The following is a 120315-nucleotide window of genomic DNA, read 5'->3' as shown; positions in this document are numbered from 1 at the left end:
ATGCCTCAGGACTGATGTATAAGCTTTACTCTCCCACATCTTTCAAGCACCCCACACCCTGTACCAGAGGGGTTGGGGCTCTGGAGACATCACAGCTGAGTCAACTGACAAAATTGCTTACAAGTCCTTAAAGATGCTGATTAAGTGCTGGAATACATCTCTTGCCTTTTGGTCTGCGAGGGCTTCCAGAGAAGCATTTTCCTAAGCCAGCAGAGGTGGTGACTCCAAAACAGATGAGCGCATGGTGCTTGCTGAAGGCTTTGGCAAGTATCTGGGTTGAGTTTGCAGGACCTGGCAGCAATGACTCATTGCTGGAGAGAGGCCTGAGAGGCAAGGGCGGGGGGGCAGCTGAATGAAAGGCTGAGTTTTATGGAGCAGTCCTAGCTAAACGCTGGCCTCATCCTCCTCACTTGCAGCATGGTTGGATAAGGAGGAGCAGACCAGGTTTCCCTTCTGGACTACAGTCCAGTCCACTGTTGCAGACCTTTCCAGCTCAAGTGGTACTTTCATATCACTTCTCCTTGGCTCCACCAGGAGCCATAAAGGTAAGCAAAGCCCCCGAAGAACCAGCTTCCCCAGGCAACTGCCTGCCTGAGTGAGCTGCAGGCGTAGATACCCCAGGAGCGGGGCTCTAGCATGGGGCCGGGCAGAGTGGCCTCCAGGGCGCCAGGGTGGCCCAGGTTCTTAATGGGGTGGTTGGAAGCAGGGGCTCATGATAATCGCACCCAATCTATCTGCAGGTACCTCTAGGGACCTCAGGCCAGTTTTGGAGCAAGGATGGAAGTTTCTTACAGTTAACCTTTCTCTGTGTCTTCTTAGGAAGAGCCCATTTTACTGTGTGGAAGGATAGGGCTAAATAAGCCAGGCTTTAGTGACTCCGATCCTCGGACTCGTGCCTTTGTGTGTGCCTTCAAAGCCATCTCCATCCCCATCTTGGGCTCTTTTGTAACTGCTGCCAGTGAGTAGGGACGCTCGTGGGGTGGGACCAGCTGCTGTGCCTCTGAGTGAGATGCTGGCCGAGTTGTTTAAGCTCTGGTTTGCTTATCTCCTGTGCTGTCATGGTGCCCACGTCTGCTAGGCGAGTGCGATTGCCTGGCTACCAGGAGGATGCTGGTATACGCCCTGCGGGCTTCCTCGGCCGCTGAAGTTGTAGGATTTGGGAGATGGTTTGGGAAGGGGTCAGACCTGCCTCTTTCAGCTGCCAGGCCGTTATTTTCTCCATGTGCTGGTTTATACCAGATGATGTGCTGTAGGAAGTGGGCGGCATTGCTCAGACGATGGTGTGACAGCAGACATCCTGGCCACCAGCAACTGGTGGGAACTGGGACAGGCAGATGGGGCTGGCCCCATGCACAGCTTCGTTCCCCCTAGGGCAGGTGAGCCTTGCTCTCTCTGCCGGTTGAGTACAGGGTCTGTGGTTTAGCAGAGCCAAGGTACCGGCCCCGGCCAAGGCTGCTGGGGCTGGGGGCTGCACGCCCTGCACTCCGCGTGCCCTCACTCTGCTCCCCAGCTCCCAGCCACTGCTGCCACAGCCCCTTTGCAGCGCGCGAGGAGCACGAGCAGCACAGCAGCAAGCGAGCGGCACGCGAGCAGCACGCGAGCACACAACTACCACAGCAGCATGTGAGCACCAGGCGAGCAGCACAGCAGGCCGAAGAGGAGGAAGACTCCCAGGCCCAGCCGAACTCCAGCGCTGCCTCTGCCAACCAGGCCAGGGCGCAAAGCTCCCAGACACAGCACACCCATCTGTCGCCCCCCACTGCATCCTGGGGCCAGCGCCTAAAACAGCCCAAAGCCTTGCTACCTCCCTCAGCTTGGCTCTGCTCCAGGCTCCACTTAGCATCAATTATTCAGTGCTGACTCGCTGACGTATTGCGGAGGCAGGCAGCAGGGTTGCTGAGCTCTTAGCGGTCGTAGGTGGTGGGCAGGCAGGATGAGGAGCGCAGCCGTGGCTCGACAGAGAGCTGGCGAGCGACAGGGCGAGACGTGGCTGCCCGCCTGTCCCAGGTCCTGGTGCTGCTGGTTTGGCTGTTCATGAGCCAGGAAGGACGGGAGCCAGGGCACCAGAGCTCAGCGCAGCTGGCGGGTCTGCATTGGAGTGGTTTCTGGGCAGGGACCAGCCCTGGGAGCTGGAGAGCTGGTGTTAAGAGTTGTTGTCTGAACACCATGACGAGAGCAGTGGCTCCGCCAGGGGAAGGGGGGATTTAATGGGAATACTGGCAAATGCCAAGTGTGGAGGGAGAGGCAGCAGGAGGACTGGTCCCTGGCTGACAAGGCCATTAGGATTTAAGCAGCAGCCTTGATGCCATCTACAGTGTTCATTCACCACTGGTCTCGGTGCTGTACAGCAAATGGGTATTGGTAAGCTTGGGCTTGGGACTACACAGCTGTCCTGCTCTTGGTCCCCTGGGAGCACCACCCAGGCTCTGGAGGGCATAGGAGGGGGTAGAGGGTGCTGCTCGACTGGTGCAGGGGCTGTTTGCACTCCCGTCCCCTTGGGGACACCAGCACCTCCCGTGCTGGGACCTTCCCGCAGCAGGAGAGCGTGCTGGTGAGCTGCTGCTCCTGGCACCAGCTGAAGGCCAGGCATTTAGCCTAGGCTGGAGACCAGGCATGGCTTGTGTCCACCCCGAGACCCACCCTGAGGTCTTTCCCTTCTCTGGTAAGGGATGGAGGTCCTAGGCTTACCTGGTGGGCAGGTCCCAGGGGTGGACTTCCCCTGGGGAGGACTCTCTGCAGTGGGTGCTTGGCACATCCTCTGTGAGCCGAGCCCCAAAAACCTAGCTGGGGCCCCGGCTCAGCACCCATTCAAGGCTGGGTACTGTTGTGGCTCCTGCATTAGCCAGAAGGATGCTGTCAGGGGATGCGACCAGGCACATGCATGGGGTGCGGGGACCAAGGATGCCAATAAGCAATGTCTTACTCCATTACTTTCAATGACCAAGTGAACCGAGGCTGTTTCAGAGAGGAACAGGACTCTGCCTGCCGCATCCTGCAAACCTAGCACGACTCACTTTCCCTGGGGGAATCCCTGCCCTTCTGGACACTTCTGCTCCCTCCTCGGCAGCACAGAGCTGAAGCTGTCCCAGCAGTTGGATAAATGCCATATCCTAAACCCTGTGGTGCCTGTCACGTAAGGAACTGTCACAGCCATTCAAACCCGGTCCCAAGTGTCTGCTTCCTCCGTGCCACCTGAAAGCCAACAGGTTCACTGGGGTTGTTGGCTAGGAGGTGACACAAAGCAGCTTGTGCAACTGGGCTGCTTGCAGGCACCTGGAAACATGGGAGGGATGAGGTTTGCTTCATTCCAGCCCATGGATGTCCCACTTGTGCTCGTGGTGGAGCATCCCTGGAGTAGCATCCAGCATGAAATGACACGGGAGACGTGCCGAGAGCTGCATCCTCACTGCACTGCTGCTCCACTGTGGTGCTTACTGGTGCTGGCTTTTTTTTTCTACAGGGATGCCACATTTCCTGCACTGCCCTTCTTAAATCCTCAGGTGGCATTCAGCTAATCCTGGCCCCTCCATTTTGCTGTCAGTCTTTGTGCCCTCCGTGCTGCTCTGGTAGAGACAGACGACCCTGCATTTACTGTAACCATGTTGCTTAAGCACCAAATGGCAGCTTTCTCTTGGGGGAAACCAGAATCCTGCCCAAATTTAACACCCCAAAGCCAATGGTACCATGGTCATCTAAGCACAGGAAGCACGGGCTGCAAAATTTTGGGTGTGCCAGAGGTGCTGCTCACACACATTAAAATCCATTTTTCGGCTGTGAGCGGCACCACCTTACGCTGGTGTAAGCATGACTCAGTCCTGACTCACGCAGCATCACAGTGAGTTGCACCCATCAGCCGTGCAAGGAGCTGTGTCCACCCACTCCCCATCCCGTCCAACCCTCCCAGTGCTGCCCACAGGCAAGGAAAACAAACTCCAAACCCAAAATCTTGGCCAAAAAAGAAAGCTGCAGCGGGGCTGTTGGCCACCAGCCACGTGTTGGAAGGGATGTGCAGGGGCTGGGGGCAGGATGCTATCCTTGGCTCAGTGAGCCGGGAGAGGACGGCAGTGCGTAGAAAGGAGCAGTTTTCTTTCCACTGAGGATCCCTGGATTTAACCATGGTAGAAAAGCAGGGAGAAAGGCAGAGATGGAGAGGAAGGTGCAGCTGAAGCACACTTGGTGAACCAAGCTAAAGGCCAGCAGGAGAAGGCAACCAGTCTTGCTGCAGCATCTGTCACTGTAAGAAACCTTGTGGAGTCTGATTTTATGCTAAACGTCTTTAACCATTATCATTACAACTATGTAAAACACAGCATCAAAAACTCTGGAGTGTCTTTGACTCAGCATAAAAAGGAATGATTGACTTCTCCCCCCCAACCTTCCTTACAAAAAAACCAGAAGAAAAAAAAAGCACAGACATAAAAATGTTTTTATAAAGTAATAATTATAATACATTAGAAAGAGTCACAGGGGAAGCGTTCCACGCTGTAAACAAGAATAGCAATTAAAAAGAAAAGCCAATGGTAGCCGGGCTCTCAAAGTGCATGGCCGAGAGACCCCCAACCTCAACCGCCCTCCCACACTGGAGCTGGTCCCCAGCCCAGTTCCCGTGGCTCCTGCTGCCTGCCAGCACCGCAGCCACTCAAATGCTCAATTGCACCCCCCCCCCCCCCCAAAAAAAAAAAACCCACCCCAAACCTGCAATGTTGGTCTTTAAAACTACATGGAGGGCAGCAAGGCAAGAGTTGTCCCAGGGCTGCGAGGGCAGGGATGGGGTGGCGGAGGGGGCTGCCTTCCTGAGTTCACTTGCGGTAAGAGTGGCTTTTGCTAAGGGGCTGAGGCCATTGTAGGAGGCTGGGGCAGGGGTGCAAGTGGCAGTTATTTGTCCTGCTGAGCTGCCACCCTCGCCCTTCTTCCCTTCCTATCCCCAGCAAAAGAGCTGAGGCTGGGCCATGTCCTGCCCACCCTGGGCTGCCACAGACCACCATGGCTGCACCTTCATCTGCAGCAAGAGGCAGACAAGGCGAGAGCATCAGTCATCTCCTAGTAGATGTGTTGATGTGCTGAAGTGAAAGCATCGCTCCAAGGAAAGCAATGCACATTGCTTGCTCCCAGTCAGCTCAGGCTACTTTGTCCCCAGGCACTTCCCAAACCTGCCAGCTTTCAGGGGCTGCAGGTTGCAAAAGAGCCTCTTAGGTGGCACAGGGAGGAGCTCGGGGACCTTCCCAGTGAGAAGCACACTGGAGGGAATGGGGAGCCTGTGTCTACCTGGTCCAAAGGTCACTGAAACCGCCTGGGGGAAGCCACCAGGCTTGGAGGTGACCAAGGACTTTGCTGCTCAGTCCCGTTAGGGCTTGGAGGGGAGGAACACCCCCAAATTCTTCTTGAACACCATGCACCGGGTACTGTGCATTTGACAGCTCTCCCAAGATTGGAGCAAACCACCTTTTTAAATGTGAATACTGCAGAACATCCCTGACACGCTGGGTGAGGAGCCCGGGCGCACGTGCAACATGATGTGCAGAGGCTGTGTGCCCAAAATGAGGGGAAAAAGGTGTCGGCTCTTGCACCTGTGAGCCAAATGCTCAGACACATTAGCAGGAGTCCTATGTGTGCTTCAAGGAGAGGACAGACCCCCCCAAGCTACAGAAACCAAGCCAAGAGGTGACCACCAGCCCTCAGATGCTTCTTGGTGAGCTCCAGAGGCCAGTGGCCTGCTAGCAAAAGGCAATCGATACCTGTCCTGAAATACTGCCCAGGTATTTTAACACACAAATAAGTTTAATTACTGTATAGTTATTGGAAAATGTACTCTAAATTAAAACCAATTCAAGCGCCGTTGTCCTAGAAAGGACCCATGGCGTCTCAAAACACCAATACTGAACATTCATACAGCAGTTCTCAAAGAGCAACTCTTGACTCCTCACAACACCCCTGGCGAGGTAGCTAATAGGGTTATCCCTGCTTTGCAGAGGGAGAGAGGATGGGCAAGATTGGAGACTTGACAGAAGATGGGGTCTCCGACAGAGGAGGGGTTGCAACAGAAGCTGAGGGTGCTGTGGTCTGGCTGGCTACATCCAAAGAAAGATGGGGTGCTCCCTTCGATGCTCTCCCTGCTGCTAACACAAACCACCACGTGAACAGAAAAAAACAAAAAACCCAAAACCAACAACTGATAAACCCCACAAAGTAATTTAGTGGAAGTTTCTACTGGGCTTCCAGGTAGGCTTCAGATCAGGTTATGTTACTGAAGCAGCCTGTGAGATAAACAGTTTTCAAAGTCTCCTTAGAAGAGCTTTTGCCCAGGGTCTCCATTGAAGGGATGGGAATCCCACCTGCAGTCCCATCTAAAGTGGCATCTGCAGCCACCCCTTCTGGAGAGCAGAGTCTAATACAGCACATCTGGCCTAGGTTAGCTCCTGCTGCATCCATTGATCTTCCTTCCCAATGAAGTCCCTTCACCTATTAGGGGTGAAGTAGATACGGGAAACAGGCGTTTGGACCAGCTCTTTCAGTGGGGTGAGCTGTCCCTGGGTCCCTGCTCACCTCCAGCCAACAGTCTGGATTGTGCAGCAGCAACACCCTGGGATGGGGAGGAGATGGACAGGCCACCAGTACATGAAGGGCATGTGGGCACCCACTGCGTTATCTCTTCAGCAGTGGGCTGTGCTGACAGTGATGCTCTGCAGCATCATCTTCCAAACCTCTGTGCCCAGGTTTCCTTCCTTGGTGGTTGATTTCTGGGTGGGCTAAACCAGAAGGGCTGGGATCAGGTTCTAGGCAATGTGCTCCCCTTCCTCAACTCCTATGCTGGTTCCACCCTGACACATAACTTCCTCAAAGTAAAAGTGGGCTTCAGCTTGGGCACCATGATTAGACACCATCGCACCTCCAGCAGCTTGCTAGCGAAGGCAGGAGGTTTCCCAAGGCAGCAGCCCCTTTTCCTGTTCAATGGAAAGGCAGCAAGCCTGCTCGCCGCCCTGGGCCTGTGAGGGAAAGGCCACTCAGCCCAAGAGACAGGGCTCAACCTTCATCACTGTCCTTATCACCTTGAGCACCTAGGAAAGAACCACCCCACTGGCTGTCCTTCACCAGGGTCACACCAAGGAGAACCCCCCCCACCCCAGCCAGGGACTCACCAGCCGTTAAACCTCCCCCCGGGATGCCATCCACCACCGCGGCAGGAGCCAGGCACCGCGCTGTGGAATTGCATAGAGTAGGCAGGAGGCTGCCTGCGCCCTGCCAGGATGCCATGGCCCTGCCTGAAAATGCTGCTGCCTACAACCATGAGCCTGGGAAAAGAAATAAAGATCTATTGCTACAAAGGCCTTTGAAAGCAATGCTGTTGGCTGCGCTGATCGGGCATTCTAAAGAAAGCATTTCAGACTCCTATGCCTCACGCCCGCTTCCACAGCCAGTACTATGGCAGGCAGGCGCAGAAGAAAACACACAACACATTCACCAGCCCTGCCTCTGCTCCCCACCCCGACACACGACGAGGCTCAGGGAGCTTCGAGGAACAAAAAAGTGAAAGCATTTTCCAATTTGTCCATAGGAAAGATGCAAACCCAATTTGCTGGTGTCTCCTGGCGCCGGCGGCCACTGCTCCATCGCCTCACCATGCACTCGTACCAAAGCACAGCTCCACAGGTGATGGATTCTGTGCTGTCACCCCCACACAGCCCTGCTGAAGGGGGGGGGTGGGGTCCCAAAAACGGGGCAAGGGTGCTGCTCCAGCACCTGCTTCCTCTCCCTCACCTCCCTGTCCCCACTAAAACGTCACCGATTTGGGCAGTTTTGCCAGGGCAGGAGAGCCTGAAAGGAAACTGTTCTCCGAGTGGGATTTGGCAACCTGCGGCAGTAATTTTGGTTTGGGGCTCAGGGGGGGTCGTGGGGCTTTCAGTGTGTTTAATGGTTTCTGGAGGCTTTTTTGGGCATCTACCTCCTCTGGGTCCAGCGCAAGAGGCGGTGGCATGGAGGTGGCAGGCAGGGGTCGTCCAGTCTCCGGGAGAGGCAATGCCACCTGCTTTCTGTTCGAGAAGTCCTGCTCTGTTGCATGGGCCAGGTGGAGGGGAGTGGTGGTTTTGATAACAGTGTAGGGACTGTTCCGCTCCGCCGTGGGGGATGGCACCCGCTGGAAGGGGCAGCCCTTGCCCAGCCCCGCTGCCTCTGACTCGCTGCCGGATAAGATGGGCACGCTGCCACCCGCCAGCCCGTGCGTGGGCAGGATGCCCAAGCCCTCCGGCCAGTGCACGGTGCTGGTGGCGTTCCCTGGGCCGTTCTGCTGCAGGCTGGTGAGCTCCCCTGTGGATGCAGCTTTGGATGCCAAACGCTTCAAGTCTGTTTGGTCTGGCAGCGCTGCTCTGCAGCGCTTCTCGGCCGTCTCCTCCCTGCACTTGCTCTCTGGGGAGCCGTTGTGCTGCGATGTGCCGGAGAGCTGCTGCCAGCCACCCGCCTGAGGATAAGGGGGTGCTTCGAGTGCTTTCTCTTTGCAGAGGCAAGATGCTTGTTCTCCTGCCAGCACAGCAGCAGGATTTGACTGCCATACTGAGTGGTCTGTAGCAGAAAGCTCCATGGTGCTTGAGTCGGGAGGACTCAGCATGTTTTGGAGAGAGGAGTCCAAGGATCCATGGTTGGCCAGGGTGGGGAGGGAGACCGACTCGTGGTCCACCGTGGTACGGCTGGGGGCGAGAAGAGGCTGCTCCGGAGGCAGGGCTGTGGGCAGGAGGTGATGACGGGCCTGGGTCTCGCTTGCCTTCAGAAGAGACGGCGGCTGCCCGTTCCCAGTGGGCTCCACCTGACTCTCCTCTCCCGGTGGCCCCCCGCCAGGAGGATGCAGGTGGACGTCTGTCGCTTCAGCTGCTTCACTGCGCTGGAGGGTGGGAGTCCTCGCCTCTGCCACCATCATTCCTCCTGGCACCCCAGGACCTCTGTGGGGATGGGGCTCCCTATCCGGGGGGTGCTCGCCCACCTGGCCATTCTGGCCATTGGCTGCCACATTGCCCTTCATGGCTACCAGGTTGAGGGAGAGCTCCAGGCCCAGGGGCTTTCGTGGGAATTCCTCAGGCTTTGCTGCATTGGAAGCAGAGAAAACAAAACCCAAAATGTGCATCAGTTCATTTTTGCATCTGGCATGCCCCAACTGCGGGGCAGGCAGATGCTGCAGCCAGTGGGTGCCAGACCTTCTGGGCTGCCGTGGCTCCCACCCATGCCAGAGGGATGCTCTGGTCCCCAGTGCACACAGGTACCACTGGCCGTTCCCACTGGGCCGCCTGCCTTCCCCTTTACCCACCTGGTGGGGGGAGGTCAAATTTCATCTTGCGCAGTTCGGTCATCGACATCTGCAGTTGCTCAATGACGGCATCGTCCTCGTACTGCAGGGAAGCGGCAATTTTCTCCTGCAGAAATTCCCGTAAATCTTCCAGCATCATCTTCAGCAAGCGCTCTGGGGGACGGTAGAAGGGAGTAATGGCAGTGGAACGGCCAAACTGCAGGGTAGCATGAGTGTGGGTTGCATTGCTTTGCTTTTATCTGGGATTCTGCTGCTGTTCCCATGCTGCGGTGGGACAGCCTGAACGTTTTTGCCTCTCTCCCACCTTCCCGCTGTTGCTCAGGGTTGTCGATACATTTACATATCCATGCCACCTCTGGGCAGCAGCTCAGCAATGGCAGGACAATGGTGGGGCTGGGACCTATGCTGACCAGGATGCATGTTTTGGGCCATTTCTGGAAGTTCTCACCAATACCTCTAGGAGGAGAAAAAGCTCCATGAGACTGACCCCAAGCATCAGACTGAACAGCCACTGCCAGCAGCTGCTGCCGCCACCACCAGCCAGGGATGCCAACCTGCACCAGCCAGCAGGCAGGGACGCAGGCAGAGATGCTGACCCACACCGGGGCTGCAGGCAGGAATGGGCTGCAGGCAGGAATGGGATGCAGGCAAGGATGGGAGGTAGGCAGGAACGGGATGAAGGCAGGGCTGCTGATCTGCACCACACATTCCTCAGGGAGGAGAGATGATTTCACAGCTAGGCTGAAACTTGGGCCTGCGGGCCAATTTCCCAGTCTTTGCAAACAAACAGGATACTTGATATATTTGAATAGCCTGTTCTTCATTCAGCTGAAGGAAGAGCAGGGTGGCTGTTTGCAGAAGCCGACACACGCAGTCCCATAAATCCCACTGGCCCAAAGGTTCCCAGCTTGCACTATCAGCATCACTCTTGTCCCACATTAAAGACCTAACAGGGTGACAACACAAGGCTGCTAGCTTATGGGAGTGGAGGGGTTCAAAGTCCCAAAGATCTCAAGGCAGAAACATCACTGCCTTAACGTTATGTAAGAAAACCAGGTTTTGGTCATTTTAGAAGTATATTAATTGATTTATTTCTCCCTCTACAGCCTTTTCAGCTGAACTGCCACATACAGCTTTGCAGACAGATTGGTTGCTGCCTGTATTGCCCCTAAAAGTGTGATGATAAAAGATATTGGGTGCAGCACATGGAAAGAGGCAGCTGGGAGCATTTCGGGTGGGGTTTGTTGTGTGCTGAGCACAGCATTTCAACCCTTGCGGCATCTCATTTCCTCCCTGGAGCATCAGCACGGGACTGTGCCTTTTGGGGCCAGCGCAGGGCACCGAGCAGGCTGGCAGCAGCCAGCAAGGCTTTCCGGGTCAGCAGCACAGGGGCGGCCCAGCATGGTGCCACTTCTGCCATAGGAGACGCGCTTTGCCGGGACCTTACTTTTGTGCAGTTTGAGGATGGTGTAAGCCATGGCCGTCAGCACCCGCTCTCCTTCCAGGATGTAGATATCCCACAGCCGCAAGGTGAGGGTGAAGGGGGTCTGTTTCAAACACACAAACAAAAACCCAGCTCATTAGCACCACACTCATTAGCACTGATTGATGGGATGATGATACAGAGGTTGGTGGCATCACTACATCCCCTCGCACCAAAACACATAACAGGGCAAGGCATTGGATGTCCAGGATTCATCTGTAACACAAAAACCTATTTTATTGTCTATGGTTTTGCCTTAAAGCTAACACCCTTGGGTGGCCAGGAAAGTACTTAAAACCCAGCTGTGAATGCAGAAAAAGGAGAAACTTTCCACACAGGCATGCTAACACATGGATTCCCCCAACCCGGAGGGAGCACCATCATCTTTCAGCCTTGCGGGCACACAAAACCACTCCTGCATCTGTCCAATTTGCCCAGACAGATGAAAGGCTATTTATGGAATAGGTCTGAAGGCCCAATGGTGCTTCACTAAGCATTGGAAAATCACTCCTTTGGTGTCTATAGAAGTGCTCTTCCTTATATACAGGCTTATTTCTGCTTGCTAGAAAAACCTCTACAAGAGGTTTTCATTTGCACCCAGACCCAATCTGACAACTAGAGTGAACTGATATCCAAAATGATGGAGCAGCCCATCATCACAGCGCAGTCTGCAGCGGACACACAGCCCACGGCCAAATAGCCAAAAACTCCCCCACCAGCACACACGGAAGGGAGAGGAGTCAATAACGCAGAAGAATGGAAGCTTGCAACGGTGATGACCTGCAGGAGGAAGAGACTTCCTCCGAAGTCTGAGGTGCCCTTGCAGAACCGCTTCACTGCTCTGCAGACAGGAGAGGAAAGACCCGTCACATCACGAGATGCTGGAGCTGAGTAAGGCAGATGGATCTGCTCCCCATATAACACCCAGCGCAACTATGAAAAAGCAACAATAGTAGTGATAGTAGTAGTAGGCGACTCTTCTGAGAAGTACGGAGGCACCCATCTGCCGACCTGACGCGCTCTCTAGAGGTGTGTTGTGTACCAGGGGCTCGTGTCAGGGATGTCACTGAGAGACTACCAAGCCTTGTACGGTCCACCGACTATTATCCACTGCTGCTGTTCCACATGGGCACCAGTGATGCAGCTGGAAGCGGTCTGAGGAGTATCAAGAAGGATTACAGAGCCCTGGGAGCGGCGGTAAGGGACTCTGGAGCACAGGTAGTTTTTTCATCAATCCTCCCAGTCAAAGGGAAAGGGTTTGAAAGGGCCAGTCAAATCTGGTGAACCAACAAATGGTTACAGGAGTGGTGCCACAGCCAGGGGTTCGGCTACTTAGACCATGGGCCTCACTTTGAGAAACCTGGTCTACTGGGGGCTGATGGGGTCCATCTGTCAGAGAAGGGGAAGAGCATCTTTCTTTGGTCATAGGCTTGCGACGCTGGTGAAGAGGGCTTTAAACTACAGTTGCCAGGGGAGGGGAACCTCAATCCATCCCACTCCCACCAGTTTGATGCCAGTGCCAGCAACAGATGCCCAGAGCCTGGAGGGGGATCACAGGTCAGCAGGAGAGCACCTGAAGAGCAGCACAAAGAAATTCCAGCCAGTAAGTCAGCTTCATCAGGGCCCAACATAACTGCCTCTATGCAAACGCATGTAGCATGGGGAATAAACAAGAGGAATTAGAGACGTGTGCACACCTGCAGGGCTATGATCCTACTGGCATCATGGAGACGTGGTGGGATGGCTCCTATGACTGGAGTGTTGGAATGGGAGGATACAGGCTCGTTAGGAAGGACAGGCAGGGGAGATGAGGAGGGGGTGTCACCCTCTATGTCAGTATGTCCTGCGGAGGGATGAGAAGCCAAACAAGAGCTTATGGGTCATGATTAAAGGGAGGGCAGGGACAGGTGACATTATAGTGGGGGTCTGCTACAGGCCACCCCACAAGGAAGACCGATCAGATGAGGCCCACTATAGACAGGCAGGAGCAGCCTCACGTTCACAAGCCCTTGTCCTCATGGCGGACTTCAACCACCCTGATACCTGTTGGAGGGACAAGACAGCACGGCACAAGCAATCCAGGAGGTTCCCGGAATGCGTTGATGACAACTTCCTTCTCCAAGTAATGGAGGAGCCAACGAGGAGAGGTGCTGTGCTGGACCTTGTTCTCACCAGCAAGGAGGGGCTGGTGGGGAATGTGAAGCTCAAGGGCAGCCTTGGCTGGAGTGACCATGAAATGGTGGAATTCAAGATCCTTAGGGCAGCCAGAAGGGTGCACAGCAAGCTCGCTACCCTGGACTTCAGGAGAGCAGACTTTGGCCTCTTCAGGGATCTGCTTGATAGAATACCATGGGATACAGCCCTGGAGGGAAGAGGGGCCCAAGAAAGCTGGATAACGTTCAAGGATCAGCTCCTCCACGCTCAGGAACAATGCATCCCAACAAAGAGGAAGTCAGGCAAAAACAGCGGGAGGCCTGCATGGATGAACAAGGAGCTCCTGGACAAACTCAAACACAATTAAGGAAGCCTACAGAGGGTGGAAGCAAGGACAGGTAACCTGGGAGGAATACAGAGAAATTGTCCGAGCAGCCAGGGATCAGGTTAAGAAAGCTAAAGCCCTAACAGAATTAAATCTGGCCAGGGATATCAAGGGCAACAAGAAAAGCTTCCATAAGTACATCGGTGATAAAAGGAAAACTAGGGAATATGTGGGCCCTGTCCAGAAGGGAACGTGAGACCTGGTTACCTGGGACATGGAGAAGGCTGAGGTACTCAACAACTTTTTTGCCTCAGTTTTCACTGGCAAGTGCTCCAGCCACACTGCCCAAAGAGGGACTGGGAGAATGAAGAACCACCCACTGTAGGAGAAGATCAGGTTCAAGACCATCTAAGGAGCCTGAAGGTGCACAAGTCCATGGGACCTGATGAGATGCATCCGCAGGTCCTGAGGGAACTGGCAGATGAAGTGACTAAGCCACTATCCATCATATTTGAGAAGTTGTGGCAGTCTGGGGAAATTCCCACTGACTGGAAAAGGGGAAACAACCCCCATTTTTAAAAAGAGAAAAGAGGGAAAAGAAAGAGGGAAAAGAGGAAGACCAGGGGAACTACAGGCCCGTCAGTCTCCCCTCTGTGCCCAACAAGATCATGGAGCAGATCCTCCTGGAAACTATGCTAGGGCACATGGAAAATAAGGAGGCGATTGGTGACAGCCAACATGGCTTTACTAAGGGCAAATCATGCCTGACAAATTTGGTGGCCTTCTACCATAGGGTTAGAGCATTGGTGGATAAGGGAAGAGCAATGGACGTCATCTACCTGGACTTGTGCAAAGCATTTGACACTGTCCTGCATGACATCTTTGTCTCTAAATTGGAGACGTGAATTTGACAGATGGACCGCTCGGTGGATAAGCAATTGGCTGGATGGTCGCACTCCAAGAGTTGCGGTCAAGGGCTTGATGTCCAAGTGGAGAGCAGTGATGAATGGTGTTCCACAGGGGTCGGTATTGGGACCGGCACTAATGTCTTTGTCGGTGACATGGACAGCGGAATTGAGTGCACCCTCAGCAAGTTTGCCGACAACACCGAGCTGTGTGATGTGGTTGACATGCTGGAGGGAAGGGATGCCATCCAGAGGGACCTTGACAGGCTTGAGTGGTGGGCCCATGCAAAACTCATGCAGTTCAACAAGGCCAAGTGCAAGGTCCTGCACATGGGTTGGGGCAATCCCAAACATGGATACAGGCTGGGTGACAAGTAGGTTGAGAGCAGCCCTGTGGAGAAGGACTTGGGGGTGTTGGTTGATGAGAAGCTCAACATGACCCGGCAATGTGCGCTTGCAGCCCAGAAAGCCAGCCGTATCCTGGGCTGCATCAAAAGAAGCGTGGCCAGCAGGTCAAGGGAGGTGATTCTGCCCCTCTACTCCGCTCTGGTGAGGCCCCACCTGCAGAACTGCATCCAGCTCTGGGGTCCTCAGCACAGGAGAGACATGGACCTGCTGCAGCGGGTCCAGAGGAGGGCCACAAAGATGACCAGGGGGCTGGAGCACCTCTCCTGTGAAGACAGGCTGAGAGAGTTGGGGTTGTTTAGCCTGGAGAAGAGAAGGCTCCAGGGAGACCTTACAGCAGCCTTCCAGTACCTAAAGGGGGCCTACAGGAAAGATGGCAAGGGACTCTGTCAGGGAGTGTAGTGATAGGACAAGGGGTAATGGTTTTAAACTGAAAGAGGGTAGATTTAAATTAGATATTAGGAAAAAAATCTTCACTGTGAGGGTGGTGAGGCACTGGAACAGGTTGCCCAGGGAGGGTGTGGATGCCCCATCCCTGGAAGTGTTCAAGGCCAGGCTGGATGGGGCTTTGAGCAACCTGGTCTAGTGGAAGGTGTCCCTGCCCATGGCAGGGGGGTTGGAACTATATGATCTTTAAGGTGCTTTCCAACCCAAACCATTCTATGATTTTATGATCACCCAGCAAAGATTTGAGGCATCTCACCAACACAGAAATTAATACTAGTCCTACAGTGACATTTAACTTCAAATTTAGGATGCTGCGCTTACTCTCACGAGTTTAGCATGACTGGCCATTGCAGCTCTTTTACCATGTTACTGCAGTTAACGGGATTTTGCATTTTATACAGCTTTTAGTGACAGACTGCAAAGCAGTGAGCTCCCTCTCAAGGGGAAGAGGTCATCCACTGTTTTGTAGGAGACGGGGCAGCAGAAAATTGAGACTGGGGACACAGAGGTGTCCTAAACATCAGCAAGTCTGATGTCCCTACGTTGTTTCCAGAGCCAAAGTGAGGTTAATTGCCTTTGCAGCAGTGCCAGTGGGCAAGAGGAAGATCTCTCCTGACTTTGAAGCTTATACTGCTGCTGCCGAGCCATCTCCCAGTGACCGTTTGTGATGAGGCAGTGGGAATTGGCTTGTCATCAGTGACACACAGTTATTTTTAGCTTCTCCCTTATTAATTTTTTTGCCTTATGAGACCGTGCATAATATCCCACCTTATAAAATATTAACACCTTCTTCAAATTATGATACTTTTTTCAAAAAAACAGGTGGATTAACCATGCATGCAAGTGGCAGAGCAGCAAACAGCCTGCAGAACATCCTCACCCGGTCAATGAAGCATTGCAGGAACCACTTGGTCGTGTAAATCCCTGTAGTCATCTGCTCTTTGTCCTAGGAGGAGACAGCAAAGACAGACAGATGTTTCACCAGGATGGCTGCTGGAGGTTCAAGCAACTCGTAGGGCTTTTGGGGAGGGTGGTTGGTTGGTTGGTTTATTAATGCTGGGGTCTGGGTGCAGGATCTGTCTGTGGTTTGCCTCCCAACAAAGCCCCTGCTTTAAATACCAACGTTGAAGCCCTGCTTTGGCCCTTTGCCCAACACATTCATTGAACCTGATCCTTGACGTGGCCAGACTTCAGCCACAACTTTGGAGAGGGATTTCTAGGACAAGCTTTTCTGGTCGGATATCTACTCCAGGGATTTACAAAAACCTTCCAGGAACCCAATCCACGCACTCCTTGCAGACTACCATTTTTGTTTCCATAGCAATTCTCATGCGAGTCTCTCAGAGCACCACAAAAATGATTAACCCCAAGTATCCCCACAGGTAAATCCAGAGCTGCACAGTCAAGCCAGCTTTGCTAGTGCTACCTCACTTGCACGGCATGGCTGCTGCAGAAGCAGAATGGCCTGACAGGCTAAGGAAAACTCTTAAAAACCTCACAAACGTCAGCCCAGTCTATCACTTTTCTATTCCTGTCTGGCACCTGGCGCAACACTCACACACAGCTTTGCTTTTTCTGGCATGGCTGATAGCCTGGCATAGCCGGTACTGGGATGCACAGCGCCTTAAGTCGACATGACCGCTGCTGCAAAGCCACCAAAGCAGCGGAGATGGGAAGAGAAAGAAGCCCGTGGGATTAATGGCAGGCTCCGGTCTTTGCTTTTGGCTGGTGCTGAGCACCTGCAAGCCTGGGGAGCCTTTGGGAGCCAGGAAGCACAATCAGCTTTCAGAGTTATTCCCATCCTTCCCACCCAGGTTTCCCCCCCTCCCCATGGCTATAATTATGTGAAAACCTGTCCTGGCTCTGTTTCACTTTTATGGCCAGGGCTGGCTCATTTGCAGCATGAAGCAAGAGCTGTTGCAGATGATGGCAATATAAGCAGCTTTTCCTGGAGCCAGGCCACTGAGCCCCTTAGGAGCATAAGAAACATTCAGGAGTCTGGCCACTGAATACCAACTGTCTACAACAAATGCAAGGGGGGAAAAGGGGAAAAAAAAAGGAAGCAGGTGTTGCAAAATAGTCGCCTAGACATTAGACTGCAGTTGATGTGTCCTGCAGATGCTCCTCCAGCCACAAAATGTCCTTGTACCAACTGCTACAGAGAAAAACAACTGGATGTGCCCAAGCAACCAAACACACAGCAAATCTTACATGCCTCCTGTCTTTAAACAACAGCAAAGCCGTTAAGTGCAAGCAGTTGGGGCTAATAATTATTGAATTAAGACTCTAGATAGTCCAGCATCACCCTTTGGGCTTTGCAGCTGGTGTAAGAACACAGCCCGGCCTCACTGCTGTATGCAACAGCTCCTTCTGCTGCAGGCTCCCTGAGCCTTCCTGCCTGGCTTTAGATTTTAGCAGTCCCTACACTAATGATGACCAGCAAGCAAATGTTAACCATATGCCTCAGCAAGATTCAGGCACCCCATTTAATAAACGCTTGCCTCTTTGTGGCTGAGGCAGCCCTACATAGTTAGAAATATGTTCAGTTGTGCATCTATTTGGCAGAATATTGCATTAATTGCTTTAGCATTAAAACGTGGTATTAGTATGGAAAGACTGATAGCAAAGAGATACCATGTGCTTCTTCAGTTTGGGAAACAGTTTGCTTAAAATCTGCTCGTGGTGAGCTTGAAATCTCTGCAGCTTCGGGAACCCAGGAATGAAAAAACCTTCATGAGAAAAGATGAGAGAAATACAAAGTAATCAGAAAAGCTCTGGAGCAGTCACGGAGGCAGCCTCATTTTCTAGAAACTCATCCCCTGCATTGCCTGTTGAAGTCGGCTGGACCACAGCACGCCCAGCTACCTCCCTCGGCATCCCTCCCACAGCCCATCCTTCACCCTGTCTGCATGGGCAACAGCACCCTCAGCACCAACCCCAGCTGGTCCTTCTCAGCCCAGCCCCGCAGAGCAGACCCGCTCACCTCCCCACCGCCTGCCCGCCTGAGACTTGGCTTGGCCAAGACCTCTCTGAACACACCTCGGTGCTTACCAAGGTTCAGAGAAAAGCTGAAGATGTTTGAACACCACAACCTTGTGCAGCGCCCCGTAATCTAGCAGGACACGCGTATAAGGCTGTCTGGAGTTATCATGCCATGAGGCTTAGCCCTCTGCTCATAAAATAACCCTCTGTGCATAGATTACTGTTAACCACAAGTAAGATGGAAGGATCTTTAATGTGTTTGAAGTAAAATAATCCAGCACATTTGGTGGAATTACATCTCCACAAAAAACACAAGGGCATGTAGCTTATGGCATGCTAAAAACAGAGCATTACATGATGCTCTTGGATGTACTTCTGTGAGACTGTTTAAAAACTCTTAACCTTGAGTTACTTGATTGCCGAGGGCAAGGCACTCCAGAGAGAAGATAGCACCTCTGTGGAAGTGTTAATTACTGAGCACTAAAGCTCAGTGCCGATAAACCACATTTTTCTCTGATGAGCTTGTCTGCCTCCAAGAGTGAAGTTCAGCTCTGTAGTCAGGTTGCATCAGCACATAATTAAGCCTTACCCGCTTTAAACAAGTACCTGAGGAGAAACGAGGCTCTACCGACCAACCTAAACAGCCTTCCCTCCCATCACAAGAGCCCCCATCCGCATCCCGCCCCAACCTTACCGTGCATGGCGTGCCGCTGGTTGGTCAGCAGCTGTGCCAGTGCCCAAAATGCATCCTCTTCGTTTAAGTACATCAGGAGGATGGCTGCAATCTGGCTCATCCCTTGGCAGTAGCTCACCTCCTGCAAGACCCAAGAAGGGCACATGTGCTGCCATGCCATCAGACACCACCATGATGCTAAAGCTGCAGAAGCAGGTCAGGCTGCCTGTGCCTCCCTTTCCTCTTTCAAGGTTTGCCCCATTTCAAGGTCTTTATCCTTTATGCCCAAATTCACAGCACCCATATGTCTACAGCAGCTACCATGTCACTGACTCACAGAGTGGTCTGGGTTGGAAGGGACCTTTGAAGATCATCTAGTTCCAACCCCCCTGCCATGGGCAGGGACACCTTCCACTAGACCAGGTTGCTCAAAGCCCCATCCAACCTGGCCTTGAACACTGCCAGGGATGGGGCATCCACAACCTCTCTGGGCAACCTGTTCCCATGCATCACCACCCTCATTGTAAAAAATGTCTTCCTCACGTCCAATCTAAACCTACCCTCTTTCAGTTTAAAACTGTTGCCCCTTGTCCTGTCACTACAGGCCCTGGCAAAAAGTCTTTCCATCTTTCTTATAAACCCCCTTTATATATGGAGAGGCCACAATAAGATCTCCCTGGAGCCTTCTCTTCTCCAGGCTGAACCACCCCAACTCTCAGCCTTTCTTCATGGGAGAGGTGTTCCGGCCCTCTGACCGTTTTCATGGCCTCCTCTGGACCCGCTTGAGCAGGTCCTCCAGTGGGAGATGAGGGGCTTGCAGGCAATGCCCACCACGAGCCCTGCTCAAGCCTGGAGGGTGAGGTACAGAAACACCAATATAAGAGGTGCCTGCAGCTACTTCAAGGAACGGGATGACAAACAGTATGTGGCTATGATGCTGTTTTGGATTCCTTCACCCACATGAGCACTGAAGTAATTAAAGAACAAATAAATCTGGTAAAGCATTTATCTGGTATGAGGGAAGACAGGGTCTTTGTTTCCTTGACTCCCCCCCGAGCATCTTCTGTGCCTTCTGGGGTAATTGTCCCCTCCTGGAGATGGAGGCAGTAGGTTCAGCTGCTAATTTAGGCTTACTCTGCCTGTGCCCTTCAGCTAAAAATGACTGGTTCGCTGCAATAAATCAGTGTTTTCAACAAGGATGCCATTCAGTGTATGACAAAGTCAGAAACATGATGGGCCTTCAGCCAGGAGGCTAGTCTTGTTGGAAAGCCAAAGGGCAATCCCTTTTTCTTTGCTGACACTTGCCAAAACTGCATCTGCCAGATGTCATTTACCAGGTGACAAAATGAACAAGGGCATGAAACAACTGTGCAAAGACTTGTGCTGCCTGTGAGTCTTGCAGCTGTCTGTACAAACAAGTATTAGGACTTAAAATTGGAATTACCACTGGCTAAATGTGGGGCTGTGTATACATATACATATACACACACACACAAATCTACATGTATACACATATATAGATACATATAAAGCTTTCTTAAAATCTTTATATATATATATATATTTTTTTATATATATATATATATATATATATGAAGCACAACACTATTCACTTTAACTGGACTAACTTACTACTTACGGTGTTATAAACCGAGTATGCTGATAGGACATGGAAGAGTGCCTGTTGCCTGGGGAGAAAAAAGGATATTAAAACACCTGAGTACGAGGTCTCCAGCTTTGTATGCACACCAACACATATGCACAGAGAGCAAAGGCTCTGAAAACACCCAGCCAACTGGTACTTAAGCCTTTTGCAAGAGCAGGGCTCACAGAACCAGAAAGCACCTTGATGGACATGTGCGATGGGACCTCTTCCTTCAGGGGGGAGTCACCAGTGGCCCCACGGAGCAGGGCTGAACCAGCCTGCTCCTTCAGCATGTCTCCTGGAGAGACACGCACGTACCTACACATGCTCTGTTCAACACACCTGCTCTTCGGGTTTGGAGTGGTGGTGGGTTTTTAATAGACTTGCAACCACCCAGGCATCCAGTGTTATACATCCTGGGGAAAGCACTGCCACCATTTTATGAGTAGGTTCCTTTCTCCCTTCCCTCCTTGCTAAAGGAGTCATCACCATACAGATACGCAGTGCAGGCTTCCTTGCAGACTTTATGTCTGTGTAGGGCAGCCAGGTGTGACTCATCTGAGTGACAAAGCCACTTTGTCAAACCTCTCTGACCCCATCTGCTGTGGAGGCCATGTCCACACCATCCCAGCCAGCTCCCAATGGACCCACCCCATCATCCCACCCATCCCAAACCAAGCCCTCTGCAACTGCAACCCTAGCACTTTGGGGGACAAGGCACCGCAACAGGCTGATGCTTGGCTCAAGAACTGGGGCTGAACGTGGTCCAGCGTGGAACTCTCCGAAGAGAGAATCAGCAGCCCAACATCTGTGGGTTGTACCATGTTGTCCTGGAGTGAGTGAGCGGCTGCGTGGTGTTTAGTTGCTGGCTGGGGTTAAACCACGACACATGTGCTGATGGTTTGTGGAGCAGGCAGAGATGGCTTTGCTCTCCTATGAGCTGCTCTGAGCCAGGGGGGTGGTGGCCAGTCCAAGCCAAGTGGGCTGCTGGCCACCCCATCCAGCTCATCCCACGCACACCCACTGGCACCGATGCCCGTACAGCTGCGCAAAGCCTCCCTTACTCACTTCACTCCGTAGCGATCCCGAAACATGATGTGGTTTCGGAAGGTGCGGTTTACGTCCAAATCTATCTGCTTGATTTCCGATGAAAAGCTCTTTGCTTGTTCTTTCATTTGCTGGAAGGGAGAGGGGCAGAGAAGAGGAAGGAGTCAGACACCATCTCAGCCCACACTTCCCTCCACACAGCGAGATGGCATGCTTCCTACCACAGGAGTGGCAGGTCATGAGCTGCACAGAGCTATCGCAGAATGACTCAGGGACACTGCCGTCTTGCAGCGAGCAACTATCTGCAGCCCGCAGGTGAATCCTGGGCCCCTCGGCTGTGCTGCTGGCCCAGGGAGAAGGGGATGACCCCACGCTCATACACTACGGCAGCAGCAGCTGCCAACCCAGCCTTTGCCCACCTTCCAATGCAGATACCCAGTTTTCAGAATCTAGAACTTTTACAATTAAATTCCACTCTGATTTCTTTGTGGTACCCAGTCTGGCTGTCATACAGCATCGAGACCTCTGTTGGCGCTTAAGGAATGACACACTCCTATAACCAACACACGGATGTACACACCAAGTCCCTGAGTGCTTCAGAGGCTCAGTCATAATCAAGTCCAAACTGTGACAAGATGGACTCTATGAAGTGATCTCCAACTACTACTTCTCCTGCAGAAGAGAATCATCTTAGGTTTAAGCAGTTTCCACTAGAAAAGCAATTCTGGGGTATTCCCTTGGACTGGTGCAAATTTTAAGGAACTGGCAGAGTCCAGAACAGAAGCTAAATTCAAAGCCGAGAATCCCCATGTTCCCCCCATGCTGGCTAATCATTTAAAGCAGCATCGCACAGATAAAGGACTGAGGTCCACTGCAAAAAAAGGAAATTCAAACCAAAGCTAAGCCCACCTCAACCAACTGTGCCCTCAGAGTCCCAAGCTGAAGATGCTCCATGGACGAATCCCACAGCAGTCCCATTCAGAACCCACTACTCAGCCCTGTGCATGCAGACAAGGACCATTATGCTATAGCCAAGCATCTCATCTCACAGCCTTTAGATATCGCCGGTGATCATGCCCTCCTTCTTTAATATCTCCAGGGTTAATTGCATTAATAAAATATATTTTGTGGCTGTCTTCAGGCAGCCTGAGATCCACCAGCAGGTTAGTGGCAGCGGACATGAGCAGCAAGCCCAGCTTGCCTGGAGCCCAGGGTCAGGACCCCTCCTTGCTCACATAAGAGACAGAAAATAGCACATCTGCACAGATACTCAATCATCTGCTCCAGCAGCTGCCTTCCTACGAATGCTTGTCAGCCTGATACAAGGTGCCTCCAGGCTGCTGTTGACCTCTCAAGGTGGCCACATCAGCTCTGGGGAAGACCAAAAGGTCATTAGTAGCATCCAGATGTGTCCAGCACAGCCAGTGCTGAGGGCAGTCACAGCATCTCAGGAATATTAACTCCAACCTTGAAAGCAGCTGTATGGAGGAGCAACAGCGCAGGGGCTATTTTGAATTATTGCCTGCACAAGACTAGGGAGGGTAAAAGTGATGATGGATTGAAGATCTGATGAACAACATCATTTCCCTGCTGTAAATACTGTGCTTTCTGCATCCTACAGCTCCTTGCCCTCTATAAAGCAGACAGACTACCTGAAACAAGATGACTATTCATATGTACCAGGTCACTTCAGTTCAAATTTCCCTGCTAAAGGCCCTCTTGTTTTCCTGGCAACACAGAAATCTCCCCAAAACTGTAAAAACTCCCGCTTTGGGTTTTTTTTAAATCACTGCACCTGAATAGCAGGTAGGTTGCACAGCACTTTGTCACCTCCATGCACACAAGGAGGCTTTATTAATTCTGCAGACAGTAAACAAGAAGCCCAGGATGGGTTGTTCTCCTTGTTTCCCTCGTTTAAGTAACCTGGGGGGGTCCACAGATGCTCTCCTGAGCTCGAGTGCTGTGAGCCCTGCAAGCCAGCAGCAGAGCAGAGGCTGGGAAGCTGGAGGTCCCATCCCAGAGACCTTTTACAAAGCAGCAGGTAAAAGCCAGGATGCCTCTGTTCTGCCCCACGGCCAGCACATTTCTCCTGCCGCCTTCTCAGCTCTCCTCAAGCCCCCTTGGTTGTGGCTATAAAACCTCAGGGAGGCAGAGCATCACAACCACATTGAAACCAAGTGTGGCCTCTGGTCTCCTGCAGCATCAGGGACAACTGAGCTGCCACGGCCTTGAGGAAGACTTGGAGACTTGCACGGAGAGGACTTGGACAACAGTTGGGATAAGATAAAGCACTGTGGAAGCAACTAGACCAGGCTTTTTAATCGCACCACTCCGGAGGTAACACGGACATGGGGAGCGAGGTATCCCATGTGGCTGGAAAAGTAGCTCCTCCGCCAGCCCAAGTGCAGGGGGCAACATCTCTACAGAGGGAGCAGTGGGTATAAAAAAAGATAAAATCACCTGGCATGTGCCAGGTGGCACGCTCAAAACTCAAGGCACATGCAAAAGCCAGGCTTTTGTGCCACAGTTCATGCCCCAAGGAGAAATAGGGTGGCCTTGGGACCAGCCCCTCCAGGACACAGGGCTGGGGCTGAGGCTTAGTCCCTTCTTGAAAGCAAAACCCCTCATCCAGGACCTGCACTGAGCCTCTTCAGGAGGAAATTAGGGGAGAGCTAATTACTGGCAGCAGGTGGCACCAAAAAAGAGGTAGATTAAGATGAGCTTGTAGGGGGGTTGCATCCAGCAAAGCCTATTAGCCCTGAAGCTCCTGTTTATTGCAGACCCCGCTGGAGTATGGATAAACTCCTTGTGACTTTCATTTGTTTGGATTGCTTCCCTGCCTGCGCAACACAGCTTCAAGGGAGGGGGGACGAGAAGAATTTGCGTGCTGGGAGAGCTTTGTTATCTCTGCTTATTGCCGTGAGCCCAGCCCGCCTTCCCCAAGCTCCTGCATGTGACTCCATCCCAGCGGCATCTCGCTATTAACATCTACGCTTTACTAACTATAATGAGCATTAGCATCATTCTGCTTAATAGGCAGGGATTTTTAGAAACGCCTGCTGGAAGCAACACTCGACCTCCTGCCTCCGAACCATAACCGTCTCCACAACGCCCTGATCCTCGCTTGGGTATGTGATGCAAGCTAGATCATAACACAAGTTTGGAAAATAAGTTAATTATCAACCAAGGGCTTCCACACGCTACATATGGAAAGAGGCAGCGTAAAGGAGCCGAGATACCTGAAATAAAAAATAACAAAATACAGCAAGCCCAGTCATTTGGGTTCTTGTGAAACACGAAACAGAAATTGTTTATTTTATAGCAAGGAATCTAAGCCTGCAGCACGCAGTGCTCTCGTAGGAAGCAACGCAAGGCAGACTTTTCTCCTATCTGCAGAGAAGATGAGTGTTTTTAATAGAAAAATGATTTTTATTTGATTTTTAATAGTTATTTTTAATAGAAACTTTCAAGACAGTTATAAAAAGATTGAAGATGGAAGATAAAAGAAGCCACTTTAATCCAAGCTCTTCCAACACTGCCAGTCAACTTCCAGCTGCACATCTAAGTGTAAGCCAGGACCCCGTGCTCAGAAATCCCCCCCAAGCTTGCAAGACCTGCCCTCACCTCACCCTTAATTGGGTTTCTCGACTAATGACCCATTGTCAGCTGGTTTAAGGTTTCTGACCTTGCTGTGCATTTCAAAATGCCCCGAGTGAAATTTTCAAGCACACGGAGAGGTTTGGGGGACTCCCATCCAGCACCTACTCGCTTCAGGGTACTCGTGGCTACTCTGCATCACTCCAGGGAGCTCAGGGAACTGCAAGCAGTACCTTTGCTAAGCTTCCCCCTCCTCTTCCCTGCATCTTTGCCTAAGGATGCAGTAACACTGACAGCACCTTTGCTTGCAGCTTCCAGCAGAATAAATGGAAGCAGCATATTAGGGAAAGCAGCTGGCGAACGTACTAAAAGGCCCCAGCCTAATATACACACATGGATAAAGAGTCTATACCCTTTGCATTTTCAGCCCTCGCTAATTTTAAGCCCTTCCTTCTCAGAGGTCGCAGCAGTTCACAGACGGGATTGGGTCTCACCACCAGTGCATGTTGTAGGGTGCTCAGCACACTGCTACCCTGCGAGGGAGGATGCCAGGGCTGGGTGCCCACCCCCGCCCCTTAAAGCATCCCCGTAGGGACCCCCATTTCCCTCCTGCCCATGTGGGTGGAGATGGAGACACCTGCATCTGCCACGGGTCCGACCAGCTGGTGAAGCCCCACCAAACCAGCCTCCCCATCACCTTGCTCCCATTGTCTTTGCCAGGAAGAGCCTGTACCTCATATTTTCCTTCGTTCTCCTTCTTCATCTTCTCGACATCCAGCAGAAGCGACCAGACCTGGCCTCGCACCTGAAGTGGGATCCCTTTGTACACTCGCCGGCACATCTGTGGGGAGGGAAACACGTGCAAGGTTAGCGGGTCCTGCTGGTGGCAGAACAGATTTGCTCCATGGTTTGCTGCTGCGGACCACCAGCCATCTGAGCGGACACACCAACCGATCACTTCCTCTGCCTGCGCTAGCGCAGTGAGGGCATCTCCAATCTGATGGATGAGCTGAGCACCTGCATCCATCAAAGACACCTACTCAGTCAAAATCAAGCCACATCTCATGCTTTGAACCTTACTGGAAGAGCTGGACAGGGACCTTTATATGTGGAGACATCTCAGGTGCTTCACAGCGGTCCCATTCCATGCACACCAGCCTGCCCATGGACTCCTCTCCAAGGACCAGACACAGCACCCCTGGCTTGGAAGCCTTTGATCTAACCTGGCATGGCTGTTCTCACCTGGGTCCTCAGGGAGTGGGAGAAAAATACATTTCCCCTTGGAGAGGAGAGCCCCTACCATGAGAGCCACAGGCACGTGTCCACGGCAACTCTCACGGCTTGACAAGTAGCAAAGGAGGCTGTGGGCTACACCGAGGGCTCTCCCCTGAACATGCAGGGTACTCCTCAAGCAAAGAGGGGGATTGGGGACAAATGTGCATGTGTCCCTGCCTCCACGTGTTCACTTCATCTCACAGATGCCTCTTCCCTTTTTCTTGACATACAGCCCTCTCTCTCTCTAAAGGGACCATTAAATTTCAATGGAAAACAGAAAAGAGAGCTTTTGTTCCATCCCTGACTTCTCCCATTAAAAGAAAAAGCTTCAGAAAAAAAGAAAAAAGCCTCATTTCTGAATATTTTCCACCCTTTCATTCACCCTACCCATGAAACTCCTTGCAGATGCACTACAAAGCCAACCGTGGCACTCCCCCAGGTTCCTGAGGACCCTGGGGTATGCTGAAGGACCTGCTGCACGTGCCCAAGCTCCAGCCATGGAGGGGATTTACGTTGCGACATGGTGATCCCTTGGGACTGGGCAATTCCTTGGGAGGGGACAGACGTGCTGGATTCCCAGTCATGGGAATGAGCTCAGGGCTGAGCAGGGCAGTGCCCAACCAGGCAATCAACTGGAGCTACTGGCATTGCCTGGTACAAATGCATCCGACCGCCTTCAAAATCTGTCTTCTTTTTCCATAGGGTGTTCTGCTTCCCGCAATTCACAGGGAAGCATCAAGATCCTAGCAGAAGGTTTCCTGGACGTGGTCCTACCAAGTTGCCTTTGCATCTCTTACACCAAACTGAACATCTGCTCCTGTTACCTTTCCTTTCTGACCCACCTCATGTCATCAGCTTTTTCACTTCTAGCTTGACTTTTTAATGCCAGCCTATGCACAAGGTTATAAAGACCATAACCACGGCATTGCACTGTCAATCCACCTGGGCTCGCAGCCTCCGAGAGCACAGACCCATGCTCCTTGTTTCATTACCGTCTGCATGGCAGCAGTGCACCTACCGAGTGCAAAACACAGCCACAACGGCTCTTGTCCCAAAGAGCTAATATGAGACGAGACAGGAGGTGGGGTTCAAGTAGACAGGCTAGGGTACAGCAAAGAAATAACACCACTATCCCAGTCAAAATTAGTGTATAAAATAGCTATGTAATAAATGCCAAGACCACCATGTAGTACTAGGAGAGCTAGACGTGTGTTAGAACACTTTTTCACGCCATTATGGTAAATATTTCAGTATTTCTGCTGACACAGAAAGTGCCAGTGTAATGTATCCCGATCCTGTAAGCAGAATGGACATTCAGCATTTAAAATCCAGTTCTCAGTACTTGCCAAATGCTTGCTCTGCCCCAGGTGTTGCCTAGCACCAGCTTTGAAGGTCCAATGCATACCCAGGACCATACCCTACAGAAATCCTTTGCAAGATCCTGTCCTCCCCTCTGTACGCACCAATTAAGAGCTGCCCCCTATAAAGCATCTCACCACCAAGACGTGACCATGGAAGCCACCATCCTATTCAACACATTCCGCATTTTAAGCTGGACATCACTAATTCACCATCTGCACACCCAGGGGAGCCACTCCGCTCGTCCAAGCTCACATGAGGAGGTGTTTCTGGAGGGCAGCAAACCTTCGTGCCATGCCGGACAGCTTCATGCCCACAGCTGAAAGACCAAGGAGACGAACAAGAGATTCCCATTCCCTAAGAGTCACTAAATCAAGACGAAAGAAGTACAATGCCTCATGAGACACAAAGTGAGGGGGTTAGATGAACCATATCCCCACAGTGGTACTGGTAAGGTGCCCACGAAAGCCTGGCTCCCACAAGCACTCGTGACTTCATGAAGCAAAAGCTGAGATGGGATCAAGAAACTGGAGGATGTACCAATTCAGATAAAATCACCGATTCAGAAAAAATTATTGATTTCCAATGGATTAGGAGAGAACGACTGACAGCTGCCAAGGTAGAAGATGATGCTGAGCTCCGTGGGAAGAAAGTGATTTTGTTTTGAATTCCCAGAGCTGGTATTGTTGTCCTTTAATGAATGCAACCCTCACTGGCATATAGTTAATGTCTCTAATGATTTTCTCTGCATCAGAGTGTGACAGAACAGGGGAGTTACAAAACACGCTGAGATGGAACTGAACTGAAATGCCTCCCTGTTATTTATCCAAGGGCTTTCCTCCTCCCACCACCTCCAGACGTGAAAGTGATAAAACCTCAGAGCTGTGAGTCACACGGAGTTAAAATGAGCAATTTTCCTTCATTGTGAAACTTGAAGGAAAACAGGGAAGTTACCATTAAAAGCAGCATTTATGCTGGGAAGACAGCAGGTGATGGCAACTCCTGCTACGCGTGAGAAGAAAAAAGCAACCCTCAAGGTCACCATCTTCTGTCTCTTATAAACCACTCAGCCCTTACTGATGGGAAGAGAGCACCTAGACCATGGCCCATGCAGACTGACTGACAGACCAATGCAGGGCAGGAAGAATGGACATCATCCCGTTTCACAAATGGAGATGCTGGTGGTTGAAGGAATGGCTCAAGATGCTGTGTAGAAAGGCTGTGTCAGAGCCAAGGACTGAACCCATGGTGTTTAAAAACTTGCTCCGGGTTTTGCTATAGGATCATCTTCCCTCTTGAGACTTTAACATACAAAGCTTGTGGCACAGAGGCCATCGTCACCCCATCCCCATCTCTCCCCTCCCCATGTAGTTTGTTTCCAGTAGGTGGGATGGGGAAGACTATAAAAGTACAGACCTGAGCTCCATCTTCCTGCATCAGAGATCTCCTCTGAAAAGTACCCAACCAAGTGCTCCAGGCCTTTAATTAGAGGGGTGGAGTCACTGCCTTTAAACACGTGACATCTTTTTGCAGTAGTTAAGACACTTAAGTTCAAAAGGGTTTGGGAGGGGTGGGTTGGCTTTTTAAAGCAGAATATACACATTTCAGCTCACTTTCACATTTTGGAGCCTGTCACTGTTAGCTTCTCAGCCATGTGCATGGTCCACCAGGAAGAGACTGTGGAAGTAATGCCCAAGTTTTGGGTACGCATGGCAATTTCAGTGTCAAGCCTCTCCGTATACCCACCATACATCTACAAAACCCTGAAGTGGGGAGCAGCCCCCCTTCCTCAGTTCCTTTAGGCCTCAAAGACTCATCCTTCTGGAGAGGAAGGGCTCCTTCACTTCCTCCACCAGTGATGCACCAGGGGAGCTGAGCTGTGAAAATCTTCACCTGGAGTGGTAGGTGAAGCCTCCACCACCACCATGACCACTTTTTTGCACCATGTAGCCGCCTGATTGATGAGATGGCCATGCAAGACACTTGACAGCCTGGACTTGGTTGCGCATGGTTTTCTTTTTGTATAGATAATGGTTGCTCCCAACTCAGCTGTTGTCCCTGCAGCTGGAGCCTTGGCTATGCCGGATGGGGTGCCAGCAGGTCTGCAGGGGCTTCAGCAGCAAAGCAGGAGCAAATTTAAATCCTAAAGATGATGTGTTGGGGGAGGGGGCGACATTTACATTTATTGCCAGGGCTGCTTTTGGGGGAGAGGAAGATGCTACCTGCCTTTCCAAAATGGCAAAAAACCAGCAGCAGAACTCACCCTGCAGCTCCCAGGCGCAACCCTCTTTCCTTCCTGTGGCATTTGCGGGCAGACCTGACTTCAGCCGACCCTGCCATGACAAACATCTGCTGGCTCTCCCCAGCGTTAGCAGATTATTCGCTCTTGGGGGTCTGTGTCAGTCCATACAGATCCCTGATTCATCCTAAACCGCTTTGCTGGCATGTACTGGATTAAGCGCCCTGCACTCCCGTGACCTTAGCAGAGACAAGGCTACCCCTGTGCACAAAGACAGGCTTTGCCTAAAAACCAGACAACTCTGGTGAAAGACATCCCTCTCTAAAGGTCCCATCCCACATGGCCAGCAGCAAGAAGCAGCTTGCAAATGATGCAGGGGTCATATCCTCTTCCTAAGACTGATACTTCTGGCTGAAATCCACTTATTTCAGGGCTACGATAAATAATCCCACTATTGGAGCACACGCAGCACAGCCTCTTTTTTCTCTGCAAAACTGCGCTGCCTTAACTGTGTAGATTCTTACATGGCACCAACCATTTCCTAACCTTCCCAAGCAGAGGCAGGCTGGGATTTAAACTTGGGTTTAAAACAGCAGTGAAGAGGACACAGACCACCTGAGGCTCCCTGTGCTGAACCCTGAATTACACAGTTTAGCGCTTCTTGGCAGGTTTGTGTACCTGAACTCTGCAAAGCAGTGTGGTCCTTGCATGGACTCCTTTATTTTTGTACCCTTTTGGTTGTAGAAGTACAGCCAGGAAAAGGCACCACTGCATCAGCCTAACCCCATCCATGCGAGGAATTGTGCTGGTGTCACTTTTTGTTGATGTTGCTACTGAAATTAAATCAGATTGCTAAGAAATGCGTCTAGAACAGAGATGGAGACAGATCTGATGCAGTGATGAGCACAAGGAACCCCAGGGCATCACTTTAATTGAGATAATCCTATTTGTTGCTCATCCTGAAACAGGTTATGCCAGGAATGATTTTAGGCATAGCTGGGCCATCCTGAGCTACGGACTGTAAAAAGCCCTCCTCTTTAGGGGTTTTTTCAGCCTTTTTTCCTATAATCTGTGACAGCCACAACAGCCAGACTGCAACCAACAGCACGCAGGGATGCACACTGGCAGCAGGTGGGGGAAAAGAAAGCAAAACCTGCTGCTCTCTGGGGATGGCTCATGGCAGGGGTCTGAAAAAGCTGCTTTCTTGCCCACTGACAGGTGGTTGCTTTGGGGCCAGTGCCCTGGATGGGTACACAACCTCCCTCCTCCTGCTGACGTTTCACAACCCAGAAGCTGGGACAACAACCTACACCCCAATCAGGTATTAAGATGCTGCAAAACACAACAGCCTGCTTGATAAGCCAAGAGTCCCTCTTCAAGCACTTGATATGGTCAGCCGTCTGCCAGCTCCATCACATGAACTGGGACTCGAAAGGTTGGCCCTAAAGTCCAGAAAGTCCCAGCCTGGAAAATAAGATGGGTTTCTACATCACTCCAGCAGCGCCAAAGTCAGGGCAGCTTCCCTGTGAAACTGCCTGGGGTTCCTGCAACAAGATCTTTTTCCCTTTTATGAAGCACAGTCTATCAAAATGAACATCAAAGGGAAGGTTTCTGTCTTTAGCAAGAGGTTTTTTTTCAAGGATTACATCCTAGTCTTTATTAAAATAACACAGAGCTGCTGTCTTGTGACACTCAGGCTTCCATCACATCAGCGAAGTGGCGAAAACAAACCTGAAGGAAATGTGCAGTGCAGATGTGACAGCCCAAGTGCTCAGAGAGGGAACAAAACCAACCCACTCTGCTTTAGAAAGATCAGATCAAGGGCTTGTCACATTTACTTTAGCTAGAAAAAAAACCCATAACCATCTGAACAGCATGACTGTGACCCAGCAAAAGGTCCCTGAAATGCTACATCTGAACTGCACCGACCTGTGGCAGCAGGAATCTCCGAGCAGCTTCCATGCTCCTAACACAAGAGCATGGGGGTGCACATCCAGGTGAAGGATACAACCTAATTTTATTATTTTTTTTAAAGCACTTTTTTTGTGCCTGTCAGGATCTTTGCACTTAACGCTGCATGGCTGCTCTGATGCACAGACCTTCCTGCCTGCACTTGCACTGGTGCAAGGCAGCAGGGTGTTAGGCTGGATGGGACTGATCCTAAAGCTCCTTTCTGCTGCCCGGGGTCACCAGACTCCTCCTTCCCTGCCTGGGGCCAAGCATTGCTTCTCCATTTGCTGGGGGGGGGGGGTGGGGGGTGGCCATTTTCAGTCCCCCAGCACGGGGACAATGCCACGTCTGTGCCCAAGAGTCATCAACCATTTACGGGCTGTTTTAAATAACATCATTTATTCCATTACAAGAGCTCTGTGATTTTCTGACCCAAAGACCCTCAAAACCCACTTGCCAGTCTAGCCCCTCGCCATCCAGCAGCCCTGAGCGACATCAGCTGCAGCGTGCTTAAGACATGCGCTAATTATCGGGGTAAATCCAAAAGACAGATGGGGATCAGTACCACTCCACACACCCCTCACCCCGGATCCTGTCTGTCCCCACCGGCTGGCCCAGGGAAGCCAAGGCATGCTAAAAACACTCATCATTACCCATCCCAAACAGCCCCCAGGACCTTAAGGGATTCCCTGCACTCTGCTGGAATTTGGTGGTTTACCCACGAGGCCACTAACCAATTAGTGCTAACTTCTAATTGGAAAAACCAAAGCCATGGGAGAGCATCCATTTTTGCCCATGGAGCAGCACCGATAAACAAAATAATTAGAACCACCCTGAAGTGAACAGAACAATTATAAAACCCCAAGTCCATCTCCACCCCATCCCTGCTGTAACGAAGATAAGATTTTGTTGGGTTTTTTTAAAAAAGAATGAGACTACAACTAGTCTTTGGCTGGGTGAACCTGACATCACTCTGGATGGCCGGGCGAGGGAGATGCTCTGCTTGATGCCCACCCTGCAGCTATGCTGATATCCTCTGCACAACCTTTCAACTGAGCTCAAGTTTCTCCCAAGGATTCTCAGAAGGAGCTAGAAGCAATACAGCCAAACACCCTGCTCCTCCAGCTGAACAAGGAGGCTGCAGAGGCTGTGGCAATGAGGTGACACTGGGCTTCAGCCCTCTCCTGTGCAGCGTGCTGTAAGCAGAGCAGCTCAGGAGTAATACTCCTCTCCTTACCCAGCAAGGGTCCTGTCATTAGGTTCAAGGGGTTTTTGTTTCAAGAGTTTTGTAATAGGAACATATTACAAATATTATTTATTAAAACCAACTCAATTTTGCAGTGGTGTTTGGTGCAGAGCTTATTTTGAACACCAAAGCCAACACACAAGGTTGGTGTCTCCATCCTTGATTTCCACAGATGGGTGCGCACAATCTAACACCTCGGGGGCTTCTCAGAGGCACAGCTAGGACCAAAACACAAAATCTAGGTGGTGTCCTAGACAAATAGTTCTCCCTCCAGGGAGAATTACGAGGAACATCAGCTGGACCATTATCAGTCACATCTCCCACGCCATTCCCAGGTGGTGGAGACATAGAAGCGACCTGCAGCATGCAATGCCCCCTGCACTCAGGGCAGGGACCCAGCTGGGCACATGAACTGCTCTGCTGTGTTCCTGCTTGCACAGGGAAGCAGAAGTGCAAACACGCCAGCAGCATTTAGGAAACCATTTTTAAAACTATGCTAGTCAGAACAGGATTTTTCCCTCAACTGGTAACCCAGCAACTTCAAGGAAAGTTTTAAAGTATTAAAGACTAATGGGTAGAATTAGGCAGTATTTTCCAGTGATCTCTGGTTTCTCTATCAACTTTTCAAAAGCCTAACACATTAGAAGGATGCACCATTCCCATCCCTCCGGACACGTGCTCTTTCTTTTCCTCCTTACCTTGTCACTGTTTCTGTATTTGCCCCATTTCTTCAGCATCTTTAGCCACTTGTCCACGCGTTCGATTTCCTGCTGTTTTTGCTGGTGCAAGGGGGAAGAAGACAAGACAAATTTAAGAAAAAAGCCCCACAAGATACCTTCTGAAAACACAGAACTTCATTCTCTTTAGGTTTAAACTTCTACGCAAAGACCTTGCATTGCGGGTGGGAATAATCCACAGGTGCTTGCAAGAACTGGTGATTTCAACCCATGATAATTAAAGCAGCATTGGTAAAAACAAAGACACACAGCCTTAACATAGAGAAAGCATTTCCAACATGAGTATTCCTTGACAACAAAAATCTTTGCAGGTTCAGCTAGCCTCAAATCGCATCATCGTATCAGACTGGCAGAAACGAGATGCTATTTAGTCCCAGTTAGCAGGATCCTAACAGAGGACATGCTCCCAGCTCAGGGGAGATGACAGTTACCTGCAACCTCTACCACATTCTGCCACACGAGCAAACCCCTTTTCAAGCCGCAGCTGCTGAACACTGTGCCAAAGCAGAGGGAAAAAGCACAGAATTGCTTTAAAAGGTGCGATTTCAGTGCAGCGTGGAGGATGGGAGATGCCTGACCCAGCAAAATAAAAGCTCCAACAGCTGAGCATTGTGCAGCACTCCCACCTCTGTGTGAACAGCAGTGACCAGTGCACCCTGGCTGCCTACTTCGCTCTCGCTTGCACATTCGTTTCCTCAAAAACCATCCCCTCCCCAGCCAGTGCAATAAGGATCCAATACCCACAATGGCAGAGCTGGCAGCTCTCACCTTCTCCTCCAAGGCGGTGCGGGTCGGCAGCTCCTGCTCACTGGAAAAGCAAGGGGGTCACTGGTTACTCTATGGGCAAGAAAGGGTGTGGAGGAGTGTGGCCCGCTGCAGCTCGGGGACCGCCTCAGGCACCTGAGGAGATATGGCCTGGGGGCTTCGTGACTTTCCTACAGCTGTCCCTGACGAGGAAGAGGCACAAGAAGCACCAGCCAAAACCCCACCACCCTATGGGAGCTGCTGGGGGATAATCAAGCACTGGACATCGCTAGAAATCCTGGGCATAAAGCTCCCCTTCAATAAGTACATGATCAGCAATTAAAAGGGTGGGGGTGGGTGGGGTGGATTTCTGGACAGCCATTGCTTCAACCCCCCCTCCTGCACACAAAAGACCTACTACTATAACTTTTTGTTCAGATTTGGAATAAAAATAGTTCTTTTAAGCATTCTCCCCAGGCACAGGGTGTGCATCTAATTCATCTGCATCTCGTTTAGGATGGGGATTTCCTAAGGGAACAGAGAACTCGGGTATCTTGTCTCATCTCTTCCTACACCTCCCTGAATCATCAGGTGAAACCACAAGAGCTTCTCCCTCTGCGACACACCGCAGGCCTCCACGGAGGCAGAGGAGCACCAGCCTGCACCTTCTGACGCCAAGCTTGTGATGGGAAACCATTTCTGAGCCTTGCCTTGCAGCAGATTCAAAGCATCAGTGTTTGAACACGTGTGGTTGAGGGAGGAGGCACATCTAGTCTTTCCTCCTGCATTTGGGATTGATCAAGCCAAGGCACAGAGCGGCTTATAGGGAAGATGCTGGGTCTGCCACGCTCGGTGCAGATGGATGGTCTGCACAGACGTGCGGGTCAAAGAGGACAGGAGAGGGCAGGAGGACTTACTGCAGGAATCCAAACCGGTCTGTAACCTTATACAGTGTGAAATCGGCATCTTCCCACGGGTCAATCTGAGCTCCTTCCTGCCTGCCCTGAAAGCAGAAAGGACACCCGTGAGCAGGCCCCAGCATCAGGAATGCCCCAGTGCCCGCATCCCTCCCTCCCCACATGCTAGAAGGCCAAAACCTGCTCTAAAGAGACAAATACAATGCAGGCAAGAGAAAAATGCACAAGTTCAGCCTATCCAGCATCCCCGGTGTGCCTCTGCTACAGGCTGGGAAAGGCTGTGCATCAGAGAAACCAGTGCTGTCAGGCATAAGCCACCGTGGTGTTAAGGGGGCACTGAAGCACTAGAAGCCCAGGACTTTTTGGTATCTGTGCTGAGTGTACATGGGATCTGCAAGAAACTCTGGGGACGTGGTGAGAAGGGATGTGCAGGCAGAAGCAGGTAGGGAGAGCTGGCATGAAGCCTGATGGCATGAGGGTTACTGGGGTGATGCCTGCAGGGAGGCAAAAGTCCTTATTTGAAGCATTCCTGATCGATTGAATAGCTTCAGCCCCAGCCAGCATGCCGGGCAAAAACATCAAGGTTGGTACCTTCTCATACTTGGCAACGATCTCTGCTTTTTCCTGGGCTATTAGAGACTCTATATCTTTCTTCATGTCAGAAGCTGTAAAGCAAGAAAAAAAAAAGAAAGGGGGAGGGAAGGGGGGAGGAGATAAGTAAATGTGTACACAGCATGGGAAATACTTTAGGAAAGTGCTAATAGAAAAAACCTTTGCTGACAACTTTAGCTTCCAGCCACGTCCCATAGCTAAAATTAGGCTGAGGTTGAAAAGCCCCTGCACAAAGCGTGCATGGAGCTTGCCTGCACGCAGCAGGACTGCCAGCTCCCCCGTCCCCTGCACAGGGACACAAATGAATTTGAGCAAGGGGGAGTCTCGTCTGCTGGAAGGCAAGATGCCGTGCCTTTGTTCTTAGGCACAGACATGCCTGTATGAAAGACATTGTGCTTTCAAATCGAGACACGCAAACCAGCCACAGAGCTCCTGCATTGCACAGGTCGCATGCCAGCTGGGCGATGCACAGCATAGCATTTGTGTGGATGACAGCAAACCACCACGCTCTTGCCCTCAGCTATGGATGTGAAGCCATGAGATGCTCTCTAGGGGCATCTAAAGGCGGATTTAACATCAAAGGAGAAACTAAAAGAAGTTTTTGTCTGCTGAAGTGTGCAGGCAACAGGTAAATTTGCCTCTAGATGATTACCTTCTATACACAGCCCCAAAAGAAAAACAACACAGCAGCAAGATGACCGCAGAGTCCCCATCTACTCTGAGATGGACCAGTCTTGGTCTAAACAAGACCTGGGCTAGCTCCCTGAGGTCTGTGCCCACTGCTCTGCTTTGTCCTATACACATACGTATGAGCAAGATAACTTCCCACGTCAAACACAACTTGAGTGTTGTCTTGTACCAGCCCAAAGGAGCATCCTCGCTGTCAAGCCATAACTAGTTCCTGGTATCTTCCCCTTGCTCCCCTTCCCCAGTGCTTAGGTGCCTTTTTTTTTTTTTTTTTTAAAGCTTTTAAAAAGTTTTAAGTTTTTCCCACACTTCTACTATGAATTATAAACCCTACTCAGTGCAGACAGGATAAGCACTGGGAAGTCATGCTGTGTTTATCACCTACATGGCTCCATCCTTCAGAGTCCTGCTGACTTGCCACAGGTCCCAGACAGATACTATGCATTTCAAGAACAGCAAGGTAAAATAATTTTAGTCCACAGTTGCAGGTGGCTTAGTGTTTGGAAAAGTTTTTGAACACTTAAGAGTATAAAGCCTCTTAGAATAGCTTGTTATAGGGGCAGACTGCATTTTGCCTACTCTAAGGAGGTTTTGCCTATTTTATCTGCTGTAAAAAGATTCAGCAGGGTTGGGAAAAAACTGCTAAGAGCCACCACAGCCTTAAAATATTTTCGCCACTGTCACATTACGAATGATCCAGTGATTTACCCAGAACATCTGAAAGCTAAACAACTTCAATAATACAGTCCAGAGGTTTCTTGTAGGGCTTGAAAGGAGCTACCTGGAGCATCTGGGATCCCCCTAGCAGAACAGACTTGAAAGCCTCCCACAAGAAATTACAAAATTTTGAAAAGACTTTTGAAAATAAAAAAGAGCAGGTTGACTGCTGCTCAGGATGACATGTTGCATCTAAAGCTGGAAAGCAAATCCTGCGTTGCTGTGCTCTAGTCATTTCCCAAAGTGCTGGTGACCACCTCCTTGCAGAGAAGAGGAGCATTGCTACCCACAGATAAAACACTGCGCAACAGCTGCTCAAGAACAAGTTTACTCCAAGCTGCTGTTGCAGTCTCTAATGGACACCAGAGGCCATCCTGACCTCCCTTCAGGAGGAACCTGAAGGGTTCTTGTTGGACATCCTACCCCAGCTTCTGGCTGAAGCCACACCTCGGCGGCAGTGCTTGGCACTGGACGAGCCTGAGCAGCCAAAGGCGTTGCACTTGGAATGATCTGAAGAACATGATTCTTCCTTGAGGGATAAAAATAAGAGCAATAAAAAAAAACAACTGGGGGAGATACGATGAGCAAAAGCAGCAGTGCTCTCCAAGGCTCAGCTCACTTCTCTGCACCTTCGGACATCCGTAAGTGATTATTTGTGTCATCTTACCAACTCCTTAATGCAACCTGCTCGCTGCCACTGTGTCTTTCAGGTGTGGATGGAGACAGCTGGGAGATCCATCTTTCCCTAACTGTTCATTTTGAAAGCAGCCATCACTCCCAGTTGCCAGCAGTGTGATAGAAATATTAAACCACACACAATAATCAGGGCTACCAGGGCAGCTCTTTCACGAGACGTTATCAGCCAACAGCACGGGCATTTCACTGCTTTACACTCACCTATACAGACACTGGAAAAAAGCAAACTCTTCAAATTCATGGCAGGAACAGGTGTACCTTTCCCTGTTATTGACTCCACAATCAAAACAGAACAAGGATAGAAATATTAAAGTTTATTTTGTTCTCTTATTTTTCCAAGCTGCAGCTCTTACTTCAAATGTTCCCATGAATTTTGCTCAATACATGTTAATCGCAGCTTCGTTTTTCAAAGTAGCAAGGTCTGAGTAACTGTCTTACGGTGTCATCTAATATATCTGCATCTTCTTCTTCTCACATCTTTCTTCTGTGAAGTTTAACTCAGGGAAATTCACTCCCCCACTTCTGACATTGTTTTTTGGTTGTTATGGGGCCAAAGAATTCAAATGAGGTCCTTAATGTGCTGCTAAAAATACAAATATTCTGCAGGCTGGAGGGAAAAAATAAACTTTATGTCAAAATAAATGGGCAATTTTTCAAGACATTTACAAAGTAGAAGTTATTCTGAACGTCTCTGACCACACTCTGTAATAAAATAACCAAAGGAAGAGCGACTCGGTAACATGGGAGGGTTTACACAGCAGAAAACAGCAGCAAGACCACATGTATTTTGGCATCCGCCTCTATAAAAGCCTCTCTGCAGCCAGAAAGGCCAGACTGGGGCAAAGGAGCCAGTTTTGCATCTCATGCCTGGAATGTGCACATTTGTTTTCTCTTTCTACTAGAACAGCGCAAAAGTCCAAATTTAGGAAAAAACTTGAGAGCAGAGAAAATGGTTGATGGCAGTGGGAGGGAGGGAGAAGGCAAGTGGCTGCACCGGCCTCGGCGTCTGACCACAATACTGCAGCTTTTTGGTGTACAAAGGCGATGCTGTGCTTGACTAGGTGATTTTCAAAGTACTCTGGAGAGGGAACAGAATACAGCTTAGCTCTCTAGCAGCCTATGTCAAATATAGATATTGAAGTTGGATATATTTATTATTTAATTCTGTGCGTACTCGGATTCCAGAGTAGTTTGACACCATGAAGTTATAGCATTTGCTTGAGGGAAATGACACCTTGTGTATAAGAAAACTACTGAGACAATTTATTGTCTGCAGAGTTTGAGGAAACACATCATTCTGCCCTGATATAAATAGGCTACCTATAAATAGGCACAGCCTGTACCTGCCATGCTTCTCCATATACCTATATAAGACTGAAAACTTTTTTTTTTTTTTAAATACACCACTCAAATGACTTTCCCAAGCCTGCCACCCAATTTTCTCCTGTGAGTACTCTATTTTCCCAGCAAACAGAGTTTTTTTTCCCCATGAAAAATACACAAGGTGAAGCAGCTATGAACACGAATGGTAAGAAAACGTGAACAATGCGAGAATGGTATTAGATAAATTTACTAGGACATCAGCAACAGAAAGCCCCAAGCCATGCACACTTAAATTCAGCTGGGAAACAAAGTTACCAACTAGTTCCTTTTAAAAAGAATGAGTTGAAAACCCCCACTATCTGTCATCTTACACTAAAACTTGCAGCTTCCAGTTTATAATTTAAGGAAGTAAAAATGAATCCTAGCAACAGTAAGCCTAAAGATGCTTAATGAAAATGCATGTTACTGCCTACCCACTTTGAACACTATCTAGCCATCAGCAAATCTGAAATAAAATATCCAAATTTTGGATGAGAACAACTTTACTGAAATTAATTTGCCAGCTGAGATCTCAAGTATTGGCAATGGAAAGAAGGTGTCTGCATCAAAAATCCAAAGACTCGGTGCGAAAACTGTTATCCATAAATCAGATTTACGGTTGCAACCCTCCCCCCAAGCCCCTGTATTTTTCCAGTAAGATCTGCCGAGCTCCCACTGCCCTGCACGAGGTGGTACCCACCGGGACCAGTCTGGCCGGGAGTGTGGAGAACCTCTGGCCACCGGTCACCCCACCTGCGCGTTGCAACCCTGCTCGCCACCCCAAAGAGGAACCCAGCATCACCCATGGCCCGGGGGCAGGACGCACGCGCATCCTCTGTCACCCCCATCCACAACAATGTCTCCCGCCTATAAACCCATCGGCAATCACCCTGCCTGGTTCGTTCCCCCTGTGCCGGTACCTGCAGAAGACACAGATGCCACCCTCTTTCCACTGAGGTTGTTTGCCAAGGCCACATCTGCAGCCCTCTCCTCACCGCCAGGTCCTTGTCTCCCTTCCCGCTGCTCCATTTATATGAAACAAGGACAAACTTCCATTAAACTCCACCAGGACGCGAGACCTGTACGCAGAATTTAATCCATCAAAAATGCAAATGGGTGTGGTCTAAGGACTGGAGCTGAGACACCGAAGGCTCAGCCGATGGGCCCTGCGGAGGGTTGCCGGTGGTTGCACATCAGCACGCCTTGAGATGCCCTCTTGGAAATTCACTGCAAATGTGATTCCAGATCCAACCTCTCCAGGCCCACCTTGCAAAGCGGTTTTGCTGTCGGGACCTTGGCCAGAAAGCAGTTTCCCAGCCTTTGAATGGAATAGCTGTGGTGATGCTACCAAGCAACCCACCTGAGCCAAAGCTCCTGAATTTTCAGTCTCTTTAAGCCCTTTCTGCCTCCTTACAAGGAAAGTACAGAAGTTTTACATGCTCTTATACTGGTTTTACACAGGTTTTATACTGTCAGGCTGCACTATCACCAGACGGTATTGCTTGACTTCACCATTTTGCTGCAAGGTGAGCTGTAGATCCAGTGTCACCAGGCAGAAGGGCTTTTGAAAATGAAAATATCAGTAAAATCTCCTCTTTTTAGGAGTACAGCATAGCACCATGTTCTCAACCTTGGGCTGGATTTGGGGATATTCTGGCACCCAATTTTTAAATATTTTATACTGTAGAAAAGTACCTACTCAAGCCACTTGAGATGACAGACTACGTTTTGGTTATTTCTCTGTTCCTGCTGCATCCACCAGTTAGAGCACATTAAAGGCAAGCATGATGCAGGCATACAGCCAAATACAGTTGAGTTACAAAATCTTAAGTTACCTACCCCAAGCAGAGTCATCGCAACCACCTGCACCCCTGCTCAGCATGCTCCATCTTCAGGGCAAAACTTCTAAAATTTGCATTTTTGTGTCAGTAACCTTTCACAGCACCATATGTTTCTCCTGTCCAGCTGCACCCCAGCCCACAGAAACATGTATAATTTTTTTTCTGCATGCTATTGCAAGCAGAAGGTCATTGAAAAAGGAGAAATGAGTTTAGGTGAAGATGTGTTGGAGTCCTGAGTGTGCCCAGTTAACGACTAATAGAGACTGCTGTTAGGAGAAGGAAAAAAAAAAAAAGAAAAAAAAAAAGGTTTTGACTGACACACTGTACTTAAACACCACGCTGGCCTGTATCAGACTGAAACTACCGCTGTGGAATAAAGTAAAAAAGGTACACACTTACTACAACCACATCCACCACTGCCGAAACTCAACAAGTCGCCGTTCCTGTTTCACGTTCTATTTTAAAAGCACATTTTAACACAGCATTTTATATCGTTAGCTGTCTATGGCATAAGCCTGCAATTTTTCCTTTGGGGAACAGGCTTAAAGGAAATGCTTATTCATCTATGCAAGTGGAAATGCTTATACAACATGTGCTAAGAGGTGAGACCCTCACACAAGGCACATGTGCAGTCTTCATCACTTCCCAGCAAAGCACTGCTCTCACTTGTAAAGCTGCTAATAGTTGTAACAGCGGCTCACGTGCTTGCACGCCCTGGAATAAACCCGGCCACGCGAAACGGTGCAACAGTCTGCTTGCAATGCGGCTGAAGCAAGCTGCGAAAAGCTGAATAAACCCTATCAGGGTTTTATTAAGTGCATGGAACAGGCACCTCGAGATGCTTCAAACCGTGCAGGCTATTGGCTCACAGCAAACGCCTCGTCCTGGTTGCCTGGTGTAATTCGGGGGGCACAGTCGGCTGCAGCAAGCTGAGGGGAGCTGTCGTCAGAAGCTCTTCTCCCACGCGCTTAAAGCCTTTCGAAAGCAAAGCCGTGGGGTTACACCACTGTACGGTACGTACCTACCAAGCACAGCCAAAAGGAGCACGGCTTTGGGCCTGCTTCGACGGCATCGCCACAGCCCCAGGAAACCTCAAAGCCTCCTAAGGCTTCCGTGAGGAGCTGCGGGCTGCTGCAGGCAGGCCCCGGCGGGCAGGCCGGCAACGAGCCGCAGGAGGAAGGGAAGCGAGGGCCACCCACCGCCAGCCGCGGGCAGAGCTTCTGCTTCAGGAGAGCCGGCTCCCCACGCGCAAGTCGAGCTGCTCCTGAGGTCTCGGTGCAAGGCTGGCCAGCGTCCCCACCTCCGGCATTGCAGCCGCCGCGGTATTTTTTACTAGAACCCCAAATTTCAGTCCCCAAATGGGCAACACGCTCAAGGCGCTTGCATCGAGGACTTCTGCTGATCCCCATCCGCAGCTCTTCCCTCGTTAGCCAACCCAGACTCAAATGCCCTGGCCAGGCACCAGCTTCAAAAAAACACGTCACCGGGCTGCACATCATAGCCCAAATCCGGCACTCGCTTACAACCCTGCTTCCGAAAAGGAAATCAAACTTGCACTCGCAAAGTGAATTATGACTTCAGGAATGAAATTACTATCAAGCAGGATGAACCAAGATACAGGAGATCCTGTTTGCATGTTTATTTCCTTGACTACAACAAAAACTCAAGAGCACACAAGCAAGCTTTTCTTTTTTTTTTTCAGAGCATGAGGACCCATAAGCCAGCTGAATTGCAAGGAGGTTTGCGTTTTAAGTGTCTCAGTGTCTTTGAAAATGACTGCCCATAGATCACTTTATATGAGCCACAGATGCGTTACGAAAATTCAAACGCACTCCTGTCCCACTAAACTTGCGTCGTATCTGAAACTGCGCTGGATAAAAACACGCTCACCTCCCTTAGTAGAGGCACTGGGAACACTCAAGTGAGAACCTCCGCTGCAACTCGCTTTGATGCCACCAGCAACATCCCAACAAGCCAGAGCATCCAGCATCATCACAGGCGAGATCCTGCTGATTTATTAGCACGTATACCCACAGCACATGACAGCTCTTGGGGCGATTCCCACCTGCTCCGGAGCTGGTCTGTGAGGTCGGAGAAGGGAGCGTGGAAATTCAACCTGGCTCCAAGCAACATGTCCTTACCTGAGCCTGGTATCAGGTGCCGAGAGGCATCAGTTCAGCTGGAGTTGTCCTCTCCCCTGCGGGCATCTACCTGGCAGGAGTTGGTTGTCTCCGCCGTGGGGTGGCAAGGACCCCCAGCTGCTGCAGCCCACCAGTCAAATACCCTTTCGCTTCACCCGCGCTGCCCCAGCTCAGTGCGGCAGCTCTCCCCTCCGCTCCTCCAGCACCTGAGAGCTCACTGCGAGGGGCTGGGAGAAAAGGCAAGGCAGGAGGTAATCTCCACACAGGCTCTCTCTTCCCCTGGGCTCACTGCGAAGGAAATAAGAAGTTGGTAAGTTTTGCAGTTCTGGCATGGTGGTGGCACCATCCTTTACCAGCGCAGGGGGTCTTTGCATGCAGAGGCAAGGTAGGTCCCATTGGAGCGGGCAGCAAGCCCTCAGCCTGGTGGGGAAGGAACAGGCTGTAACGGGAGGGCACCCAACAGCAGAAAGTAAACTACGCTTGTCTGCGCTGCAAGAAAACCCTCGGGGTGGGTTGTGCTCCGATTTTGTTGATTCGGTGGGTTTTTCAGTATGAGTTTCCTCCCCACTCAGCTCACAGCACAAGCCCGGCCCAGCACGGGCTTGCGCTAACACAGAGGACTTGTTATAGGGATTTTGTTTGAAGCTGGGCAGGAATTTTACAACTATCCGACCATACATGCCAGCCTGCATGCCTTCAGCTGCAGAACATCATCTTGTCCCAGGGGTTTCTCCAGGGGCACTCAGCTCAGACATAACCCAGCACCTAGTTTGCGGCGGGGGCTGTGTTTTAGCCCATTTTCTGGCCTGACTGAGTGCCAGGGGATAGAGGGGCTTCCCATGTAGATCTGAGAGTCCATCACACCTTTGTACCAGCAGACACACATGCTACTGGCAACTCAGCAGGCAGAACATGCCCCCTGCCCAAGCCAAAGGCACAGTGTGACACCCAACTTCAGCCGATCTAAGAGCATGTTGCCACCAAGAAGGGATGCAATGGGGAATCCAGGCCACTCCTCCAGGAACAAGCTGGGGGGAAAGGGAGATGCAGCATATGGGACTTCGGTCAGGTTAAGACCAGTAGCACACCATCGCCAGCTCGCACAGCCGAAGAGCTGGCACCAGCAGCACCACCTAAGTCACCTCCTGGCACCTGCAGTTCTGACCCGATACATCCAAACAGCTAACGCCGCTCAAAGGACACCAGAGCTCAATATACAGCTATCATTTTTTTAAAACAAGTTTTTCATTCTCACCTTAAGCAACCCAGAGAAGCAACGCACTGGTTTCACAAGTGTGAAATCAAGACATCACCCCAAAGCACGACGCTTCTGTTGGAAACCAGCAAGTGCCGGGAGGCGGAAGTGTGCGCCGATGCCGGGGAGAGGAAGCACAGCTTGCTTTCGTCATGAACAGCCACTTTAATAACACCACCTCTCCTCCGATCCCCCTCACAAGCACCTGTGAATGGACTTTTCCCCACGTTCTTGGGCTGTCCTGTGCCAAATTTCCCTGCTGTAACCCCCCCCCAGCACCCAGACACAATGACTCAGAGACCCCAAAGTGCAGAAGACTTCACACCCTTTCAGAGGTGGCCACCTCTATCATCAAGCAACCTGTAACACAGATTACATTATATATACATTATCACTGAGTAGATTATAATGTGGCTTACACATATTATAATGCAGATTACACACATTTCCCTCTGTTTTCCCAATTTGCCCCAAGCTTTTAAAGTACAATGGCAAGCTGTGGTCACAACGATGATAATACTTTGCCACTAGACTATGGCAACACCATGAAACCCAAATACATTGGCTAAGTCTTTTAGTTATAGAAATAACTTAAAAAACTATGTAATGCTGCATTTACATGCTATCCACCCCCCTCAACCCTACCAGCATGCACGGCAGCGCTGCCAGTAAATAAAACCTCAACCCTCTCACCACCATACTTCCTGTGCTCCCAGCACTTACCTCTCACTCTCATTTTCACACACATTTTTTTGCACTGTGCCTTGGGCTCTTCTGCCCAAGGATGGAGACAGGAGGAGAGAAGCAAGAGGGCTGATAAAGACATTTGCTCTCCTCCCTGTTTACGCTCGGTAAGCCCAGCCTTGGTGCTTCTGCAAAGCTCAGCTGTTGCAATGTCGGAAGACGCAGCTTTAGACGTAAGCTAAACTCTCTGAGAAGAACAGCGAGTCTACCAGCAATTCTTCATCAGCTTCTATTTTTAGACCTCACGGGAAATAAAAGAGCATCCAAACATTTTTTTTTTTAAGCTCTTTTTGACAGAAACTCATCTTCCCCAGACAACAATAGCAAAAAAAACCCCAAACAAAAACCGGCGCAAAAAACCCCAAGGTGCACAAAATTTTTTTTTTTTTTTAAAGCACCATTATTTAAATGATTTCTCATTTAAAAAAGAGAAGTAAACTGAAGAATGCAAAAGTCCACGTGCTGCTTTGGGAATTCAAGACTAATTTTCTCTCTGCATTCCCTCCTTCCTCCATTCCAGTGTCTATAAACAGGCCAGAAAAGCCGGAGGGAGGGGGAAGGGGGGCAAATCCCCTTTTTTCAGGTGATGCACTGACCTGGAAAGGAACTATATAAACATGGAGCTTAGGAACCAGCTTCTTCTGTTTGCTTAAGACTGGAAGAGCAGTTTACATTTCCTTAACCATAAACTAAAGGAAGCTACAACGATGGTCATTATCCACTTGGACATGCATTCCTCTCAAAATATTGTTATTTTATTCTTTTCAGTCCATGTAGCAACACCATGGGACACGCTACTCCTCCCTTTTACCATCCCCACAGTCATTCTTGCCTCCAGCTATACATGGCAATTTTGGGCAAACTAAAAGCTCTTATTGCATCTCCTTTTGCTGTTTAAAACTTTTCCTGCTTTTCGGCTCAGTGGCCACAGCCAGCTAGAGACCACCCACGCCTAATGCGTGCCCGAAGTAGCGGGGTGAGGACACGCGTCCTGCCTGATACCTAAGATGTCACCCTGGGCACTGCGGAGCTAGCAATGGTCACTAGCCAAAACCAAAGGAACATGGATGCAAAAAGAAGCTATCGCGCTGCCAGAAGCCCTTGCTCTCCTTGGCACAGAGGGGCGGCATCTTTTTAGAAACACAAATAAGGAAATAACAAATATACTATCATATAAAGTCACTGGGACAGCCAATGAAATAAATGGGCAGGAAGTTAAAAATCCACTAACAACAAGATGCAGCTTGTCTGTGGAAAACTCACCCAAAATAATCATCAAGGCGAATGATTTATAAGTTACAGACATATAAGTTGAGTTAAAGTGAGACCTACGCTGACCATGTGGAGTCTTGCACCACTTGCCAGAGCCCCTGGCTGCACCCCATTTTTAGGAGGGGAGGCAGCTTGAGCCATTAGCCTGACCCTGACCCAGACTAATGGCCATCCCCTAGGAAAATATGTATTTTAAATGAGGTTCTCTGAGTACCATCCTCATTCCTTCAACTGCTGTAATAAGTTTAATCAGCTCAAACCGCCTCCAAACACAGAACCCCATGCAGTAAATTATTTGTATTTGGCAGCCTCTGCAGAGGACACTCCCTGACCGTTTTGCTGGCAGTACCTTGGACTTGCATTATCTTCAAACAGCATCTCTGGACTCTAATGGGCGAGCTGTTGTTAACTTCTTTTCTTCTACCAAAGCCCCACGCAGGCATGTTTGGTAACAGAAAACTTCAGGGGAACAAGAAGTATTTGATCTGACACTGGGAAGTACTGAGAAAATGTCTCCCAAAGCTCTTTTACAGCCCTGAACCATATGCAGGACAGCATTAGGATACACAAAATTTTTAAGGAGTATGAAAGCAATCTTTTTTTAATTACAACATAACCTTTCCCTTCCTTTTTGCTTGTTGATAACTCCTAAAACTACCCCAACTGAACAGCCGCAGCAATTTTTGCTATTTTTTTTGTGCAAAAGCAACTTTTTATATAAACAAGAAAATTTAATGGTTGTGTTCCCTTTGAGGAAATTGTTCACACAAGAAGTCCCCCCCTCTTCCCTTCATGGAAAATATGTTTATAAAATCCAACCGGAGGCAAAGACTTAAGGAATATGTAATATTTCAGCTTACAAAACAGCAATGGTCATGTAGGACATGGCTCGCCCGGCAGCCCCCTCCCTGGAAGTGTTCAAGGCCAGGCTGGATGGGGCTTCGAGCAACCTGGTCTAGTGGAAGGTGTCCCTGCCCATGGCAGGGGGGTTGGAACTAGATGATCTTTCAGGTCCCTTCCCACCCAAACCATTCTATGATTCTATGACACCCTGTTAAAAGCAGCTCGCCAGCTTATGAGTCAATGTAAAAATAACTCAAGGGTTCTTGTTTTTGTTTTTTTTTTAATAGTTGAAATCAACATCTGTGTCATTTGGTCAGGGCTCCAAAATACATCTTACAATTCACAATGTATTTGGCTGTTACCACTTTACCATGGTCAACGTAAAACTAAACCTGACACTAAAAATGGATCCATTGAGACATGCAACTTACCGAGCAGGGAAAATGAAATGGCACTGATGTTTTGGAGTAAGCTGTATTACTGCAATAACAGTTTCCGTACTTTAGATATAAGTGCAATGAAAAGATGCTCAGGGGAGCAGTGGAAACGCAGCCGGGCAGGTTAGTGCTGGATGCTGGTAAGAGCTAAGTGTGGAAGAGGATGCGACTCTCCCGGTCACTGGAAAAGCCCTAGTGCTGGTAGCGGGCAGCTGGGGAGGTGCCATGCTGGGCAGTGACTGACAGCAATCAGCATCAGCTCCGGGCCATCAACAGCAGCCAAACCAGTGGTCCCAAGACTGCGGTCCGAGCCCACACTGCCAACCACAACCCTGTGCAAGTGCGGAGCCCATCTACCCGTCACTGCAGCAGGAGTCCCCAGTCCCGGAGCAAAGCCATGCTGGTCCCCAGTGCAGTGGGTGTGAACAGCTGGCACTGTTGCATGTCTGCTTGGGGGATAAAATGAGTCTTCCCCTCCTCCACCAGCCCTACGTTCACCCAAAGCCCCCAACAACACTTTTTTCCTTGCAAGCGCACCCTCAGCACTTGGGGTATTTCCTAATTAGCTAAACGCCAGCCTCCAAAGAGCTCAGCAAGGACTGCTCATGTCACCGTGCTGCCGTCTCACAGGCTTTATCAAAATGGCAGCACTTTCCCCCAACCCACAGCAGTGAGGGTGAGCCCCTGGCACGCACCCCTCCATCTGGGAGATAGCAGAGCACTGCCACACTTCGTGGCACGTACCACCACATAATGACATATGCCCCCAGCATCCCTAGGCCACCTCAAACGTGTGTCAACCAGAAATTCAGGTTTGCTGACTCAGCATCTCCCCCACCTCCGGTTTGGAAACCTCCTGTGATGACCACAGCATCAGGAAGAGGCACGGATTCAGCTTGGTTTCTGGGGGGAGAACGCTACACTCGAGTACATCATCTGGGTCATCCCTCGTTTTACCCCACGAGGGACTCAAAGGTGGAGGGGTGGCACAATGAACCCCATTGTTTGGAGTCCAGCTCCACGTGGTACATGGAGAGCCCTGAGCAGGTCTGGTGTTGACCTCCACCCACAGGTGCCACCATGGAGCCCAGTACCCTTGAGGATGTACAACCGAGTCAGCCAGGTGACACGGGCAGACATCGAACAGGATGTCATCTTTCCATTTCTAGTTTTTCGGAGGCGTTCAGGCAGCACCTTCAATCAAATATGCTTGAGAAAGCAACACAAGGAACTTCAGAAAAACCAATGCTCAAAACTGCCGTACATCTATTACCTACAATTACTGTTTTCCATGTCCTCAGTATTTCTTATGTGAATAATGGACAGCAATGGAAGTGGGATAAAAGCAAGTCAAAGGGGACCGCAGCAGGCTCAAGTCCACTAATGAAAATGTTTGAGAAGGGTTCTTCCAGTGAAGGCTGGAGCTTGCATGGGGAAAGTGACAGTATGCATGGAAGAACTAAAAAAATTACAAACCCCCATCTCAGATGAGATAAAAAGCAGAGGGAGAAGTTCAAGTAGATTACATCACTGCCACAGGCTCTCAAGACAAGCATTTGGTATGACAGAGACCCATGCAAGGCTGCCCATAAAAGCAGCAGCAGCAGGTGCTGTTCTCCCCAGGAAACAAACACAACTCGAGTATCACCTGTGTTTCAAGATGCAGTCTTACTTAGCTGAAGACATGCTCAGCTAAAGGAAAAAAAAAAAAAAGATAATTTCAACTTGAAAGATGCATTTGTCTTAAAAATGCTTTAACATTCACCCAACAAAGCAACAACTAGACAGTTCACTTAAAACACCTTCACTTAAAACAGTTCACTTATAAACACAAAATTTCAGTTAACTGCTACAAAAGACATTTGCAAGCAGGGTGATTATTTCCTCCACAGCCTGAGAAGTGGGAATCTTCCTGTTCCAAGATCAAAACCTAGGAGGGCTGAATGCATCCTACTAAAGTGCAGCTGGGCTCGGCCCTGTGCAAGAAGGCTTGGAAAAGGGAAGTTGTCAATAAATAAGTGTCTGAGGGCAGTGGAGGGTGTTTTGATATGAAAGGCACAAAGAAATCCCTTTTTTTTTTCCCCCTAAAGTAAAGAGTGGGGCCAACATAAAGAATAAGATGCATGCTCAAGTTAGAACATGCCTGCAGGCCTTTGGATAAGACTTCAAAATAGAATAGCAATTGCACAGGAGTTTTCTGCATTTTATTTTTTACAAAATGTCAAGTCCTTCAGCAGGAAGGATCCTTTCCAGAGAGCAGAGATGAGAGCTGGTTCACTCTTTATCATCGTCTTTATAATAGAGAGGAGCCTTTAATTTAAAGCACAGTTGCTTCAGTCTTGTCCTGGCCGAGTACAAACCAAGGAGTTCGTCTTCCCGGTTCCCATTTCCCCTGTAAGCCTGGACCTGGATTCCTGTCTCGGCTCACTGGTCCACTGGTTGCAGACCCTCCTTTAGCACCTGCTTCAGACAGATGCACAGCTGCAGCAAAACAAAAGCGGTGCCTTTCCCACCTGCTCCGAGCAGCCTATCCTCTCCTTATGGATATCTCCCCACCGGACCCTCTCCTAGGACCCACTACAGGAGGGCGAGCACTAAATCTCTTTTGCAGCAGCAACTCCTGCACTGCGCTAAACCTATTACGTGTTTCTCCCACTTCCTTCCATTGACAGAAAACAAAAGCTTGTACTGTTGCTCACCATTATCAGAAAATATTTGCTTTCCCAGATTGTTTCTCCCCTCCTCGTTTCGGAAGGGTTTTCAGTAGCATAACAGGCTCGCTCCCAACAAAAAGCAGCAAGGGGTGATTTGGGACAGAGACCTTTCTGAGCACCCCCGGCAAATCCAGCCCAGCCACAGGCACAGCCCGGTCCTGCCCTTCCCATCCCTGCTGGGGACTGCATGCTCCAGCACCTCCTCCGTCAGGAGACAATGCTCCAGCTGCCTGGCCTGCAGAGACGGGACCAACTCTGCAGCATTGACCTGGCTTCAAGTAGCTGTCCCTGTTTTCTAGCTGCAGATCATCTCCAGAAGATACTCTGCCCACTCTGAGTATCTGCTGTATCATACTCCGAGTATCTGCTGTTTCTCTCTACTCACCATACACTGCACTTCCTTCCTGCCAGATCCCTTATCACCACATTTCACCCCAAAACCACCCGGATGAAACTTCCACTCTTGCTGATGCTGCTCTTTTACTCAGCAACCAAAGGAATCACTCTTGTGCCAGGCACTAAGCCTGTGGTGGTCCTGCCAACGAGCGACACAGAATTAAACGCAGGTGTCACATGGAAACACAGTGCTAAGCTTACAGGTCCCAAAAAAGCACTGAATGCATGCACACGCTTGGTCACTTTTTATTTTTATTTTATTTTTTTTTAAGCAACCAGAGTATCAAGTGTCAGGTCCTAAAACCAAGAAGGGCACCAAAAGTCCAAGTATTATTCAGGATATGAAATACTCAACTACTGCAACCCAAGCTGACACCTTGCAAACTCCTAACTGAAATCTGCCCATGATGGCTGTTGCCAAGCCCAAACAGCTTTTAGACCCATGTGGTGGTTCCCTGCAATGAAAGCATTACCCAGACAGCTACTCCATACCCCGAAACCAATGCAAGGGAAAATGTGGAGTCGTAGACAACACACTCTTGCAGGAGCTCAGCACCAGCCCTGCATTATCTACTGGTGAAAGCTCGCAGGAGGTCTCATCCAGAAGAGGAAAGCTCAGGTCTTAACTCCGGCAATCGCTTTGGCATGAGGCTCTACCGAAGACTGAACAGATTTTGAAAATATGAGCTTCAAAATAAATAAATTCTTGGTCCAAGAACACCAGAAAAAACCAAAGACCACTTTGGCAAGTTTCTGGTGTTAAATGATCCATAACCTCTTCCAAGCAAGATCCTCTTTGCCATGGCAAGTCCTGCCCAGCCCCGGAGCAGCACGGGGCTTGCAAGCCTCCCCATACCCCTGCAGCCCTGCCCCTCGCCGCTGGCAGCTGCAGGATGTGGGCTCAGTGCTTTGGGGAGCAGTGACCCTTTTTTTTTTTTTTCTGACCCAAGGCTGGACCAGTGACCGCGTGTGGTGTCAACACCTTCAGTAGGCTGGACTGTCATTTCTGACAATGCTTGTGGTTGTTAAAAAGGCACCACAGCATGAAAGGGCTTGCTGGCAAGCAAAACAGTCTCAGCTTAGGGAATGTTTCCTTCATTTCATTTATTGCCAATTAGCAGAAACTCCTCATCACCTATTTGGGTATTGAGAAAAAAATATCTATATAAAGAAGTAAACAACCACTTAAACACCTTCCTTGTCCCTTCCCAAGGCTCAGCCCAAGCCAGACACCTCCCCAGCCCCACCACCAGCATCAACGTCCCCAATGCCCACTGCGATGCAGCGGCATGCCGCCAATGCAGCACGGACACCTCTTGCCTGTCCTTCTTCCTGCCCGTGTTCACATGGCATGTGTTTATTATTTACATGCAGCTTAATTGCTTTCCTCACCCAATGTCATCAGAGGCAAGCGCGGAGAAACACCTAACTGTGCAGTCCACTTTGGAAAGCCTGACCATCTCTGCTGGTAACTACCAAGAGACAGACAGCATCAGCAACCCAACCTGAAAGCCCTTCTCTCCTCCTGCTCTTTATAGCACTGCTCTTTGAGAAGCTTTTTCATGGCCACTTTGATGTTTGCAAAAGCCCAGGACCAGCTCGCCTGATCCCAAAGATCTGTGCTGGCTTTTCAGTCCGTAGACATCAGGCAAGTCCAGCAGCCTATGGACTGATGAAGATGACCTTCAGCTTGTACACTGGAATTTGTTGGCTTTCTTATCATCTCAGAGATATTCGCAGGTAAGTCCCAAGTGTCTCCAGACAGCCACAGCCCAAACCACTACACAAAGACCTGAAATTTAAGTTGCCATTCCTTATGCCTGGCCTCCCATGGGATTCCTGTACTACAGCATCTCCATCAGCATGTCATTCCTCTGTCCAAGCTTTCCTCTTCCAACCTTTTAAACTTGTCCAAATTCAGTTTTTTGATCCCATTCTCAAGTGCTTTTAAGAACTGCCAATCTTACAGCTGCTGCAGCCAGGGGAAAAGCTGAAGTGCAAGCCACCCCTCTGACCTGGGAAAGGTCCCTCATGAGATGCACCCAACTCTAACATCACACGCTCTTAGGCACCAAAATCCACCAGAAAACAGATTTCAATATTTCTCCTGCCTGTGGGCTGCTCCTCCCTCTTCTCCTCCCCCCAGCAACATGCCTTTGGCTGAAAAAGTTTCTGGAACTACAAAAACTTTAAAGAAAGCATTAGAGAAATGTATTATTAAGAGAAGGTCATAAAAGAACAACTTGAGAATAGCTGCAGCTAAAAATACCCGATCCCCACACCCCTTCTTTAGAGAAAGCATTATCAGATATCACTTCCCAATGTTAAAAACATGTATGTTTGTTTTTTAATTAAGGTAGTATTTTGAACACTGGATTTTCTTGCCCGGGAACACAACAAGAGACCTTGGGAAAAGACCTTGGTTGTTGCCTCAAAGATCCCACTTTTCTGTGCCATCTGATGGTAAGATACTGTCTGAATCTGGCACCTGCAAATCTGTATTTTCTTCTAGCACCACCTAACTTTGCAAAATAACTTTCTAAAGAGACCAAAGTATTTTGGCCAGCCATACAGAGTTGCAGAGCGTTTGTGCAATATGGATTTATTTTTATTTTTTAATACTTCAGAGTATCGAGGTGGAGAACGTGGGAAGGAGATAACGTCAACAAGCGGAGCAGCAGCGCAGAGGAAGCATTGGCGCAGGGCTGGAAACCGCCTCGCGCCTCACCCAAATCCTAGGCAGGACTGGAAAAATCTGCATTATGGACAGACTGATTTGGTTACTCAGTATGCTGCCCAAAATCCTCCCAGCCCTAAAGGGTGTAATCGACGTTTAGTGGACAGCAAAATAGCCATGATGTACAGTAATCTGATGGCTTCCTTACAAGAGTAGGATGAGCAGACTAAAGGGAGTCAATTAAATGCCCCCCAGCAAACAGTTTTGTACCACTTCATTGCTTAAATAAGCTCTGGTTTATTGATCATGTAGAAAAATACCCAGGAATTACTGCAGGCGGGTAAGGGAACACCTGTGCTAACATTTCAGCAAACCAAGCACATACAGGGGAAGGTTAGCACACCACAGCATGCTTTTTCCTCCAAAGATGTAAATGAAATCCAGGAATAACTTCTCCAGAAGGTCCCAAAACCTTGTCCAGGTCACACTCTTTACTTTCTAACCCTTAACAAATATATACCTTTCCCCCATTCAGAAATGCTCAAAACAATACTTTTTTTTTTTTTAAGAAATCACACACACAAATATAATTTTGTCAGTCCATTAATTTGGTGGCCAACTCTTGCCCTGCTGTCCCTCCCAGGTGCCCCCTTCCCTCCACCATAAAACAAGCAGCACATCTCATAAGTGCCCATTTCACCTGCTCCCCTGTCAAAGTCATCTGAAACTGGCCTGATGCAAAATTTAGCAGCATTGAAGATACTGAGTGTGCAAGCCTCCTGCTTCCCTGAGAAGTCAGGGTGAATACCCACCAAAAAGCACTTCGAGGACTAACCTGAAAGCGATGAGCAGGAAGACAACCACAGCTATGTTATACTGTTAAAAAGTTGGCTAAAGGAGACACACCAGTCTGCTGGGGGACCTCCCCGGAGGAGGACTGGGGTTATTTTGAAGGACAGCCACTGAGCAGGACCACGGAGATGCATTAAGAAAGAGGCAAGGCTCAGCTTCACGGCCACCACCTCCCTCCATCCGCCTAGCCCGGAGGAACTTGGAAGACGTGCCCACATGATGTCATTACTGGGTTGGTGTCTAAATAAAGGAAGCTTTTTATAGAATTTCCCACTGACAAACTTAATCCAGTAAACCCCGATAGCTAAGACTTCGTCAAGCAGAAGGGAAGGAAAAGGGAAAACAATAACTGTACCATCGCTGGGACCAGGGCAGGTGGGTGGCGTCTCAGGAAAGAAACCAAAACAAACCCAAATTTACTCCCTAATACCTGCATGTTGGATAAAAAGCACAGGTAAGAGGAGCAGGTAACTTAAGGGAGATGTGTTTTTACACCATCTGTCACAAGGAAGCGCAGCCTGTTTCTTCACCAGGGTAGGGGAGAGAAGGATGAAGACGAGGAGGGAGGATAGGGAGAGAAAAACTTTGCTTAAAGAGAGTAAGTAAAACATACTTCCATGTCAGAGGGGTTTTCCAGCTTCATATTATTCATGTGGCAATTACTGTGCTTCCTAAAAGCAAACGGGGTGTTTCTGCATATTCAGAAGATTCTTGGCTGCAAACATCTTAAGCTCAAATCATCAGCAAGCAGCATTTGGCTGGAAGTTCTCAAGAAAAAATACTAACGAAAGCAAAACCATCCGGCAGTTAGTCGAGTTCATGTGTGCCTGCGTGTCATCCTCTTCTTTGTAACCCTTCATCACTTCCACAGCGCTAAAGAGCAGTTCCCCTTCGTCCCTCTGCTCCTCACTGCATCTTCAGCTGGGCATCCACTTGGAGAGCAGTTGCAATAGCCTAGTGACTCATGCTGCAGTAATGTGGGTGGGAACTGCTCCCATGCCCAGCTTCTAAGGACACAGCCTTTTATGGTATTTTTAGAGTGGAAGCTGTTGTGGTTTGCAGCACTTCGCCTTTTGTCTTGCAGGAGCCTCAGAGAAAAGAGCTCACGCTCCCCCGGGGCTCCAGCACGCAACAGCGAGGACCCCACGCAGGTGATGAGCAAGCCGATGCCAGGCTCCGTGGACTTCCTCGCCCAGCCACGTCAGGGATGCTCCAGGATGTCACCCGCTCCGCACGGCAGTGCCGCAGCTCATCCGCAGGCTCTCCCACCCACGCCGTGGGTCGTCGGGTGGTTCCACCGCCCCACAGCCTCCACACCAGATGCAAGGGCAGGGTGCGGGTGTGAGCTGTGCTGTGGACACCGTAACTACTGCAGCCCAACTTTGAGTCATCCCCTGCATCCCCTGAGTCTTACCACCCTGTGGCAATACACCGGCAACCTCTTCATCATCTCCAGTGATGAGCCGCCGGACGTAGTGTTTCTACCCTTCACGGGCTGCCAGAGTCCCATCTGTCTTCCCTCGGGGTGAGTCATTAACTTAGGACTCCATCTCTCCACCAAGTAGAAAATTAATTCTGTAGGGTTTCTACCCCATAGAAATTTAGCTGAAACAGGGCAAGGGGTTTTTAGGGAAAAGCATGCAGGGGTGTTGCACTGAAACCAGGTTAAAAGCATCAGGGAGAAGAGCAGCGGCAGAAAAGACATTCTGCAGGCTTGTGGACCACAGCACGTGCAGCTCAAACTTGGCAAGGTAACGAAGCAGACTCAGCTGCACTCTTTAAAAGCTGAGGGTCACATGTGAGATTAAAAAGAGTATCCCAGAACATTACCCCAGAGGGCTTGAAACAGGACTCTGGCTGCAGAAGTGCAGCAGATTGCTTTACAGGACAGCTCTCCACTCTCCTTTGCACCTGAAGCATTATCTGCTCTAGAAGAGAAGGGCATGAAAGTTTCTGCATCCCCAATCACAACTCCAACCAGCTGCTGATTTTAGTCCTTTTAAAGCTGTTAAATTCAAGAGGAAATTAAATTATACTCCGCACATGCCTAAAAAGTCTAGGAGAAAAGCCATCAGGATGAAGGAAAAAGTAGTAATCAATCCTCCTGATGTAAAGCCACTGACATTAAACGTATTTTCTTACTCCTTCCAAAATCCCAGTGAGCTCTGCAAGGAGCCAGGACAGACGAATGACAGACCGCCCCTACAGACAGATTTCACCGAGTGGGAAGACACAGTGAAAAGCTGCTCTGGAGCGACTTCTCAGGTACAAGAGACACAGCAGAGGGGAAGTTTGGGGGAGGTCCATGTCAGCAAGCACTACACAGCCCACAACATAGCTTGGAGTCGAGCCAACAGCAGCAGACCACTGCAACCAAAAACCCTCCAGCCCTAATGCAAATTAAAAGGGGATTTAACATCATTTTGATACTTTCGCCCGCAAACAAGAAAGCTTTTCCAGCCAGCAGGTTCTCTGCAAACCTAAAAGCATCAGATGCCGATTCCTACAGAGCAACAACCTCCCTTAATGCAGAAGTCCACTGGTGCCAGCGCAGCCCGGGCTTGGATGCATCTGCCCTTGGACGTAGCCAGGCTTTGTGGCTGTCAGTGTCTCCAAAGGAGCAAATCCAGGCAGTCCCTCCAAGCACTTGCAGCCCTCTCCTCCTCTGGCAAGTGCTCCGGTGACCACCCTTCCGAACCCCACCAGAGCTGGGGTGCAGCTCCCCGGCAGCAGACCAGCCTGTGGCTTGCTGGGACAGCTGTGGGAAGAGATGGATGCCTTCCTCCCCCCCTTCACCTGGAAAGGGCTCCCTGGAAAAGCAGGCTGGGGGGACGCAAGGCAGACATGTGTATCCAGAGGAAGAGGCACGGGCTTACAGCGTTGGTTAGCTGGAGGACACAACCCTGGCTCCACTGAAATGAATGGGAATGTTGCTAATGAATTTACAATGAAACTCAGATTTCCACTAGTCTTCATGCAAGGCCCATCTGAACTAGAAAGGAGTGTTTGCCAGAAAGGCTGAGCTTTTCTGAGCTCCAGTTCCCCATGAGTTTTTCCTGCTTATCTTCTTCCTTCCCCCTCCCAAATTTGTAGATGGGTTTAAGCCCACAGGAGCTTCTGCTCTGGACACATCTCAAAGTAGTTCGTATCATCAGGGTTGAGCTTGATGTAATGACTACAGGAAACCTTGCAAGGGGAGAAAAAAAAAAAAAAAAAAGATAATCTGAGAAATTACATCCTTCACAGGATCTGCAGATGGTGTATTCCTGCCAGCAGGACCAAAATTGTTTAAAAGACAGGTAAGAGCCTTCCAGAAGGAGATGCAGACAGCAGCAACAGACCCTAACGCCCAACTTTCAAACCCCTTTAAGATGAAAAGGAAGTTCTTCATTGGCATCCCAGCCAGGAGAAAAGAAGGGGACGGCAGACTGTGACACAGGTGGCGCTTAAAACAGACTGCCCATCATTTTACAGGAAGGGGGGAAAAAAGCAGAAAGAGAAGCATCCCACTGTATGCAGGCTTAACAACCTATTACCTTCACCAGTCCTTGGCAGGGTCACAGCCTTCAGCTACGGATCTGCTTGGCTGGAGCCGGTCTGCAAATTATATAGTAACTGGAGGCTTTAAAAGCCTTGCAAGAAAATGCAGTAAAATAAATAAAAATCAGCTGGGCAGGTTCTGTCTGACAAGTCATTTTTTTCCCCATCCAATACAACACCACGCGGAGAGACGTGGCATGAATCAACCCATTTTGGCAGCGCACGTCTAGCCAGGAAGGGCAGGACGCGTCACTGCACCAGTACATGGGGAACACCCTCCAAAGGGCTCTGTTTACCCAGCAGGAGCCAATGCAATCCCCACACAAAGCCTGTAAGTACATTTAAGGCTCAAAAGTCATCTGAAACAGGTCCATTCTCCCCTCCCACTTCATAAATACAATCCGAATTGGGTCATCTCCTAACAATAAAAGAATGACACTCATTTAAGCCTCTGTTGCAGTGCTGACATAATCTAGATCCTTTCATTCTCCTTGCACTGCAAGTGCTAAAGATACTTTTGTACATCCTCTGAAGTACTCCATTTAAAAAACCATGGTAACTAGGGCATTGCATTCAGCTGCTCATGAAAAAAAGCCATTCCCCTTTCCTCTCAGTGGGCTCGTAGGAGGCTTGGACAGAAAAACATTGCCTAATTCAAACTCCACCAGGATGGCTGGAGTTGGGCACTAGGGATGGGGGCGAGCACAACTACTGGGTACCACTTGGGTCTGCGGTGTGAAAACCTCCAGTTATATGATGCCACATGGAGAAGGAGAGCCCTTACCCATATCCGGCAGCTAAGCAGCACCCAAAAGTCCCACTGTAAGTCACCAAGTGTGACAGCGCAACCGCAGCATTTAATAGGTAAAACATTGTATTTTCCTTAAAAACTACTGAGCGCTCCTAAATCTCTCCAGTTCTTTTTAGGGAGTGACAGGATTATTCAGTTCCAGTATTTTAGCATGACAAGGACTGGAAGAACCAAGCAGCAAGTTTTTCTGTAATCTTTGCATGGCAGTAAAAAATTAAGGGGCTTGGGTTTTTTTTTTCCCCCACTCATTCCCAACGCCTCAGACCTGTGACACTTTCCTGCATGGCAGCTTTTGAAGTTTGTCTGCTGGCACCAGAGCTGTCTTCCTTTCTGAAACGGAAACATTCAGAGGTGTGGGCACAGAGATCAGATGGAAAGAACAGGGCAGCTCCCACTAAAAAAGCCATTAACTGGGGAAAACAACACCATTGTAAAAAAGGGACATTTGTCTAAAATGGAAGGCCCATTATTTGTTTTTGTAAAAAAGAAAAACATTCATAGCTCTGTATTAAAAAAAACTTAAAAAAAAAAAAATCGCATGCACCAGCAGCAGAAAGTCTATCAACTTTAACATGACCTAACTGTTCCACTATCCCTTATATACGATTTTAGCAGACTTTTTTCCAAATCCCACTACGTACTGTTACGAAGCCACATTTCAAGATTTAAGGTTTCAAAAATAGAAGCATTTAACCATAATGTCTGCAAAAATACCCTGTGAAAAAAAAAAAAAATTTTAAAAATGGAAAACTTCAAGTCCTATCGTGTTACGGAGGCTGTTCCCCAAATGATGCACAGAAAAGATATTTTGTGTCTGTCTGTAGGAAGCAGCGTTGGATTCACGATAGCACTGCCACAGAGGACTTTATAACAAAATTCATGCCTGTTTGAGAAAGATGCAGGCTTGGGAGAAGACAGGCAGTTTTAAAGATTTAAAGAACATATTCTTAAATGGGGAAACCGAGGCACGCAACAATTAGCCGATTCTTCATGCAGCAGAAAATGTATTTCTTCCGGCTAACACAGTGTCATCTTTGCTAATGCAGGCTGCTGTGGCAAGAGATGTGAGAGGGGTGAACTGAGGACAAGCTCAGCTGTTAATTTTTAATTCCTTGACTCCGCTCCTGCCACCATCCACTGTGTTATTTTTCAGGAGGAAAACAGGAGAAAGCTTGTAAAGGAAAACAAGACAACAACAATTTACGGAAATGCTCACAAACAGCTCAGCCTAGCTTGTGTTGAACATGGGGCCATAAAACGAGGTACCAGCATGTGTCCCAGCCATCTTGTGAGACATGCAAAGACCGAAGGTATTCAGAAGCTGAACTATTATGCCCTTACTTCTAAATATAGGGGAATAATATTAAAAAGAGTCTGAAACTTATGTAAGTAGCAAAGAAAAAAAGCTAAAATAACAAGGGGCTTGCATGAGACTCCCCCATTGCCACTGCAACATGCATGCAACAAACAAGTAGGTTTTTTACAGTCAGTATTTAGCATTGTTTTGTTGCTATTTTTCTTGAGACTGTAAGAGCACTCTCCTTCATACGAACCTTACAGGAGGAAAAAAAAGTAAAACCAGAAAAAGCTGCCACTCCTGGCATTCCTCTGGCAGACCTCTGCTCATTTCGGCTTTTGAAGGCAGAAATTCATTATGGGAATTAACGAAGAGAATTAATGCAGAGGAGCGTGTCAAGGAGCAGCAGGGTCCTGAGGCTGTTCCCTGTCACCTCGCCAGGGACTAGTACAGCAGCTCTTGGCTGTGCTCGCCCATCTCCACCGTGGGCCAGGCAACTGGGAAGAGTTTGCTTACAGTCGAGTTTATGAATGTTTCAGCAACTGCCTCCTCCTTCAAGCAGCTGCCCAAAAGCTTACCCAAACCTGGGTGCCCTGCCACATCATGCAGCTGCCCTAACTAATGAGTTCCTCTGTTTGTAAACCCAAGCCTTGACAGACACTCCCTGGCACACAGGTAGGTAACATGCTCGGCACAACCGCAGATGCTCAACGCTCCCAACCTGCCGCAAGGCTTCTCCATTCCCTCCGCCACACACCTCATGGGACACCAGCCCCTTGACTTTGGGCCGGCAAAGGCTGGCACTTTGCAGGCTCTGCCTCAGGAGGCAGGCAGAAGGTCAGGAGAAAGCTCTCCAACAGCAGTGGACTCTGCTTTGCAAAGCCAGACTGTGTCAAGTTCCATGTTGCGGTGGAAAGGACACGTGGGCACACCAAGCCCCACAGAAGTTTGGCTCCCGGGACCGCTAATGCCAACCACACTGTGGCAAGTCACCTTGTTTAATGCATAATATCTGTCATCTTTGGTCCATGGTCTCCTCCTCCCTTCAGGAGAAGGACATGTCCATGGCATGCCTCAACCTGAACAGCGGAATTTTGGTGGCGTGTTGCCACAAGATTCTTCAGGAACACAAAAGACCAAAGAAAGCTACTTGCATTTGGAGCAAGAGACGGAGAAGTCTGCAGTGCTCTGTTGTGGCACGGGAAAAACAGCAACCAAATGCTTTTCGGAGAGCTGATGACAGCAGCCTGGTTTTGCTGCTGCTATTCCTGAAGTAACATTGGTCACATTCTGGTCCCAGGTCAAGAACAAATCCTGCACGCACAGCGAATACAAGCCTCACAGGAAACCATGACAGGTACCATGGGACCACCCAAAGAGCGAGGGGAGAGGCGAAGTCCCACTGAGCCATCGGCACTCAGCCAGGCAGGCAGCTAGTTCCTCTGCTCAGACCCATCATCAATTAAATTAGTCACCTTAGTGTTTGGGAGCCCTTGCCATGCGGCAAAGGCCCTTCTCAATCTGATCTTGCACCAGCCACCAGAAGATAGGGAAGGGGGAGAGTTTTAAGGAAATCCCATTGGAAAGAGAAAGCAAGACACACAGGAAAAGTTTCACCAGAACCAGTCACCACCCAGTTTCTACGCTATTGCTGTTGATGGATCTCCAATCCTCTCAACATGGACCAGCACAGAGAAAGGCTTAACTTCTAGCCTGCTCCCTTCATCAGTCACCTCGAGCAAGGGCCCTCACTGTTCATGGTAACTGGCACAGCTCCCCTCCAGCCTCCAAAGTACATACCAAGTAATACCATATCTATATGCACAAAGCAGAAATCCATAGACATGCAAAGAAAATCTTTGCCAAGGGAAGACCAGAAAAACCCACAGCTGACACAGACCTGTCCTCCCCAAGCACCACAGTAAATAAGCTGCTGGAAAGCGTACTATCTATTGTGGAGCATGACGATCAATTCACTGGATGCGTTATTATTTCCATCAAGCCATCTCAAGCAGTAGTGCTCTTGCATAGGAACCTGTGAGTTGGGCTTTGGATGTGTTGGATTTTTATGTGTATGGACATCAACTCTGGCAATTTTGAGGAAATGGTGCTGGTTATTTTCTTATCACAGCATTTGGAAAACTGAAACGAGTTTGTTTGCAGCTTTCAGTACTTTTAACTGAGTGATTAAATGGAGCGAGCAGCCAGCTTCTGTCTTCCTCTAGATGAACCACTGAGATCACGCTGTTAGCAAGCATCGCTCTCACTTCATTTTTAGCTGGAAAGACAGACAGTGCAAAGGGGTGTCCAGCTCCAGAATAGAAAGACTGATAAATTGCCTAATGTTTCAGCAGAGAATAAATGCAAGATGTGCAACAAAAATGCCTGCTGAGTAATAGATGTGGGGTCATGTGGGCATGTTTCCAAATTCCTTCTCTTCAGTATGTTCAACAACTCCTCCAGCAAGAAAGTCAACGTAATGAAGCACAGAATGCTTTTTCAGCTAAGTCCGTAATTACCCTATTTTCTCTCCAATTACAAGGTCAGTTCTAATCCTCTTCAAAGCATCCACAAAGTGTTTGCCGAAACGCAGACTCCAGAGCAGCACAGTCAAGGCAGACGGTATATCGTCATGAAATATCAAGCCATGGGCATCACAAAAAAGGCATCTATGTACTGAGGCAAGAAACAAAACAACCTGTAGGAGCCACTGGTGTCATGCAAACCATGTTAGGAACAAAGAACAACTGTTCACAGTGAAAGATCGTGAGAGAGCAGATTAAAAAAGTCAAACAGAAGGAGGAGATACTTCTTCCAAGTGACCCACAACTGGGCTGTAGAAAGTGTCTGCAAGGTAACATGCAAACTGCAGGAGAATAAGACCATCCGCAGCTGTTAAACCCAGCGACTCGTTCTCCTTCCCCGAGCATCCAGTCTGATCATCGCTGGCGGGGGGGATACTGGCCAAGTTCGACCTTGGCTGGAGCCAGCGTGGCAGGTCTTCCACTCTTGAGCTACCACACATTGGCATTACAGCAAAGCTGGGAGAGGTTTGGGCTCCAGCATTTAAGCCCTCTGTCCTGGCATCTTAAGAGACCATCTCTACAATACGAGCAGACCAAGGAGGGATCACAGATACTTCTAACTGTCCTTGCAGAGAACCACCACCAGCTGCTCTTTCTTGGGCAGAGGATTCGGAGGGGAACGTTTTCTCTGGTGCAGAGCTCCAAGCAGCGAGACACAGCATGTCCTGTCTTCTCCACAGTGTGTCACTCTGAAACAGAAACTGCAAGTGTTCAAACAGACAAGAACAAGTGCAGCAACCCTTCATCAACCCAAAGGTAGCTCAGACTCCAGGACTGAGATCCCCAATGAGCCACACAGAATTTATCCAGCATCCACAACCACCAGCCCATTACAAAAGGCATCCAATCTCATGATTAGTGGGCCACAAGCTTTACAGAGGAAACTTGAGGACAAGAGGCACCTCCATCTGCCTGGACATCCCTGCCATGTCCACCAGTGCAATCTTAGATGCTGCACCACGCAGGTCGTCCTTACAAAACTCTTATGCCACCAGACAGGATGAGCTTCCAGGAAGACACACCAGGATCACCTCTCTACACCACGGCTTTTCCACAGCAAACACTTACCAAAACCATTAATTGGTGGATGACGCCGGAAGGCTGTAAGAACTGGTACACACACACAAGGAATAGGAAGACAATGCCGTGTCATACTGCTGACTAGAGGGGGGTTTAAGCCACTTTATTCCTGCACTTGTCCTCTGGCAGTTGAAGGACCAGGGCAATGCTTCCAAGCTGTTACTCTGTTTGACCAAGTGTCCAAGTTGAACCCTGGCACAAGCAAACCTGCCAGGGCAGCTTCAGGTGTGTTTTTCCTCCAGAACGAAAACATCTCCCATTAACAGCAGAAACATTCATGGCAGGGGGGAAGCTGATCAGCTCCACTTTAGGGTTGCTCTGTCAGAAGATGCATGAACACAGCAAGGTCCAGGAAACAGGTTAATGGCTCATGCAGAGGACATCCCCATCTCCCTTCAACCAGGAGCAGATGCAACACCAGTAACAGGGAGCAGAGAGATCAAGGATCCTTCTCTCTGTGGCAACAAACCATCCAGAACAAACTAGCAGCAACAAAAGTCAGGCGGAGGTCTCTTCTTCTGAAGGTTTTCAGCCACTTCTGCCTTGAGAGAGGAAATCACAAGGACTTCACGCAAATCATTCCACTTGTCCTCCAAGCCAAGGCACCTTGTCAGCCTTCTGCCTCAATGTCAGAAATCATGTGTGCGCGTAAGAGGAAGCATTCGCTCGCTGCTTTAGCTACCTTCCAACCAGGCTGACCAAATCTTCCTGTTTCTTTGTGCTCCTCCTGTACTTCTCCCTCTTGGCATCTGCTTCAAGCGTTCGTGCATGCTATGAGCAACCAGGCACTCTCACACCAGGTTACTCACTTCTGAATACAAGGAGCCAAGACTACTTTTCAGGTATTAAAATGATAGGTTACTCAAGTTTTATGAGGATGGCCTCACCAGCTGCTGGTTAAACAAAGACTCTGAGCTCTACAGACATTACAGACAGTAATAATGAGAGTGATGATCACAATTAAAAACTCTGGGCCAGGCATCTCTCTCTCCACAGAGAGGTGAAGATAAGCGACATGACACTAGCCACCCCCAGGGCTGGCAGGGAATGTTCAGCAAAGGGGTGTGAAGCCCTTTGCAATTGGAAAGGTGCATGCAGAAATGTGTTATGCTTCAGGGCAGACAAATCCCTTCACTGAGAAGGTTAAAACCAGGACATCCCATCAATGGAGTCTGTGCATTCATGGTCCCCCAGCTGTGAGAAAATGAGAGCTGACAGCAGTGCCAATACAAGCAGTCTGTCCTCTCTCCTGTTCACTAGATTTACATGCCGACAATGCAGCCTGTGGGCATATCGTACCTGCTCTTTACATTCAGCATCCAGCTAAAACAACCCTTCCTCTTGTTTCTTCTCCCACCTCGCACCAGCCAGGCTTCTGGCAACTATAAGAGTAACCAGCGCAAATAGCCCTCCTGCTCCCATGTTCGCAGGGATGCATCATTAACCCAACATTACAAATTCTATAGTAATAAAAACACTAACCTAAGCATTTCTGCCTTGTGTCAGACTTTCAAATAAACCAACCCACCTCAGCATGAAGCTAAGTATTCTGCAGACCGGGGTTCCTACCGTACTGCCATGGGGAGATGCTCGTGCAAAGCAGCCAAGCAAGTGCCTTGGTGCTGCCACACACCAGTGCTGCGCTCTGCTTTACCACACAAGCCGAAAATGGGAGGCAAATGCTGGGACCAGGTTCCCTTTCTCCCCACTGTACTTCGCATCGAAACTACAGTGGAGAGCAGAACCCGAGCTGCTCTGGAGAGGTGCATCTCGTCTAAACAGAGCAAGACCTGAGACATGGCTTTCCTGCATCCTAGCTCAGCATCTTCTGCCACTCTTCATCACCCAGCCTGCTTTTGCCTAGGATTGCACCATAGGAACCTCTGCATCACCATCACTGGACTATGAAATGCCTGCCACCTCCAAACTGCAGGTTTCTGGCCAAAGTAGCAAGCCTTTGGAGGTCTCTGATAGACTTGTTTTTTCCTCCCTCACCTATATCTGTTCATCTGAATAGCAGATGCTTCCTTTATTAGTTTTGGTTTCTATTTTGTTCAGAGGTTTGCTTGCTTTTCTTATTTGAGTTGCTCTTAACAAAAAGTCCAGCTCCGGGCTGTGGCATAACCCATGCATTAGGCAGGCTGGCAGACTGCTCTTTTTGATCTGCTAATAAAGGCTGGGGTTTTTTCTGTTCAATTCCAGGGTAGGCGAATAGCTCAGCCTCCAGGGAAAAGATACGGCAACTTCATATATCTCAAACCAAGCAGAGTACTTCAGTGCAGAGCTTGCAAAACACGCACCGAGTTGGTGCCCTCCAGCATCTGCTCTGTAGACAGAGCACACTGGGGACAAGCTTACCAAACTGAGAAGGATGACTGCTCCTCACCTCTTCGTTGTGGAGGGTGTCCCAAAAATCCTCTCCAGAACTCAAGAGCATCCAATAAGCATCCATCTCCCTGCTACTTTCATAAATTGTAATTCTAGATTTGGAAGGAAAATAATGTGTAACTGAAATTAATCCAAAGACTTGTCTTCGGTAGGGTCACACTTCCCACCAAAAAGGAGGTGATTGCCCAATTTGCAGATCAATACAGCTTATAAAGTACTCAATAAGCATGAATGCTGTGACTTTCCAAGTTTAGTCCAATATCCAGGGCAATCCTTCATTAGATATATTAATAGTTAAGTATAATATGAATAGTTATGTCTACAAGCACAGTTTTACACAGGTAAAAATTCACACTGTATGCATTTTGCAGGGTGTTCCTATCATATCAATACATAAATCATATTTTCATGTGTGCAACTGCAACTATTAAGAAAGCATTAGGCATCTAGCTTCTAAATTATTAACAAGTCTGTTTTCTTATGCCTCATCCTTGCACCTTTTGCAATCTTATTGGGGATAGCAGGGGATTATTTTATCATGGATACCAATAGAAACGTGATGAGGGAGCAAGTACGGCAGAACAGAACTGCCTTGTACCTCTGCAGCATGCCAACTTGGAGGGAGAGAACTGAAGCAATCCTTGGTAGTATAGGTATAGGAGCCATTTTAGCTATACTAGTATACCACTATCATTACCTCAACAGCATAATTAACGTGTTATGTCAAGGTTATAACAATAGGCTCTTTAAAAGGTGTGCCAGCTGCAAACTCTATCTGTATTATTTTGCTTGACAAAGTATGCCAAGCCTGATACTGTGCTCGAGCAATGGAAAAAACAGACTTTCGGGCAGATCCCCAGGACAACCACTCACAAGCAGACACAGCAGCTGGTTTTTCCACAGATGCTGTGAGCTGGGTACGCTTGCAGGCTTTTCCATACCAGATATACGAAGTCCCTTGACTCAAAGGAAGTTTAATCCAAAGGTTTTCCATCAGGAAAGCAGGAGTCTCTTTCACAACAGGCCTGCCAAACCTCTAAGGCTAGAAAGCTCAAGCAAGCTGTATAGTCCATGTATTTTTTTTTTCCTTTTTCTTTTTTAATTTTTCTTCCCAATTAACATACCAATAGCTTTGGCATCAGAATACTTACAGAAATGGTCTCTCTCAATGCTAACACTAAACATTCATCCAAGAGAGCTTCTTAACTGAGGTAGAGGACCAGCTAATTTAAACACAACCCAGCCTACCTGGAGGGTTTTTAATACACCAGGGAAAAACAGTCAAAGAGAGAAACTGCTGCAGCACAGAGATGACTACCACTTGTCTCATCTTAGAGGCCTGAAGGACATCTCCAATTTTGGTGGCAGAAAGAGAAGGAAATGGCTTTTTCATTCAGAAATAATATTCAGACAACTGTCTGAATTTAGGATTCAGGCAACTGTCAACTACAAGCCCTTCTGAAAATTACATTTTTTTAATTGAGCTCTAATTCTAACCAGGATTTTCAAGGAGGAGCATAATCAACTTCTTACCTTATACCTTTGAAATTTTTAGGTAATCATCACTACACCTACCTAAGGGATGCTTCAGAGACACGGTTAGGTCCTTCATTAAATTATTCCTTCATTTAACCTACACACAAAGCTTTCTGAACACCAGAATTTTAGGCTGGTATGAGAAAACAGCCAAAGAAATAGCTGCTTAGAGCAACCTCAAGTGAAATGAGGTTAAAGAAGGAAAGAAAGTACATCTTTTCCTACGGAAATAAAAGTCATTACCATGCTTGGAGTGTTACGCCAGGTCAATATAAGCAAGCACTGCATAATTTTGAAGAAAAATAATTAATATCCTTCCACACCTATTACCAAGCTTCTCAGAGGGGCTGACACAGCGAGGCATGACTTGAAAAGAGGTCAAGGGCTGAAACAGGAGGACACAACCTCCTCTTCTCCAAGACCCATCAACAGCAGCAAGCATGCTTACTACAGCTGCCCTGCCACAAAAACCTAACCAAGGAAAAGCATCTCCCCAAAAACAACAGAAAGGTTTTAACTGTGACTAGAAGTACTCGAGTTTGCAGTTTTAAACACACGAACTCGGAAGAGATGTTCTGAGAAGTGTTCCTCTCGTGGTTTCTCTAATGGCATCATCATTACAGTATAAAGGGGAGAAACTAATTCATTCAACATGCATTCAGCCTCTAGTTGCTTAATACAAACATTTCTTTATGACCGTTTAAGTAGTCAGATGGCATGGAGGCTGTTTTGACTAGAAGACACGCCACTGGTTTCTCACATGTGGATTTTATTGCAAAATTCTGGCGTAATACTGGGAAAAAAGCTAATTCAAAGGATGAGAACGGCGACTTGAGAAAAGGTTATTAATCTCTACATGTGTCTCATTCACCCCCTCCACCCATTTTTAATTTTTTTCTTTTTTTTTTCCTATCTTAAGGGGCATGATAGCTGACGAGCATGTTGTTCATTAGAGTGCATCCAACTCAGCTGGTCAGCTGCAGCAAGTACTGGGATTGCACCGTTCAAACAGTTAACACTCAGGAAACTTACCTCTTGAGCATCAGATCACAAGGTGCAAACACTGCAAGGTCATGGTAATTCACTGGTGGTTGAGAACATCTCAGTGACTTGCAGTGGGTGGCTCGCATCCCATCCCTGAGGAGTTTGCTCATCGCAGTCCTCCCACTGCCACATCAGCAGACTCTAGGTACCCAACAGGCGAGGACATCTTGTCCCCCTCGACAAGATCAATGTTCATTAGCAGAGAGGGGAAGAAGTCAGAGACATCCCAGGAGACACCATTGCTATGCCACAAAGACCATCTACCCAGGCTGATATAACCCAAAGCCTTTCACTGATATCCAGTGCTCAAAGGGGAGGGGGAAAGCCCAAAAATGCAAATAAAGCCCACTTCTCACTTAAAAGATGCTTAGTTCCAAAAAAAATCTGAGTAAAGAAATTCATTATTGCAGCTCATTGTAAATTAGGGAAGCAAACCTAAGTCTTTGTGCAGCCAGAAGATCACTCTCTGAACAAACCAAGAGAGGTTTGCAGGTGTATGCCATGCTGACCATAGGGTCCAGCCTCTGAGTTCAACGTAGGTAAAGAGATAAATGTCTTCGGTGCAAAGCTATGTCAAGCCTGTTAAACACATATGCATACAGATCCTAATAATAACCTGTTATTTTTGGAGGGAATTTCGGAGGGGGAAATAGGCATTGGACTGGAAGAGTAAAACAGATTTAACATGTGGGATGCTATGTAGAAACCAGAAGTAGCAGGGTTTGTTATGTCGTTAGAAACGTTTCAACAAAAGTCAACTCCATCAAGCTTGCAAAGGCCTGCTTAAAGCTGAACTTGGCCCAATCTTAACTGAAACCTGGCCAAAAACCAAGCAAAAAGCCTGCAAGAATCACGCTTTCAGAAACTCAAATGTGAGCGCTACAAAAGCAGTTTTCCTGCCTGGAGCTTTGAACACAAGACCTTGTGTAACAGGAAAAAAATATTTTCTGCAAAGTGACCCGAAGGACTCCAGAAGCATTTAGGAGACTGCTTTAGTCAAAGTCAAAAGGGGGAAAAAAAAAAAAAAAAAAGCCCATAAAATTGGAAGACAATGTGAACAATGCTGAGCTATTCATTCAAAAATGAAAGCTGCTGCTGGGAAAGAAGGGGAAATGCCCACCACAACGGCTTTGGAAAACACAGCCCAAAACCCTCAGGAAAGAAAGAAAAAGAAAAACATACTTTCAGAAATCAAGGATGATAAAAGTAACACAGAGGAATTACAGCAGTTGCACGCTAGGAAACAAAGACCAAAAAGAAAATTGCCACAGTCAAGCCACTTATCCCAGCTCCCACAAGCCTGATTTTCACCTGGTTTAATCCAGGAGTGCGTTTAGCAGAAACCCGGCGTGGGGGTTTCAGCAGCTCCCAGCACTTGCGCCCGGGGGGGACACAGCCCCCACTCCTTCCAGCCCTGCCACCGCACCACAAGGCTGCCTCTGCTTCGCACCGAAAACAGGGAACAGAGGGTTAGTCATCGGCCCTGTGAGCCCCTCTCCATCCTCCCACACCTCAGAAACGAGCTACACCTCCCGACGTAAAGGACGGGTGCCCTCCCAAGATGGGATGACGCGCACGTGGAATAAACACGGGGCTGTGGATGGGAACCGCAGCAAGCATCTCACTTGCCCTCCCATTACTTAAAGAAAATTTGTGTCCTCTGCTCCACCTCCTTCCTCCACGGATCCCTCCTTTTAAAAATCCTCATTGCAGGATGGACACAGCAGGGTCATCTTTCAAGCCACCGCTGATCTTGCAGTGATAAATCTCGGTGTATTTAAATGCAACCTGCTAAAGCACTGGGAGACTGCGCTTCTCCTTGGTGTGGTCCTCACGGTGCAACAAGGAGGTATGGAAACACGCAGGGGCTGATGGCAGCACTATCAGCATCATTGCATGCCGTGCATGTACCAGTCCCTGTCCTTCTAAAGCAGCCTTCAGACAGTCCTATTTCCACTCAAAGCATGGTGAGAGAGGCCCCCAAAACAGCTACCGTAGCAAAAACTTTTTTTAAAAACTGGGTGTTTCAGGAATGAGTTGATGCACCTGGAAGAACCAGCCACTTCCTTGCGCCGGCATCTTTCCAGCCTACCAAAGCCTACCACAGGCCCTGCCACAGGAATTTTGCAGGGTTAGAGAACAAAGAAGGGGACAGCAAGCTGCAATTCTAAAAATCCACCAGAAACCTTTGCCTTCAGGTTGCCATTTCCACCTTCTTCCTCAGTCCCGTCTTCCTGCACCCCGGCAGCCCAGTATGGGACCCTCCAGCATCCTCTCAAGGGCGCTTAGAGAGTAAAGTCCACGCTGCACACCAGCCAGCTGTGACTTAACTCTGCTTCTCCTCTATGGGCTAAAAAGCCAGGAGCAATGCAAGACCAAAGATCCCGTATGGCCAGAAAACTGGAGTTCATGTGGACTGCACTATCCATACCATCCTGGATCCCAACAAGGGATCCAAGCAAGAGGTCGTAACTTCAGTTTGACAAATCACCAGCACACCAAACCCAAGTATTCCAACAATGCTATTGCTCTCCTTCCTTTGCCTTCAGTTACAATATCTCAAAGACCTAAAAATACTTATTATTTAACAATCCAGCAATTCTTCTGAGAGCTACTTAGGGTGGGAAAAAAAAACCCAAACCACCCCTTATCAGATGAGACCAGCAGGACTCCAAAGCAGAACACTGGTGTTTGTCTAGAAAAAGCAGCACCATTCAGACAGTCTCAAGCAAGGAGCAAAACATAGCCAAAACAAGTCTTAATGAAAGCTGTATCTTTTATCTGAGGAAAACAAACAAGTGAACTACATGGAAACTCAGCCAAAAAGAAAAAGCAACACAATCCCCTGTGAACTGATAAAATACTAGATAGCCCGTTGCATTTCTAGCTTAGAGAGAAAAACCAGAATATCCTTAGTGTTTCATTTCTTTCTAATTCTGGGATATGTTTTTTGGCAGCAAGCCTGGGTTTCACCTGAGGGTAATGCAAAAAGGAACATAAAAAACCCCAACGTGAATGACAACTGAAGAGCAGCCATCTGTGTGGGTGTTTCTCTTTCCAAACCAGACTCAGAGTGAAAAGGGTTTTCCAATGAGTCAGCCAAAGAAAGGGAAACTTCATCAAGAGTCCCAGTGGGATCTGCCTGGAGAGTATGCTTCATGCAAGTATTAGGACTAAAACCATTCCCCCTGCCCACTACCAGCAGCCCTCCCAGATGTCCATCTGTCCACTGTTCCTTACCTTCCCTTTTAAAAACTGCAGTGAAAGCTGCTGGGAAGCATGCAATGCGTGGCAAGTAATTACAGAGCAAAGCAGAGCAGAGCAGAACAACCTCAAGGGATAAGTAGCAATTTAGACAGGCACCAAATGCTAACCCTCCATGAGAGCTACACGAGATCTCTGCACGTGAAAGCAAACTGAAAGACACTCAAATTGGCGCTGTCACTCTTAGAGGGCTGGATGAGCACGAACTAAAATGCCCAAGGAACAGATCTGCATGCCACAACCGCTCATCTAGGCCAAATAAAGTAAAAATGGTGATCTGAACCTTGCAGAAATCAGGTCCGTCTTTCACTGCAGGTAACCCAGAGATAGCCTTCCCACCACTGCAACCACATATGCAGACCTTGGTTTCAGCATTCAGCCAGAGATGTGGCTGCTCCTCGCCTGCCAGACTACCTGGGGCTGGAGGCTGCCAGCCAAGCGAAGCTCTCAGCCTGCTCAAAACCCAGCACATTTGCAAGACACAAAGTCAGGCTAGAGCAGATGGAGTCTTGAATTAGGCTGCTCAGCTTCCATCCAGCTCCTTCCAGAGCAGCTCCTCTACCACCACTCCAGACAGGGTATTGCTTTGGACATAAGCAGCTTAGATGCACCTTTGGTCCAACGCAGGACAGCTATTTTCACGGCGTCTTTGCCAGCAGATTGCAATATGTGCCCACATACTTTAAGCGTAGTTCTACAGTATCAGCAAAAATTCACTGATAGGAGAAATATTTTCCTATAAGAGTACTCAAGGCGGACACCTCCTCCTCCAAGTACTCACACACACACTGGAGCAAAACCCTCCTTGCTTTTTTCACCGGAGGATCAGAAGAAAAGCTGACACAGGGATGCCCCAAAATTTCTGCTCATTTCGTAACAAGCCGCTGTAAAAGGAAATTGAGCCAAATATTCACATGCTTAAGGCCATTTAAAGTAGAGACTGGCTTTCCTAATGTATCAGGGTTCTTCTGGCCTCTGAGGGCAAGAGACAGAGCAGAAGAGAAATACCTTTTGGGGAGAAAGCACTAATAAGATAGGAGTTCCCCTGAAATAATTAGCAATATAAAATAAAAAAAAACAAACAAACAAAAAAACCCCAAAAAATCAAAAAAACAAAAACCCAACCACCCACAAACTTTCCCAAAGGAAAAGCTTCAAACTTATGAAACCTCTGTATCCACAGGTCATCGGGGGTATGGCAAGCATGGGGCTGACTGCTGCAGCAACACTGGGACACATGTAAGATGTTCTGCATCCCACAGGGACAGGGGATTTGCAAATAGGTTCAAAATAAGCAAGTCCCCAGGGAACCAGGGAAAACTGAGTAGCTAAAACAATCCTAATTTGCCAGCTGATACAGACAGTTTTTCCAAGAGGAAGATAACAACAGGTCTTAGGAAAACATAAGCCCACCCCCCCACCCCGGGAAAGAAGACGGTACTTAATTTTTCCCAGTCTTCTCAGGAAGCTCAGCAGGAAATGGCAGAGACTTCCCCTACTGCATAAATTCTTTTATCAGGTTAAATTAGATTAATTCCACCTGAGAAGTTTACTGCTCTAGACAGTTGATGGGTGCTCTTACCTTGATTCTCATGGTGCTTCTACCCCAGTGACTGAAACAGCACTTAAAAGTTTCATCCCCAATTCTTTCACAAGGATATGGTTTCATTACCTGCAGGCAACGTATACCCACTCAGACCAAACACAGAGTACACCTAAAATCCTAGTGCTACTTCCCCTCTTTCTTCTGGTTTCCAAACATTCAGAAGAAAACTGAAACGCAACAATTCTCCTTGTTTTCTTAATGGAACCATGACAAAGTTGCTGTGCAATTTGCTATGGGGGAGGCGGGGGAAAAAAGGGATAAAGCAAACTGCAGGAGTTAACCTGCAGCAGCAAACAAATCATTTATGTGCCCACATGTGGAGCCAAGCCTCATTTGTCAGAGGAGTAAGTATCAAAGGATTTGCACACAGTCATCCACTCCCTGGTGTCATCCTCAGACAGCTGGTGTTTGCAGCATTAACAACTAACAGTAACAAAGATGCCTCTGTAAAAGCAGTGGTGGAAACGTCAGGGGATATGCAAGAACAAGAAGAAAAGATCTCTGCACCTCTGAAGGGTAGTTGTTCACATGAGAAGCCAGTTTGAGACCCAGAACGGTTAGGAGCACTCGGTGAAAGCAATGAGGCACATGAAGACAGTTTGTGCCCGGAGCAGCAGCTGGGGAAGAGAGAAGAGACAGCTGCAGCACTGCCCCAGGACATCCCACACACCACCCTATTCCTTTAGGGGTATCTGACAAGGGTACTCAAACACGGGGATGATAACGCCTGTATCATCACAAAGCTTGACCCTCGGCGAGCCCAGTGGCCCCGAGCGTGGGTGCGACAGGACAATGCACTGCAATGCACTGTGTGGATGTGCCCTTTCCATGGGTGCTGCCATTAAGGTGCATTTGCTAACTCACTGCTCAGGGTCAGGCCAAAAGGTTGGTGACATCGACCACCAGACCCTGAACAGCAGTTCCCATCCATCCACTGTTGGTTAACCTCCGGCGCAGCTGTCGCGAGGAAAAACAAGTGAAACCCAGACCGAATTAGCCACTGCAGCAAACGCAATGCTGTTCTCAACTCGTATTACCCATCCTTATGCTCTCACAACAGTGTCTCAAGCTGTTTTTTCAAGTCGGCGTTTAGCTTTTTCACTAGCTAATACGACATTTCCTCTCCCTTCCCCCAGCCCGACTCTTTGGTGAAACCGCTTCTTCTGCAAATTGCGCTGCAAATGCTGAACTTTTGCCAGTTAGACAGGGAAAGCCTTGACTAAAAATAAACCACATTTCAGAAAATAGATCCCTTCCCAGTACGATGGAGTAGTGGATAATGCATGCAAGCAGACCTGCCAGGAGAACACAACCTCCAGATTTGCATGAGAATCTCATCAAGCTCAGTAGACAGACAGTTGCAACCACTGTGACTTGTCCCATCTTAAAAAAAAGGGGGGGACAAAAGGGAGCAAGGTAGGGTTGAGGGTGCTGGGGTAAATCAAGTTTCCACCTGTTTTGGCAGGAAGAGAAGTGCCACCACCACCACTTGCCTGCATCCCCTGTGAACCAAACTGCTCATAACCTGTACAGGAGGAAGAGGATGACACACCGCTCCCTGCACGGCCACTACCGGAGGCAAAACCCTCTTACAGGAAATTCACTGCAATTCAGGCATGTAAGAGAACGACTTGGGCTTTTGCCACCTGAGTCACCAGGAGTCTGGGGCTCTGACTCAGTGCTGGCTCCCTCCAACTTAGACACACCTGTGACAGCTTGCTAGCAAATGGAGGTACTCCTACCTTTGCTGTTCCCCTTCTCATTACGGTTCTCCCCTTAAAAAGGGCCTTTTACACTGGAAAATTAATTTAAGAAAAGGAAAGTACAGTGAGAAGGCTAGCATGGGAAGCACAGGCAGTGCTCTACTAACCAACTCTGCTTTCAGCTCCGAAGTGGAGAGCACGTCTGCTTGCATGGTGCGATAAACCCTGGGAAATACAGGGGAATTAGGTGGAAACAGCTCCGCCCTGACACGTACTCTCCAGCACACTCACCGCACCACCCACACAGTCCTGGATGAACCAGGTTTTCAAGAAAGGTCACTTTCCATAATGAATCCATTTCACTTTTTTAGGGATCAAGAAAGCTTCATGCAGCAAGTTACAGTTATGCCCTCCTACAATCAAATGGGCCATTCAGGCAGGCCAAAGGCAAGGCAACACCGTTTTGGGATGAGATCCATCAGGAACAGACGTTTGCAGGAGCCTCTTTTGCTCTGTAAGCTCTTAGGGCAAGCTGAAGGCTCGAGCTCTGGGTGCCAGCCCAATCCCTCCTTGTCCATCGACGCTTCTCAGCATCCATCTACCCACTTCTCAGACCTCCCCTGAGCAACCACAAATGGCAAAATATTCCACTCCAATTCCAGGGGTTGGATGCACACCTCTGGTCAGCTGGGAACATAATTCCAGTTAATAAAAAAGCAGCCTGCAACCCAGCCCTGTATTTTCTCCCCCTCCAAGTAATGCAGGAATTGAAATCAAGGTGCAAGCAGACCTGCTGGTAGCACAGCGAGGGGCATCACTGAAAGCATGTTTGGCATCTCGGTGACTACAACTGAGTCAAGCAATCCACTGACAGTGCCAGTTGCAGAGAGTGCAGATGAGATTGTTTCAGTTGAGCACTGATGCCTTAAAGCAATAAATACATCAAGTAACTCAGGCAAAAGGATGCATGGGGCAGCACAGCGGAGGCACTACTCCACTGTTTCTGATAGCCATCAGTGGCAGAGCAGAGCAGTAATTATCCAGGAAGGAATAAGCTGCTACAGGCTGTTCTTGCCTTACATTAGGAAAACAACAGCAGATTTGTTTGTGGTTGGACACCAACACAAAAACAGCTTCCTCCCACCCCCACTCAGGACGGCGAGCAGATGCACGCTACATGGGAGCTACGGAAGACCAGCAAAGCAGGAGGGTGCAGTAGTGATGCACGCAGCCATGAGCTCAACTGGGATTCCCCAGCTAGTGCTACTGGAAGGAAAAGGCTGTGCCTGTGTTAGCAAGGAGCATGGCCTCCCAGGAGTTGCTCTGCAGCAATGCTGTGTTTTCCAGTGCTTTCCAGGGCTGTCGGCAAGGCTAAGTGCAAGCCTCACCTTCTGCCTAGGTATTTTCACAGCACATGTGGATGGAAAAAACCTATTTGTTGCAGAGCATTCTCTCCCACACTATCTGTCAATCCACACCCATAAGGCAAACCTTGCACACATTTCACTCTTGGACACATACAGACCCTCTCGCCCTCACCAGCAGCATGGCAAACATACCTGTTCAGAGCATCGGCTTCTCTTAAGGCACCGACAAGGAGCCAGAACACAATCCCCATTGGCATACAGGAACTGGCAAATCCTGTAAGTGTTAAGAGAGAATAGTAATTAGTGACATTAATAAGAACTGGCTGGCAAAAGGGAAGGACACCAAGGCAACCTTGCAAGAGATCGAAGGTGTTAGATCCCTGCCCTGAACACACTCCTGCCTAGCCCTGGCACAACAGTGGAGGTACCTGGCATGAGGCTGTCAGGGGACTTCTCCAAAATCACAGAAGGAAGCCAAGGTAAAAGGCAAGACGATGAGTCCCAAACCAAGGCTGTTCGCCCAGCAAAGCCTCCTCAAGAGTCAGTGCATGGAAGTTAATGTCTAAGTAGAGGGGCAGAAAAGAGGCTGACAAATGGGACAGAAGCAGTCACCTGCGCAACCCCCTACTCCTCTCCCTGAGATGCTGCTGAAGATCTCCTGCTCCACAGCACTTGTGCAAATTCTTCTAGTTTGCAGAGCAGATGAATCCCATCCGATGTCAGAGCCAGTCTGCTTCCACTTTTTCATTATTATTATTATTATTAATTCATCATTATGGTTTCATAATATAAATGGTTTTATATTTCCCACTGATTGCTTTTTATAAAGCTTTTGTACATTAGTCACACAGAAGACATCTAGCAGCACTGAGCAAAAGCTGTGACATAAGTCACCTCTGTGGGCTGCAGAAACACCTTGCTGCAGGCGTGCGAAGTGCCCACTGCATGCCAAAGAACATGTATCAGAAAAAAAGATGTTTTACTGGAAACAATTCTAAGCCACGTAAGGAGACGTTTTTCTGATGATACAACTGAAGCAAAGGTCACCGCATGTAATACGGTTTTACTTTTCCCATTCCGTTCATGCAACGGTTCGGGGACAGCAACAAACACAGTGGATGAACAACCATCCTCAAGCACGTTGTAACAGAGAGAAGATTTGGAAGCGGGGGGAGGTAAGGAAACAGGGTGGGACGACTTCTCCAGTCAAAGCAGCAAACTGGCAAGGGGAAGGTACAGGATCAGCCTGACAACATCTCACATATTTCCTGCCAACTGGACCTCATTATGAGCTGCAAGAAAACTTACCCATGAAGTGCATTGGTTTACCTTGGACTAAGAAAAAGAGACTTGCTTGTTTTCCCTAGTCTCTGCGGGTGACTCACAGATGTCAGCCATTGCAAGCTGGTATTTAAAGAACTGAGAAAAAACATAATCCATTTGGCTCCCCATTTTCCCCTTTCTCCTTTCCCATTATGGAAGGGCTGAAGGCATTTCTAAGGACAAAAACAATGCTGAAGACCACAGCACAGACCTTGGACTCCAGCCTCAAGCACAAATTTTCCATCACCATTTATAATTGGTCTCCCTGTTGCTTTACATTACCACTCTAGCCAAAACACAAGAGTTATTTACTCGTGTTATGTACCTCCAGGAGGGTCTTCTGTTTTAATTTTGAAGTCAGTAACTGGACACCATTCTGCAGTGGAACATGAAGTCTCTACAAAGACAGAAATAATATGACAAATCCAACCTGGCCAATAATCTTCAGTGGCAGCTTATTTATAAAGTACGGAAAGACAACCTTCCTCCCCCAGCAAGGAAATTCATACCTTAGCTTCACATGGCTTACATCTAAAGGGGCTGCATTAGCTTTGTAGGACTTAATCTGCATTGGCATCAACCCACTCCTGCACCAAGGCTCAGCACGTGGGGGAGAGCAGCATGGCTGCTGTGCAGACAACCTTTTCCCCCTTCCTCCTCCAGCTCCTTTTTCCTCTAACAACTTTCTCAATGCGACTGTTACTATTAGACAACATTGCAGAAACACCACTGGCAAAGTTCAAACTCCTCGCCTCCCGGTACTGCTGAGCAAGGCAAACAGAGATGCTTGTAGCTTCTCTAAGTGCTGCTGGCTGCTGGATTTAATCAAACCCATATGAAGGTGGCCTGGCCTGCCTTCCCAAAGCAACCGCGGCTCTCAGACAAAGCATTTTGTCCCACAGCAGCCAGATATACTGAAAGCACAGCTGAGTGCCAGGGAATCAGTCCCCCCTGTTCCTGAACTCCCTTCTCACAGTGCCCAGCAGCATCACTCGCCCCAGGGCTGCTCCTCCCGGGAGACACGACCATGCTCCAGGCATTGCAGAGCATGGATGACACGCTCATGCCAGCAAAGCTACTCTGCTGCCTTCCTGCAGCTCCAATTTGTCCACCAAAATACACATTTCTCAGTGTCACCACCCCAGCGACCTCTTTCTGTCCTTGACCTCAACATTGCAACGTGTTGCTTGTTGGCAGACTGAACTAGTGCTGCAGAGACACAATAACATTTTATTTCATCTAATGCAGCACATAAAGATTCACCAGAATTTAAAAAAAAAGTTATGAAGCATAGGGACAGAGGACTGATCGATACCGGGTGACCTACAAAGGGAGAAGGAAGCATCACCAGATCAGGAGTGAAAGGTGCAAGCAAAACAACGGGGCAGAGAAATAGGAGGGCTCTGCAGAGCAGGAGCAACCAGAGAAGTCCCCCAGGCCATAAGCAGTAAAAGAAAAGGAAGGCACATGACCTCGGGGGACCTGCCAGACACCAAGCCTGACCACACAGCTTTGCTAACGCCCCTGTCGCAAGCAGATACACCCACCATAAAAGAAACTCTACTCTGAAGCCTAAATAGGGAGGTGGGGTGTTTTCCTGCCAGCTTTGAGAAATAATAAAGCTTTCTTTAAGGGGCTTATGCTTATTTTCTCCCCCCCATCCTGTAATGATCTTGCAACACCAGCAATTTCAAGCTCAAGCAAACAGCTCTGACCTCCCATAACCAACAGTAAGGCTGAGCGTCTGTGCTGCTTTTAACAGGAAGATGCACAACCCCCTTCGACACAAGCACATATGATGAACTCCTCAGATATGGCTAGTACGTTGAGAGCGCTACCAAAAACACGCCAGCTCCCCACTCAACAGACCTTGAGAAATCATCGTCAAGGCAGTAACGTACTTGCAACAAGCACCTAACAGATCATCTTTTCAGGCTGAGATGGGACAGATAAAATGTTTATAACAAGTCAGGCAGGAAGATAAACCTATCCCTAGCCTTATGGCTAGAGGAGAATAGGACAGCAGGATTTGTCCTGCTCCCTCTCAGAGAGGCACTAACGCATCAGGCCTTGGTCTGCAGCATATTTAAGCAGAGAAATCATAGAATCACAGAGTGGTTTGGGTTGGAAGGGACCTTTTAAACATCCCCTAGTCCAACCCCCCTGCCATGGGCAGGGACACCTTCCACTAGACCAGGTTGCTCAAAGCCCCATCCAACCTGGCCTTGAACACTGCCAGGGATGGGGCATCCACAACCTCTCTGGGCAACCTGTTCCAGTGTTTCACCACCCTCATTGTAGAAAATTTCTCCCTTATTGTCAATCTAATATTCTCCTTGATATGTTTAGCAGAAGATTTTATTTAAAAACTGTGCTCAAAGTCCTCCCGAAGGGATACCTCCCATGGGTTAACTGGGAAGCTGCATGTTTTCAGCACGAACATGAAGCCATCACCCAGTGCACCTCAAAGGACTCTACCAACATGGTAGCCTCCCAGAAACGTTAACACACTTTGCAATCTTTACCCCTCCTTTGCAGGGAGGGAAACCAGGGTAGAAGCAAGATGTGCTCTACCAGGGCCTACAGGGCAAGCCGTGCCCACTCCCACGTGCTCATCAGCTTAACTGATCCAAAACTATCCTTTGCTGCCAAAATAGACAGTCCTGCCTTTTCCCTTCTCCACCCCCTTCTACACATCCCAGTCATCTCTACACTTGTGGTAGCAACCATCATTTGCTTGATCCAACTGGAAGCTGTCCCAGAAAGAAGAAAATAAAGTGGAAGGATTTCTGGCAGGAGAACAGCCTGAGATCAGCTAAAGCTGATGGGAAGCACGACCTCAGAAAGACAGCACAGTGGTACATCTGGAAACCGAGATGAGGCTTTCAAGCTATGATACTTCAACTCATCATAGCTTTGTCTTTGCACAGGGGTAAGTCACTTAAAAACCACTTTAACAGCTCCATTCACTGCTGAATGTGCCCAGCCACTCACTTTTCTAAAGACCCATCCAAAAGAGCCTAGTGAAGTACTGCCTGAGGTCTCCAAACTAGGCTGATGCACTCAAACAGCAATACACCACAGCTATGCAAGCCTCACAGCTTACAGAGGAACAGTGGTAAAACAAAACTTCTCCAAGAGATTTGGGGATTTTTTTTTTTTGTGTGTGTTTTGCCATAGCTGAAGGGTATTCTCAAATGGTTTTCAGAAGAGGAGAAGGACAAACATATGCAAAGGATCTAGCAAAAGCTCTTAAGCAAAGCAGACAGCAGGATACTGAAAATAAATATGCAAAGCCCTTTGCAACACCGAAGTTCAAATCCATCTGGACATTTCTGAGGCTGTCACGGCAGCCCATAGAAGGGGTATTCCAATTCCTTGCAGAGAAACCCTGGAAAACAAGGATGGAAAAACAGAAGCACAGGCTCAGACTTGAAGCCAGCCCTTCACCCTGACACGCAACCTCCTTCAACACCACCAGGAGCACGGAGGGAGAACGGGACACAGCCCTGCGTGGTTTCCACAGGCTGGCTTGTCCCCAGCACAGGGTGCCCTGAACACACCCCACCTCCATCCCGCTTCTCCTCCAGCACAGGGGTGGATGGAGGGGTCCCAACGGATCCAGGTGCAGCTCAGGGTACCGGAGGGGCTGCCAGCACAAGGCTTCAAAGCCCAGCCAGCCACCTCACCTCCAAAACCAGCAAGAGCATGATCCCCACCTAAAAAAAAGTACACGCCACAAAGCCGTACCGAGTGGAGGGAGCTGATGCACCGGCATCCCCAGAGGTACCATCCAAACATCCCGGCAGCTGTCCGACGGAGCTCCCCCACCCCTAGCTCCTTACAGAGGTGAAGGAGGCAGAGCTAATCCTGTCATGTTATTTCTAAGTTTACGCAGCATTAGTCACACAGGCTCCTGCGGAAGCTGTCCCGGGGCCCCCAGGCAAGCCTTGCCTGCGACACCTGCCATGCTTGCACCGCAACCACCAACTCTGCCAGCTCTCGACACAAACAGATGAGCACAGTTAAAACCCTCACATTCAAGCCTCCTTTAAACACCCTTCACAGAAATACCCAGAGCTGCTCCTCCATTAAATGCAGCTTCCCCCCCCCGAAAAAGCACAAAGCAACTCAATTTGAGTTTCCATGGCATTAAAATCAATTAACCAGCTACACATCTCCAACTTCCCCGTTCTCAGTCTTCCTGATAACTGTTACCATGTGGAGCACATGCACACCCCAGAAATAGCCAAAAGCATCCTTAAGAAAATTATGGACTTTATTACAAAGCTCAAGCTTTCACCTCTGCAGAAATTAATCTTATCTTAGTTTTAAAGGAAAAAAAAAAAAAAAAAAAAAAATCAAACAAACCACAACAGATTAATTCAGGCCAAGTTTTACAGAGCAGAGTTTTCGAAGTCAGCTGCAACTAGCTGTAACCACAGAGCTGATGCTAGGCAAGACACAAGAGCCATCACGCGTGCCACATTTATGCCGGGGACCTTTCGGTTACATGCATGCCACCTCCCGGCAGCAGGAACTTGGGGCAGAGCACAGCTCCTCAGCTTGCAGGAAAAAGCAGCTCATGCACTCACTAAGATGCAAGGAACCACTGATAACAGATGGAAGCAATGCCCACGCCTGGCTCAAAAGACGGACTGCCAAAGCAATCAAGCCAGCCCTTCGGCTGCACCTCCCCAGAGGTCTCCTGGCCCGTGCCACAGCTCTGCTTTCCCTGCCGCCTTTGCAGCACCAGAAAGAATCATTCTGCAACACAGCTTTGCAAGCAGACATCTGCAGTGGGAGCAGCCTCTGGTGCACAGCCTCTTTTGCTCATTTCTTAATGTAATTTCTTGAAATAAAACAAGAAGAGCTAAATTCATGCTCTATCAGCTCAAGCTGATAGACACCGGCTAACCCAATCTTTTCATTTCAACACCTGCCACTTCCAGCAGTCAGAGAATATGGACTAGCAGCACTGTTTGAGCCACAAACTAAAGACTCTAGGGACAGACCTCTCTGGGGACAGACCTCTCTGTCCATCCAGCTGCTCCCATGCCAGATCCAGCACCCTGCAGGAGATAATCCCCCAAGGACCAAACTGCTTTGACATGCCTCAGGGAGAGGTCAGTGGAGATCCAGACGGCATCCGTGCTCAAGGCAGGAAAGCAGTAAGGGAAGAGATCCCTCTAAAATCCCAACAGATGACCTGGAAAACCATTTCCCTAGACACACAGGGGGCTGACAACAGTCCACCACTGCCAAAGAGGGGCAGAGGCCCCCCCATCTCACACCTGTTCCCTCCAGTCTGCGCTGGAGGGAAAAGCTCTGGCTGCCACCAGACCAAGCGCTGGCACATGAGAGGGCAGGAGCTCCCTGCACTCGCACCGGTCTCCAAAAGGCCAGAATAAGCAAGGGGAATTACAGACTGAGCCCTAAAGCAACGCGCACACTTGCCGAGCCCAGTCTGCCCCTTGTCTCGACACATGCACCGTGCAATTTTTTTTCCAGGGAAACCTGATTACAGCACCCCACTTTAAGAGGCAGCTAATCACATTTTAAACATGTCAGCTGGAAACAAGTTCAACCCCTTCAGTGGTTAAGGTCTTCTGAAGCTTTTTGCTTTTCTCAGCTATAACATTTGTTATATATCCCTCCTTCCCACTCCCAATTCAACTCCAAATTCCACCCGCTGTATCTCATGGCATCTTCTCTTGCAGTATGGGAGACCCTGAGCAGCCTCCAGCCAGATCTCTTCACCGCACAGAGCTACCAAAGCACAGCCATCAGGTCACCCCACAAACACGCCAAAGTTGAGCAGACGCAGCATCAGAAGGTCTCCAGCCTCAAAAACTCAGAGAGGACCCAGAGGAGCTGACTGCCTGATACTGCAACATGAATTAACGCCAAGTCCAGTTGCTTGTGGCTTTTCAACAGGCATCTTGTTGGAGCCCAGCACTGAGGCAACATCACTCACCAAATGTCATGCTGTTCAAGGTATCTCTAGCACTGCTGAGCATCCTCAGTTGATGATCTGCAGAGCCCACCGTGGGATTTACACCATAAGCTCAAGACTGTTAGAAGGACAATGTTAGCAGGCTCTATTTGCTCAGCCTCTAGACACCTAGAGCAAACAGGCTCGGAGTCTGCAGGAGGCCAAGCGATGGTCCTACCGGCCCTTTCTCCGAGGGAGCGGTGTGATAGGCATCAGTCCGCAGCAGCTCTGGCTGTTCCTCCACAGCTATGCTGGCACAGCTGCCTGGTCAGCTACGCAGCAAACCAAATGGGGATGCAGATGTGGCTCAAATATACTTGGGTAAAGAACAAATTCAGTGCTGGGTCACTCAAAATGTTGCACCAAGGTGGCAAGAAGGTGGCTCAACCATGCACCTAGGCCAGAAGAGCCATCGAGCAAATCAATGCTTTGCAGATCAGATACAGGTTTCCCTGTGAAACTCATGCAGCAAGTCAGGGAGCAAAGAAAATAGTGATGCTTTGAAACAGTTTGAGCGACTTTATCTGGTTAGCATTGTAATCAGCAGCAATAGCACACTCAACACTTCTGACCCACTTAACTACCATGCAGAGGAAACTAATGTATTCCATCCTCCCTGGTAAGTCCCCCTCATTCAGACAACGATACTTCATGACCAGTTTTGACTCATGGAACTGGGGGAGGAGGGAAGAGAGAAACAGTAAGAACAAGACACCACAGACACAGCATTTTTTGAGAAACTGAATTTCTAAGCATGCAGGTCATTTTCTTACCTGCTCCCTCCTCGTCTACTCTGTATTGAAATGTTTGACAAGACACACAATTCACTATCAGTGCAACTTTGCTCCGCTCAAGCCCAAACCAGATGTCAGAGCTACAAAAGCAGGAAAGCAGACACTCAAAAATTTTATCTTGGGAAGAGAAAAACACGCTACTAAACTAAAACTTGACTAGTCAGCTACAATGCAAATGCGGGAAACTTTAAAAAAAAAAAAAAAAAAGCAATTGCACTAGCTCAGACCGATACCTGCATCCCCCCAACATCGTGCCACTGTGGCGGTGAGTGGCAGACATGGCTCTCGCACACTTGGTTGAGGCAACAGCCGGACAGGTTTCCGCAGTACACCCTCCACACACCTGGCAGGCTGCAGCTTTAGCAGCTGGGGAAAGGCATGCAAAGCATGACCCTCACTGATGAGGGAACAGAACTGAAGGGAAGGGGTGGCAGGAGATTTAAAAACTCAAGCCAAGCAGCAAGTCTCAATGAGATCCCGCAAGCGAGCTGGCCCAAAGCGCATACATCAAGAAGCCACGCACATCTGCACAGCTACTGCAAAGAAAAGCAAGAGATGCATGAGCAGGTTGTGGACTTTGGAGGGCTGTCCCAGCTGCTGCTAGGTCGCTGGCAAAGCACGCACCCCACTTTGCTGAACAAGTGAATCTCCCCCACACCTCTCACAGCAGAGGAAGCATCGGCAAGCTGCTGAATACACCAACAAACAAGCATTTCTGAGCAAGTTGGCTTTAAATCTGCTGTCAGGATGCCAGCAGGGCCCCAAGGCCTAAGAAGATCAGATCTGTACCGACGGACACTCGGGCAAAGCTGGCATGATGGGGGCACATGGGGGGCTGAGCATCCCCAGCACCTTCTTTGGCTTCACAGACCTTTTTTCCCCTGCCTTGGACTGATGACAAGCAGTTTCCCACAAGGAAAATCCTGTGCTGAGCTCCAAAAGTTGGGGGCAAGCGCCTCGTTTGCTTGATTTTTGGGGTACCTCAGCACTGGGGCTCACTGGCGCTGTGAGCTCCCACCGTGCCAGATGCACGGGAAGCTCTTCTGCATAAAGCTGAACGGTGCTGGCTCCCGTGTTTGATTTCCAGGATCCAAGTCACAAGGAGAGCTAAAAATATCCCAATTAACCATTCCTTTGCAACACAAGACTCGCTGATGGTGCCATGAGGGTATTATACAACTGCAAACAGGAAGATGTGGTCTGCAAAAAAAAAGAAATTGAGCTGGGAAAAGAGCTGGTCAGGACAGTAATCTCTGAATTCAAGCGTGGACCACACTGCCCAAAAATGTGGAGGAGCCTGTGCTACTTGCAATTGTGGTGGCTAGCTCCGATGTGCTTGCAAGCTTTCTGGTGTGATATACACAGGGTATCATTTTTGCTCTGCATTGATTATACACAGCGAGCTGGTTTTGGCTATATCCCATGCAAGCTGCCTCCTGAATTGGCTGGTTGCTTAGCTCTGTGTCGTCCTGCATGTCAGGAGTTAAGCAGGAAACTCTTATTCCTGGTAAAACCCATTCCAAAGAGACAGCTAGTCTCCAGAGCTAAGGATTTCTTCACATGGAGATTTAGCAGCAATTTTTTTTATCACTACTTGGTCTTTACGCTGACATCTAGACTTTAAACATCATCTGTGGGTAATACAGGAGTACATTACTCACAGCGGCACACCCGGGAGAACCAGCAAATCCTCTCCCCATTTGAGCCCCAGTGTCAGCTTTACCCTGGAATTACATTTATCTCTCTAGCACTAGGCTCCCATTAATGGAATTACCAGGCAGGCTGCTTCAGACTTAACACTTGAGAGAGGCGGGCTGGGATGGCACTGCTCCAGCCTCAACCCGCAGAGCCTGCGCTGTTTCTCCATCCTCCAACGAGCTGCCGCCCTAATGAGCCCAACCCCATGACAAGAGCCAGGGAAACAAAAGAAACAAACCCAAACTGTCCAGGGCAATCAATATCTTTCTAAGAACACCTAGGCCTCTTGCCAGCTCTCTTCCAACCCCAATTTAGCTCTCCTGGAGCGCAGAGGGGCATGGCACACGTGGGAACAACCTGGCAGGATGCTGAGCCAGGAAGCACAGCTGGTGCTCAAGCAGACACTTAGGGAGGCGAATCTGCACCGGTCCCTCTGCAAATACCTGATGCTGAGGGCGTCAAAGCAAACCCACAGCTAAGGAAAGCACCCATCAGCCTCGAAAAACACAGAGCAAGCACTCAAGCCTGCATAGTTGTTTTAGAAATACCCACTGCTACGTAAAATGGGGAGACGTGTTGTAGCAAACCAGCCAAGACTTCCAACCTCAGCTTGGGAGATTATCTTGCATGTGCTAGAAAAACTGCCTACCATCACACAGCAGCTATTGCACCGCCACGCTAAGCGACTGGCGGCATGGCACAAACCAGTGCCTTAAACCACCCCCGCACTACCCAGTAAAATGGACAACTGGGAGTGCCACAGGCTGCCGAAAACTAAAGGGGATGCAGCAAGCAACCCTACCACAAAGCTCCACCAACAGCACTGCAACTTCAGCATCTCTGGGGGCTGTTCTTTGCACAGAGCAGCTGTAGGTTTGTTTAGTTTGGTTTTTTTTCCAGTCACCTGCAAAGGGACTTCTCTGTCCTTGGGAGGGAGGAAGCGCAAGGGGAAGACAGAGATTCACTAGCGCTCGAACAATGTTTGCCCCATGTACGGAGTCCCAGGTGCACAGCACTGCCAAAGTAAAAGATAGCAACGGGAAAGCTCCTTTGCAGAGTATAGATGTGTCCTTAAAGCAGCTTGAGCTGTGGGAGCTGAACTACTCTCTCCTGTAATTAAAATGCAGGAGAGAAAAGCACAGGAATTACTCCAGCATGACTGTGAAGGACTAACAGGCTTTGAGTTTCAAAGTCGATCTTAACACACACTCTTCGGTGCGATTTTAATTCTAAAAAAAAAAAAAAACAAAAAAAAAAAACAAAAATACTTTTTGCTGTGAGAAAGGATCCTGCACAACCCTGTTATTAAACCACACAAGGAGCAAACGAGGGAGGCTGGGGCTGACGAAGCAAGGGTGAAGGCAGTCCTCTCTTCCCCCATCCCTGCATTTGCTCTGCCAGTTGCTCTCAGCAACGTAACGATTCAGGGAGGCAGACTGCCCCGTGACAGGAAAAACACACGTAACACCCAGGCAGTGAAATCTCACATCTGAGAGCATCTATGCAAAATGCAGCCTGAAACATTTTTTCCAGCTCCACAGAGTCGACTTTTGCAAAACCAAGCTGGTGAAACGCTATTGTTTGCATCGAAGGCAAGACTCACCAGCAGGAGATACTCTCAAGCATCTCCCTATTTTCTGCATATCAGAAAAAAAAAAAAAAAGCAGCCCATGGACAAGATTACGGGGTCCTGCAGCTCAGGGTGATGTAAAACAGACAGAAGGCCACCAGAAAAAGAAATGACACACGTGCAACGCTCTTCAGCCTGGCACCCAGGGGAATAGCTTAGGTAACAAAACTACTTTCTTTTTAAAATAACAACAAAGGTAAGGAGTCGTCAGAATTATGAGTCACGCTCCAAGATAAGAAATCATACTGCTGGATGGGTGCAGCTGCTGCTTGTTTGGTTGCTGTTGGGCTTTTTTTAAAAGATAAACATGTCTTTCAGAACATGTTTGTTGGCCAATCTTCCCTCTGCTAAAAAAAAAAAAAGCAAGAAGGAAGCTCACAACCATGAAAATGATAAATGAAAGGCAGGACAGTTTCTGAAGAGTTAAGACCATGTGTCACAGGCCCTTTAAAGTAAGATGCAACATATTAGTATGTTGAAAAGGACAGAAGAGAAGTAAACTTAAAATTCCAAGTACTTTCATAAAATATCATTCAGAGAAGCTATTAAGCAAACTCTGCAAGAGGCAGAGCCCATTCACAGACAGGAACCTGTCAAGGAAAAGAAATAAATAATTTTTAAAAATCTATTTGTTAATTGTAAAGCTGTTGATATACAGGAGTATTTCATCAGAAATTCACAGTCTGGAGGACACTAGCTCAGCAAATGCATCCAGGAGAAAAAGTAACTTGTACATCAGAGGAAGAACTAAGGCAAATCCCTTAGGAAGGGTGTAAAATTGAGCAGGGAGTAGTTTTGAATCCAACAGAACAATGGCTTGAACACAGCCGAGGTAGAAGTACAAAAGTACTGCAGGAAAGCCAACAGTGTAAAGCACGCAGGAGCGCAATGGAGCAAAAGCTGCAGCAGGTCCCATCACTCTCTCCAACCTCCCCGCTGCTCAGTGAAATTGGAATGACTTGGGGACAGGCACCACTGCCTGCAGCCCTGCCAGCTCAGCCCAGGACTTTGCTGCTCTCCAAACATCAAGGTGTTAAGCAGCCACCACTGAGGTCATACAACAAAAGCAATTTTGTAATCCCCTTCGTTTAGAAAGCATTTGCATTGGCCTTCGCCGCCGTTCTGTTTTCCATTTTCTTATTCAAGAACATCAGAACAGAAGTGACCAAGCACAAGGCAAGGCATTTACTAGAATGACAGATTTTTAACTAAACCCTGGATATCGCCACTGCTGAAGACTGCTTTAAATTAAAGTGTAAAGCCCACGAATAGCCTCCTCTTAGCACGACGCTGGCAGAGAAAGGTCCCAATGCTCTCACCCGCTTTGCTACGCACTCCCTGAGCGAGTGCATCCCCTTTTCCCTCCAAAAACAGGACACCAAATTCCAGCTGGTCAATGCAGCTCCCCAGAAGGCCCCAGCACATGCCCTCATTTGCTATTTTGACAGACACCCAAAGATCCCTGCTCCAGACCCAGCACCTCCTTCCTCATCCAGCAGAGAGATATTGCCCTTAACTCTACTTCAGTTGGAGCACAAGAGCAAACGGAACCATTTCTTGAGGGAAAAGACCTCATGACTCACCACGGTGCCAGATTTCACTTTTTTGGGTGCTGTTTTTAAAGGAGGTATCGCAAGGCAAGGTGGGGGGAACCAGCTGCAAGCAGCAGGTTAACTAATTCAGGCACTTGAGCTGCCTCATCTCCAGCTGCCCCTGCCACCTGCAGGGACCAAACCCGGCCACCCCACCAGCGTTGCCAGCTACGTCCCAGGCAGCAGTATTTTGGGGGCTGCACACTGGGCACCCAGGCCATACCTGTGCCACCCCACGCGTCCCCAGAGAGCAGCAGGGCTGGGGAGGGCAGGTGAAGGCTCACCACCCTGTCCCCTGCAAGGAGCATGCCCAGCTGCTGGGAAGGAGAAGCCTCCCCTAACAGCAACCGAGGCGATCACAGGCAGCTCCTGCGCTGCTTCATCCGGTGGGGGGGGGGAAAAACAGTATTTGGGTTTTGTTTTGTTCTCTTTTGACCTCAATGCGGCCCCACCACGACTCAAACTGCCCCAGCCCCCTGGCAGAGTCTCTGCTGGGTGCAGAGCCCCATGCTCTGACCTCCACACAGCCCCCACTTTGGCACACAGCCCTTTGCAGCCCCCCCCCCCCCCGCACACAGCCCTTTACGGTCCTTCACCCCGCAAAACGCTTTCCCGTGCACACCAAGCCCTTTGCAGCCTTCCCGAGGCCCCGTTCGTCCGGCCCTCCGGACACCTCCCCGCACCTCACGCTTTCCCATTCGGGGGTGCCCCAGACACACAGGTCTCTACAAAACCCTAGGTGCTCCCGGGCACACAGATCTTTGCAACCCCCCGCGCCATGCCGGTGGGCACACAGCCTTTTGCAAACCCCCCTCCGGTGCCCCCGGGCACACAGCTTTCTGCACACCACACCGCCCGATGCCCCCACGCCTACAGCCCTCTGCAACACCCCCCCCCCACCCCCCGATGCCCCCAGACACATGCCCTTTGCAACCCGCCCCCCGCCCGGTGCTTCCCCACGCACGCTCCCCTCGGGCTCCGCACGCCGCCGCGCCCCCGGGCGGACCCCGCCGCGCACCTCAATCCTTCTCTTCTCTTCTCTTCTCCTCTCCTCTCCTCTCCTCTCCTCTCTCCTCTCCGTCCCGTCCCGCCCCTCCGCTCCTCACCGTGGGGCGCCGCGCGGGCGGGGGCGAGCTGGCGGCCCCGCCGCGCATCCTCCCCGGCCCGGCCCGCCGCCGCCAAGCCCCGGCCGGCGCGCTCCCGCGCAGGCGCAGTAGGACCCGCGATCGGGACGTGGAACCGCCGGCGCCGCACGGCGTCTCGCGAGAAGAGAATAGAACGGCGCCGGCAAGGGGCAGATGTAGGGAGGGGAATTAGCTCAAATGGTAGAGCGCTCGCTTAGCATGCGAGAGGTAGCGGGATCGATGCCCGCATTCTCCATGCATTTTCTCCTCGGCTACCACGCCGCAGCATTCTGTCTGTACAATACACCGATGCGTTTTGCTTTTTTCTTAAAAATTCCTTAAATTCTTATTTGCTTCCTTAAAATTTCTAAAGATACATTTGTTTAACCCGTAGTTAAGGCAAGCACAGCTCTGCCTGCTATATGTGCAGCACTGCAAGAGGGCCTTTTGATTTCTCATTTAATATTGGACAAGGCCAGCAAGGGGGAGCAGCACCCACTCCCCCCGTGCTCCCCACGGCGCGCTCTGGCCCCAGCCCTCACCGGCTCATCCCGTGCGAGAGCAGGAGAGCCCCAGAGATCCCCTCTCCTGGGAGCCTTCGATAGAGCCAAAACATGCATTTGCCTTAAGTAAATCTGAGGAGGAGTCAAAATACCTCAAGGAGGCATTGATGTATGTGCCATTTAGTCAAAAAACTGGCAAGATTTTTCCCAGTGAATTTATCCAGTTCAAGCAAATATTCGAATTCTTCACATTCTGCTATTATTCTACTGCAACAAGCCACAAGGAGTAATCAAATGCTTTAAAGAAAAAGAGAGCGAATTTTAAAAACTGGAGGTGTATCATGAAAAAAACCCAAGGAATAGGGTTTAGGGAATATTCCCATAGGAATACACTCGGTTGGCATTTCCATCCCAACCACAAGCTGAACTGGAAACCAAAGGTGGAAAATAATTCTGCGCACTTTCTCCCATTCCATGTGTGAGGAAATGACCTTTGTGACAAATTTCAAGGGCAAAGAGTGGAATTCAGCTTTCAAGCTGCTCACAGCCTGCAGCCTACACCTGAGCAAACTGCAAAACATCCCATCCCCAAAATTTGCAGTGGGCCTGGGGTAGGCTCACCCCTCTGCGGAGCATATGCCTAAGCCCTGGGGTGGTTGATGAGAGAAAGAGTAAGAAGCCTTAATATTACTGGGTCTCCTTCTAAAAAGAATAAACCTGGGGAAACTCTTTTTGTCTGAATAAATCTCACATGCAGAGTTTTTTGCAGAGCAGCACTACTTAGCTATGGTCTTTTGGCGCATATATAGCCATGCCATACCCCAGGCTCAAGTCACATTTATTTTACTCTTTAACTCCTGCAGGTCTTCGGAAGTCCTTCTAACCCCACTGCCCTTCTTTATAGGCAGCATAGATGTTTAAATAACACAATTCCCAATTAATTCCCAATAGCCCAAAGAACAACTGGATTGAAGAGAGGATGCGGTGGCTTTTCAAAGTGATTATTTGGCACAAATACCTGTGAATTCTCATGGGTAGTCTCATGGAGACTCAAGAGAGATGTCTCCACCAGCAGTGGACATCCACCAGTCCTTTCCAGAAAATGGCAATGGCAACATGAAGTCTGAAAAACAGATGAGTGTATGGTTGTTGGGGGTTTTTTTTAGCTTGAAGATTTCATTCTTGCCTTTTAAAGCTGATTTACACTCAGGCTTCTGAGTCCCAGACAAACTCATGATATAACCAGCTGTCACTACAATGGTCTTCAAAGCTTCAGCAAACGATTTGAGTCTTCCTGTGCAGGAGGATTGAACAGGGAAGTGAAATCCTTGGCAGTCTCCTGTTTCATCAGCTGCTATGCAGCCGGCATGAAGAGGCTGTGCGTGAAATACACTTGTGTCGATGGTCCAGTCCTCTCCTTTTCCCCTCTAGCTTTGGCCTCACCTCAACCCTCAACTCTCAACCCCTGAAATATCTTGGTGACGGAAAACTAAAGGAGGACCACAAATCTGGTCAAACTGATGCTGCATCGCCCTCTGCAGACTGGCAGGCAACAATTGCCAGGGGTTGAGGCAGAAAATGCAGAAGAAAAGCTGGGTTGGGTGAAAAATTCCCCTGACTATGCTTTTTCTGCAGGTCAATGCAGTGCAGTGGTTGACGAACATGTCTGGAAAGCCCCATTTTCTTGGGGTCCCATTTTCACTGGACCCACGGTGAAAGACTGTATACACAGGGATAAAATATTACGCATATACTCACAGCACTATTTCATTATAATGATTCCCACCGCCCGAAAAAATAAAACCAGCATGAAACGAAGAGACCAGCTTTTCTTTTGCAAGAACAAGATGACCACATCAGAACAGCTAAAAATTCCTTCTTAACGGCTTTCTTGTGGGAATCTATAATGAGCTGCCACAGTATGGAGCATCCACATGTGTGCGTGCACACATGAAAGTTGGGGTGAGTATTTGCCTATATTTGCAGAGGAGCCCAAAGCTTGCTCTGCCACCTCGCAGCTCCCAAACACATGCTAGCAGGATCTGTTTATTGTCCTTGTCCTTCCCTTTTTTTTTTTCTCCCAAGGCACCAGCTAAGCCACAGCGTCGGGTTCTCCACTCCAGCTCCGCAGATGCTTTTGCTCCCCAGTGCTTTATCAGCCCGCTGGCTCTTCAGGAATGACCCAAGTTTTGCATTTCCTCCCCCTACAAAGCCTTACTTCAAGTCGCACACAAGCTCAAGGAACAAATGGCTTCCAGCAATGGATCAAGTAGGAGTTAAAACAAGGCTCTCAGTGCAACAACTGGAGCTGGGCACATGCTTATGACTCACTGTTTTGATTGCCGTGGCTGAATTTATGTAATGAATCTGCTAGTGGGCATCGCATGGTCAAGTTAGCAAAAGATCTGTCACTACCCTGAAAATTTCATTGTCTTTAATTGCAATTAAGTATGTGCACAGAGGCATCATGAGAGCAGAGAGGACAGAATGGGAAACTGCTAGAGGGGGAAAAGGCAAAACTTTCAGCTTATGCTGATGAGCTTAATTTAAATAACCTTTTGTAATTATGCTCTAGGGTTATGTGCGTAAATTTAGTTTTAAAATGAAGTCAACTTAAATGCAGAGACACATCTCAACTTCCCAGGTCCCAGGATGCAAGACCTACCACCCTTGCTGGGTCCATGCCAGCCCACAAGTGGCGGGGCAAGGCAGGCAACACCGTGATCTCCCTCCCTGGTACAAAGGCCAAAGGACGGGGGACGCTCTAAAAAAAGGGGAGATAAATTTGAGTGACCTCAAAAAGGACATGGGGAAACGGTGATAAAGAAGAAGGGAACACACAGCAGATGTCACGGTCAGACTCCTCAGGCAGTCAGACCTGAGTCCGTGCAAACGCCCAAGTGGACATATCCTCCATGCCAGGAGTCTTCCACTGTTTCCATGGAAAGACATACACATGCATTTCTCACCGGTGTTTGCCATTGGCTTTCTCAGCCCCATTTTGCATCATTTCCTCTGGACTTGTGTGTATCTCAGTGAATAGGACAGCCTGGTCCTGCTTGCTCGGGAAAGGGCAATAGATTTTTCCCGAGATGCCTTTTGTTGTCCCCACAGTGAGGGCAGCCAAAGGGACGACAGGGAGATAGAAGCTGATAGCATCTTGGCATGGCTACGTAGCTTGTAAAGCTAGTTTTTCACCAGCACAGACCAGCATGTAGCAGGTACTTTGTCCAGAGGAGAAGGTCTACAGAAGGTCCACGTGACATAAGCCTCTCTGAAACCTCTAACAAACACTGGAATTTGTCCTTTAGGGACTCCTGACGTGGATGGCGGAGCAGGAACCGAGAGCAGTGAGGTGCCAGCAGTGGCTGGATAGGAAATGACACCTTTGCTGTAGGGCTGAATGACAGGCATCTGATTTCAAATTACCTGGTGGACCAGGAGATGATGCAACCTCTTGCCAGCATTCACTTACGTCCTAACACTAGCGGTCTTCCTGAAAGGATCATGCTAAGCAAGAAGGGCAGAGACATCCTTCACCGGCCACAGCACCCCACCCATCCTCCTGCCAGGGACTGCCCTGGCGAACACCAAAGCCAGAAGTTTGTGCCATCCCCAAGTTCGTGGCTGGGGTTCAGCAGGTTTTGGGTCAGACCCAGGGGCACAAGGACTGTTCTAGCAACCCCTTTGCATGGACGACCCTGGGAGAGAATGAGAAAGAGGTGCATCCTCTGGCGTTCAACTCTCTTCTAAGCGCTAAGGAAGGTGGGTTTTAGCTCTTTGAGCTCTTCTGGTGGTTGGTTCCCATCTCCTCCAGAAGGACAATAAAGGCAACCAGGGGGAAAACCTCTAATGCTCCCCCTGGGGTGCAACAAAGGCTGTGCTTCCCAGCCTGTGCCGCCATCTCCTCTGCTGGCATCAGCAGCCACAGGAGGGAAAAAATGGAGCTCGCCTTCTGTCTCTGATTCATTTGCAGTCTATTGAAACAATTAATCTTCACGCCGTTGAGGATGGGGGGAGAAAGCGGGTTACTTCAACCTGCAATTAGCGTGCGATGCAGCTTGAGCAATGGCAGGGTAATCCTTGGGGAGGGGAAAAGCCAGCGGGAGTTTGGGAGGAGGAGGTGTAGGACTGGGGGCCCTGCTTGCTGCCGAGAGGCAGTTTTAGGGAGGCAAGACCAGGGCTGTTCCAGGGGGGACCCTTCCAGGCTGTGTGAGCATCCAGCTCGCGCAGGAGCGGGGGGCTGCCCGTGCCGTAGCCCCTGCCGGGGGAGGTTAACCCCCAGGTGAGGTGGCAGGGAGGCAGTTATGTGCTCAGCAACCCTCCCCATCCAGGCGGGACAGGGTTTGCCTGAGAAACGGAGAAACTATTTGCAAACTCCAGCATCTCTATCCACAATTTAACACTGTGGTGGCCTCATTTTTGGATGGATCCTTCAATGGCAACTACTCCCTTGCTCTGGGCTAAACCCTGGCTAGTGGCTACATGATCAGGGGTAAGAAGGTAAAGCCGCCTCTATCATCATCAGGTTTTGTGGGATGTTTGCATCGTCACTAAGCCAGTTACAAACATGTACGGAGTGCGGCTCCGCGAGCCTCTGAAGAGCTGCCCTGGGAGGAAAAAAGCCATCACAACCCAAAACTGCTTTTCTCCCTCTAGCAGGCACCATGTGTACAACAGCAGAGGTTGCATGGTAACGGCAGCAGGAAGGCGTCAGCTCTGCCCTCCTCGCTCCCACAGAGCGCCGAGAAGAGCGAGGTACGTATCAGCAGCAAAACCGGGCTCTTAAACTCCCTGAACTTTCCCTTCTGCTTACCGGGGAAGAGCGCATAGCGATTTTAAAGCTGCGCATCGCAGAGGCTGCTTTGTAGGGAACAGCTGGTTGTGGTTGTGCTTAACTGGACTGTTGTGTGAGCCAGGGGGATGGGGTGTTTGTAGGAAGAAGAAACCAGGGGAGACACTAAGATTTGTGGGGGGGAGGAAGGGAGGAGACTCAGTATGTTGCCTAGAAAGCTCTCGGCACTTCAAAACCTGTCTTCACTCGGTCTTGTGAAAGTCTGAAAGAGCTTTTATAGGGGCTAAAAGTACTGGGAAACAATAGAGAGACAGGGAGTAGCTGGCAGCCGGAGGAGGAAGCGAGCTGAGCGATGACGAATGCCTTCCAGCCCCGGCCAGGCGCTGGCACCCTTGCTCCCGCCACGCCACGGGACAGATGTGCCGGCAAGGCACTGGTCACTGGGCTCGGGTGGGCGCAGCGGCATGGGGAAAGCCCGGGGAGGGTGGCAGTCATCACAGAAGCAAAACTCCAACGCGCCCATCCTCCATTGCTCTCGTGGCTTCGTCTCAAACAGCTTAGAGGAGAGGCCTTTGTGCCGGCAAGGTGCGGCTCGTCTGCTCGTCAATGTGTTGTGCTAATGAGGGAGACAGAATACGAGAGAAGATGAGTCACGGATAGGACTGGTGAAAGGGGTGGAGAGGGGGGACATCCCCGGCCCTCCAAGCTGGCCCCCATACACAGCCGCCTGGCAAGCTGGAAGTCAGGGAGACCACTGAGGAATGGAAATTTTTGTTGTCGTTCCCGGTTCAAACAGTTCCCGGCTCCGACCTCCCCGGGGAAGTACAAGGAGGGGGTCCTGTCCCCCCTGACCAAGACCCTCCCATGTTGCCTCTCCCCTGGGTGACCTGCCTGCGTCCCCATCGTGCTCTGGGTCCCAGCATGGGGCAGAGGTTGCCCTCCCAGCCTGGGTGGCACACCTTCCCGTTTAATATTTGATCCTCCCATCCCTTGCACATCCCCTCGCTGCAGGGATTTCCCCCTCTCCTGTCTTGTTTCCTGTGTATCCCAGTGCTCCTGCTCTGGGGGTGGGGAGATAGTGGTGGATGGGAAAAAGGGGCAACAGGGGAGTGGGGGAAAAGGGAAAGGGAGGAAAAAGAGGAGAAGAGGGAAGTGGGGGAGAAGATGAAAAGGTAAGAATGAAGAAGGAGAGAGAAGAAATAGGGAAAGAGGAGGGAAAGGGGAAAAAAGGAGGACAGAAGGGTGGAAAAGGAACAAAAGAGGGAAGGGGGAAAGAAGGGAGAGCACAGGAAAAAGAGGGAAGGGAGAAAGAGGGAAAAGGGGGGAGGAAAGGAAGAAAAAGAAGGAAGAATGAGGGAAGGGGAGGAGTGAGAAAACAGAGGGAAAAGAGGGGAAAAGCAGGGAGGAAAAAGAGGGAAGTGGGGAGAGCACAGGAAAAAGAGAAGAAAGGGGAAGGTGAGAGGGAAAAGAGAGGAAAAAGATGGAAGTGAGGAAAACATGGAAAAAGAGGGAAGGAAGAGGATATGGAGGAAACAGAAAAAGAAGAGGGGAGGGGGAAAGAAGGGAGGAAAAGAGAGGGAAAAGAGGAAGACAAGGGAGGGAAAAGGGGGGAAGAGGCAAGCAGGGAGAAGTCAGGCAAAAAAGGAGAAAGGGAAAGGTAAGAAGGGGGAGAGAGAGGGGAAAGGGGGAGAAGTGGCAGAAAATAAGGGGGGGAAGGGAGGGGAAGAGGAAGAAAAGGGGGAGAAAGAGGAAAAAGGGGAAGAAAGGGAAAAAAAGGAGGGAGGAAGAAGGAAGAAGGGGACAGACCCGGCCCCGCCCCGCTCGGCTCCGCGCCGGGCGGGGCTGGGGCGGGGCCGGGGCGGGGCCGGGCGGCGGCGGCTGCGGCTGCGCGGGCAGGCGGAGCGGCGGTGGGAGCTGCGGGGCTGGGGAGCGGGGAAAAGGGAAACTCGGGTGAGTTCTGGCGTTAGGCGTTCATCGCGGTGCAGGTAACGGGGGGTGGGACAGGGAGAGGAAGAAGCAGCCACCTTGTCAGCAAGGAACAGCGGCGGTGGCTGGTGTGGGACCGAGCCGGTGCCCGGAGATAGGGAACCCCCCTCAGCGTGCAGGAAGGTGCAGAGCTTGGGGGGCGGGGGGCGGTGTTGGAGGGGTTGGGAACCCTTTTTTGATCCGAGAGAGGTAAAACAGGGAAAAAAAATACAGTGAGCAAAGTCGGGAGGCGTTTGCTACATTACGTAATTGGTTTCCTTTGCGCTGTTCTCGCACTTAATTGCACTGGTTTGGGTCGGCACTGTTTTTTTAACACCGCGTGATTCAAGCCCCTTTACACGTGGGGCTGTGCTGTGAAGCCACTGAGGACGTGGTCCGTGACTCCCGCCTGACATTGCTGTGCTTCGGGTTCGGAAGGGGAGAGGCCAACTGCATGTAGGGGAGCTCTGCTAACGCTGTTCTCAGTGTCCTGGTTTCCTTCGTGTGTTTTAGGTGTGCAGGCTCAGCACCTCTCTCCTCTCGTGACGTTGCCTCTCCCCGTGTGGGTGAGGGATTTATTGTGGGCAAAACCTGATGTGGGCTCTGATACTGAGCTCACCTCTGTGAAAAGCCTACTTTGGGATAACCTTTGATTTTATGGTAGCAGGAGGTGAGCGAGATGGAGGAAGACAGTGATAAACTGTAGTCGGTAACGCCTGGTAGTTTGTTTTTTTACTGTTCACATTCCAATGTGATAGCTCAGGAGATTTTTTTTTTTTTTTTTAGAAGTACCCTGTAGTCTGAGTCATGTTAGCAAAGCCAAGATGGCAAGACTGCATTTTGTCACCTATTGGAGTGCTGCCCTTAATGCTATCCCTTGTAGACTCAGCCTAGAGTTCAGCTTTTGGCCTTGGCATATTTTTGTGCATGTTTAGCTGGAGCTGCTCTGCAAGGGACTGTGTTTACATCAGTTCAGAAATGCAGTTTGACTGCACAGCAAAAAAAATTCCTGCTTACCAGCTTCTCTGTTCTTGGACTTGCCCAACCAGAGTGACCATTCAAAGCTTGGGTATCAAATCGTGAAAAACGCTTGTCCCATCTGCCTGGGTTCCACCTCTCGCATACAGACGTGTGGCCGGCACGATTTTTAATCTAAGCCTAGGCAGTTCTCATGCTGATCTTCCTCATTCACCTTTACTCTCTCAAAAATACCCTAATTTTAAGTATAGCTCGAGGTCCTGCAATCAATCAGGTGTGGCACACTGGTAATACTCAGCAGCTGCGTGGCTCAGTAGTGCAATAGTGAGAGAGTAGCACCAGTGCCTCTAAAAAGCTCATTCTGGTTAAGCTCCCTTGGAGAGGGAAAGGGAGTGTCTTACTCTCATGCAAGCAGCCTTCAGATAACAAGCTGTTGCCATATCTCTCCGGGATCTGTGTGCTTTTTGCCTCTCAGAGGAGGGCCTTGCCGAGTCCCAGACAAAACCACTCCAATGCTGCTGGCTCATACTGGTGCTTGCAGCAGGCTGGTGTTGGAAAAACGCAATCTGTTTTCTTTGCACAGTGTAACTCGTGGCTGAGAGCTGGAGGGGGTTGAAGAGGATTGTTGCTTCTCAGTCAATGAAAAAAAAAGTTTGATTTTTTTTTTTTACTTTTTTTTTAAATTTTCAGATCTTATCTCACCTGTCAAAATGGAGCTTGACATCCAGTGTGAGGAGATGAGCCCATCCAGATGGGCTGAACTTCTCTCCACAATGAAATCCTGCAAAACCATCAGGTAGTAACTAGTTGCGTATCATCTCTTGTAAGTATGAACTGTTGCATTTCTCTCCTGTGTTTTTCAGCTGCAGAACTGTTGACCTGTGACTTAGACATTGCACAGTTACAGGAATGATTCTACCTATTTTTATCCAGAAGGTTAATTTAAAGGGGGGAGAAAACCCCCACCCTCTTGCAAAGTTTTTTCAGCTACAGGTAAAGCATCCTTTGGTATGAAGCAATGCTGTCCTTGTTCTGTGGCGTGCCATAGAACTCAGCTAGGTAATGTGGTTATCTAAACATTTGACCACTGTTTTGGTAATTCTGTCTTTCTCTTTCTCCCTCAAGAGAGGGAAGAGATCTCTCTGAGCTCATTAGATTGCACACTCTCTGGGCTGCAGGTCAGATGCTGTCAAGTAACTGTTACTTAATAGTCATGCACAAGCCACATACCATCAGCTTTTAATTCTTCGCTTGGCCTTCAAAAGTACCTGCCTTGTGTGTTGAGGGAACCATCTGCTAGAGTGTAAGCTGTAGGACAAGGTTCAGAAGAGTTGCTCCTACACTCTTCCCCCTCTTCTGGTTGCGAATTCACACTCCACAGGCTGGCATCGCCTTGCTTGGGCTGGAGAGGATAAGCCACTCAAGCCAGCGATGGCTTGGAGGATATCAGGCAGGTTGAAAGTGACTTGCTTTTGTTTTGCAAAGGAGCTTTTTGCAGGCAAGCTTCATGGGCCTGACTCTGACTTCCTAAGGTCTGCCTTGGGTGGCAGAAGGCAGTGGGATGGTTGTCTCCTGGGTGGAGGCTGGGCTGCTCAAGATATAGCGGATGAGAGCGGCTGCAGCAGGGATTGTTAATCGGTGTTGAACGTGATCCCATTGGGAGCTAAGTCTTCTTGCCAGAGGGAGGGAATAAGCGTACTAGAGCCTCGGTTTTCATAGGGCTGTCTAAGGAGAAGTGACCAGGCAACTTTTGGCAGTCCTGGCTGTGGCTGTGCCTGGGGCTGTAGGGTTCTTCATGACACCTCCCTTTTGCCCCATGTCTTTTCTGCCTCCCTGTACACCTCCCTGCCTGTCCTGGGCTCCCAATCCTTTCCTTGGCTCTCCTTCCAATTCAACTCCCCCCCCATCAATTTAGCAACAACTAGAAAAATGCTGATGTCCGGGGGGAGAAGCCACTGCCACGCTGCAAACTCGCGATTTGTGTACTGAGAGTGGTGCCAGAGGCGTGCAGACTGGCATGACTCACCTACACGAGACCAAACTGCCGATGGGTGTCTCTGGGGCTGGCTGAAGACCCAGCTTGGCTGGTGTCAGTGCAGAACCAGTCTGACAGCCTGTAAGCTGGCCTCTGGTTAGAGGTGGCTTCAGACACCAGGCAGTTGTTTGCTATCAATGTTTAAATGAAGGTGCATCCTCCTGCTGAAGCCCTGCCATGGGGGGGATGACTTGAGTCACGTGCTCTCTTCTGCACGGCTTGGAGGTGGTGCGTGGCTGGGGGAACTGCTGTCCAGCCCCTCCTGTGCTGCAGCCCTGCAGAGAGAGCACATCTTGGTTTGGGCCATGCATCGCCCAACAGGCCGCACACATACTTACAGAAGCATCCCAGGCACCGCAGAGGAGTAAATTGTCCACTTTGCTTCCATGGGGAATGCTCCAGCCAGGGAGAACAGAGCAACCCTGAGGACTAAAGTGCTCCTTCTCTCCTTCTTTTTCAGGCTGGATGACTGCAATCTCTCCAGCAGTAACTGTGAGGATCTCTCCTCCATCATCAATACAAATCCAGCCCTCATAGAGCTGAACCTGAACAACAACGAACTGGGAGATGCAGGCATTGAACACCTGTGTAAAGGGTTGTTGATGCCAAGCTGTAGCCTACAGAAGTTACGGTAAAGCCCCATTGATTGCCTTGCTCTAACATGCTTGCAGTCTGCTGCAGGTGAAGTCATGAGGCAAACTAGTATGTGATGGTAGTAAGAGCCGTGCCAATGCACCTCAGCAATTACCTAGGTCAGATGGTTGGAAAAGCCAAGTAGTTTTTATCTAAGTGATATATTTATTGGAAGACTCCAGATCATCAGTCTGTCTTCCTTTGTCTTCCAGCACCAAGGGAGGGACAGGTAGCGTTTTCCCAGCCAAGTGAAGGCTTTCTGGGGACTTTCTTTAGAAGAGGTAGCAGATCTTTCCCCAGCCTAGGCAGCCGGATTATCTGTTCAGGCCACTTTAAACAAAAGGGTGACCACAGAGGCCCCCACTGCCATCAGCACATACCTGGCATTTTGACAAATGCATTTTTCAGAGGGCTCTTCTGCCAGGTATAAGCACAGTGTTTAACATCTGGTCCAGTTTGCTTGCTCCTTTCTCTAGGAACCAAGCAAAAGGGAGTTCTTGAGAGCCTTGATGTTTCAAGAGCTGTCAGTCTTTCTGCACTCTACCAAACTGGCTCTGCCTCAAGCCTTGTCTTCTCAGCTGGGCAGGGCCAGGTTGGCTCAAGACAGCATGCTTTGCAGAGGCACCAGCACTAGCATTAGTGGGCTTCCCTCAGCAACCATGGAGCAGGAGCTTTAGTCAAAGCCAGTGGCTGCTGCCCCTGCTCCTCAGTGACCCTCAAAGTGATGCTACCTTCTCTGTCCAGCACCCTTTTCTGCAGGGTACTGGAGTCCTCCAGCTCCTGAGGTGGGTCTAGGATCTTCATGACACTACCTTGTGAAAATCATTTGCCTTGTATATCAGATATGCCTGCTTCAAAGTCCCTGTGCCCCCTGCAATGAGGACTTGCTGACAAATAGAGGGAAAGTTGACGGTGAAGCTAATCAAACTGCAACTTTCTGATGGGCCTTCAAGAAATAACTGTGATACTCTGTACTGGAAGACTAACACAAGTAATTTTTCAGAGAATTTGTCCTACGCTTCAAACTTCTCCACATGCTTAAGTAACAGCCTGGATTAGGCTGTTTTAGTTGTGTAGAAACGTAATTGCCCATTTTGGCATTCTGGTGAGGTGCCTTAGGGAATAAAAGAGCAACCAAACCCAAGTCAAACTTAGTACCGCCATGCACAACACCTCTCTGTTGCCGGGAAGTCTTGTCTGATAACTCTAAATGCCTCATAGCAATACCAGCATGGTTCCTACACGACCAGCCTGAGTGCTGAAGGATCAGCTTCGTAGATCCTTCTTGTAGTATACCATTAGATTTCTAAATGATATCCAGGGATTTAAGCCAAGTTGAATGAGATGTTTATTTTTAGCTACTCTGGATCACATTTCCAGAGGGGGCAAGAAATTGTAAGATGCTGTTGCTTTATCTCTGGGATAAGCCTCATGATGATTAAAACACTTCTATAAAGAAGATTCAGTTCTACTTAATGCAGGGTGGATCCATCTTCTTCTAGAGGTGCTATATGAGCAATTACACTGAAGGAAGCATGGGAGCTATTGTTCATGCTACAGGTATAATACTAGCTGATAAAATATTTTGGCACACTGGTAAAATAGCAGTCCTAACCTGGACATACTGCGTTCTAGAGGGTTACGCACTGTCAGTGCCACGGCATCCTCTCCAAGCTCAAACCCCAGCAGATGTGTCTCTCTGAGAAGAGCCTCTCTAATTCTGGGGGTGCACTTCCCTCATCCTGGTTGCCTCTCTCCTTCAGGCTGCAAAACTGCAATCTGACAAGTGCCAGCTGTGAGACTCTCAGCTCCGTCCTCAGTGCACAGCCGTCCCTGACAGAGCTGCACGTAGGTGATAACAAACTGGGAACTGCTGGAGTGAAGGTGCTGTGTCAAGGGATGATGAACCCCAACTGTAAGCTGCAGAAGCTGCAGTAAGTAGTCACTGGGCTTTTTTGGTCATCAGACAGGTCATGCTTGTCTTTCCCTTGAGAAAAGCAGGAGTTTTGTTGCCAGATAGGAATTTCTTCTTGTTTTATCTGAAATTGTGTCATGCTTATTCATGCTGATAGGTCTTGTGGGTTTGTAAGAGCTGGGTGTCTATTCCCAGAGGCTTTTTTTAGCCCTCCTGGCAGTGGTGGCTGTTAATGCCGGACCTCTCAGACACCCAGGAAAAGTCTGATTCTGCTGCACTTAGTCCTTGTTTTACAGCTGCATGGGACCCAGGTCTATTTGCAGCCCCCAGCTCCTCCCAGGAAGGCTCAGTGGTGAGGCTGTGTGATGTGTTGCAATGCAAAACTGAGTTGTGTGTTCAAGGCAGCCTGGCATTGGTTTAACGGAGGACTAGTGTAAAAATGGGGTAGGTAATTAGTCTTGCTAGGGTCCCCTGGGGTCTAGTTTAAGAATTAGTGCTTCCTGAAATGAGCAGGGAGACGCTGTTAAAAACTCTTATGGTTATCTCTGTTTTCATGCGTTGCATGGTCTCAACTCATGTTGGCATGTTTTCTGCCCTGGCTAACACACGCTTTGCCCAGCTGATGTCTTGTGGATAGTGGGATGTGGTGAAGACGGTTGTTTTACCCCTGGATTTCTTCTCTTCTCGCAGGCTGGAGTATTGCGAACTCACAGCTGATATTGTGGAAGCTCTCAATGCTGCTCTGCAAAGCAAGCCCACCCTGAAGGAGCTCAGCCTGAGTAACAACACGCTGGGAGATACAGCTGTAAAGCAGCTGTGTCAGGGACTGGTGGAGGCAAGCTGCAACCTAGAGTTACTACAGTAAGGAAGAGCTGGTCATTTCTAACTGCAACTAGTCTTGCTGCTAGTCATACCATCCATAAGACAGGAAAAATTACTGTCAGGAATGCCTGAAATTCAGGCCAGATTTTTTGCTGGCTCAGATTGCTGTAACTGGAAACTGCAAGCAAATGTCTGGGCCTTTCAGTTTTGGGTTTTTTTGACCTTTTTTTTTTAGCATGTGAGTCTGAGCTCACTCTTCTGCCTGCTGGTACAGTGTGAATGTGTACCCCACACAAGGGGTGCAATTACAAGGGGTGACTGCTCGCCAGTATCTCGGAGCAGAGGAGCAATCACCCTCAGTGGCTCCAGTTCTTACCCTTGAATTACCAGCCAGATGAGTATATTTATTCAGATCCCTTTTTTGCTTCAAAACAGAGATGCTGGATTTGGCCTCCTATCTGGTGTAAAGCACGTGAAGGGGTTTAGGGGAGAAGCCCAATTCATTTTATCTTGCCCCTGTAATTCAGCAGGGGTTGGTTGCCAGGGACTCACTGTGTGATACACCCAAAAGTTCCTCTTAAAACAGACAGTCGATATAAAGGGGGAGTTTGGTAAAAATGATCTTCACATTAATGGATGTGAATGGGTAGGTCAGAGTAAAAGTGCCCTGCAGCCTTGCGGAGCGCAGGAGCAGTGTGTTGCCTCACGCAAAGCCTGTCTAGGATACCTGTATCATCTCTGAGCCTTGCAGGGTCTAGCAATGCCCAGCTGAGCTGCGCTGGTTTGCAGCAAGGAACCAGCCCGTAGACCCTCCTCAGTCTGAACTGGGGGCATTGGGGTGTATTTAACACAGCGGGTCTGGAGCAGCAACTCCAACTGTGCTTTTTTTCTGCAGCCTGGAGAACTGCGGCATAACCAGCGATAGCTGTCGGGAGATCAGTGCTGTTCTCAGTAACAAGTCATCGCTGGTAGATCTCTCTGTGGGGGATAACAAAATTGGGGACTCTGGTCTGGTTCTGCTGTGCCAAGGACTGATGCATCCTAACTGCAAAATCCGGAAGCTATGGTAAGGGTAGGCAGAGGTTACTTAAATCCCTCTTGCAGCCTCTGAGCTATCTACATTGTGCTGCTGGTTTGCTCCTAAGCAGAAAGTTTCTCAGTTACACCCCCTAGTGAAACAGGAATGTCTCTACTGCAAATCAGTTACTTCTCAAAACTGCGTAGAGGACACCGTGAATGAGCAGGACCGCACTGAAATCGCTTGGATCAAATTCTGGGGAAAGGGTGAATGAAATTTGTGATGGTGTTGTCTTGGCTTCCTGTTGAGTTATCTGTCTACTAAAATTGCATGGTCCTATTTCTTTTTTTGTGCTACAAACAGAGCTTTTGGTGCAACGGATGGAAAGTAAGGAGAAAGCTGTGTGGTATGATGCATGAATAGCTTTTGTAAAGGATAGAAGAAAATGAGATGATGTAACCAGAAATTCAGAATACTAAAATAGGACTCTCTTTTCTAATCTAAGTCATTCTTGGTCGAAAATAATGTTTTGTTCTTCCCTGCAGGTTATGGGACTGTGATCTCACAAGTGATAGCTGTAAAGATCTCTCCAGACTCATCAGTACAAAAGAGACCCTCACAGAGATCAGTCTGATAGACAATAACCTGAGAGATTCGGGGATGGAAATGCTGTGTCAGGCGCTCAAGGATCCCAAGTGTAAACTCCAGGAGCTATGGTGAGCTGCTGTCAAGTTTCACATACCCACTGCCTTCTTTGGAGACCTCACTGAAGAAAGATGTAGGTGAAGTAATGCCCACCAGACAGATCCTCAGTTGCGATGGTTCCACAAACAACTCATGCCAGTTGTTACCTAAAGGATTTAGACTTATGGAGCTAAAGGGATTTGTATTTCTAAACTTGTAGACACTTTGAAGTTCTGCCCCATAGTCATCCTGTTATAAGCAATAGGAGACCAAGCATCACTTGCAGAGCTTCTGTCTAATATATTTTATCGTGCAACAAATGGCAGCTAAGAGACTTTTGAAGTTTGAAAAGCCTCATGTAATAGCAAAATGAGTGCTGTGATCAGATATCTCGGGTTCTTCACTGGATCCAAGCTCTCATTGATGAGCCAAAAGAAGGCTCTAATGACATAAACTGTTCTCAGCATCCTCTCTGCTGACAGCGTTACCTTTTAGGCTGGGATGATCTGGTATCACATGGACAGGAGAGGAAAATTGTTCTTCCACATAGAACTTGAACAAGCAGCACTTGAATTTTCCTACATTGCAAGTTCAGCTCCAGCCCCCAGCTGCATTCTTCCCCTGCACTGGTGGCCTGGGAGTTGATGAGGTGCCTCAGGAGTGTACAGTGGAGCTGAGAGTGACTCTGAGAGCAGCACACTTCATCTCTGATGATTCTTGTGCTTTATGGGCACGTGCCTTTCCTAGGTGCTCGCTCCGAGACAGACATCCCAAATGCAAAGAGTGGGAGAGGTGCTGCTTAGAAAGGATTGAGCAGACGGGGGGTTGAGAGGAGTACAGTGATTGTGGGAAGGCTTTGATTCCTCTATTCCCACTGTCTGGGCTCCTGTGAAGCAAATGTAAAGAAGTGAACGGTGCCTGTTACTCTTTAGATTCCCCTATCTAGATTTCATGTCACTTTTGCCTTGCAGGATTAGGGAGTGTGGGCTCACGACCGCTTGCTGCAAGGCCGTCAGCTCTGCTTTCAGCATGAACAAGAGCTTGAAAGTACTGCACATGGGCGAGAACAAGTTGGGAGATGCAGGTGTTGAACTTATGTGTGAAGGGCTGCTGCACCCCAACTGCAACATCCAGTCCCTATGGTAAGGTGCACGCTCAGAAGTCGTCGTCTTTCTTGCTGTGTTACCCTTCCAAGAATGGCATGCAGAGAGAGGAAGATAGCAATAGATCATAGCATGGTATTTTTTTGCTCACATGAAACAATTCACGCCACACACTGATGTTTAACTAGTCCACTAGCAAGTAAATGGGAGCTACAAGTGCTTCCATGTATCCTGTCACTCATGGTCTCTTGCAAGTGCACGCTGTCACCCATGCGAAGGTGCATTCATAGCCATCCACAGGTGCTCTCCCAGGTGCAGAACTGAAAGTGCACGTACCTTCAGGATCTAAAGCAGAGTGTGGGGAGGCTGGAGGGATCTTGCTTTGTTCTGTGAGCTGCTTGCTGTAGAGCTTCCCGTACGCTTCTCTGAACTTGCCCACAGGGCCTCTCTCAGGTGGGACACTGAGATGGAGAGACTGCTGGTCCAGGTCTGGCGTGTTAATTCTCGTGCCTGCCAGCTGCAGTGCCTGCCTGAATTCACCAGTTGCCTCCTGCTTCCCATCGTCTCTATGGGTGCCAGCACAAGCGCTGGTCCAGCAGTAGGAGCAGGAGGCCAGCTGGAGCATCACCTCCAGCCCTGTAGCGGGACTCGCCTTCCCCATCTGCCCATTGCTTCCCAGGCAGGCACCAAGCTTGGGACTGGTGTGGCTGTGGCCTGCATGATGCTCGAGGCACCATGCTTGTCTCCTCCGTGCCATTTGACAGAAGCCAGAGCTGTGCTCCAATGCCTGAGACTCGCAGTGAGTGAGCTGAGCAGATGAGTCGTGGGAGATATCAGTAAGACTTGAGGTCTCTGCCCAGAAAGATGTGTTTGCTGACCAGTTAAAGCTACTTGGCTATCAGCTGAGAGGCCTCTGTTGCCCTTTCTAGAGAGATGCTTGCAAGTCTCAACTTAAGAGATGATTTATGATCAGCTTAAAGAGAAGATTATGCATGATGTTGAAGTTGGGAATATCTTCTTAGGGTTCCTTCTCCCCCTGCAGCCACACGCCATTAAGCTTTAGGGAGGACTTTTAGGTATTCAGCAGTCACCATGAGAATGGCTGTCTCTGTGGGAAGACCACGGACCAGCCCCCGCTGGTGTCTCGGAGATGCCAGCCTAACGGGGATCTCTGGTCCATGCAAGGGATGTCTGTGCCTGTTGCCTGAGAGTGGGCTGGTGGGCTGGTTTCTGGAGCCAGTGCTTACCGCACTGGCCTCTCCCTCCTCTTCCCTGCAGGCTGGGTAACTGCGATCTCACGGCAGCCTGCTGTGCAACCCTCACCACTATCATGACTAATAAGCAGTGCCTTACTGAGCTGGACCTGAGCTACAACCCTCTGGGAGATGAAGGCATCAGGAAGATCTGTGAAGGTTTGAGGAATCCCAGCTGTGGCGTGCAGCAGTTAATGTGAGAGCTGTTTGTGGTCCTGCTTGTGTTCCCCCTGGGAGGTGCTGGGGGCTGCGGGGAGGGGGCCATGAGCACCAGCTCTCTGGGAATTGCACCTGAGGGCAAGTGGTGACCCGGGGTGGGGGTCAAATGCCATCTGCATGTTGCAAAACACCCCCTTGTCCCTTCCAAGTGACGTGACCACAGTGCCTTGATCTGTTTTGGTCCATAGCGCCCAAGAGCAAGGGGAAGGTGCTGCTGGGGAGGGAGTAATAGGGTCTGATGTTGTAAGGCATGTTTCTGGCTGTTGGGCCAGACTCTCAAACCTAGACGGGGCCCTTCCTGTTGTATGATCTTCCCATACCAGCCATTTGTGCATCTTTCTCTTTCCTTAACGGGAGGATGCTTACTAAACCAGCTTGTCTTTTTGTTTGGGTGTAGTTTGTACGACATTTACTGGAGTTCTGAAGTGAATGATGAACTGAGAGCCCTGGAAGAGTCCAACCCTGAAGTGAAGATCATTTCATGAGTGGTGACTGCCTGCAGAGCAACGTCAAAGCAACGTCCTTTTCTTAATCTGAACCTTTTCATACATAAAGCTGATTAACTTAATAGAGAATTTGCTTATACCAAAAATGTTTGTTGATTCCTGGAGTGGGTGTCCAGGGAGCTGATCAACCTTCTGTGCATCTCTGGATGTACTAACTCCGAGGCTCATGAAAGCATGGTACATTTTCACTGCAGCGTTACTATCCTTGAAATAAAGAATTACTGGGCATCTTCTAGAAGTGGGTCTCTACCCTTTAGGAGCTCTTTAATCCTATAATCCTTTCTAATGCATTAGTCAGGCTTTAAAGGGAGCTCCTTTCCAAAGGCAGGAGAAGAACTACCTACTGTATTATTACTGGGTGGTGCTTTTGCTGGGTCTCTGGGGAAGGCTCTCTAAAAAAACAAATGGTTTTTAATCTAAAATGGAGCTCTCCCCTGCCTTTCCCTAGAAGAGTTCTTGGAAAAGCAGTGGTGGCCAAGGCACTAGAGAAGAAAGAAATGAGCAGCTTATCAGCTGCATAACTTCAAAATCGGTGTCCCTTGAAAAGTGATTTTCCTACAAACAAAAGATGCTGTGTGCATTTCTGCTAGTTTGGGAAATGATTAAATGGTTTGATATGTTTGCTCTGGCAAGAGTGGTTCTACAGGAACTTTATTAAAGTCTGTTTGCAAATAATTAAATGCTTCATTTTTCTACTTAGAAAAATAAGATATATCTGTATATTTCTACTTTAAGACCAATCCATCACTTCTGAACTACAATACTACTACTACCTTGTTTCACATGTTTGCTTTTGGTAAGTTCCTAGCTGAAGCATGTCAGGAGATGATCTTGGTCAAGGCCTTAGGTGGACAGCAAGACTAGGAGACATTCCCCTGGTTTCAGGGGACACTGACTGGGTTTTCTTGCCCAGTCAGAGTTTTAATAAACCTTGTTCTATGGAAAAATGCAGCTGTTGCACACCTAAAACACAAAAGAATGAACGTAGTTTAAAAATGTAGGTGATAAACCTGGCATTGCCCTGCGGCGGCCTTGCAAGAGGAATGCCAAAAACACCCTGTTCCCCAACATCTCTCTTCCTAGAGCAGTCACTTAGTGTTCCGTTCACTTGCAAATCCTGCCTGGGCACCCAAGTTAAAGGTGTCCTCCAGGCTTTGGCTTGCGGCGCTCACATGCTCATCCCATAGAGGCTGTAACTGGCTTTTCTTTGACTTAAGGAAAGCTTTGATCTAAGCATAGTTTCTACAGTAGCCTTCACAAATCTCAAATGGTGCCTGACAAGTAGCTTACGTGTGTCTTGAGGCAGGTGTGAAGGATAGGATTTGTTTTTTCCTCAATGCACATCTCTCTTGAGGATGCCCAAAATGCTAAAAAGCCATGGCTTTCTGCTTTGAGAGCTATTTGGTCTTCTCCATCGAGGGCAGAAGCAGTTCTTGTGTTTTAAAACCTACCCATCCTGAGGGGCTCTTAAATAGGCTTTTCACATTCATGGTCTCTCCTGGACTTGGCATGCATGGGCTCGTTTCAAGCTGGGGGAGAAGATAGGGCTGAAGAGGGGCAAGAGCACGTGTAGGGGGAGCCACAAAAATCAGACACTGGGCTGGGTGTAAAGACAGCACTCAAAAAAAATTCAGCAAATATCAGAAGCGGATTTCTGAGAGTACCTGATGTGGTAGATGATAGAAGAGGTGTTCCAAGAGGGAAGTGGAGGTGCTCCTAGGCTGCTCCTGAAGCAGGTTGTGGTCAGGCAGGTTGGAGGTGAGACAGTTTGCAGGCAAATCCTCCCTTGGCCCTATCTAGCCATCAGGATGGGCTGAGGACTGCGTCAACCAAAGTCAAACCTGGGCCAAACTAGCCCGCAGCCAGCACCTGTGCATCGGCAGGACGTGTTCCCCGCAGCATCCCCTGTGCTGGCTACCCAGGGGGTGGCACTCTCCCCTCGCACTGCAGCGCAGCCAGCCTCCAGCCCTGCCATGCCTGGAAAATGCCTCTTCTTCCTCCGCTGCAGGCAGAGGAGCACCAAGAGGGGTATGCCACCATGGCCCCACCGCAGGCGTTCAGCCTCTGACGGCACCTTCCTACCTGGGGATAAACCGCACACCTGCCTTGCTTCCTGGAGTGGTTTTGCATTCCCTGCAAAAATGCAGACAGGATTTGGAAAGATCTCTGCAGCACACACCACTTGTCCAGTCACCAGCTTCAGCAAGAAAAACCACAGAGCCGTATTTTGCCATCTCAATGAGTTCAGAGCAGCTCAGGTCAGGCCAGCCCAGCAGAGCTCTGCAGGTCCACCCAGGATGAGGAGGAACCTGTGCACCCAGATCACGTTGCTGTGCTTTAGGACAATGTGAAGTCTTGTGTTTGGCTCTAAAACACAGATATAAATCCTGGGATCCAGGAGCAAGCCACTGTAGTGAGAGACACTTGTGCTCATAAACAAGACTCAAGCAGGGATTTGTATTCCTAGAAACTCATCTGGTTTTATTTGTCTATTAGTTGGGCCAACTCACTTCCCTGACAAACCTTGTCACAACCGTAAACTTGGGAGAGTTGAAAGACAGAGAAATTTGCTCCTGCATTTTATATGTATGGGTCTTCACCATTTTAAGCTAAAACGAGTAGGCAGTAATTAAGTCACGAACCTTTCATGTGGACTATATAGTAGGCTGGCAGTCAAAAACCTTGCTCATACCAGGTTCACACCTGGAGCGCTCAGCAGCTCCTGGGATGTAGCAGTCACATTCTGGTTCTCGGTCAGGGCAAATGGTTGGACCCACTGTACCAGTGGCTCGCAAATACTGACTTTCTACTAGCAAGGGTTGAATTTCACCTAATATAATGAAACTTAAAGATAAAATTGTGCAGCCAAAATAGAAGGTCAAGAAATCCAGGTATGACTTTCAGTTTTAAGCAAATACTAGAAGCTTAAAAGGCATGCCCCCTTGAGATCAAATAGCAGAGAACTTAAATCCAGAGAGAGCAGGTTTGTAGTTTAGATCTCAGTAACAGCAGCAGTGGGTTAGCATGTGTTAAAGCTTCAGGTTTCTGCTAGTAGTTTAGGATTCTGCAGTAAACTTAATTTTTCACTCATCACAGCATATGATCTCGAGCAGGGAGGTCACAGTGTTCCAGTTAACGCTGCCAGAAGCAGTTAAGCAAACATTACTGGCCTCACAAACAGGTTATACCCCAACTAAACCTGCTACTTGCTTTGGAAGAGCATCATGTCACGGCTGCCCTGGCACCCCTGACTGCTCTCTTGCTGCCTGGGCTTTTCGGAAATGAGCTCCAGCACAGCAAGGCCCCAGGCACCGGCTCCAAATAATACAGATGCTAACAGCACTTTCAGTGCTCCAGCTGAATCTGAAAGGGGAAATCAAGCCAACTGTGTTTGAAGGGTTAACCACAGCTCCCCCCTTTCTTTGAAAACAGTGCTTGCCATCTGAGTCAATCCCAATTCTCTGCTAAAATAGTGTGAAAGGGAGTTACTTCTTGCCTGAATTCCCCTTTTGCACAGAAAATTATGATTTTTTCCATTATAATTTCCAACCTAATGCTTCCTTTCTGTGTGCTTAGTTCCTCAGTCACCCCTTTCTCTCCAGCACCTCCTTTTCATTTCATCTCTTTTACCAATGGGGAAAACACACACTGAGAAAAAAACACACCACCAAACTAAGAGGGAAGACCCTCTCCCTATAAGGCAAGAAGAGTTCTGACCTACTTTACCCATTCCCCTGCTCACAGCTGCAAACGAACCATGGACATCTTGCATTTCTCCTCTTGGGGCACAGCATTACAGTCCCCTCCGTCCTCGCTTCTCCTACTTGTCTGGCACCCACACCATAAATGCGAGCCAGTCAAATGCACTCCCAGGTTGGCAAGGACTTATGAATTGACAGCTTTATGAATATGTGAGGTTGCTCTTGCCTTTCTCAGCTAAAGGCAGCTGCATCCACCAAGGGAGGAAATTCCTGGCAGGAGGAAGAAATGCACTGGGTCAGATGCCTGCACGGATGATAAGCCTTTCCAATCTAGAGGGCTGGGCTGATTTTGGCTGGGATAGAGTTAATTTTCTTCATAGTAGCTGGTATGGGGCTATGTTTTGGATTTGTGCTGAAGCGTGTCAATAGTAATACAGAAATGTTTTCGCTACTGCTGAGGAGTGCTTGCACAGAGCCAAGTCCTTTTCTGCTTCTCACCCCACCCCACCAGTGAGCAGGCTGGGGGTGCACAAGAAGTTGGGAGGGGACACAGCTGGGACAGCTGACCCAAACTGACCCAAGGGATATCCCAGACCATATGTCGTCATGCTCAGCATATAGAGCTGGGGGAAGAAGGAGGAAGGGGGGACATTTGGAGTGATGGCATTTGTCTTCCCAAGTCACCGTGAGGCATGATGGAGCCCTGCTTTCCTGGAGATGGCTGAACACCTGCCTGCCCATGGGAAGTGGTGAATGAATTCCTTGTTTTGCTTTGCTTGTGTGCACGGCTTTTGCTTTACCTATTAAACTGCCTTTATCTCAACCCACGAGTTTTCTCACTTTTACCCTTCTGATTCTCTCCCCCACCCCACTGTGAGGGAGGTGAGTGAACGGCTGTGTGGGGCTTGGTTCCCAGCTGGGGTTAAATCACGACAAGGGCAAATCAGTGACACATGGGATTTGGGACAGTGTACCTGGGGAGATGGAAATTTTAACCAGCCAATGTTGTATTACGGCCTATCTCGTTTGAAATTAAAGGCAGGTATGCAGTGGGAGAAGTGAATTGTTGGCAGTTCCTCAAGCCCTTGAAGATGTTCCAGAGCAGATACTCAAATAAAATTCTAAGATGGGCTGCCCATCAGGCTGGCACACAGCAGCCCATAATATCCACAGAGGAAAATAAAGCACCAGCACAGCTGTTGTTTGCACATGCATCCTACAAGCAACTCATGCAAATCCTCCTTTGCGGCTTGCTGTTTCCTACTTCACTGGCAATTATTACATCCCAAGAACCACAAGGTGTCATCAGGACGGTGCACAGGCCCAAAGTATCCTGCAAAGCCAGCACTTCCCACTCTGACTTACTTCTTTACACTGTATGTATTGTTTTTGCCTTGTTTCACACTTCACTTACTTACTTAGATGTACCCTAATTATGCTTTGCAGTTGATTAAAGCACCTCTGCTTCTGGGTACAGAAATACTCCCCAGGCCATATTGTAATTGTCTAGGAAACATTACCTGCCTGCCATGACTTCTAGGTGTAGCTTGGCTAATTGAGCTCCTTGTAGCTGGGTTAGATGCATCAGCTCGTCTCTAATGTGCAGTAACCACAAATCAAGTAGTGATGCTGCACTTGGAGATAATTAGAATATAAAGCACCAAAGAGTTTTCTCCATGGCACCTCCCACAATGAGGGAAAAAAATACTGTTTTGTTCATCCCTGACTGCAGCGGGGAGCTGCTGCTTTCTTCACAGCAGTCTCCCAGGGGATCCATTCCCCCTTCCGTGCCACAGCGTGCAAAGCAAGTCTAAATTAGAAGTGCTATGTGGCATGCAGCCATGCCTCCTAACTACAGCAGGATCAAAGATAGCTGTAATCCCAGCGAGGTGGGTTAGAGTCAGCTAATTAATGGTCTGGGGAAGAAATCTGTCCGGATTTGGATGGCTTGAGAGAGAGCAAGCAGAGGTCCCAAGGCTAGAGAGACAGAATGGGACCGATCCAAGGCTTCTCAGGGAAAATCATTGAAGCCCAGGTGGGGTAAGTAGTGAAAACCAGATGAGGAAGGAAAGCACTGGAGGATGGTGTTCTACCTCCTTTCTCACCTCCCTCCCCAGTTCTTGGCCCTGTAATCTCCATGTAACTTAGCACCATCTTCTGAAAGAGAGAACCACTCCTGCTTTTCAGATGGCTCATTGCCTCTAAGTGTTTAAAGCATCTTTAGGCTCCTGGATTTCATGCCTGCCAGCCCTGGAAGGGTATGGGATGGCATTGGCACAGCTGAGACTATGGACCTAGCTCCAGCAGTGTGTGCGGAGACTTCCCATTCACTACTGGCATCCAGCTGCAACAGTCCCAGCTCCAACACCCACAGGACATACTTGTCAAAAAAAAAGAGATCCTATTGCTTTGGAGAGAGAAAGGAGAGTTAAAACAACTGCACAGCAAAAGCAGATGAAAAGCATGCACTCTTAGCCCACTCATTTATCCTGTGCTTTTTATGGACTTGCAAAGCTGGGAGGACTTCACATATCAATATGGATTGGTTTCACCAAGAGCAGCAAGGGGTTATAAATGCTCTCCTACAAGCATCTAGAAGCTCAGCCTTTCTCATTTGTGTCCTGCTGTCCAGTGCCTGCTGGGCCTCTCCTGGGAGCTGCAAGGGAGCTTCGTGTGGAGCAGCATTCATTGTGACCCTGACAGCCAGATTTTCCAAGTGGGCACACAAAACACCAGCCCTCCACAGTTTTGCTGGAGTTAATAAAGCAGCAGCCTCTCCACCACATTGTTCCCCACACACACCCTGTTCTGAGCTGGCTTCATCAATATTGGCTCCTGTCTTGCTGACCAGGGTGGTAACTTGTTTTTCTAGTACAGCAAACCAATCTTTTATCATGTCACTGATGGCTTGGCGTGCATATGCTCTCAGAGGGCTCCCAAGGACTTGCTTTTATACCATTTCTGAAGGTATGATTTTTAAGTTGCCCAGTGTTGAGTTTGGCACCTGGGAGGAACTGGGAAGGGGATCCTCTTGGGTTTGCAGGGAAATAAATGATGTCCCCAGCCTGTGAGACCCTGGCAGGGCTGTTGATGCTCTAGCAAGGCAGCCAAGCTCCTTCTGGAGTTGCCTCTCATGGGGCTGCAGTGCTCTTGGAGAGGGGCTTGCAAAAAGAGAAGGGCAAGAAGTTTTCTGTTACTGGCAGAGTTGCAAATGTACGTGTGCAGGGGTGGCTGGTCTGCTGTAGGCTGTCATTCACAGGATGGGGAATGAGTGACAGCCTGGTTTAGGTGATGGGGTCATGGGGAGGACAGGGAGATGCACGTGCAGTGTCAAGCCAGTCCTGCCCCTGTGGCGTGACAGCAGAGAAGTTGCTCACATTAGTGTGGTCCTGCTCGCTTAGTGATGCTGGGGCAGCTGCTGTCTTTATACCAGACCTATTGCAAGGGGAAGCTGACTTTAATCAAGGTCCATGAGTGCTGGACTAGGCATGATGGTTATGGAGGCATTCAACTGCACTGTGTGCTCTTATTTAAATATCTGCTATGTAATTCAGAAGCAGGTTCTTAAAAGTAACTTCTGTCAGGTGAATGACAGCCAGTTAATGAGTTTGAAAATGTGAGTGTCCACTGCCCACACAGAGAACTCAGTGATGGTTAACAATGTTAGGAGGCTTTTCTAGGACAAGCCAGTCAGTGTGGGGGTCTCCTGTCCCTCCCTTGCTCGCTCATGCCCTTACATGAGAGCAGGCAAGACTCCTCTGCCTTCAGGATGTTATTGCAGGAGGATGTCAGGGTCTACTTGGTAATGCCAAGGTGTCCTTGGCTCACAGATTCTCCAAAATCACCCTGTCCTGATAAAAGCCCACTCTGCACTGGCAGAAATGTGCTGTTCCCCTCACTGATACGATGGTACCCTCGGCTCAATTACTGTTTCCCTTCCCCAAGACAGACATCCAATACTTCAAGCTCCCTGCTATTGTGTGAGCTGAGAGCATGCCCAAGGATCACAGATACGTGAGGCTTTGGGCAGCCGTCTGTACCAGTGGCTTTGTACCTGCTGGGTGAGCACAGAGTCATGATGGGCACTTGTATCTATGGGCAAAATCCGGTTATGTTCTTTGCCTGGAGGTTTTGGAGATCTGCTAGTGGAAGGAGGCTTAGATTCATAAGCGCAAGTGTAAGGACTGGTCAGCACAGGAGGAGGTGGTGTTGTAAGGCCCCCTGCTAGGGAGAAACTTCACTAATCTAAAGACAATATTTCATTGCAGGTTAGTAGTGAGTTAAATTTCTTGGGCAGTTTCAAAAGCTCCTCTTAGTCCCATTTTTTTCAGGAAGCAAATTATTGGGAAGCATTTATTTAGACTGAGATTTAGGTCTCACTCACAGAAGGATATATCTGCTGGTCACCTCCTGTTCTTTGCTATTGCTTCATCTCCAGCAGTGGTTGCTGGTAGTATGTTTTGCAGTGCCCCAGCAGTTGCATAGGGTTCTGCACCAAAGGTACAGATAATAAACCACGACACCTGGTATGAATATCAACTTGTTCTGAGGTGAAGAAATCATGAATATTCAGGGCTTCTGTGCAGGAAGTTTGACTAAACTGATTTCTGCTTTAAAGCTTGTTTTGGGATGCATAAACCAGAAGCAATTTCTTGGAACAGCTCTTATCTGAAGCTGGGCACTGTTTCTTGGCTACTCTTGTTTGCTAGAGGTGGGTAAAATGTTTGCTCCCTGGCAAGATTAGTGTTTTAATCTCACCTTAAGCAATCAAAAAAGAAAGACAGTAAGTGCTATTCGCTACCAGATCTTTATTGTGAATGGGTGTAAAGGCAAGGATGGGAAGGGCTGCTCGAACACATCCCTTCTCCTTTCCAGTTGGATTCAGTCCTCTCCTGAAGAGGGTGATAAAGCTCTTAAGGGATCCTTAACCCGACGGCACTGGGTGAATTCCTTCCTCCAGTCCTCATTTTGATTACTCAGGCTAAGCAAGGATGAAAGGCTATACCGAGCCATAGCCCAACAGACCACCATTCATCTTGGAGCAAAACAACACAGACAGAAGCCCAAACTAAGCTGCTGTTTCTTCCTAGGACTGTCAGGTTCCTTCCAGGGGCAGATGACAAACTCTCCAGATCACTTTCTCCAAATTTCCAGAGACTTTCCCTTGTCTCCCATTACAGAGACCCATCAGGCTCTCACACCTGCCCAACAGATCAACAAGTGAGCACCCCAGTCCTGCTTCTCCCTGTGTCTCTCATCCCTTTCCCAGTGTCTCCTTTGGCTGCCTTAGACCTCCCAGACTTGCTCTACAAACCACAGCTCCTCAAGTGTCTTGCTGCCTGAACAGGTCTGCAAATGAGTGGCACATCTGAAAGGAAGGCACCAAAATCTCCTTGTCTGATGAAGCTGTCTGCTAAGCCAACAGGTTCATGACTACTGGCCAGCACATTTCTCATCAGCTAGTCAAGCTAGTGACCTCCCAGATGCCAATGCCATCACAGCAAGCCAGCCGGTCAGATGCCGATCCCATAACCCCGCAAAGGGTTTTCTTTGGATCAAACCCAACAAGCCAGATCCAGTAAACCAGGCAGACTTGGCCCTTGGTAGTACATTCTCATGGTTGCAGGGAAGAGCAGGATAAGGGTCAGGGAAAAGGAACAAAGTTGAGAAGAGATCTGGAGCAATTGCTGTAGGAGGAATGACTGGCTGAGCTAGGACTACCCAGCCTGGGAATGGGTGGCTGAGGGACAGGAGAGAGGTCTGACGGCAAGAGTGTCTGGAGAGGGTGAACAGAGAACGACTCTCTGCTGATCTCTTTCCAGTTCAGGACCTAGGCAACGACAAAGTAAATCATCAGGTGAGAAGTCAGATAACTAAAGGAGATGATAGTTCTTGTGTTGGGTGGGAGAACTTCTTGGTAGAGGATACTGTGGAAGCTAGCATCTGACACAGCTTAAAAAGTCAATTTGATGAATAAATGGAAATTAAAAAATGCACTGAGGCTTATCAGAAGCAAGTAAGGCCCTTAGCTGCATACTGCAGGAGGCTGAAGGAACATTTTGGGGGAAGTATCATTGGGTGCTTATCCTGGTCTTATACTGTCCCCAAGCATCTGCTGCCAGGCATTGTCAGAAGGCAATAAGCAGAAGGGCAAGTAACCAGGAGGCAGCCAGTGGTTGTGAAGCAGTGCTATATGGAGGGCAAGGAAGCAGGCTGAAAAAAAAATTGTGGGAAAATCACAGGTGTATCACATTTCTAGTGGCTTTTCACCTGGGAAGACCATAAGCTGCCTTGTGAATAGCTCTGGACAAAAGCAGGGCAATCCAGCAGATGCCTGTTTGTGTGGCAATGGTGAGGACAGATCTGTGACAATGTGGTACTGACCCTGTGAGCACAAGCACAGGTAAATGACATTACCGACAAGTCCCTATGAGGGCCACAAGATTAATTTTGTACGTATGGGTCTGAGCTGCAGTTCATCCACGTGTACAGACCTTTTCCTGCTTGGCTCATACAATGTGGAGAAGCAATACTAGCAATGTTGAGCCCTTCTTTCTCTCTCTCTGAGGAACAAGACATGGTACAGAAGAGCTCTGTCATGCTCAACTTGCACAGCTCGCAGATGCCCTTTTCCAGTACCTGGAAGTAAGGGATCTTGGCATTAGCTATTCTTTTGTGCCTGGTGGCCCTGCCCATCTTAACTTGCCAGACATGTCAGCTCCAGGAACACAACAGGACTGGAAAAAGTAAGTATTGGGCAACAGTGCTCAGCACTGGGGCAGGTCACCTGTCCTGGTTGTTAGCTGCAAGGGGAAGAAACAAGGCACACATTACAGGATCCCACAAGCACATCCTGCCCATACAGTTGTTGTAGCCTCGCTACAAGCCAGCTGCTTCTTCACCAGGCCAGACACATAAGCATGGCTTCTTCTGCTCTCTCCAGCCCAAATGTTATCTCATGCCCCAGGTGATGCCAGGCTCACTCACTCTTCCTCACTGTCCGCAGTTCTTCCCAGCCTCCTGTCACCCAGACTCAGCAACCCCACTCTGCTTGGATGGCTTTTACAAAATAAAATAAAATAAATTATCTCTCCCACCTGCTTCTTCCTCCTCTTTCCTTCTCAGCTGTGCAAGGTCACAAGC

General features: G+C 49.1%; 3 protein-coding genes and 1 non-coding gene across 18 annotated transcripts; 3 read left to right on the top strand and 1 right to left on the bottom strand.

Moving 5' to 3' along the window:
* Positions 1 to 5757: 5757 nt before the first annotated feature.
* LOC128152838 (USP6 N-terminal-like protein) lies at positions 5758 to 91106 on the bottom strand. 14 transcript variants are annotated; one of them, XM_052811483.1, is made up of 18 exons: positions 91025 to 91106; positions 77079 to 77160; positions 43476 to 43763; positions 41333 to 41600; positions 40414 to 40572; positions 36011 to 36084; positions 35420 to 35505; positions 34527 to 34566; positions 33720 to 33800; positions 25686 to 25793; positions 21377 to 21486; positions 20303 to 20351; positions 18685 to 18805; positions 17643 to 17737; positions 15889 to 15954; positions 10737 to 10836; positions 9290 to 9442; positions 5758 to 9069 (listed from the first exon to the last, which is right to left on the bottom strand). In XM_052811483.1, exons 5-18 carry the CDS (start codon positions 40520 to 40522, stop codon positions 7769 to 7771), a joined length of 2493 nt encoding a protein of 830 aa, XP_052667443.1. In that variant the 5' UTR covers positions 40523 to 40572; positions 41333 to 41600; positions 43476 to 43763; positions 77079 to 77160; positions 91025 to 91106; the 3' UTR covers positions 5758 to 7768. The 14 variants fall into 14 exon arrangements, with proteins under 14 accessions (XP_052667443.1, XP_052667444.1, XP_052667445.1 ...); XM_052811484.1 differs by lacking the exon at positions 91025 to 91106 and adding an exon at positions 84978 to 85078; XM_052811485.1 differs by lacking the exon at positions 91025 to 91106 and adding an exon at positions 77499 to 77519.
* Positions 55649 to 57059, top strand: LOC128152405 (uncharacterized). Its single transcript, XM_052810626.1, has 2 exons — positions 55649 to 56190; positions 56825 to 57059. The coding sequence occupies exons 1-2, from the start codon at positions 55691 to 55693 to the stop codon at positions 57057 to 57059; spliced, it is 735 nt and encodes a 244-aa protein (XP_052666586.1). The 5' UTR covers positions 55649 to 55690.
* Positions 91107 to 91225: 119 nt separating the features above from the next.
* TRNAA-AGC (transfer RNA alanine (anticodon AGC)) lies at positions 91226 to 91298 on the top strand. Its single transcript has one exon. It is a non-coding gene; the product is annotated as a tRNA-Ala (tRNA).
* Positions 91299 to 96089: 4791 nt separating this feature from the next.
* Positions 96090 to 110151, top strand: RNH1 (ribonuclease/angiogenin inhibitor 1). 2 transcript variants are annotated; one of them, XM_052811506.1, is made up of 10 exons: positions 96090 to 96303; positions 99974 to 100079; positions 101779 to 101949; positions 103715 to 103885; positions 104557 to 104727; positions 105584 to 105754; positions 106252 to 106422; positions 107362 to 107532; positions 108772 to 108942; positions 109363 to 110151. In XM_052811506.1, the coding sequence occupies exons 2-10, from the start codon at positions 99994 to 99996 to the stop codon at positions 109448 to 109450; spliced, it is 1371 nt and encodes a 456-aa protein (XP_052667466.1). In that variant the 5' UTR covers positions 96090 to 96303; positions 99974 to 99993; the 3' UTR covers positions 109451 to 110151. The 2 variants fall into 2 exon arrangements, with proteins under 2 accessions (XP_052667466.1, XP_052667467.1); XM_052811507.1 differs by lacking the exon at positions 96090 to 96303 and having other exon boundaries at positions 100052 to 100276.
* Positions 110152 to 120315: the final 10164 nt, after the last annotated feature.

The sequence above is a fragment of the Harpia harpyja genome, chromosome 16 (assembly GCF_026419915.1).
Source record: "Harpia harpyja isolate bHarHar1 chromosome 16, bHarHar1 primary haplotype, whole genome shotgun sequence".
NCBI lineage: Eukaryota > Metazoa > Chordata > Aves > Accipitriformes > Accipitridae > Harpia > Harpia harpyja.
Note: the sequence above shows the minus strand (reverse complement) of the source record. Positions and strands in the feature narration are given on the sequence as shown.

Excerpts from the sequence above, each read along its gene's own strand:
- LOC128152838 (XM_052811483.1), bottom strand. The coding sequence starts at position 40,522 with ATGGAGCAGCGGGAAGGGAGACAAGGACCTGGCGGTGAGGAGAGGGCT. Across the intron at positions 33,801-34,526 it reads GCACCGCCTTGGAGGAGAAG|CAAAAACAGCAGGAAATCGA; the intron begins GTGAGAGCTGCC and ends CCCTTGCACCAG. Across the intron at positions 25,794-33,719 it reads AATACAGAAACAGTGACAAG|ATGTGCCGGCGAGTGTACAA; the intron begins GTAAGGAGGAAA and ends CCCTCCCCACAG.
- LOC128152405 (XM_052810626.1), top strand. The coding sequence starts at position 55,691 with ATGGTATTTTTAGAGTGGAAGCTGTTGTGGTTTGCAGCACTTCGCCTT. Across the intron at positions 56,191-56,824 it reads CCCATCTGTCTTCCCTCGGG|TGAGCTCTGCAAGGAGCCAG; the intron begins GTGAGTCATTAA and ends CCAAAATCCCAG.
- RNH1 (XM_052811506.1), top strand. The coding sequence starts at position 99,994 with ATGGAGCTTGACATCCAGTGTGAGGAGATGAGCCCATCCAGATGGGCT. Across the intron at positions 101,950-103,714 it reads TGTAGCCTACAGAAGTTACG|GCTGCAAAACTGCAATCTGA; the intron begins GTAAAGCCCCAT and ends TCTCTCCTTCAG. Across the intron at positions 108,943-109,362 it reads TGTGGCGTGCAGCAGTTAAT|TTTGTACGACATTTACTGGA; the intron begins GTGAGAGCTGTT and ends GTTTGGGTGTAG.